The sequence below is a fragment of the Grampus griseus genome (genome assembly GCF_964374135.1).
Source record: "Grampus griseus genome assembly, chromosome: 21".
Taxonomy (NCBI): Eukaryota; Metazoa; Chordata; class Mammalia; order Artiodactyla; family Delphinidae; genus Grampus; species Grampus griseus.
In genome coordinates, this window is record NC_139015.1 from 29,816,450 (window position 1) to 29,960,392 (window position 143,943).

A 143,943-nucleotide genomic window follows, 5' to 3' on the forward strand; every position below is an offset into this window, starting at 1 on the left:
TCAGTTTTGCTTCACTAACTAGATAAAAATAGTATGTAATCAGTACATCAACTCAATGATCTAAAAATTGGTAGCCTCAGTCTATTATGTGTATAGACCGTATAATTTCTGTAAACTGAAGGAGACTTCCAAAACATTTGAAACTTTCTAACCTAGTGAATCGGCCCAAAGTTTTTTTGTTATAATCTTGCTTACACTATTCGTTTGTTTCTTACCTATCCTCTTTCAATAAATAGAACAAAGGAGACGTTCTCATTTCCTGTTTGTGGAACAATGCCCCAATTAGTTCTTGTGAGAACCACCAAGTTTTATTGCAGGGGTCAACGAGGACCCCAAAGCTTCCCAATTTGTGGTGGCGTTTGACAGTTCACAGACATGCTGCCCTCCAGGGGACCGCCAACAACTGAATCTCAGGATGCCTTCTCACCCCCATGCATCCCCTACCCAGCGCCTCCAAGAATCACAGCTGGGAATCTTCTCGCTTCATCCCTGGGGGGCTGAGGAGGCAGAGTTTGTAGTTGGAACCGGACCCCATTTGGGAAAGAGAACCCATTCCTGTGCTTCCGTCATAGAAATACCTAGAACGAAGAGAGGGCCTGGAAGACGATCTCTACCCCTCTCTGCCACACAGCACACACATTGTCCTGTGGGCAGAGGTGTGCGCCCGGGGAAGGCTGACCCAGGCAGGACCCCATGAGCCCACAACCTAAGGACATTTTCTCTGCCATCTTTCACCAATTATTATTGTTACTTTTCAATTAGAAGGGGAGGGAAAAAAAGTCAAGGGGACTTCCCTGGTGGTCTAGTGGTTAAGATTCCACGCTCCCAATGCAGGGGGCCCAGGTTTGATCCCTGGACAGGGAACTAGATCCCACATGAATGCCGCAACTAAGGAACCCACGTGCTTCAACGAAGACCTGGCGCAACCAAAAAAAAAAAAAAATTAACCAAAAAAAGGTCAAGAGGGATGTGGGTGTGTATATTTCTTGGAATCCAGAGGTTCAGGGGAAAAACATCCATCAAAAATGTCCCTAGTACAAAAGTTGGCAAAACAAAGAGGACTCTCTGTCTCTCTTTTTTTCTTAAAGCTGAACTGTGTAACAGGAGAAATTCTCTCACAAGGGGAGAGTGTTCCTGAGCCAAGTTTAGGCCGAGGAAAACTTTTCCAGCATGTCAGGAATGAAGCCGACGTTCCATTAAGGAAAGAAAAAAAAAGTGCCGGAGGAAAGAGCAAGCGGGAAAAGGATTCAGACGGAGCTTTAAATTCCAGACGGGGCCGCAGTTGAGAGCCCTCGGGAAGCTCCCTCTGAAGGGAGACAGCAGCCAATTTCTCCCTGGGGCTCCCAGCCCTAGTGGACATTTCCTGTTCTGCCCCTGGACATTCAAGCCAGAACTTACAAAACATCCTTTTCCCTCGAACCAAGCGTTTGGTTCGGAGACCCACCCTTCCCCACGTCGGTGATCTCAGCCCGCCCTCCCCTTCCTTCCACGGAACCCCTCCCAGACCAGAGGCGCTCGGCTTCCTAAGCAAAGATGATGGATCCGTTGTAGCAGGTGACGCCGAAGGGAGAGAGGAGACCGGGGGACCACCACCGACGAGGTAGGAACGGGGGCTGGGTGTTCTGGGGTCATTTAGCATTTATTGAGCAAAGCGGGGCCCTTGAGCTTTAAGCCTTGGGCTGGGGACGTTTTCTGGTTGATGGGGGTGTGTGGAGGGTGAGTGAACTCCAGGGAAGTTGGGCATTTCTTTTCCCTCTCCCTTTCCAAATTTTACTTTAATTCTTGGGTCTCTGGAAGCACGTGTTGTTTGTCTGGTGTGGAAAGTGTTAGGGCAGAATTCTGGGAATTCCCTGATTTCTTTTTTCTTTTGCTTTCTTTTCTTGGAAAGAGAGGTCGTGGGGAGGGAGTCTTGCAATGTCAAGGAGGAGCATTCATAAATACATTCCTCTCTGAATAGATTCAGAGAGGAATGACCCACGTGCCTGTGCAAGGAAAAGGTATTTTCACCTTGATGAGCTGGGGTCCCCCTGTTTCCCAGGACCTGGGTGGTGTGTCCTCCTTGTTCGCCATGCTTCCCCCTTCTCCCCCTCCCACTGTCAGGGGGACACACAACTTGAGCTGTTTCTCAGGTCGGGGGATGTGGCACATGGCCCCAGTGCTGTGCGTTTATGGGCAGAGCCCAGGTGTCCCTGGACACTTAGATGTCTGTGGCAGAGCTAACTGGTCTACCTGGAAGGCTGCATGTGGCTTGTTAGGGAATTGCCCCAGCAGCTGGTCACTGAGAAGTTAGCCTTGGCAACACGTGCTGACATTGGACTGACCCAGAGAACTCAGCATGGCTTCTGCACAAGGAGTGCTCAAAACTTTATGAAGCAGTCATAAATGAAGAATTTCAAATGCCCTTCCTCTGAATGCCTATGGCTTTTTACTTCTCTGTAGCCCTCATTTTGCTCCTTATCCACATACTGCCTTGCACTGTTCTCTAACAAGATAAATAAATGAGAGAGTGAATTGGACAAATGAGTCATAACCTATTACTTGGTGATCCCAAGACAGTTACTAACTCCAGCTGAGCACTGGCTGTGTGCCAAGCACCATTGTAAAGGTGGCAGGTGTCATCATCATCATCATCCCCATTTTACAGATGAGGAAACTGAGGCTGGAGACACAACTAGTGAGTGCAGAGGAGGGATCTATACTGAGTCCAGGATGCGATGTTCTGAAACCAAGATTGGGGTTTGACCCTTGGTTCCCTCATTGCCTAGCTGGGTGATTTTGGACAAGTTAAATGTCCTCAGCCTCAGTTTCCTCATCTGCAAAGTGAGACAAGAATAACCACACCTCACAGAGGTGTTGTGAGAGATAGATTAATTCTAAAGATTATTTTACTGAAGCAGGTCAAAATGTAGGCATGCTCTTCCCAGACCCTGCTGTGTGCGTTATAAATGTGGAGGGGTCTCTTGCAACTGAAAAGCCTCGGGGTTCTGTAGGAGGTAGCAATAGTGCCTTGTTAGGATTGTACCTTAACGATGGACATTGGGGTTCACTTGCCGGCCAGTACAAGCCTGTAGCCGCCAGTTCACTAGACTCTAAGCTCGCTAAGGGCAGGGGTCGTGTCGTATACACGTTCTGGATTCTGGATTCAACCAACCTCGAAACAAACACCCGCCCCCCCAAAAAAAATTCCAGAAAGTTCCCCAAAGCAAAACTTGAATTTGCACTGCAATTATTATTATTATCTTTTTTTGCGGTACGCGGGCCTCTCACTGTTGTGACCTTGTTGTGACCTTTCCTATTGTGGAGCACAGGCTCTGTACGCGCAGGCTCAGCGGCCATGGCTCACGGGCCCAGCCGCTCTGCAGCACGTGGGATCTTCCCGGACCGGGGCACGAACCCGCGTCCCCTGCATCGGCAGGCAGACTCTCAATCGCTGCGCCACCAGGGAAGCCCCTGCACTGCAATTATTTACGTAGCATTTACATTGCATTTACAACTACTTGCATGGCACTTCCGTTGTATTAGGTTTTATAAGTAATTTAGAGATGATTTAAAGTATAAGGGAGGATGTGTGTAGGTTATATGCAAGTACTACGCCACTTTATAGAAGGGACTTGAGCATCAGTGGATTTTGGTGTCTGCAGGCATCCTGGAACCAATCCCGGGGGGGGGGACCCAAGGGACGACTATGTATTTGTCTCTCTTAGAAAATGTTTATCAACCTGTGATTGAGGGACCTCATTGCCCTTCAGAAGGGTCGCAGGGTCCCCTTAGGGCAGGAGTTCAACAAAGCCGCTGTGGATGCTCCAGGAGCCTCCTCTTTCCACTCCCGACAGAGCAGCCCCATCTTTACCTGATTACGTGTTGGGGTGCCCATTTGAAAGAAAGTTTTGAAAACAATGTTCAGAACTGCTTACGTGGGACAGGTAATGTTGTGTCGAGGGAGAAACTGACTGCTTACGGAACGGAGTTGATTTATGGAGGGATTTCCAGCTGGGCCCTGTCTGGGCTCTCACTTGGCCCTCCCCATCACCTTCTACTTAGTGACCATCTCCCACTCCGGGGAACCCACAGGAGGTGTGTGCCAAGCGGGCTCGGGAGGTGAGCCCTTCCGTCCCAGGCAGCCGGTCCTCAGGTGCAGGGACAGACAAGGGGCGGGGCCCCAGAGAGCTTATATTATTACAGCCTGGCCTCTCTCTAAGTCTTCTCGGAATGTGTCCTTCTCAATTCTGCTCACAGTGATGGACTGCCTGATCAATACTCATAATAGCTATGATCCATCTACCTAACAGTGACAGCTTACTTTCTGAGCCTGGCGCTGTGCTGAGCACATTACGCAGATACGCTCAGGTAATCCCCACGAAAGCCCTGGAAGGCAGTTTCAGCCTGTTCCCCACTCTGCTGATGAGCAGCGTGAAGGTAAAGGCGTTACATCACTTGACCAAGGGCACCCAGCCAGTTAGTGATGAAGGTGGGATTGGAGCCCCTCCCCCAAGCCTGATCCACCCCACCTTGAATAGTTTTGCAGCCCCATTTGACAGAGGTAAGAGGGATGTTGTTGTGTGTTTCTTTCATATTTTTGGCAAAGGATGGTCCCTGAGAATAGGCTGGGAGGAACGGGGCCAGGACAGGACGTTCCATGGCGGAAGAGTGCTGCTGCGAAAAAGTAGAGTCGGAATTCTTGTCCAAGCTGTGGCCCTGGGAGCGTCACCTGTCCTATGAGAGGTGACATGGGTTTAGTGGGAAAGAGCCAGCTCTATTGCCAGACTCCCCGGGCTCAAATCCTTGCTCTGCCCCATATTAGCTAGATCATCTTCGGCGAATTTCCAAAATAAAGATATTCCGTGTAGAGGGGTGATAATAACCGCACCTATATCATAACGATATTATGATGAAATAACTCAGTCCACATAAGGCATTTGGGGCTGTGTCTGGCACATAGTAAGCACTCAATAAATATGTTATTATGTGTAAAAGAGGTTGGGTGGCAGGCTGGAAATAAGAAGTAACTAGTGTTTGAGATTGAAAAATGGACACCAGCAATGTCACCTGTGAGCCGGGGATGGGACGGTTGTGCCTGGATCCCAGCCAGGAAGGATCCAGAGTCCCTGAGAGACAGCTTAAGACCTACGAGAAAAAGCTTAGATGTTCTCTTAGAAGTTTAATAAAACTGAAACAACTAGTCTTCAGGATTGGACTTGCCAAACTGGACCCTTGGATTAAATGAAGTTTAACTTATTTATCTTTGTAGTTATGGAAATCAGTCCCACTTCTGACCTATTGTTATTTCCAAAACAAAAAACAACAAAAAAAAGCTTGCTTGTAAATGCCATTGGCTGAACCACTTGTACTTTTGGAAGGATGACTTTAAGATTTCAAGCTGAGATATTAAATTTAAGAGCTAAATATAGCTGATAAAAAAAAAACAGGAAGGGCTCATGACTTATAAAAGAATTTTGTGGCTTTTTCAGAGAACAAATCCGTGAGCACTGCCTAAGTCTAGACTAAATTTGCAATGATTTTGAGAGGAGCATGCATCCATTTGCCGACTGTTACTGGAAGCAAAAGTATGCAAGAAATAAATGAGAGGTGGTTGTTTATTGAGCACTTACTATGAGTCAGGCATTGTGCTAAGTGCTTCATATGTACTATCTCACTTGTTTAACCCCCATGTCTGCCTATCAGGTGAGTACAGTTGATCCTTGAATAACATGGGTTTGAGCTGCGTGTGTCTACTTATAAGAGGAATTTTTTTCAATAAATACCTACAGTATTTAAGTATCTATTGAAAAAACTACCCAACCTGGGGTTGGTTGAATCCACGGATGCGGAATCTCGGATACGGAAGGCTGACTCTGTGGAGGGTGGTGATCCCTAACCCCCTGTGTTGTTCCAGGGGCAACAGTACTACTATTATCCCCAGTTTGCAAATAAGGATAACAAGCCTTAGAGAAGGAAATAATATGCAAAAAAGCACACAGCTGCTAAGTGCCAGCGTAGGGATTCTACCTCAGTATGTCTGGCTTGGGTATGGGCGCTTAACTCTTACCTTACGGTAAATCTAATCCTCCCTGATTTAAGCCCTTTCTATCAGTCTGAGGAGGGCTGTATTTGGAAGGGAGTGGAGTAACTCACAGCCCTCTTAGGCATTTAGAGAGCAGGGGTCAGAAGATGTAAAGGGCACCTGACAGCGGAGGCCCAGTGCGGCTGCATCCAACCCAGCAGACTGGGTCAGGCGGCCAGGCGTGCGTTACCTCGTGAAGCAGGCTGTCTTCTTAACCTTTCTCCGTGCACTCCGAGAGGCCCACTGTCTCCAGGGATGTGTCCCTCCTTTTCTGCAGGGATCTCAGCACCTAATCCCCTCTGTAGCCCATATTTAAAATGGATCCTCTTATTTGCTGTCCATCCAATGCTCCTTTGACCAGTGCTTGGCTTTCAGCAGACCATTGAAAAGTGACTAATAAGTGAATTGATACACAGGTGCATCTCCAGTGGGAGACTTCACTGTCACTGTGGCAGCACATAGGTGAGCATTTTGGAGGAGGGACACTCCCCAAGTACCCGCTAGCCAGCTCCCCAGTTGTTTCCTGCTCCAGTCTGGAAAGACAAGCTCCTTTGTGAGTGTCTGGGGTCCAGATCACAAGGTTTTCATGTGTTACTGGATACAGAAGCTGCTTATCTGAATTCTCCAAATCTTTATAGCACCGACTCAACCGGGACAGCTCCAGGCAGCGGCATGAAGCGTGATGTCTTTCCTTGGTGCCCAGAGCGCTCTCTCTCTGTCTCTCTCTGTGTCTCTCTTTCATAGAGGCCCTTCTTCCACCCACGTTCTCAGCCTCTGACATCCAGACCCCTTCCTTCCCCATCTCTGGTAAGGCTTTCAGGCCCTTAATTCACTGAACAACCTTGAAGTACACATCGCCCACGTGTGGGTGTGTTTACAACAAGAATAATTTTTTTTTTTTTTTTTTTTTTTGCTGGAGACAAGACGACAATGGAATTTAGGAATCAATGAGCAGTTTGGGGAGGGTTTTTAAGGATATTGGAATATAGGTCCTTCATACACGATAAACTAAGGCTCACGTGGGGCCTATCTGTAGTTATGGAGGGACATAGTTTAATGGCTAAGGGTAGGGTTAGGGGAAAAGGAGGAATCCGTTGTATCTCCCAGGCCACCCAAGATACATGAGAATGGGGAGATTACACCTTCTGCACTTTCAGTCCTGGAGGGGCTCCTAGCTTCACCTCTATTTTCAAAAGGAGGTTCCATGGGACAGAAGCAGACAGAAGTCCCTGAAAAAGCAGACACAGTACCGAACAAAATGTCCCAAGGCAGCAGGGGAAGGCTCGGTGTATGTTCACTGGTCCATGTGGGGCTCTCCTGGACCCTTGGAACTTTCCATGGTTTGACTTTCTGGCTAATCATTAGCAGCTGTGTGGTGGCTGGCAGCCACCTCTGCGTTGGGCCTGCCAGCCCGAGTTCTGGGCCAGCCTGAGGGCTGCTCTAGCTGCCGTGGGGGGCTGGGGTCCCTGGAGTTTTCTGCAGGAACTAGCAGGCGTGCCCCGGGCTGCTGACCCCCCCGCTGGCTGAGGGACAGCTTCTCTGCTGCCTCATAGCCTCTCGCTGCTGGTGGTCCAGAGCCCCGCCTGGTTTTCCTGCCTCAGGTTTCCTTCTCCAGCATCCCTGAGCCAGCACGGGCCCGGCTCCTTTCCTGGGAGTGTCTCAGTGGCCCTCGCTGCCCATCCCTGCAGAGATGCCGGGTGGGCATCAGGAAAAGAGACGTTAGTAAACAAACAGCTATTGGGGCTCCAGGCAGGGATCAGCCTTAGCCTGAAGGCATTCAGTCTGCTTCTGGAATAATGAGGGTAAGGCTTGAAAGGGATCTCAGAGGCTTTCTGGTCTAAACCCTTCATTTGACAGATGAGGGGACCGATACCTAGGGGAGTGGTGACTTGGCCAAGGTCATAAATCTTGGGTCCACAAAACCAGTCTGCTATGTGGGTGGTCTGGTAGGGGTAGTTACAATTTCTCGGGTGCTGGCTATGTCCATTGGCCCCTCAATCCCCTCCCCACCCTTCTCCACTCTCCTCTGTGTCCAGTAGGATGACCTGAATAGTTACCTTGCATTTGGCTCCTATATAGTTTAGGTTCAGCCAATGGAGGCCTCAGGAAGGAGGTCAGAGGGAGGGGAGAGGGACACAAAGGTACTCATTCCCCTTGGTCCTTTCGTGCTGCATTGCCTGGGCTGGTGTCTCCCCTGACTGAAGGCCACACTCCTGTCAGACGGCCCTTCTGTCCCTCTGACCCTCAGGCCTAGGGCAGCAACAGTGTCTCCCTGACCGTACAGCTCTGGAGAACTGCACTTTCTCTTGTCCCCAACTCTACTCAGGCCTTTGTAAACCATCCCTTTATTAAACTCTCGAATTGGAGAGCGTTACGTGCCAGGGTCCTGACAGATACAGAGGGTTTGTTTATTAGAGAGAGGAAAGTCTATATGACAGGAGGATGAAATTTAGCAAGAGGGTGTATTTGTTTCCTGAGGCTATTGTGAGAAATGACCATGAACTTGGAGGCCTAAAACAATAGGCATTTATTCTCTAACAGTTCTGGAGGCCGCCTGTCCTACCTCAGCATCACTGGGCAGAAATGAAGGTGTCGCCAGGGCCATGCTCCCTCCAGCGTCTCTCAGAGAGGATGGCTGTGGTGGGCTGGAGTTGAGTCTTTCCCTTTCCAGGTCAGTTAGGCTTTGATGGTACCCCAGCAGGTTAGACTCTGGGTAACTAGTTTCCCCTGCAGACTCACAGACTTAGAAAACAAACTATGGTTAACAAAAGGGGAAGGTGGGGGAGGGATAAATTGGGACTTTGGGATTAACATATACACACTGCTATATTTAAGCCATTAAATATAGCAGTGTGTATATGTTAATCCCAAATATAGGACCAACAGTAGGACCAACAAGGACCTACTGTACAGCACAGGGAACTCTGATCAATATTCTGTAACAACCTAAGTGGGAAAAGAATTTGAAAAAGAATAGATACATGTATACGTGTGACTGAATCACTTTGCTGTACACCTGAAACTAACACAACACTGTTAATCAACTAGACTCCAGTATGAAATAAAAATTTTAAAAAGAAGAAAAATGGAACGCTCTGGCATGTTTCAAATGGTTTCTTTCCCTCTCCCCTTGCCGAAAGCCCAAGGGGATTTTTCTCTGTGGGAATCTGGTCTAGCTCCTGGGGGTAAATCTCAAAATTCTGGGTCTCCCTGGAGTTTGAAACCTTCAGAGCCGTCCACACTGAGCCCCCAGCAATTCGTCAATTGCAGTTTACCCCAGCATGGTTTCCACCGCGGTTCTGGTTGTGAGTCTCTGCTCCGCTAAGCAGTGACTTCCTGCATTCGCCTGTATGCCGCTCCAATCTGGCGGCAGTGGTTTGCTCTCTTTCCTCCCCTCTCTTACGAATCCCAGAGGAGTTGTTGATTTTTCAGTCCGTTTATCTTTTTACTTGTTGGTAGGACAGAGCGGCGACCTCCAATCTCTCTCCACACGGAACTGGAAAACTCTACCCATTTACTGACATTCCCGTGCTTGACAGAAGCATTGCCCCGTCTTTGAGGGACATGTATTGCTGAAGATGCCTTTCAGCCCCCCAGACTCTCTAATTCTCTTTTCCTTGGGCCTGGCAGCTGGCGGTCACTGTGGCATTCCCATTCTGAAGCCAACAGATTAGTCACCAGGCAAAACACTGTGGGAGACAAAATGGCAGCAGGGGTGATGGGGACACCAAAGTTGTGGAAGGGCCCAGCCTACCGACATTATGTATGTGGAGGTTTCTTGACTCAAGAGTTGAATCCTACAATTGGGAGTTTGGGATTAGCAGATGTAAACTATTATATATAGGATGGATAAACAACAAGGTCCTACTGTATAGCACAGGGAACTATATTCAGTATCTTGTGATGAACCCTAATGGAAAAGAATATAAAAAAGAATGTGTATATATGCATAGCTGAATCACTTTGCTGTACAGCAGAAAGTAACACAACATTGTAAATCAATTATACTTCAATAAGAAGTATACCTGAGTATACACACACATTTATAAATATTTCTCTATGTGACCACGTGAATCTATATTCAGCAGAACATGAATTCACACTGATGTCTCCAACTCCAAACCATGACCACATGGCTCTTTCTAGACCTCCCTTTGCTCACCTATTACTTCCCACTCCGACAGTGAGAAACCTGGCTCCCACCATCTGCCATCCACTTACTTCATTGTTCAATTGAGACATACGTGTATCGCGGTATTAGACGTGTTAACAGGTACACCCATGGGAACAACTTTATCAGCTAGAGAACAGTACTTGTGCGCAATTTCCTTCGCCTTCAGCTTTACAGACTCCATTCATTTCCAAAGTTAGTTAGGTCAGCATCTTTCCCCCCACATCCCCTCCAGTGGACTTGTGTCATACATTTGCAATACAGTTAGGTCGTTTTGTCACAGTCTGCATTCCATCCTGGGATTCCCTGATCTCCTAAATATTTTTTCTTTAATTTGCACACATTAAGTTTCACTTTTTTGTGCCGTAAAGTTCTATAGGTTTTGACAAATGTGTGGTGTCATGTCCCCACCATTACAGTATCATATGGAATAGTTTTATACCCTAAAAAAGTCCCCTGCACTTCACGTATTGAGGCTTATTGAGGAGTAACACCTGGGAAAGGAAAAGAAGAGAAAGCAAGATTGGACACTACAGCCTTCAGACTGTGATACAGGTCAGATTAAGTCTGCCAGGCCAACGTGAAGCTCCAAAGCAAAAATTGCCTGAGAGAGGAGTCCCACATTGGGCAGCAATGGACAGGACGTTGTACCACCACCTTGCTCAGCCATTGGCTGGGGGCTGCCAGAGGGGACTGATCTCAGCTCAAAAGCCCAGGCAGACTCTGAAGACACTAACAGCTTCGGGTTAGCAGCTAACCACATTCCTTGATGCTGGGTTGCTAAATCCGTCCTTGACAGGGGTCTGAGTGCTGCAACTCTGTGTCTGCCGGAAAGATCTTTGAAGTTTCCAAGCAGAGGCTGGCTAACCACTGATCAGGAATCTTGAGCGGAGGATCCCTGCATCAGGTGGGATTTCGAATCAGGTGATCCCAATGGCCTCTTTCAGCTGCTGGGCCCCATGACAGGCCTTCAGCCTGCTCTGATCCAGACGACCCAGCTATTCCATCTCTCACATTCATTCCACCTTGCTCAAGCCCCTGCTTCTCTTCTTACCCTGGCTAACGTATGCCCTGCTCTGTCCTAGAGGTAGGATCAGGGACCAAGATTATTCGTGCAGGTGCCAGGGAGCCAAAAGATGGAAGCTCTGGTTCCCACTTATGCCCACACCTTCTTAGACCCCAGATGCTCAACAAAATGGCTACAGTATCAATAGCAACGTGGACCACAGATTAGAGCGTAGATAAAAAGCTTGTGAGTGCAAGCAAGGAAGTTGAAAAATTCAAAGCTAAGACTACGCAGACCAAATCCTGTTTGGAAATGTCCCCTCCCTTGAACACGGGAAAAACAAATCAACAGCACTCCCTACCGATCTGTGTATATACCATACCTGGCAAGGTACGACACTTTTATTTTCTTCACTCCTAACTCCTATGGGCGCCCCTGGGTTATCTGCAGATGTGCAATTCTGCTCTTTCTCTGCAGGAAGGTGGAAAACTTCCAGAAGAAGGAGTGGCTCTGATGTTTTGTTCTACCTGTGCTTACTTTTGCTTTTATTTAACCTGTTGAAGGTTAAAAGCCTGTTTTATTCTTGTAACTTGGCAGCTCTGCCTGGCTCACAGATGTCCTAAGATAAACAAGCGAGGTCTGTATATAACCTCTCAGGACAGTCATAGCTTCCAAGCCAAAAGAACTTTGAATATTTACTTTGACTCTCTTTGGAGACTTCCTCTGAATGTTTGCTTCTTCTTTGAAGCATTTTCAGACTCCATAGACCCTGTTTGTTTTGCCCAGCCAGAGAACAGTGGCATTTTTTTTTCTTATATTCACGCTCCTATTTTTGTACAATGAGCCGTGCATACTGATTTTAATTCCAAAGGCTCACAAATTAAAGCGCTTCCTTGAACCCAGACCTCCAGTACTTTGGCCAACCTTCTCATTCTCTTGTCCACTTTGCCGTTTCGTGGTGGAGTAAGTAAAGTCAGAACCTGCTGGCTCAGAGTAGAAATAAACTATTGGTGGATAAACTCTCCTGACCCACCCCCAGGACCAGACAATGGGGTTGGAATCCATGTTTAAATACCCAATGGTTGCTCCAGGTCACTACCCCAAAGTTATACGAGACCCACAAAAGTACTAAGAGTTACTATTCCAAGAAGACACTTGGCGGTTTCTGAATCCAGGACGTTTGAATTACAGGCAGGTTCTGTCTCTGAACATAAAGCCGGAGCACACATAAATAGCCTGCTTAAAAAAAAAAAATCAATAAAAAGTCCACAAAGCGTGTACTGTCCCTGAAGCATTATGTAGGAATAGAAGTGACAAGTAAATGAAATAAAAAAAACAAAAGAAGTTTTTTTTTTAAGTGCTTTCATTCCTCTCCCTGAGGATACAGACTGAAATTGTGAACCTGGCAGGTGTTTCCACAGGAGGAGACGAGGGTCACAGGTGTGAAGCGCGAGCTGTCTTCTAGAAACTGCCCTCTTATGATAGGTGACAGTTGCATCACCTTGAAATAGGAGAACACGTTTTTGTTTTTCTTTTCCCTCCAGAATTCAACTTTACTAGCACAGTGTGTTAAAGAGCAATCAGAGTGGCTGTTGGATTATAGAGGGATTTCTGAGAATTAGCCTTAGGCAAAAGGCATTTGGCTGGAAACTTGCACTGAAAACTTACCTTGCAAGTCAGCATGTGACTTCCACCTGACTTAATTTTCTTCAGTCCCAAGGGTTCCAAGGCCAAAGAAAAGGTTCTGGTCTGGGTTGCTGGCGTGTTTGCTCTTCAGAGTCAACTGGGAATAAATTCAAAGACAAATCAACAAAGGTAACTTCTCCCTTTGACACTGAGTATAACTGGGAGGGTTTCTTAAGTAAAAATTTTTTGTTTTCTCATCAAAATAACAGATATGCAATCTTTGTATTTGGTTTAAGTGTGAATGAAAGAGATAAGGATTGAGGAAAACACAAAGGACCGGGCAGGGGTGGGGAAATCTGAGTCGTGGTTTTAGCTTCTGTCTCTTGACCTGGGGCATGTTGCTGGGCTTTCAGGGCCTTGGTTAACTTATATTAAAAGAAGAAGGTGGAACTAGATGGCCTCTAAAAGCCTTTCCAGGTCTGTTCTAGGAATCAGTCTCTTAGTTTTTATTTTTTGTTATCTTTAGGCCAAAACAATGATGCAAGGTAGAATTAGGGTATAGATTTGCAAGAGGGTCTTTTTTTTTTTAAATTTTCTTTTAATTAATTTTTATTGGAGTATAGTTGATTTACAATGTTGTGTTAGTTTCTGCTGTACAGCAAAGTGAATCAGTTACACATATACATATATCCACTCTTTTTTAGATTCTTTCCCCATATAGGGCATTACAGAGTACTGAGTAGAGTTCCCTGTGCTATACAGTAGGTCCTTATTAGTTATCTATTTTATATATAGTAGTATGTATATGTCACTTCCAATCTCCCAATTTATTCCTCCCCCCTTCCCCCTTGGTAACCATAAGTTTGTTTTCTACATCTGTGACTCTATTTCTGTTTTGTAAATAAGTTCATTTGTACCATTTTTTAAGATTCCACATATAAGCAATATCATATGATATTTGTCTTTCTTGCAAGAGGGTCATCTTGAGGCTGGTAGCAGGCTTCAGATGACTCTCATCTCATCCAATATGTTTGCAAAGATGAACTGAGATCAAGACGGGCATCAGGGTAGGCGTTTATATATATCTGTCAAATGAATGAGTGAATCAATCAATCAGTCAGGATAGTATTGAGGGAGAAGGGAATGAAGTCATTCCACTGGTGGAAGTTTATTTGGGGTAGGGCATAGATTTGCTTAGCAGTGATGGCTGGGGAGAGGTTTTATGGACAGATTCAGCCAGAGCTGAACTTCAGGACTGGGAAATGTTAGGGTTAAGACTAGTTTACATAGCACTCTTTATAGAGTGATTGCTGGCAGGCTGCTAAGTACTACAGTTTTTCCAACTACAGGTGGTTTGACTACAAGATAATGGGACTCTTCTTCTCCCCAGTTTAATAACCAGAATTGATTAGTATTTGCTTTGTCTGAGTCTTACAGAAATCCAAACTTATAGTGGCTAAACAACATGTACGTTTATTTTTCTTTCACATAAATGAAATCTGTAGGTAGGCAATTCAGGGCAGGCTTAGAGGTTCCAAGGTGTTATGGGTTAGCATCCTTCAACCTCAAGTTGAAGTATGGCTGCGTGAACTCAGCTATCCCATCAGCATTCCAGCCAGCAGGCAAAAGAAAGAGCCAATAAAGGGCTCACCTCCTAGCTTAGTCCGTTTGGGCTGCTATTACAAACTATCACAGACTGGGTCATTTATAGACAACAGAAATTTATTTCTCATAATTTTGGAGGCTGGAAGTCTGAGATCAGGGCGCCAGCATGGCTGCATTTCAGTGAGGGCCCTCTTCCTGGTCCATAGCTGGTGCCTTCTAGCTGTGTCCTCACATGGTGGAAGGGGCAAGGGGTCTCTCTGGAGCCTCTTTTATAAGGGCACTGATCCCATTCATGAGGGCTCTACCTCCAAAGTCTCCACCTCCTAATACCATCACCTTTGGGGGTTCGGGTTTTAACATATGAATTTTAGGGGGATACAAACATTCAGACCACAGCACCTCCCCACTTGCCATGAATGATACCCCTTGGAAGTTGAACTTGGCACTTCTGTTGTCATCCCATTGACCAAAACTTAATTACATGGCCACACCTAAGTGCAATGGAGACCAGGAAACATAACTTTTATTTATAATACGTAAAAATCAGCTTTTTTTGGTTTAAGAGAGAGGGGGAGAACAGATATTAGGGAAAATTAGTCTGTCACCCTGAGAGATTACACACTTATTCCAGTTATGCAATGAAGCTCCTTTTGTTCAACTCCTTTGGTCCTTATCCCTTAACACCATCTTCAGGGCCCATAGCAAATTATTTTCAGTATTCTAAATCTTTACCCTGTGGAGGTGAATCTGATTTTTGAAAGCAGGCCAGGGTCACTCAGGACAACTGTGATGAGTAAGGTGGGTGATAAAGCTGAGAATGACATTTCATAAGAATGAGATATGGGCTTGTATAGCTGGATATTATAGGCTATACTGGCCATTAGGATCATTCCTACAGAAAACAACTCTAGAACCCAGACATAATACATAAAGATGACCTGAAGGTACTGAAGAGGAAACAGAAGTAGGTAGATTCTGGTGTTGCATGTAGCTTGGAGAAGAGGAGATAAAGAGTCATACAAGTAGTCCCTCTGCCTCGGCTTTTAGTGCGGGGCTAAGTGTAGTCCACACAGTGGCTTGTGTAATAGAGACATACATGAAAAACTCCCGAGCCCTGCTGTTCTGGGGAATGAGAGAAGTGAAGCCAGGAGATGATGGATGCTGAAAAAGTGGGGGAACCCAGAAAGGAAAGAGCCAAAGAGGGGGTCCCTACACCAAATCATTGGCCAAGCCCTAAACCACACGTGCACAGAAAACACTCAAAGCAGCTCGGCTACACAGAAGGTCTGCACTCAGACTGGAGCTGCCACCCCAAGAAACAGGGTTTGGAGTTCAAGCCCAACAAGAAAATTATCGCTAAAACAAAGGAAAAACAACTCTCACCAGAGAAAAATAATGGAATCTGAAATCTCCACAGCTTAGTATTCATGATGTCCAAGATGCAGTCCAAAATTATCCGACCAATGGATACTAATAAACTAATATTAGTCTCTAACATCTGAAAAAATCAACATAATTCAAAAAATTAATAGAATATAGGGGAAAACCAATATGATTATTTTAATAAGTGCAGAAATAGCATTTGTCAAAATTCAATACCCATTTATCATAAAAAATGTCTTAGTAAATTATGAATTAAAAAAAAAAAAAACTTTCAGGACTTCCCTCGTAGTCCAGTGGCTAAGACTCCGTGCTCCCAATGCAGGGGGCCTGGGTTTGATCCCTGGTCAGGGAACTAGATCCCACATGCTGCAACTAAGAGTTCGCATGCTGCAATTAAGACCCGGCACAGTCAAATAAATACATAAATAAATTAAAACAAAAAAAAAAACTTTCTCAACTGCATCTACAAAATCAGACAGCTAATGTACTACAATGTGAAGGATTTTATGCTTTCTACGTAGGATCAGGAACAAGGCAAGGATGTTGACTAACTAGTTTTATTTAACATTGTATAGAAGTGCCTAGTCAGTGCAGCAAGGCATGGGGAAAAAACTATACAGATTATAAAGGAAGAAGTAAAATTGTCTTTATTTGCAAGTGATATCATATAGAAAACCCTAAGGAATGCACAAAAAAAGCTGTTAGAAGTAATAAGTGAATTTAGCAAGGTTGCAGGATACAATATACAAAAGTCAATTGTATTTCTATATACTAGCAACTAACATTTAGAAAGTAAAATTATAAAACAACTCCATTTACAATACCATAAAAACACTTAAGAATAAATTTGGCAAAAGATATGTAAGACCTGTAGGTTAAAGGCTACAAAACATTATGGGAAATTCAAGGACATCTGCATAAATAGAGAGCTGTACCATGTCCATGGATCAGAAGTCTCAAAATTGTTAAACTGGCAATCCTCCTTGTATTAGTCAATAGAATCAATATAATCCCTTTGGAAATCCAATCACTGGGATTTTAAATTTTTTTAATTTAATTAAATTTTTAAAAAGAAATTTATAAGTTTATTTTGGCATTTATACAGTAACACAAAGGACCTAGAATAGTCAAAACTATTTTGAAAATTGAGAACAATGTTGGAGCACTTACACTACCTGATTTCAAGAACAGTATGTGGCTCTTAAGTAGTAAATCCAGTTTTGTTGCGGTACGCGGGCCTCTCACTGTTGTGGCCTCTTCCGGTGCGGAGCACAGGCTCCGGACGCGCAGGCTCAGCGGCCATGGCCCACGGGCCCAGCCGCTCCGCGACATGTGGGATCTTCGCGTACCGGGGCACGAACCCGTGTCCCCTGCATCGGCAGGCGGACTCTCAACCACTGCGCCACCAGGGAAGCCCAGTAAATCCAGTTTTAATCTTTGGTTTACAAATTGGCATTTAAATAATTTCCAAAAAAAGGGAAGATGGTGCAGCTCTGAGATAAGCATGTAGCTTCCCAAGTTGGCTACTTTGAAGAGTGGTATTCATTTGGCATGATTGCTGGGGAAATAAAAATCCACTTTGAGCATAAGCTTTGTAATAAAGACAGAACTGGGTTTAAATACTGAATATACCACTTTCCTTTCTACATCTCGGTTTCTTCATCTTAAAGTGGAGTGCACAGTGTAAAAATTAAGGAAATACAGCATAGAAACTAAGCTTTATGTTATAGCTCTGAAACGAGCCTACGTGGGTCAGAACCTGGCTCTGCCGTTTGCTAGCTGTGTGGCCTCAGGTGTGTTTTAATCTTTCCATGCTTCGTTTTACTCTTTGTAAATTGAGTATAGTAAAAGTACCTACCTAAAATGTTGTGATGAATTAAATAAGTTAATATATCTAAAGCATTTAGAACGGAGTTTGGCACATTAAAAAGTGCCCAACAAGTATTACCTACTATTATCCTTTCCCAGTGTTATGAGGACTAAATGTGGTTACTTTTGTCAACCACCAAGCAGGGTCCTTGGTATCCAATACATATTAGCTCCCATCCCTCCTTAGAGCATAAGTAGCATTCTGAGGGTAGGATTTGACACTGAAGGGTGTATTTTGCCATCTTGGGGGACCATCTTGAATTTCAGTCTCTTAAATTTTCTTTCTTTACTCTTTTTTCAATGTTTAAAAATGCCTTACTGACAGAATCACAACGCACAAAGGGAAACCTTAACACGGGATATCAAATACTACCCCCTCTGGACCCCATCAGGCATTTTCCTGGAAAAGCCTTCGTAAGTTTACTTCCCAAAGACAAGAATTCCCCTCACTGTCTTCACTCCTCTGGTTACCCCTGTCTCTGTACCAGACGGGGCAGCAAAAGCAATAAACACAAGCATCTTAGTAGAGATGCCCTTTGGGCCCCTGCAGACCATCTTTCACATTGTTGTACAGACTCCTTTTCCCCCTCATTGTCTCAGTGTCTGTGCACCACAACAGGATGTGAGCTTCACTCTCTTCCTCTTCTTTTAAACCATTTTAGTGATGCTATCCTGTGCCTTTCCGCACAAATATTGGATTGGACAAAAAGTTCGTTCAGGTTTTTCTGAAAATCTTACAGAAAAACCCGAAGGAACTTTTTGGCCAACCTGGTAGTAATAAAACTCCTCCCACAACCCGTCTTGTCTACCCGGTAAAAAGAAAACTTTCCCATCCTCATTTCCCTCTCCCACTGCTTCCCCTCCCATTTTTCCCTTGGAATGACCCACCTTTCTCCCTAGGAAGGGCTGAATGTTCCTCTGGAGGGGACCACAGCTCTTGACAGGGTTGTGTTTGCATTCTCAATGACACTTCAATCACATTGCCAAAGTATTCCAGGTAGAATGTGGGGAGAATTTGAAATTTTAAATTATCTGCCAAGAGTCAACTTTTCTTCAGCTATTTGAAATCCTTCCCACAAAACCTCAATGCTCAGTCACACTATACTGTTACTAATTAATGTTTATTTTCCCACCCTCAAATATTCTGCTTGTATATGTCTACAATGCAGCAGCATCCTGAATCCTGGGAACCTTCTGGCTATAGTAGAGTGAAGATAATGTATAAACAGGAAGTCAAAATTTGACCTAAAAAAGATCTGTTGTAAATATGTCTGTATTAGGGGTTTCCCGTCCTTTCTGGAAACATTAAAATGTAGCCATATACATCTTTACTGCCTGTAGCTTCCACTCAAGGGGGACGTTAACATTCCACGCCATTCTGTGTGCTTAACCACTGGCTCGTTCATTCATTCGGCAAATATTTATTATATATAAGCCAGGATACAGGCACTGCGCCAGGCACTAAGCCTGGATACAGAGATAAGGAAGCTTTCTTGCCCTTAAAAAGAACTCATATCCTAGTGGAAAGACAAGTAAGTGAAGAGATCATTACAAAATAAGATTGGTAAGTGCTATGTTAGAGGAATTAACACGTGCTATGGGAGCAGTGGGAAGGAAGATGATAACGTGTGTACGATGAATGCACTTATCAACAATTATGAGTATGTACTAGGTATGTGCTAGGTATGTTGGGGGAACAGTGAAAGTGAAACAATGAAATAAATTCCCTGTCTTCACGGAGTTTACATTCTAGTGAAGGAAACAGGCAATAACAAAAAAGTTGTAAGACAGGATGCAGGATAGTGTTATGGAAGGGAGTATGAGTTGTGTCTGGAAGGATAAATGGGTATTAGGAGAAGAGAGCGTTCTTCTTCCCACAAAGAAACGAAACGCTGAGGTGAAGGAGAGATGGCTGGAGGGGAGGGAAGTGGGAGGCGGGAGTGGATGAGAAACAGCATGAAGTATTCTGAAAAGGGAGTATGAGTAGGTGGATCACAGGTGTATGAGTAGGTGGATCACAGGTGTAATGGGAGGGACAAGGTGCGTTCCCCCCCTCCCCCAAGACAGAGCTCGGAAGAGAATTCATTCATTGGTTGTCAGAACCGGAAGGGACATTTAAGAGGTAAAGAATGATCACACTCCCTTATTTTACAAATGAACAAAGCAAGACTCGGGGAGGGAGCAGTAACTTGTCCCAAGTCACCCGGCTAGTCGGGGACACGACCAGGATTCCCCCAGTTTTCTGCACAACTCCGCGGAGGCCTCTGTGCGGGACTAGCGGCCGGGGGAGGCCGCGCCGCGGGAAGGCAGCCCGGGTCAGGGATGCCGACACACACCGCCCCCTCCCGGGGCTTCTCCGCACGGCCGCCCGACGGGCCTCCTCCCAGCCGCGCCCCTTCCAGCCTCGCGCCGGGGCGCGCCGGGCGGACGGGGAGGGCGACGGCCGCCGGGCCCCCAGCCCACTCCACCTGTCGCCCTCCGCCGCCCAGGGTCTCCCTGGCGCAGTGACCCGCGCGCTCAGCCTCTCCCGAGGGGTCCCCAGGAGGGGGTCACGAGCCGCCGCGCCGGCCGAGCCCTGCGATTGGCGGAGAAGTAGTAGCGTCTCCAGCAACGCCCTTTAGCCGGCTCTCCCGGCGGCCGGGACCCTGAGGCCGGGCTCCCCGGCACCCCCGCCCACCCGCGGCCCCACCCTTCCTCCTCCGCCCGCCGCCTCCTCCTGCCGGGGTCCCGGTCGGGCCGGCGCGCGGCAGAGCACGAGCGGGCGCAGCCGGGGCGCCGCGCTCCGAGCTATGGGAGGCGCCCACTCTCAGAGCCCGAGGGGCCGGGAGCCGGCCGCGGAGAGGCCCCCGAGACCCCGAGAGATCGCGTGAGTCCCAGAGCCCCCCGCCTCCCGCCCCCAGATCCCCGGGCCGCCGTTCGGGGCTTTGCATGCCGGCCGGGGATGGGAGCGCACGGCTCCCGTCCCACCAGGGCTGGGAAGGTGGGGCTCCCGCTGGCGCCCGCGGGGCGCAAGGGCACAGGGGTGGGCCTGGTGGGACATCCCGCCCCGAGCCTCGCCCTGCAGTGCCCCGGGGGCGCTGGGCCACGACCCACAGCGACAGAATCGCGCCCAGGCGGGGCTGCTGTCCCGCGCCCCTTGGCGCTGCGCGGGTGGGACATGGGGACCCCGAGGTTTTCCAGACTCGTCCAAGCAGGAAGACGCACGTGTCCCTAAAGGGCTCAGAAACACTCCAGAGACAGATCTAGTTGCAGGGAGGAGTAGATATTAGAAGGGTTCTCGAGTCTCCAAGATAACGCGGCTCGTGTTGGCCTTCAGGGTCCAGGAATTTGATGCAGTGCTCGCTGTTCGCAAAAACTCCCTCTCTTGTTTGCTCCGAGGGCTTCACGATGATCTCAGAGAAAGGGCTGTATTGTAGCAGCAGCAATTAGGCTTTTGTTCTGGGACAGCAACAATTGGGGACACCAAGTACTGAAATGCTCCGAAGGGACATTTTTAGAGAACGTGATTTCGAGCAAGTTGCACGGTTTGGAAGATGGCCTTGCTTCTTACCACAGAGAGGATGCGTCGCTAACTATATATTTATTTGAGAACCCAAACGATCTTTAAGCGTATAATTAAAAATGTTTAAAGGGTGTGCGTGTCTTGGAAGTGAGGTAATGTCAAGGAATCCACACTCTATTTGAATTCAGCCAATGCCAAAGCTATTTAGTTTGAGAAAGGTACATTTAGCCATCGCATATAGGCAGCCTGGGCCATGGGAGGGCTTGTTTTGGATTATCTTTTCAAGGCAAAGTATCTTCTGGAATACCCAGATGATAGACGTGTTAGTTGTTCCTTCTTATGTTTACATATGATCAGTAATCTAAACTTAGTTCAGGCATCTAATTAATCATAAGAATAGCTGAGAATTATTGAGCACGTAAAATGTGCCAAACCCTGTTGTAAGCACTCTGTGTTTTATTTAATCCCCAAGAACACTGAGTTAGCTTCTATTATTGCCCTCATTTTATTGGTGAGGAAGCTGAAGTAAAAGAGATGTGACTCGTCCAAGGTCACAGAGCTAAAACGTGGTGGACCCTGCTTGTCTGACTCCAGAAATCCTGGTGCAGCCACTTCCCACAGGAGAGTTGGGACTGACTTAGGAAACAAACTGTTATCTCAGCTGGCAGAACACACCCCCACTCTCCCCTTTAATTCCTCCCGAATAAGGGAGGAATCTGAATTAGCAATGCTTATGCCTAACGAGCAAAAACTGCCAAAGTTGATTTAACTTTTTAAAAAGTTAAGAGGCAGTGTAACACTGAGATGAAGTTTCAAGTTTTGGAGGCAGATTGCCCTGGGTTGAATTCTAGGCTCTGCTCCTTAACAGCTGGAGCTCTTTTATCTCTTCCTTAACCTCTCTGGGTCTGTTTCCTTGTATGTAAAATGGGAGTGAAGACAGTGTCCACTTCACAGGCTGTTCTAAGGATGACATAAGATCATGTATATATGAATAACAAGTTATAGTTTTATCTCTGAGCAGTAAGTTGTTTTAGCCAAGGATGACAGCTGACTATTTAATCTTTGTGAGCACGTGGCTGGTGTAGCTCAAAAGTAAACACTTAAATCATTCTCTGAAAGGACGCTGCAGCAATGAACTCAGGGCTTTCTGTGTAGGATTCAGTTGTCAGGGTGAGGAACCGATTCTTAATTGTCAAATTATCCCGTGCTTTGGCAGTAGGTAGAGGATCTCTCTCTCTCTCCAATGAGGTTCTGCATGTGCCTTATATATTTAGCTAAACTTGCCTAAAGATAAACATAAAAGCCATCCTTGGTCTAAACCTGGGAATACCGCCCAGGGATGCCCTATCCTACTGGAGTGAGTACATTTAGAAGGACGTAAACGCACGTAGGCAGTGTTGGGAGTTTTGGCCGCATCAGAGTGTGCAGGCTTAATGAGTCAGCCCTACAAGCCACTTGGTGCAGACCAGCTGAAAGACGAGAAATATGAGCTTCGATGCCTGTGATATATACACGTGAAAAGCAAAAAGCCTGCTTTTAATCCAAATCCTGGCTCGTTCGGATGTACAGCCACAAGGGTCTCCACGGTCATTGTTAATGTCACCCGGCTGCAGATTTCCTGCCGGACACATGGCTGCCATGGATAACCCTGACCTCAAGGAAGTTCCCCTAACTCAGGCCATTGCATTTTCAAAATCTATTGTTCCTTTTTTAAAAAATAAAAATAAATACATGAAAACCTCACAAACATTGCATGAATACTGGCATTTGTCTTTTGAGGGAGAAAATAATGTTTCAGAGTGTTCACAATTTATATTTCAGAATAACTTAATCAAGTATGAAAATTAACCAGACAAATCTGTCTTAACAGAACTCTAGTGCGAAATATAAACAGGTATGGATGTGCATGAAGAGAAAGTTCTGATTTTAAGATAAAACACATTATTATTGAAAATTGTAGCAGTCTACCTTCCCCAAACCAGAGGAAACAAATGAGCCAGCCTTCATTTATATAAAGAGACTGCTCACGTGGTGATTAAGAGCAGAAGCTGTGGAGTCAGGCTGACCTGGGCTGGAATTCCAGCAAGATCTCTTGCTAGCTTAGGTCAGGAAGCTTTGGAAAATAATCACTTAACTCTTCAGTTGGGCAGATATCTGCATCTTTAAAATGGCAATAATTATCATATCTACCTTATGAAATGGTGTGTATTATTAGTGCAGGGCCTGGTACCTAAGATGTGCTTAATACCTGAGTTACCGGAATTCCCCTACATACAAACGAGTTCCATTCTGAGAGTGAGTTTGTAAATCCAATTTGTTCGTAAGTCCAACAAAGTTAGCCTAGGTACCCAACTAACACAATTGGCTATGTAGTACTGTACTGGAACAGGTTTATAATAGTTTTCACACAAATAATACATAAAAAGCAAAGAGAAAAAATAAAGACGACATTTTTAATCTTACAGTACGGTACCTTGAAAATTACAGTAGTACAGTACAACAGCTGGCATATAGGGGCACGTTCACATCTTTGAAAGTTCGCAACTTGAAGGTTCGTATGTAGGGGACTTACTGTATTATTAATACATTCACATGTGTATGTACCTATATATCAGGTGCTACGCTAGATTCTGTGGGATGTATATTTTTGAGTAAGGCTGGACCTCTTCTGAAGGGAGGGTTGACTTGTGTGCTGATTCAGCAAGGCCTCTTGGAGAAGCAAGACAATGGCTTTTTAGAGTTAACTTTTTCCGCAATTAATTTCCCTTTTCCAGAAAGAAGCATCCCGAGGATGGACCTGTGTTTGGGGATATGGTAGTTTGGTGAAATGTTTGTAAACAATGACTCCTTCGTTGATCATTTTCGGCAATGGGGTCAAAGTGGGTTTCCTAAGAGCAGTAAATAATTTGCAGAGAGGTTTGAAGAATGACATAAAGGAGAACCTATTTTTCAGTAGGGAATATGGCATGTAACTAATTCATCTAGAGCTTGTTGAGTTTGTCCACCTGGGATGAACGATAATGCACTTGTTGTCAATTCTTTCAGTTAAATTTCTAGGCTAGTCTTTGTTTGCATTTGGAATGTATCCTAATGGAATAGGTCGGTGGTGAAGTCCGGAGGAGTTTCTGAGGTCTCGAGTGTTTTTGCCATGAGGTTTTCTGATCGTATGAATTACATGTAGGTTCTACCATGTTCTGGAGAACTGCAGGGTCAGTTGGGAACAGTTGAGCCTCTTGATGGACAGACATCCTGACATGAAGAGGGAGGTGCTGGCTTTGAAGTTTTAGACACAGGAAAACAGGACTCAAAACAAGTAAACTTAGGAAGCAACGTTCTTGAAACCCACTGCTTTCAAATTCATATTGTTCACCACCTCCTCACCACACAATTTTTATTGTCATTAAAAACATTTAGGTCCCCAATTGCTGTAAAAAATTTTCAAACATCCATCTAAAATGTCTTGGTGTACAGTTAAGAGAAAGACTTACAGAAAGTTTGTGGAAAAGACCCAGAAAAACCAGCTAAATGAAGAAATGTTAAAAGAAGTGTAGTATGTAGCTTGAAGGAGGGACTGGAGAGATGGTGGAAATATATAATTTTTAGGGGATGTTGGTGGCCTGTATCTCTGATGAAGCCAACCCAACAGGAAATGGTTTGAACTGCAGGACAAGGGAATTATTTGTGTGTGTATGTTGAGTTTAGATAGCACAACTTCTAGACTGTGAGGGTAGTTGATATACCAAAAAGAGTTAATAAGGGAAGAAAAATCCCTTTCTGCAAATCATTAAAAGGTAAGAGAGATAATCTAACAAGGATTGAGACTCCAAGGGGGTTTGGGTCTAGTTTTGCTCCACAATTTCTGCTCTCTTTTAGCTTCAGTGGCGCCCCACCCCTACCTCTACCCTACGGCTTCTCCTGGCTGGTACAAGTTTCCATGTTAAAAATCAAGAAGAGAAAGGGTGGGGGGCACAGCTGCTGGTGTCCTGAGCTAGCGAAGTGGGTTATTTAATATCTGAGTTGGCTGGTAGCCAGAGTGGGCTGCAGGGTGTGTGAATTTGTTAACCCAAGGTCAGGAGATGAACTGGTAGCACCCTGAATGGCCATGGAACGTGGAGGTCCATCTTCTGAAGAAGCTCACTCTGGCTCCTATGGGATGCTTTTTTTTTTGCAATTTTTTTTATTGTCGTAAAATATACGTAAGATAAAATTCACCATCTTAATCATTTTTAAGTGTCCAGTTAAGTCCATTTACAATGTGGTATAACCATCACAACTATCCATTTACACTTTTTCATCATCCCAAAGAGAAACTCTGCATCCATTAAAAAATCACTCCCCATACTTCCCTTCACCAGCCCCTGCTACCTCTATTCTACTTTCTGTCTCTATCTGCCTGTTCCTCACATAAGTGGAATCATATAATATTTGTCCTTTTGTGTCTGGTTTACTTAACTTAGAATCATGTCCTGAGGGTTCATTCATGTTGTAGCATGTGTCAGAGTTTCATTCCTTTTTATTGCTGAATAATATTCCCTTGTATGTATAGACCACATTCTGTCTATCCATTCCTCTGTTGATAGACACTTGGGTTGCCTCCACCTTTTGGCAACTGTGTATGATGCTGGTATGAACGTTGGTGTACAAGTATCCGATTGAGTCCCTGCTTTTAATTCTTTGGGGGTATTTGCCTAGGAATAGAATTGCTGGGTCATGTGGTAACTCTATGGTTAACTTTTTGAGGAACCAGCAAACTGTGTTCCACAGGACTTTATTCCATTGACCTATAGCTCTATCTTTATGCCAGTACCACACTGTTTTGATTACTGTAGCTTTGTAATAGGTTTTATTTTATTTTTTAAAATAAATTTATTTATTTGTTTTTATTTTTGGCTGTGTTGGGTCTTCGTTGCTGTGTGCGGGCTTTCTCTAGTTGCAGCGAGCGGGGGCTACTCTTCGTTGCAGTGCATGGGCTTCTCATTGTGGTGGCTTCTCTTGTTGCGGAGCATGGGCTCCAGGCGTGTGGGCTTCAGTAGTTGTGGCACGCAGGCTCAGTAGTTGTGGCACATGGGCTTAGTTGCTCCGCGGCATGTGGGATCTTCCCGGACCAGGGCTCGAACCTGTGTCCCTTGCATTGGCAGGCGGATTCTTAATCACTGCGCTACCAGGGAAGCCCCTATAGTACGTTTTAAAATTAGGAAGTTTTAGTCCTTCAGCTTTGTTCTTTTTCAAAATTATTTTAGCTCTTTGGGGTTTCTTGAGGTTTGTTTTTGGTTTTGTGCTTTAATCTCTCTCTCTCTCTCTCTCTCTCTTTCTCTCTTTCTCTCTGTCTCTGTCTCTCTGGATTTTTCTTCTTGGCTGGTGGCAGTCAGCAGCCTTCATGAGAGAATGCTGGACCACCTTCAGCTTGTGTGTGCTACCCCAGAAATTCTCTTTCCCTGCCCTCCCCTCTACCCCCTCTCCAGCCAGACTTTTCACCCCAAGACATGAACCTGCTTGTGAGTCAGACACTTGGGCACTGAGTATCCAAAGAGGACCCAGATGTGGGGAGGAGCCCGGGAGGGATGGGTAGGAGACTGGAGTCACTGTGCAGGTCAGAGGTACCAAGAGTTGAGCATCAGGGAACCCCCTGTTCCCAGGGGAGAAGCTGACCCTGGAAGGAGTCTTGAAGGATGAGTGAGTGGCCAGGGAAGGGGGGTCAGGGGAGGGCAGGCCAGGTGAGGAAAGCATGGCAGATCGTGGCCCGATGTGTCAGGATCCATCCTGTCTGGGCAGTGGGGAGGGTTTGGGGTAGGGTGGGTGTGGAATGGACGGGGGATTGGGAAACAGTGAGTCTGGAGAGGTGAAGAAGAGCTGCGTGCTGGGGACTTTGTGGCTGGCTGGGAGTTTGGACTTAATTCCAGGAGCCATAGATGAGGGTTTGCCAAGCCCTGGACTGAACTGGGGAGAAATATTCTCACCGAGAGGCTCAACCACATGTGGGGGTACCTGTGATTCTCCTCAGCACCTCATCACCCACCCAGGCATCACATCCAGGGCGCTAGATTTTCCTTTTTCAACCTCTTACTTCATCTTCATTTTTGTATATTAGCAATTCAGTAACACATATAAACGTTTTCTTCTTTTCATTTTTGTTGTTTTCCAAATTTTCTACAACAAACACATTTTCCTCTGATAGTCATAATGTACTTTAAAAAAAAAAAAGCCTGAAAATTTAGAAAACCCAGAAAACTGAAGAAAATAAACCACTCATAATCTCATCACCCAGAGATGACTGTTAATATGTTGGTACATTTTATTAGTCTCTTTTTTTCCCAGTAAATATAATTTTCAACAGTAGGGTTATACTATATGTGTTTTGCATTCTGATTTTTTCACTTAACATTATAAACATTTCTCTGTATCATTATACTGAATTTTAAAATGTCATTTTATTGCTTGCTGAATGGTACACTATGTGCATATATTATAATTAATTTAATTTTTCCCAAATGGTTGACATTTAGGTTGGTTGCCGTTTTTGATCATATAAGTAATACAGTTAATAAATATTCTTATAATTCTTTGTGCATCTCTGATTAATAATTAGGACACATTCCTTGAAGTTTAATTATAGGGTCAAAAACGCAAGTATTCGAAAAGTTATATTTTGTTATATATTACTATATATTGTCAGATTATTCCCTCCAAAGTCATCCCAAATTATACTCCGCCCCCTTAGCAGTATAGCGTACTTTCCATATGCTCATAGCATCCTTCCCAAGCTAGGCACTATCATTTTCAATCTTTGCCAGTTTGGTAAGAGAAAAATGTGTAATCTTGTTTTGATTTCTTAAATTCTTCGTCAGTGAGAGTGAACTTTTTCCCGTATGTTTAGTAGCCATTTGTAATTTCTTATGTATTTCTCTTTGCCAGTTTTGTACTAAGGTACTAATTTTTCTATACTTATTTGTGAGAATTCTTTATATGATGAAGCCAGCTACTTATTGAGCACTTACTACATGCTAGGCACATGTTAGTCTCTCACATGCATTAACTCATATGATTCTCAAAATAACTCTATAAGCTAGGTGCAGTTTTACATTTCCACTTTACACATAATGAAACAGGTATAGAGAGGTTAATTAACTTGTCCCAGGTGTCACAGCTGGAGTGACAAAATTGAAATTTAAGTGGCCTCAATCCAGAGACCTACATGCCTAGCCATTTGTCTTATACAAATCTGCTAACCCTTGTCGTCCATTTTTGTTTTGTTTTGTTTTAAAGGGGAGGTATTTTAAAAAATTAACCTCTTAATTTAGAACAGTTTCAGATTTACAGAAAATTTCAGCAGATGTACAGAGAGTCCTCATAGATTCCACAAGCAGTTTCCCTTATTATTAGCATCTTATATTAATATGGTACTTTTGCTACAGTTAATGAAACCATCATTGATATATTATTATTAACTAAGGTCCATACTTTTTAAATTTTATTTTTTATTTTTTTTAACATCTTTATTATTATTTTTAACATCTTTAACATCTTTATTGGAGTATAATTGTGTTAGTTTCTGCTTTATAGCAAAGTGAATCAGTTATACATATACATATGTTCCGGTACTTTGTTTAGATTTCCTTAGTTTTTACCTGATATCCTTTTTTCTGTTCCAGAATATATTACATTTAGTAGTCATGTTACTTTTTAATGTAAATCAACCTATCACGTTTTCCTTTGGGGTTTCTTCCTCAGCCTTTCCCTGTCCCCAAATGAGATAACTCTTTTCTTCTATTTGTTTCATGATGTCCTTTTCTTTATAAGAAACCATTTACTCGATCTGAAATTTCTAGAATCACTAGTGTAAGATAAGACTCTAACAATTTTTTATAAGGCTCTAGCCTTTTTTTTCCGAAATAGCTAACCAGTTACTCCAGTACTGGTATTATTAAATAATCCTTTTTCTTCCCACCAATTTGTAATACCTTTTTTTTTTTGACCGTGACATGCGGCTTTCGGGATCTTAGTTCCCTGACCAGGGGTTGAACCCGGGCCCACGGCACTGAAAGCACCGAGTCCTAACTACTGAACCTCCAGAGAATTCCCTGTAATACCATTTTTTAAAATTCAGTGCTATAACCTGTCTTTCCTTCTGTTTAACCCTCGATGGTTTTTCTCTTTCTGTTCTCACTCATTCAGCAAATACGAATTGACTGCTTTCTTATGTTCAGGCACTGTGAATATCCTTTACTATTTATTTATATATATATATATATTTTTTTTTTTTTGTGGTACGCGGGCCTCTCACTGTTGTGGCCTCTCCCGTCGGTGGAGCACAGGCTCCGGACGCGCAGGCTCAGCGGCCATGGCTCACGGGCCCAGCCGCTCCATGGCATGTGGGATCTTCCCGGACCGGGGCACGAACCCGTGTCCCCTGCATCGGCAGGCGGACTCTCAACCACTGCGTCACCAGGGAACCCCATCCTTTATTATTTATGTGGGAATTTACAGGGACAGAGGAAAGCATTTCTAAATGTATAAAATCTAAATATTCATTGATAGTGTTGGGGGCAGGACATTCGCCAGAGAGTTGGATGAGGGGGGGTGACCTGTGAAAGGAGCTTGGGAAAAAAAAGGACATTCATAATTGAGCTTTCCTCATAGGTTTTACACCACCCTAGGCCACTCTGCCATCCATCTGAAGGTTTCATTTTAAACAATGTAGCTTCCTGTGCAGAAACAGCTGTGCCTTCAGATGTTCTCAGGTCATCTGCATGCTTTGGCAGACTCACATTTTTCATGTACAGTCTAGACTTTATTTTTCGCAGTAACATGATATAAAGTCCTACAGATTAATATAAGGAATGAAGGATTTATATAAGGATAAACCACCTCTGCTTCTGATCTTCCACCTCTTGTGCCTGTGGAGACGTGGGAACCTTGGAAAGTGCAAGAATCCCTCACTTTGACATTCCTTCATTCTCAGGATTCTTACTGTGCAGGACACTTTGGATATCGTTTTTTGTGGGGTTTTTTTGCCTGTACCTAGTACAAGTTCGCCTTAGCCAATCTTATGGTATGTCTGCTGTGAACGTTATAAATAACAGTTGTAGGCAAAAGAAATTATATTTGGCTTACTTACATTTAGGGGTGTTCTGTAGCAACTTTAGAGCCATATCTATATTTTGGAGGCAGGATAGTTCTGTTTTTAATACAACTCATACATCTGTCTCGCACTGCATGTCCCCATAAAAGCCTGACAGCATAAGATATCATTGGTCAGGATGAGAGCTCCCAGGAATCTGGCAAAGACCCTTCACTTTAGAGCAATAGCTCTGAAAACTTTATTGGGTCAGAGATCCTGTGATAACATAAAACTTTTATAGACTTTTTCCAAATGAAAATACACATACACACAGTACAGAAAAGTTACGGGAGTCAGAGATCCTGAGACATAGGCATTAGCTCGTTTAATCCTTTCATGGCCCCTATAAAGTAGATGTTAATAGCTCCATTTTACAGATGAGTAAACTGAGGCCTGGAAAAGTTGAGAAACTAAGGCTGCAGAGCTAGTAAACGGTCGAGCAGGGATTCAAGTGAACCTGGCTGAGGGAAAACAATTACTGGTCATTTCCAGAGTGGGTCAGCCACCAAACAACTTATTAACCAGCAGAGGCTTCTGTTTATCTGCTAGAAGATAAGGTTTTATGGCTCCCTCCCTACTGATAGCACAGTTTCAGGACAATAAACGCCCATTCTGTAGACAAATACCCGTACACTGTGTTGCCGTTACACAGAGCAGATAGAATGCCTCTCCCGGGTTTCTTTGCTGAATTATTTTTGTCTGTGAGTCTTGTTTTCCTAACAACTGCAAAATGTTATGTTTCCATGGCTACCTCAAAAGTGTTCTTAAATAGGGGTTTGAGAAAACAAAACTAGGAAAGCTTGGGCAAGACATAATGGTAGGAAGATGACATGTTTTACCTGCCAGGCATCACCTTCTCAGCATTTCTGTGAGTCCAATGGTGTCTTGTCTCTGTCCCTTCCCCAGTTGCCTCCTTTGCCTTTTAAGACCTGTGATCCACTGGTTCCACCACGTGTGAAGCCATGGTTCCTGTGACGTCTCCAGTGGCCTGGAATGATGGCATCTGGGAAGACAACTCAAGTTCTGAATAACATGGGCCACCTTTACAGTTGATACCCGAAGTGCGGGTTGGCAGGTTCCACTGAGGACAAGAGTAGAACTGAGAGATGTGCCCACGTTTCAGGAGCGGCTGTTGCCGGCGGGGAGGAGGAGACAGAGGTGTCTGCAGTGGACCTCACCTGTCGTCCACCTCCGTGCCGCTTCTGGCCGGGTAGAGGGTGCTGTTCTCCAGTCGTCCCACCAGGGGGCGCCAGCCACCATCTGCTTAGTTTCTGGCCTTGGTTGGCCTGGGGTGACCAGGACGGACGGTTTTCAGCCCGCTCCTTTGCTGGGTGGGAGAAAACAAGAGAGTCTTCGGATGCTAACTTACAGTGCACGTAGGAGGAAAGGAAACAGATTAGGGAGCGAGGGAGGATGAGGCCGAGGGTTTTGGTATTTCCATTTCCTTCTGCTGGCTGGGATCCTGCGTCCCCCGGGTGTCTTGTTTCTCTTCACTCCTCCGAATCTGTGGTTCAGGGCATATTTTTTGTGGCTTCTGAGGAGTTGGAACTCTTCCGCGCTCCTTTGCGTTGTTTACTGGTGTTCGCTGGTTGAACTGCAGTATAAACACCCAGGACTGGACGCAGAGGGGGCTCACTGTGACCTTCTGACTGATAGAAATACAAAGCTGGAAGAAAGTCTCTTCAAAAACATTTGGGGGTTGAAGGTGTGACAGAAGTTTGTGGTGCCCCCTGGTGGCCGCTGTTCAGTACTTCATCCACAGAGAGAAAGGAGGAGCCCCGCATCCCCGCCCCCGCCGGCCGCTGGGTCTCCCGTGACACGGCCGGGGTATCGCCGCTCCGAGGCGTCTTCTGCAGACACCAAGACCAGACAGCTCTAGTGCTTGACCGGCTCCTCCGACATCCCTTTTTCTCAGTTTCTGTTGCCCTAGGCCCACACTTTTAAATTCCTCTTGTGTTTCTCATTCGGCAGTCTTTTCCCAGTTCAAGGCCTTTTTCTTTTAAGTAAAAGTTGTTTTTATGTCCCTGATAATAGACTGTTTTGTTTGGTTGATTCCATACCCCTGTTTGAATGGTCAGTGGGGGTGGGGAGGGTCTTGTGTTTGGGACTGAAAATGCTTGAAGGGTGTGTGTGTGTGTGTGTGTGTGTGTGAGGTGTGTGAGGTGTGACTGTGTGGAAGGTGTGTGTATGTATATGTGGGTGTGCAACGGTGTATGTGGTGTGTGTGTGATTATGTGTGGGAGGTGTGTGTATGTGTACGTGTGTGTGTGACTGTGTATGCGTGTGTATGTGGGCGGTATGAGTGTGTATATGTGGTGTGTACATCTGACTGTGTGAGGTTTGTGTGAGACTGTGGGTGTGTATGTATATGTGGTGTGTGTGTGTGGCTATGTGTGTATGTATATGTGGTGTGTGTGTGTGTGACTGTGAGTTTGTATGTATATGTGGTGTGGGTGTGTATGTATATGTGGTGTGTGTGTGACTATGTGTGGGTCTGTATGTATATGTGGGTGTGTGTGTGTGTGACTGTGTGTGGGTGTGTATGTATATGTGGTGTGTGTGTGTGGTGTGTGAGTGTGAAGGAACCCCGGTGCTGCCAGCCCCAACTTGCCCACAAGTCCTTCGTCACAAAGCAGTGACGTTTCGCACATAGAGACGTCAGGAGACTGGTTTCCCCGCTGGGCTGAAGAGCTGTCTCGTGTCTGGTACAGAGTGAATACTCTACTGAGAGCATCAAATCCCAGGTTCTCCGCCCTCTTTACAAAGCACAGAGGGTTTTTGACGTTTCCTTGTTTATCAGCGTGAAACTATCTCCAAGGGAGCAGCGGCGTCCTGGCCTTCTGGGTCATCCGGAAGGGAGCGGGGCCTCGGGCTCCCGTTTCTCCTTTGCATCAGTGCCGTTGCCACCCTCGGGTCGCCCCTCCTCTCTCCCTCTCCCCACACGTCTTCCCTTGCAGGTTTGAAAACCCTCTATGGAAGCTGAATCATGTCGCTTCCTTTTTTGGTCATCCTGGAGCTTTCCTCCACTTGCATCACTCGGATGTGTGAAACAAATCAGTTCCTCACGTTCTGTGTTGTATGTTCAGAGTTCAGAGAGAATAAGCAGTGCCCTGGGCGTAGGGTGCCCCACTGAACCACTCCGTAGATGTTCTTGAACAAGTCAGTTTAATTAAAGGGTGGGTGCTGAGATAAAACCACTCCGAATATCTTATTTGAGAACAAAAATAAAATCAACAGCTAAAGGGAGAAGAGAAAGAAAGATCCCAGCACAAGGACATGTTAATATCTCTGAGTTGGGGAATTTCTGTGCGTTTGGCCCTTGATGGTGTTGTCAGGGGAGAGAGTTCTGGGAACATCTGAGGCCGCGTTTTCCCCGACAGATGTACCGGGAGCCCTGGAATGAGGCTGAGGAATGTTGCCACATAATCTGCACGTATCCATCCCGGCATCTGCCAGCCTGGGAAATGTGTCTGCCAGCTGTCACTGCTGGAGGCTTACCGGGTGTCTCAAATAGAGGGATTAGGGAACCCAAAGGCCAGTGACTAATGGAAATGCCCATCCTGGTGGCTGATCCCAGTGCAGGGTCACATTTCTGCATGTCCTGTCCCCTGATACGGCTGAAGCGGGCTCCTCCTGTCCCCAGGGACGCCTCCTGGTCGTACCTCCTACAGGTGGCCCCTCTGGGCAGCGTTCGGCATGCCTCCCTCCCTTTGGAATGCTGCCAAAGGGCACCAGATTTGCTGCAGGAAGTAGGAGGGGTAGTGATGGAAGAGTTGAGAGAGGTTGTCGGGAGACATGAATCATCGACGGCCTCGGGTCCCGCAACCTTGCCTGAGCCGAGCTGTGCGGGGCTCGCGCGCAGGGCTCGCGGTGTGTGCTGGGTATGGTGTGGGTCATGCTGAGTCAGACCTGAGTCACTTTCCCACCCCTGCGCCAGGAGCCGGGGGGTCCAAGCCACAGGCCTTGAGAGTGAGGGGGGCAATATGGCTTGTGGCTCAAAGAAGGGGACCGATGTTGGTCGGACGAGAATCGGGAGTCCCCTGTGCAGCGGTAATTCGGCTGTTCTGAGTTAGGTGAGTTTTGTTACGGTAATTCGGAATCTTTTCTTAAAAAATTTTTTATTGGAGTAGAGTTGATTTTCAATGTTGTGTGAGTTTCTGCTGTACAGCAACGTGAATCAGTTATACGTATACGCATATCCACTCTTTTTTAGATTCTTTTCCAGATAGGCCATTACAGAGTATTGAGAAGAGTTCCCTGTGCTATACAGTAGGTTCTTATTAGTAGCTACAGAATCTTTTGGAGGAAAGGAAATGGTAAATGATATTCAGTCCACAAATGCGGTTTTGAGGAGGAAATATTGAACCTGCTATTGATCAAAAAGCTTTTCGTCTCCAGTTTAGAGGTTAGAGACACGTTTTCTGTATAGAAAGTGAGAATCTACGGTGTGACCGAAATCCCAGTGACTTAAGGCATCTCAGCATCTATGCAGAGTGGCCATCACCTGGACAGCCCACGCCCAGAGGTTCTGATTCGATAAGTCCAGGCTGGGGATAGGGAATTTGCATTTCTAATTCTCAGGGGATGCTGATACTGCTGGGCCAGGGACCCTACATTTACTGATTTAAGGCAAAGGACTGAAACATTCCATTTACCAAAAAAGAAAGAAAGAAGGAAAGAGGGAGAATGGAGGGGAGGGCGGGAAGGAAGGAAGTCCGCCAGTGTTTCAGTAAATACATTACAAGATATTCAGACTTCAGTAGTAATCCGACGTGTTAGGTAAAACCAACAGTGGCATAGCATTCCTACTCACTTGCCAAAGTTTTTGAAGATTGCCTGACTCGGTGTTGGTTCGGATTTAGGGAAGAGGCTGTCTCCTATGCTGCCATTTAAAACGGAATTAGTACAGCCTTTCTGGAGGGCAGTCTGGCTATGCGTCTCCAGACACAAAACGTGCTCCAGAGTTTTAACTCCAGGAAATAATCCTGTACGTGTGAGAAGATGCTGGTATAGGGTTATTCATCCCGGTTTCGTTTGTAATGAGGAACAATGAGCCCCCTAAATATCCCTCCACGGGGAGCAAATTATGTAAACCATGGAGACACACAAAGGCTTGTTATGCAGCTGAGAGGAGCTGGGAACACGGGCTCTGCAGGGGTCAGGAAGGGTCTTGACTCCACAGCCTGGTTTCCACTCCCTCCCCTGGGGAGCAGAGTTTATGATGAAAACAGGAGAAGTTGGGAATAAGCCCTGGCCTCTAAATGAGGACAATATGTATATTTAAATCTCATTTGTTTAAAAGTATCTATCTGTCCATCTGTTTATCTGTCTGTCTGTCTGTCTATCCGTGCTCATAAGTACGTGCTGTGTGCATGTAACAGGGCGATTTGGGAGGTTTTTGTCTATTCATTCAAGTCACCAAATATTATGGAGCAGACAGAACAAGACAGACAAGATGCTTTGTGTTCACAGAGCACACTTCTAGTCAGGAAAGACAGATACTAAGTGGAAAAGTAGAAATAATTTCATTCCAGGTGTAAAAAGTGCTTTGAAAAAAGATAAAAACAGAGTGTGTTGCTCACCAACATTTTAACAGTTGGCTGTTTAGCAAAAACACGACTCTGGGTAAGTTTTCCTTTCTTCTTTGTACTTTTCTGTGCCATCCGAAATTCACTGTTTCAAAGACCGCGATCCTTGACGTTCGAGGATTCTTCCCCTCACTCGCTTGGCTTAAGTCACACTTGCTGCCAGGCTGCCGTCTGCACAGCAGTTCGCAGACTCCTCCCTCAAGCCTCAGCTACTCACTTCCTCAGAGCAGCCTCCCCGGCTGCCCGATTCATCATCTCCACTTGTCCTCCCCACCCCACCCTCCCTGGCCTTCCTAGGAGCCCCTGCACTTTTCTTATACGTCATTCATGACGGCTTGTAAGTTCCACATTTTCCTTGCTTACTGAACTCACCAGTACGCAAGCTCCGTGAGGGCAAGAACGGGGTCTGTCTTGTCATCTGTGAAAGGTGTGGGGTGATTGAATGAAAGAATTCTTACTGAACCCAGGTTCGGCTGCTTGCCACTCAAAAGCCAATAGTTCAAGAGGCAAGTGTCAATAGAAAGGAAAGGTGCTTTAAGTCAGAAGAGCCAGCAATCTGGGGGGAAGGTGGACTTGTGTCCTGAGACCAGCTCCAAAGAGTCTGCTCAGCCATGACAGTTTTTTTTGTTGTTGTTGTTTTTTGCGGTACGCGGGCCTCTCACTGCTGTGGCCTCTCCCGTTGCGGAGCACAGGCTCCGGACGCGCAGGCTCAAAGGCCATGGCTCACGGGCCCAGCCGCTCCGCCGCATGTGGGATCTTCCCGGACCAGGGCACGAACCCGTGTCCCCTGCATCGGCAGGCGGTCTCTCAACCACTGCGCCACCCGGGGAAGCCCCATGACAGTTTTTAAAGGGGAAAAAAGCGGAAGGATCTCAGTGAATCATCGAGGCAGGAGGTTGGATTCTGCATCATTCTCTGTTGTGTCGCAGACTGGCTGACTCTTTCTTCGGATGTTCTCTTGCCCAAGTGATCTGCGTGCAGGATCGCTAAGGGGGCTGTTGCGGAGCAGAGAGCTAGTCATTTTAACTGCTTAAGTCTTCATTTTTTACTGCTTTTTATCTAGGAAAAGAATCAACAGGTTAGAGAAGGCATGGTGTGCTTTCAGAAGAGCATAAGTCAGGAGTTACGTTAAATTGCCTAGTGATCTCATTCCTATAATTAGGTTCTTTTAAAGTTAGAGGGGAACAGAAATAGGCAAACAGGAAAGGGGCAAAGGAGCTGCTTTCAGAATGAGCATGTGTATTATTTTGCCTTAAACAATAAAGGTATTTATTTAAAATACCTTTAAAAACAAAGCACAATATTATTTGTATATGAAAGAATCCTTTTCTTGATTAAACAGTTCACGTTGCCTTCTAAAATGAGGTGAATTTGGGGAGGGATGTTGTATCTCTGTTACACATACCAACTGTGCATATTGTTGGGGAGGAATACATTTCCCTCTACCCTTCTAGATTCTTCTGGCTGGTCTAGGAATTAAATGGACATAAGACAGATTAACAGGAGAAAATCAAACAAAAGTTGAATAACGTGTACATGGGAGAGACCCAGGATAACTGAGTAACTCCTCCAATGGCGGAAACCCTCACCTTATATACCATCTTCAGCTGAAGACGAAAGAGGATGCTGGGGGAAGTGGCTGGGACTTCGAAGGGATGGAAGGAAATTCACATGAAGATAGAAAAGCAAATGTTTGGTACACAGCTGTTTGCTGGGCCCTGCAGAGACGATGGGACCCAGTGTGGACTCTGGTCACTAGGTCCTGCGCCCACTGCACTGAGCCCATACTCTCTGCAGACGTCTCCGGGGACAGCTCTATCCCGGGAACAGGCCCTCTAGCTGAATTTTTTTAGTCAGTTGGGAGAAGGTCAGAATTTCTTCCTGAGTTTTGGTGCCTTGATTGTTTTCACCTTGATATAATCCACATGCCAAAGAGACGTTTGGAGGTGGCGAAGTTTGCTTCCCTATAATATCCTTCACAGTTGAGGAGAAAGCCTAGAATTCAGACGTCCCACCCGAGAGCACTGAGTCCTAGTCATGCAAACTTTGGTGTCTGGTACTCCTCAGGAAATCCTTAATGCAGAGACTCATCTGCTTGTCTGGAAGCAGGATCCTGGGCCCAGGGATCCTTGACAAAGGGCCTTTCCAGGAAAAAATTCCTGTGTTTCTGTGAGATCTGGGGTGGAGGCTTAGGCTTGGAGTCAATGACTTATTAGTTCAGAAAAGAATTGAGAACAAATACATTCTACTCAGTAGCTAGCTATGCCTTGGCCGAAGGAAATAGAAAATACATATGATCTTCCTATATCATGTGTGGTAAGGTGCCGAAAAGAGCAGTAAGGATAACCTTGCTTATGCTAGTTCTGTAAGATAATAATCACACAGAATATCTTGGGAATTCCCTGGCAGTCCAGTGGTTAGGACTCCGAGCTTTCACTGCCGAGGGCCTGGGTTCAGTCCCTGGTCGGGGAACTAATATCCCACAAGCCGCGTGGTGTGGCCTATATATATGTAAGTGTGTGTGTGTGTGTGTGTGTGTGTGTGTGTATCTTGACTAATTATGAGTCCATAAGATAACAGTTTCCAAGAAAATACTTTTTGGGTGAGTGCTGGAAATCGTCACTAACACCAGTTAGTGTTACAGCCAAAGGACAACAATGGTTAAGTCATTTATAGAGTGTTGGTCAGTTATTATTTTAGCCTTTGAATTGGAAAAAGAGTCATTTATTATATAGTTTTTGTGGATTTATAAAATCCTATTATTTTCAAGGAAATCTCCCCAAAGAAGGTAATATCCTCGTCCAATATCCAGCCTTCCTTTCCTTCAATGTATCAATATTTTCACTTACCCGATTGAATTTACCCTGAAGCTAATGAAGCTTAAACTTCAGGACCTCTCACTGTGCAGCCCTTCCTAGGTCTCCAGAGGGGCTCTGGCATTGTGTTCACAAGGTTCATTTGTAATTTTCTTAAAGAGAGCTCCCCAAATTCTTAAGCTTCCTGCTCCACAGAATTGGGCCTGGCAGCCTCCTCCATGCCTCGTTCCTCCACTGAGCCCCACCACGGTTCCCGCTTTTTCCCAGACGGGAAGAAAGGCTCCCCGTAGTGCCATCTGAGTCATCAACATGGTGTCCTGGAAGAAACCACCCTAAAGGGAATGTTAGAAAACAATTCAACCCAGTAAACTGAAAAGTCAAACTGGCTTTATTCTGTGATCCAAGAATCAAACAGCATCCCATGGAGCCAATAGGAGGGAGCTCCCCAGAGCTGCACAAAGTGAAAGGCTTTCATGGACAGAAGGGGCAGGGAAAGGGGAACTAGCAAAGAGTGGATTGTTTCAGGCAAGGTCACCTCCCTTTGGGAGCCAGCAGTGGGCTATGAGGTGTTTACCTCCCTAAGGCTGCCCAGGGAATTCCAGACTGTCTGGTCAAGATCACATTCCTAGGAGGCGCTGACTCTGCAGTCAGGTTAGGTATTAAGTCTCGGTTTGGTGCCGTGGGCTTAGCACAAGTGACTCCATTTGGGGCCTGTTGTCTCTTTTTGAACAATTCCCCCCTTTTGATCAGACTCAAGCTTAACTGAGAAATGTGATCCAAATTTAAGGCGTTGGCACCACTCCCAGCTACGGCTCTGAAGCTCTCAGTGTTTGTTGATCCTCTGTGTGGTGTTCACAGGTTGTGACATCAGGTTCACAATTTTTCAGCTGGCCATTTTCTTCATTCCTCTTCTGGCCTTCCAGTCTTGGGAGATCATGTGCTTGGCGGTTAGCGGCGGCAGACACGCATTTAAACCTTTTTAGAAAATGCAGGGACTTCCCTGGCGGTCCAGTGGTTAAGACTCCACACTTCCACTGCAGTGGTCGTGGGTTCAATCCCTGGTCAGGGAACTAGGATCCCTTATGCCACGTGGTGTGGCCAAGAAATTTAAAAAAAGAAAGAAAGAAAGAAAGAAAATACAGTGTGCCAGGATTATAATGATTGTTACAACAAGCTAATTCCCAGTGTTTGGAGTGCACTTTGGAGCCATGGTCCCCAAGATCCAAACCAGTCAAAACCAAGTAAGTCAAAGAAGGACCCAAATGAGGGAGTCACCGTCTTAAGCCACGTGGCTTGTTTGGTCATCTTCTGTAACGGAGTTTCAACTTCCCCAGAAGAATTAATTCAGGTGCAGCAGGTGGTGTTGACCACAGGACAGACCCTTCCTTGCTCCGCTAGAGGATAATCAGGGACTTTCCTGTTACCAAGAACAACTTCGGCCAGAAAGTCTGAGGATTTTGGTTCGGCAGCTGTCACCTTAGCAGTGGATTCTGCAGTGTTTTCAGGAGTTGAGGAGAGGTTCCTGGTCATAGCTTCATGTACATTTACTCCAAACCAGAGAAGTAGGGCACTGCCAAGGGAGGTGAATCCTAAATCATGAGAGACTCCTGTTAAGGCTTTTCTAACTGGACAAGGCAAATTCAGGGGAGTTGACCAATGATGTGTCTTTGTTTGTTGGTGAACGGTTCGGGGCACAGTTAGAGAACCTAAGAGGCACCGCCTGGCCGTGCACCAGCCGTCTAGGCATCCATAGGCCCAAGGAGAATGATAACCACCACAGACGAAGGTAAATCCTGCCAGAGCGCCAACCACTTTCACTAAGGTGGTTAATGAGTTCATTCTCAGGAACTGTTGCATTTGCCCATTCAAGCTAGGGGTTAGTCAGGTTTTGTAGTGCATTCGGGAAGTACATCTCCTACCCTGAAATTAAAAGTTACTCTAAATTCCAGAGGTTACCTGTCTTAACAGTGGCCTGGGAGATATGGACGATGGCATTATCTTTCCAGGCCAATGTCACCATAAAGGAAGGAAAACGAGAAGAAAGGGTTGCATGTTTAGTTGAAGTGTGAAGTCTTGATCCTGTGTCTTGGGAGGACGCAAGTCCTCAATGTTGGCTAAGTCTCTTCCTAGTCAATTTGATTTTGAGGTCTCTGGCCTGTGTAGAGGACCAGGTATCAGTGGAGACTTCTTCAGCTGTGAGATATATACCTTTGGTTCAAGTCATCTGGGTAGTGAAGAGGACCTGGTATAGTCCCTTCCAGGGAGATTCAAGGGCAATCTTTGTTCTTAGTGATTCCAAATCAGAAGGGTGGGAGGAAATTGGACAACTTAGTTAGGAGAGTCGTAGCCAGCTATTGGAGGAAACTAGAAGAATTCAGGGCACAGTCCATAACAAAACCTCAAAAACAATTAGCCGAACTAGCATCTAATATCTAGGAAGGTGCAAATATAATTTTTCTCTCTTCAATTACCCCATTTCTTTTAACCAAAGATAATCACAGTAAAACTAACTTGCTTCCATTAATCTTGGCCTTATTATTTACGTAAGTGCAGCAAGAATAGTGATTGACCATATAAGCTCTTTTAAAGACTGCTTTGCTGGAACTTTTCATAAGGAATCTCAGATTGACCTTTTAAAAGCCTCTGAGGCCAGGAAGCCAAGCCACGGACTTACCATTAGAGTTTACCTGCAGTACCTATAGTTTGGGTGAATTCCTCTCTTCTCAAGGTCCCCCCCAAATATCCTGAGGTTCCTGAGCCATCAGGCAGTGACCTTTCTTACTCACCTAGAAGTAAGTCCTCCAGGAACCTTATAAGCAAGGTACCAGGCTGATTTTTCCAAGCAGTTTTTAAAGCTATACAATTTGATATGTGTGTGTGTGTGTGTGTGTGTGTGTGTGTGTGTGTGTGTATACATCCTCAGAGCTATGTGTGAATTTATACACATCTCTCTCAGATATAAGACTTGGTAATATAGTCAACGTTTCCAGTTGTGTCCTCTTACAAGGAGAACATATTCTTATTGAACTTATGCAAATAATGAATTACATTGCCATGAAAAGAATACCCAAGATTTTGCAAATTCTGGAAGGATCAGGTAAGGAGAAAAAGTAAACGTTTCATCTTTGTTTACAAAGATATACTTTACAAAATTGCTGTAAGTCATAGAGAGCTTAAGAGGAAAGATTTCCTCAAATCTGGAAAAACTAAACATTAAGGAACCAGCAGTGCTTCAAACAAAAATATTATTAAAAATTATGATCATCCTCAGTTCATTCAGTGCCATGTAATTATACTCGTTCTGCTTGAATTCTGTTCAGTTTTATGATCTTAGAGTTATTAGAAACCTGTACTTGTCAAAGTCCTTTCCCTGAATCTCCTTGAAGATGAAGTACTATTGTAGGAACACTTTTGCAAAAACATCTAAGACAAAACTCTGTAAATGACAAAGACTTTTAAAATACCCATTGTTAAAGATCTGATAAGAGTTCATTTGATAAGGAAATGTAGTTATCTCTGTGATATACAACAGTTTAAGAGAATAACTAGACTTATGACTGATAACATTATACCACAACATATCAGATTTCCAGGAATTGCACAGTTTCTAGAACACTTACAAAATATACCTATACAAATACAACATCAAGAGGGCTTAGTATTACTTTCTTATTTGACAATGCCCATGTAATTTAACATATCAAATAAGCCTAATTAGTTTAACTTCTCCTTTTTTATAAGGAGAGAGAGAACAAATCTTTTGAGATGTTCCAGGGGCCCTCTGGAAAATTTTGAAGTTGGTTCGAGATCAAAAAAACTTTATTATAATTTAATTTTTTGGCATTTGCCAAAAACATCAAAGGTTTCAAAACACTTGGTCAAATAGGATCATAGGTAACTGTGAAACAATACTTAGTTATTCATTTAACCAAACTGACAATTGAAGACTTTGCAGGCAAATATAGAAAGTTAAGTAGTTGTCACAGAAAATTATTTTGGCAAAACACAGAATCTTCACTTTCTAGGCAGATTACTTAAAATGTAAAGAAACTTTCACAACTGTTCTCAAAGCAGACCAAAATCTAAAAAAAAAAAAAAAAAACTCTTTTTAACAGAGAAAAAACCAGTTTTCATTTTGCACCAAAATTCATTTCATTTTTTTTAACTTAAATAAATTCATTCCAATATTAGCCATCTTGATCACACATAAAATTCCTTTACCAAGATTCCTTTTCCACAATCCGTCTACAGTTTTGTCCTATGTTTTTCCTCTTTCCCGTTCTGAAATAACCAGTCTCACTGTAGGACAAACTTTCTTTTCCTTAACAAAAATGCATCTCCATTCCTCATACCTTCTTTCATCAAAAACACACATCCTGGGCTTCCTTGGTGGCGCAGTGGTTGAGAGTCCGCCTGCCGATGCAGGGGACACAGGTTCGTGCCCCAGTCCGGGAAGATCCCACATGCTGCGGAGTGGCTGCGCCTGTGAGCCATGGCCGCTGAGCCTGCGCGTCTGGAGCCTATGCTCTGCAATGGGAGAGGCCACAACAGTGAGAGGCACGCATACTGCAAAAAAAAAAAACCCAAAACAAAAAACAACAAAAAACACACATCCTGCTCTCCTTTCACACAGAGATGTTTCTTTTATTATTTCTAGTAGCTCTAATTTTACTATATATATTAGAATTTTTAGCTCTAAAAAAACCTTAATTTTTAGTGAAAATAAAGAGGTAAACAACTGTGAACTCTCTTTTATATTAGCATTCTGTGGCTTGACAACTTTGTAAATACTTTTTATAATCTGTAGAAACAATTGCTTTCTCATAGTAAATTTTTCAGTGTAGCACAAAACATATTTACTAATAAACCCAAGTATCTTTAGTTCCTCTGTAAAAGGAAGCCCAAAATGGACAAACCTGTGTTCAGTAATTATTTAATCTTATCTGGAAATGATCTAGATATTTAAGAACTATCTGTCATCTAATTTAACTTAGTGAAACTTTAAGGTTTCAGGTTACCAAAAAGATTTGGGGAAACAATTTCAAAAGTTCACATAAAAACTTTTATTCCACTGTATCTATTTAATTCACTTGTTCTTGATAATATGTTTAGACTAACCACAAAAACTTCATAAGACATTAAACAAAGTCAACCGTCATCCCAAGCTATTTTTCTTGCTGACATATTTCTTTTTTTTTTTTTTGCGGTATGCGGGCCTCTCACTGTTGTGGCCTCTCCCGTTGTGGGGCACAGGCTCCGGACGCGCAGGCTCAGCGGCCATGGCTCACGGGCCCAGCCGCTTCGCGGCATGTGGGATCTTCCCGGACCGGGGCACGAACCTGTGTTCCCTGCATCGGCAGGCGGACTCTCAACCACTGCGCCACTGGGGAAGCCCCTATTGCTGACATATTTCATAACAGAGATAACATGAACTTCTTTGACCAATAAACCCAAGTTGTATGTCGGCATTATTTTAATACTGATCATTCTAAAGACATACCTATTTTAATTAATCCCAAAAACTTAAACTACCTTTTATTTACCAAAGATTATCTCAGATCACGTGAACTTGAAAAACATTTGGGTTAGCTTCTATTATATTTCTGAGAGTTTTAAGAATCCTTTATACATACAAGTGCTTAATTCTCTTCGAGCCAGTTAAATAGGGCTCTTTTACAAATTAATTTAGTAATACCATCTGAAGGTGGAAAAAGCATGTATCTACAACACGTGTACATAGACATACATACACACACAGACAGATGCAGACAGAGACCTTATAGCTTCTGTTTAAAAATTTAGCCATGAATCAGGTAGTTATAAAAGAGATTGGGGGCTTCCCTGGTGGCGCAGTGGTTGAGAGTCCGCCTGCCGATGCAGGGGACGCGGGTTCGTGCCCCAGTCCGAGAAGATCCCACATGCCGCGGAGCGGCTGGGCCCGTGAGCCATGGCCGCTGAGCCTGCGCGTCCAGAGCCTGTGCTCCTCAACGGGAGAGGCCACAACAGCGAGAGGCCCGCATACCGCAAAAAAAAAAAAAAAAGAGATTGGATCCAAATTACATTGCTAGCAGAAGGAATAATCTAAGGTTGCCTGCTCAGATGGCTAAAGCTTTTTATTAATATTTGTGGAGAAGACATTTAGGATTTTTCAGTTGCCTAAGTTTCAAGTTTTCAGTTGCCTTTACCCCTTTTGTTTTCCTTCTGATAAGAAGTACCTCCCTGAAGTTGGTATTTTAAAGAGGTGACCTAAATAAGCGTTCCTGGAGCCAGAGTTCTGATTTTGCAAAGATATGTGAGATAAAGACACTTGCTTTTAATTCCTCAAGGAATTGGGCTGCAACTTAAATGACATCATAGGCTGGTCCACCCATAAATCCTTTTACAGGGGCTTCAGAAGGTTTTTCTTTCCCTCTGGGTACATAGTTTTATTTTAGCTTAGGGAAGAAGGCCTAAAAAAAATTTGTACCAGGCTCTGCAGTTTGGCTAGTTTCTGACCACAGAGCTACTTTGTAGCTGTCAGGCGGGACAAACAGTAAATATTTCTGGCGGTATTGAACAACCACTTGGACTCAAGAGGCATCTCCAAAGAGGGTACTGAAACCGAGCAGGACCCTGTGAGGCTCTTGGGCAAGGAAGCCTTTCTGTGTCCCCTATTTCTTGTTTGTAGGGAGTAGACTCCAGCCCCCATAACCTTCCCTGAGTTCCAAAGGACAGGTTCGAATAGTTCTTAATCAGGGAAGGGAGGGGATGCAGAGACAGGGGAGGAGAGCACCTAAGGCCGGATTGAAGGAGTGCAGGCCCTGCACACACCCTGCTCCTTGTCAGCAACCCTGCCCTTGAAACATTGCCATAAAACTCCTCACCAGATCCTCTCGGGTTGGGACACACAGTGTCTGAGGCATGAGCCCACTGTGTCCCCCTTTGCCTGGCAAAGCAGTAAAGCTGTTATTTTCCACTTCACCCAAAACGTTGTCTCCAAGATTCAGTTGAGCGCCAGTGCACCGAGGCTGAGTTTTCGGCATCAGTACAAAAGATATTTTATTTTCCTCTCTCTGCCGGGTACTAGAGACAGCTCTGGAAGAGCTGTCTCTGATAAGAATTCTCACCCTTAGGTGGTTTCTGCCACTTTCTCCAGGATCCCATCTATAGGTTCCACGTGGAGTTTACATAGAGAGTGTAGCACCCGTATCTACCAGAATTTGGCCAGGTTTCTCATTCATTTCAATTTTAGTTTTCTTTGGCTGTTTAAGTGGTTTACCAGAAAATTCTTCAGAGACCCATCAACTCTGGGAAGGGCCCATAAGAGGGTCCTCCTTTGAGAGCAGTAGATATGGGGGTGTCTGCACGGTCACTAAATTGGTGGACTTTTGTTTATGGTGTTGTGGTCTCTTCAGAATGGAAAGACTTTCAGACAGAGGATTACTAGAAGAAAGTGAGTGCTGCAAGAAGAATAGAGGGGAGTAGTACGAGTGATGTTGGTCTCACACTTCTGTTTCAGGTACGTCTTGTGTTTAGCTTTCCATTATCTGTTTTGCAATGAATCTTTCCGTGGAGCTATTCTGGAATTGTGAAGCCTTTCGGAGGCTTCTGCATGCTGATGAACATAGGTATCCCATTCTGTTTTTGATTTGGGAGCCTTTGCTTTTAAGTGCACTTTTTTTTTTTTTTTAAGTGCACTTCTTAAATGATCTTATCTACATGGAACTTTTGTCACAGTGGTCATTGTAATTCTAGGTTGTCTTTAGTAAGATTTTGCCATTTTTGTAGACGTTTATAGCTTCCAAAGCCATAGTTCTGAGACATAAAATAAGCAGCTGTGCTGAAAGGTAGCACGCTGGACTCTTTGGAGCGTAAAGATCCCATTCCTTTTTTTGTTTGTTTCTTCCTTCTGCTAAACCTTTGGGTCTCTTGGAGCCACACTCATAACTAAAAGGGTTGCGCTGCTGGGTTGGGGACTGTGCAGTGCCTTACAGTGTACCTCATTGCCTGGAAACTTTCTTGAGGTTGGTAGGTGACCTAGTGTCAGTCTAACCTGTCCTGTGACCACCTTAACCTAACACAGAGTCTTTGAGTTAGGTGGCGGGTGCCCTAATGGCCTGTAAGTGTTTGATCCATGCCCACCAATTTTGACAGCTTTTCTGGCTTCTGAGATTCCCACTAGCAGTAGCCTTTATATACACAAAATGAGACAAATGTGCACCTTAACAAACCAGCCGTAACCAAGAGATGTTACTGCGGACTGGCCACACCACCAGCAATTCCCAACCTGGAACTGGGGACTGGGGAGGGCACTGAACCACAAGGGAGGACGGCGGACTGGGAGGGGTTTCCAGAAGGGGGAATCGCAGACTGGAATGCCAACTAGGTTGGGAGCTCAATGCAAAGAGAGCCGAGCTCAGAGCTGAGAAGCATTTACACGCAGCCTTTGGAAATGGTGGGAAAGACTGGGAACTCAAAGGGCTCTCCAGGCAGCAGGCCTGTGTTTCTCATTGTCCCCGAAGCTGTCAGAAGTTCACTTGGGATCCCATCACTGACACCAAATCTGTTAAAAAACAAAATTCAGTTGAGTACATTGAAAGATCAAATTGGCTCCTTTCCATGATCCATGAATCGGGCAGCATCCCATGGAGCCAATAGGAGGGAGCTCCCCAGAGCTGCACAAAGTGAAAGGCTTTCATGGACAGAAGGGGCAGGAAAGGGCAACTAGCAAAGAGTGGATTGTTTCAGGCAAGGTCACCTCCCTTTGGGAGGCAGCAGGGGGCTATGAGGTGTTTACCTCTCTAGGGCTGCCCAGGGAATTCCAGACTGTCTGATTAAGATCACATTCCTGGGAGGGACTGACTCTGCCATCAGGTTAGGTATTAAGTCTCGGTTTGGTGCTGTGAGCTTAGCACATGTGACTCCATCTGGGGCTTATTGTCTCTTTTTTTAACCGGAAGTACACCAAAAAGAGAGAGCAGACCCGAAAGAAAAATGTTACAATTATTCTTTTGCATCCCCCTCATGAAGTGCACCTTTTACATCCTGGCCCAACTTCGTATGTCATTGAGTAGGGATCCCTGGGAAAATCTCCCTTTTTTACGGCATCTTTGCTGCTGGTACGAGGATGTCACACTTTGGTCACCAGTCACTTACATTAGACCCACGGGCTGCCCACTGGGTCTTCCTCTCCTCTCCTTTCCACCTGTGGCGTGTCATCCAAGCTCATTGCTTCTTGTATTCATCTCTGGCAGGTCTGGATTCTCTGAGTATAGGCCTCCTGGGTTAAAACTTCCTTGTAACTGATGGGGGAAGAGAATCTTTTATTGGTACCTCTTTCAGATTCGAAAATTCATCTGTAATCAGCCTAAAGCATTGTTCCTGGAGTGGAGCTTGACCGTACCTGGGGAAGAGGAGGGGGAGAGATGGGTGCAAACGCACAGGGATAATTTCTCATGTAACTTCAAGGAAGTCATGATCTTCTCAAGTCCTTCCTTACTAAGCCCAGATCAAGAGCCCCTGCTCTAGAGGTTGAAAATGTAGCCAACTTGTCCTGCTTTTTTTTTTAAGCCGGAATAATACCTTCCTCATGAGACTGTGGGGCAAGGGGGCGGGGACTAAGATGAGATAATGCTTGCAAAGCGCTCATAATGGTGTCGACGCATAGGATGCAGTTATAACTGCTCACGTCTCTGCTGGGTTTGGATGATCTTACTGGTTTCCACGAGTTCCTTAGGTAATAACAGGGTGAGCTCTGGGTTGCCACTATTTTCCTCAGCCTGTCTGTTTGCCTTTTAATTTGAAGGCAAACGTTCAGGAGCTTTCGTCTTCTTATGGTGGATTGTTTCAGGCAAGGTCACCTCCCTTTGGGAGGCAGCAGGGTGCTATGAGGTGTTTACCTCCCTAGGGCTGCCCTGGGAATTCCAGACTGTCTGGTTCAAAATCTGCGATCTTTATTTGGTGTGTGATTTCGTGAATTGCTCCAAAGTTTGGACAGTCATCCTTCTGACAGAGCTTTGACAGATTCTGTCGCTTCTAGATTGTTTTCTCCCCATGGTTTGACTTGTATTATTTAGCCATCTAATCCATCTGGAATTTATGTTGGTATATGCTCTGAGGTAAGTGTTGAATTTGAGCTTTTTCCCATTGCCAACCAATTATTCTTCGACCATTAAGTAATCTTCCCTTCCCCACTGTATTGTAACCTCTTCTCTATCATATAACAACTTCCTATATCTTACAGCGTTTTTTTCTGGGCTTTCTGTTCTGTTTCACAGAACAAGGATATGCCTATTTTTGCATAAACGTGTCTTAATATCTTGCATAATTAATCCCCTTCTTGACATTTTTTAAAAGAATCTGAAGTCTGCTTACCAGTTTATTTTTCCAGATAAATTTTTGAAAACTATTGAGAAATCCTCAGAAAAATCCCCTAAGAATTTTGATGGAAATCGCATTACACCTATAAATTAATTGAGTAGGACTGCCGTCTCTACAATATTTAATTTGACCAACTTGGAACATTGTTATGTCTTCCTATCCAGCTAGTCATTTAGCTTATATTTATTAGCAGTGTGTTAATATTTGACACTTTTACAAATTTTAACACCCACAAAAAGGACAGGTTTCCCCTCTCCCTGCTTTGTACTACAACAGAGATGTAGCAGAACATAGTTTCCGTGAATTTTCACACACATGTAGTTTCAGAACCAAATTACGGCAGTTAAACTTTTAGCATAAAAAGATAAAAGCTGGAAGTAACAGTAGGCTGCATATCATGTCATGGAATTTGCTTCTTAGTTTCTGATCTTTTTCTTTTCTTTTTATTTTGTTTTTGCGGTACGCGGGCCTCTCACTCTTGTGGCCTCTCCCGTTGCGGAGCACAGGCTCCGGACGCACAAGCTCAGCGGCCATGGCTCACGGGCCCAGCCGCTCCGCGGCATGTGGGATCTTCCCGGACCGGGGCACGAACCCGTGTCGCCTGCATCGGCAGGCGGACTCTCAACCACTGCGCCACCAGGGAAGCCCTGATCTTTTTCTTTTAGAAACACAAGAAGATTTTTGGTCACAAACACACAAGGTCCTGTGATGAAATTTCCCCCACGTGCCCAGAGTGAGGATTTCAGTGGAGTGGGTTTCCCAGTTACTTTGGAAATCTTCTTGCGGTTTTATTCTTTCTTCTGAGAGGATACCTCTCTCCACATCCTCCTACCAGTGAGTCTCTGCTGCCCTTTCCAAGTGCCCTCCCAATCTGTACCTTCTAACTACTTGGTGACAGTGTTTTGTAAATGAAAATGGGGACAAGTCTTTATGTGGACACTGGGTAGAATATTTGATATCAGGACGATCTCAGAAAATCTGGGCCATGTGATCAGTGTTCTTCCCGTCCAGCAGATGGGGAGGTTGATTGGGGGGGATTTATTTTATTTTGGACCAGCACCGGTCCACGGCCCAGGGGTTGGGGACCCCGACCTAGGTGGAATGACATACTTTCTGAGGAAGTCAAACTTTGTTTTTGTGATACAGAACAAAACAGATGAGAGAGAGGATCTGACGAGAGCTGTTCACCAGAGCAAAGTCTGGAGCAGGTCTCCTAGGTGGGGAGCTTGGCCAACTCTTTAATGGATGCAATCTGAATCCCTTTTAATCTTCTTGGAGCTCTGAAAGAGTTTTAGCTATGGACATAAATCCAACTTTTCTGTTTTAAAAAAATGAGAAAGGAGGTTCTCTTCAGGATGTAATTTTCAGTGTAAACACATACTACAAATTCCCCGATTTGGGCGTGTTTGGGTGGTGGAGGGAAGATTGTGATTCTCTAGGTGATGATAGCCTCCAGGTAAAGGATAACATCGGATCTTGCAAGGTTAAGACTGTAACCTGAACTTACTTGAATACCTCAGATGCCGTTGTTGACAGTGGCAGCTCTTCACTGGTGGAGTGAGGTATTCCTAGTTGTGACTTTGCAGCCCGTGCAAGGTAAGCAGGAAGCCAGGACTGCAGCAGCAGCAAGAAATTGAGAGGGCCGTCCAGCTGATGGAACCACAAGCTACCAAGGGGCTCCAAGGGCTTTCTGCTTTCTTCCGATTTGATACAAAGCAAAGGAAGGGTACTGAAAGGTAGGAGACTAGGGTTCCATATTCAGTTCTGTGGCGCAGGTGGCTGCCCTTTCTGCTTCAGTTACCTCATCGGCAAATTGAGAATGAGAAAACCTGCCCCACTACCAGAGAATGATTGTAGAGATCGGATGAAACTTTATTATGTAAGATACTCTTTTTTTTTTTTTTATGTAAGATACTCTTATCATTGCATCTTAGAGATCTTCATCACTTAAATATTCGAGTAGAAAAAGGTTAAGGATTGAGGGTGTTTAGCTCAGTGATCGGGCTGATGGAGTGAGCACACGCCCAGAGTGCCCCACCGTGTCTTGGAAGCTCAGTCCGTGGACAGGGTGGCTCTCAAAAAGCAGGGTGGGGAGGGGACATGGTCTGTCGAGGTTCCGCTGAGGCACCTAAACCTAGTTGCCATTGGCCGTTTCAAGTCGCTATGGGCCCATGCTTTTTCTCAGCCCTTCAGAGATGCCCTGCCCCTTTGGTGACATCATCAATCTGACATTTCACGTTAACTGAATTAGGTGTATCTTATGCTCAACGAATTCGTCAATTGTTAGGAAATACAGATGAGTTGATCATCAACAGATGAGTTGATGGGTCTGCCTGCCTGACCTTTAAAGTCACCAGCGGTGACTTTATCTCTGTGATTCCCTAGTGCCACCCTGGTCCCACCCTCATCCTCTCCGGAACATCATCTGGTACACACGGGCGGTCAGAAATTCACCGACTGTCTCATTTCACTGGCTGTCGGCAATGGTTTTCTTCACAATAGCAGTTTTCTCTTCCTTCTGTTGTAAATTGTGCTTGGATCGCTCACAGCTCCAATTCTTCTTCTTTATTCATTTATTTATTTAAATTAAAAAAAATTTTTTTGGCCGCACTACGCGGCTTGTGGGATTTTAGTTCCCGGACCAGGGACGGAGTGAAAGATAAGGATGCTAATTCCAGTTCTGCTTCTTTACCCTCTGGAGGAGAAGCCGTCTGCCTTCTTCAGGCGGCTTGGGGCAGGGAAAACAGCACTTTCAGGCGTCTCCCTTTCTTCACTCCTTCCATCCCAGCCCGCAGGTTGTTACCAGAATGATCTTTCTAAATGGAAGTGTTTTTTACTGGCTCCAAAGCGTGATGACTCCCCTCGGCCCATCCGGGGTCCGTGGGCCACGCAGGCGCACAAAGTGGCTTTTGTTTGTCCTGCGCCGCGATGGCCTCCACAAGGTTTAAAACAATTGAAATTAGTAAGAACACGAACGCTTAGGGACTTCCCCGGCGGTCCAGTGGTTAGGAGTCTGCGCTTCCACCGCAGGGGACACGGGTTCGATTCCTGGTCGGGGAACTAAGATTCCTCATGCCACACGGCCAAACAAACAAACATGGAAGCTTGGAAGATGTCTTATAAAAGCCAGGATTTGGGTTTCTCTTGGGAGATTGTTAGATGGGCACCAGGAACTGGGTCGGGCCGCCCCTTAGCCTCCTCAGGGTTCTCCAGCTGCCACCCAGGCCTCGTCGCTCCCTCACACTATCTAGGTAGGGACTTGTGTTTGCTCCCCCTACTGCAAGATCCAGTTCAATCTGAGTTAGGATCTACTCCTGAACAGTAGAAGGATCCTTCCCAGTCAGGCCCCACCCTGCCTCCGCCCTCCCCTCCTGCCACATGCCCCCAGACATTCGCACAGTAGCTGCGCCACTGAATGGATAGCTGTTTGCCTGTGTGAATTTGCTTACTCATATATTTTATCTTATTTTATTTTATTTTACTTTTTACCAAAGAGACCCATTTCACAGACCCCTCTGGAGCATCCCTTAGCGGCGAGGTATGTGCCTGGCTGGGCCACCTGTGTGGAGTGTTTCAGGGAGTTTCATTTTAGATTTTCATGGTGTATTGATCCAAAGCTTCTGTGAAGGCCAAGGAGCAGAGGAAGGAAGAGAACGGACGGGCCGTTCCTGTGCTTACGGTCACTTCCAAAACAAAGACATTCCATTTGCAGACGTTCTGCTCCTTGAAGCTAAGGGCTTAGCAGCAAAATGATGGTTTTCCTTGGTTGTCAAACATTACCCAGTCTTTACCAGAGTTACCGGAAAATTGACATATCAGCCTCATTATTTGTTCTAGACAATAAAAATAATTCAGGCTATAGAGTACTTACTTTATTGCTGTTCACGTTAAGTCCAGGAGTTTGCAGAGATTTTCAGAAATCTGGGCATTTACCTCTTTAATTTCAAGAAATTGCTCTGTAGTCTGGGCTTTGTCTTGCTGGGGCCATCACTCATCTGGTTTCTGTGCTATGCTGGTTCAAAATCTTGATTTCCCCGGGAGAGTCAGGCTGTAGGAGTTTATGTCACCCCGGCCAGGCTTAGAAGGTCTGCTGTAAACTGGGGTATTCATTTTCTGCACATTTACACAACACCCTACCGGGTGTGTGGCCCTGTCCTGATTTCTGGGGAAACAAAAATAAATCATGAATATGACGTGGTCCCTGCCGTTTAAAAGCTTATGGTCCAGAAGTGGGAGAGACATGTAAACAAATACGTTACATGTAGTGCGCTAAGTGTAGGGTGACCTTATGTCCTGGGACGTCCTGGTTTATGCCTGTTGTCCTGGTGTAGCTATTAATGGTACCCTATTTCAAAACTACCTAAGGGCCACAGTCAAAGTCCCTCTGAATGTTCGGGGTGTAGAGATGGTAGAAAGCAGGGAGAAATCAGTCTGTTTTCCCAGGGTAAACACCTGCGCTGGGTGAGGAAGGAAGTTTGGGCAGTCAAGGCCTGGGGGCTTGACATGGGGATGGAGGCCAGGGCGGGGGGTGGGGGGGTTGGGGAAGAGGGTGCAAAACTGCAGGCAAAAGGGAGATTGTTGCTGATGCAGCAGTTAGTTGGGTCAAGCTGGTCATTGTTTCCCAAATTTATCCTGTGGAAGAAATTCCCCAGGACACTTGGTCAAAATACAGATTTCCAGAATCTGCTGGCAATTTGGATTTGGACTTTTAAAGAGGGGCCCCAGATGATTCTTGGACATATTAAAGTTCAGAACCAATTCTGTAGAGATTATGGCTACCACTACAAAGGGTTGGAGGAGAGCGGAGCAGGAATAGCAAGACTAGAGCGCAAGTCACAGATCAGCCAGGCAAGGGTGACCCCAGCCGAGACGACCCTCAGAGGTAGAACCAATTGGACACATTTACAGTAGATCTATGAAAACTAGGGAGTGTGGGAATTATGTCAGTCACAGTGGGGATGCAGAGGAGGGAAAAGTTTCGAGAACCGCTCAGGAGGAAGAACGAACAGGACCTACTATACGCCAGCTACAGATTTACATGGGCAACAAAACACGTGTCAGATCCAGGAACTTGGGGGGAACCTTACAATCTGAAGGTTTGTGTGGTGAGCCATAAACCGAAACATATGACCCGTTGGATAGTATTGTGGCGTATTTCATGCAGACCCGAAAAAAAAAACGACTCCTGCTTATTTCTCATCTTTGTAGTCTCCAGTACGGTCAAGACAGTTGTATTTATCTCTGGGAAGGAGCTGGATGAATTCTAAAGCATCCAGACACCCCAGCCCTCTAGTCTAGAGTGCAGGCGAACCCCCATCCGTCTGTTATGGTGAGACTACCTGCCACGCCTGATCTTGCGTTATTTTTGCTTTTGTTTTTGTTATCAAATGTGTAAGACAGTCATGATTCATCAACAGTTTGCTGTGCCAACCCCTTTCAGTGGAGACGTCCGTGTGGCAGTTTCAGCCTGACTTTGTTCTAAGTTCTGGAGCTGCTGTCTCTGTGGGAACCTGCAACTCTGGAAATTACAGTAGTACAAGAAATGCCTTATCCAGGCAAGGAGACATGAAGCCTGGTTGTTTGAGGCAGGTTCGCTTGGTGCCTTGGTGATTCTGAGAGGCGCAATCCCTAAGTAGAATCCCTTGATAGAAAATGAAGAAAATCGGAGGAGAGCTCTGCTACTTCCCTGCCTCTCCCTTCAAACACAGAGGGTTTTTATTTTGAAGGTTGAAATCATTAGGCCTGTTGGCAGACTTCGGAAGCAGCAAACAGAGTCAGAGACCAAACACTTAGAAGTTATGCCTCAAAAAGGAGAATGGGAAACGGATCAAGCTCTAATTTCACAGGGTAATTTAGCACCCTTTACCCAAGACCTCGCCACGGCAGTTCCACCAGTGAGGACTGAGGAGCCACAAAGCATCTAAAATCCCAGCCCTTGGCTACTCTTGCAGCGTTGCTGAGGGATCTGAAGGTTGAAGGTGAACAGGCTGAAATCTTCCACGCCGTCCTATTAGGGAGGGGAAAACACAGTCAACAGCGGCCTCAGAGTTTTTTATAATAAGGGGCTGAACTTCTCTGCGATCCAGTATCACTAACGCCATTAAGTCGCAGTAGCAAGATGAGAAAATAAAAATAAAAAGGGAAGGAGGCACAGTCCAGCGTGCACGTACACGGAAAACGGATCTTCCCGGCGCCCGGGTGCTCGGCCAGCGGCCAGGGTCTTAGCAGAGAAGCCCCTTCCCGCAGGGAGGGCGCGACCACTGTGGCGCGAAGCCGGGGGGATCCGGCGGGCGCGCGCGCTTCAAAGTGCCGCCGCCGCGGGCGCCCCCGTCCGCGGGCGCGAGTAGTACGGTCCGAGGGGGCGGCTCCTGGGGCGCGGCTCCGCCGCAGCTGATGCGCGCCCAGCCGGCCGAGAGGCGGGAGCCGGGAGACGGGAGCCGGGCCGCAGGGACCGGGAGCAGCTGAGCCGCCGTGCAGCCAAGGCCGAGCCGCCGGGCGTCGTGGGCCCGGGCCCCGAGGAGGCCCCAGGAGAGGCATCTCCCCCGCGGGAGTCGCCGGGCGCGGGGGCGCCGTGGCCGCACGTTCAGGAAAGAGGACGCGGAGGAAGCGGCGCTGCCAGCCGGAGGAGAGGAAGCGCTCCACCCGGGCCCCCGACGGCGCTCGTTTAACCACATCCGCGCCTCCGCTGGAAACGCGTCCGGGCGCCTGTCACCGGTTCCCTCCATTTTGAAAGGGAAAAAGGGCTCTCCCCTTTCCCATCCTCCTAGGAGCCGGAGCCGGAGGAGCCGCGCTCATGGCGTTCAGCCCCTGGCAGATCCTGTCCCCAGTGCAGTGGGCGAAATGGACGTGGTCCGCGGTGCGCGGCGGGGTCGCCGGAGAGGACGAGGCCGGAGGGCCCGAGGGCGACCCCGAGGAGGAGGACTCGCAAGCCGAGACCAAATCCTTGAGTTTCAGGCAAGTACACGCGTTCCTGCCAAAATGCAAACGCGCTGCTATCCATCCATCCATCTGCGGCTCAGTCTGTGTGCGTGTGTGTGGTCGCCACCCGCGTAACCGTGTTCATGGCAATGCTGCGTCCCTGTCTGTAACCAGGTCCCCGCTGTGCCTTCGAAGGTTCAGGATGTTCTGTCCTCCCGGGTATTTTTCTTCCCCCCGTTTCAGTATGATCTTTCTGAACCTAACCCAGAATCTGCAGTGCCTCTGCATCCCCGTCTGCCTCGGTCACTTTCTCTAAGCTTCGAGCCCCCAGCCCCCCGCCCCTACACACACACACACACACACACACACACACACACACACACACAGTCGTGGGTCACACCCGGTGGAACTTGGGGCCTTCCCTGTGGGGAAGAAGTCGCTCCCAGGCCCTCCTGGGGGTTCCCCTGTGTCCCGAAAATGCAGCCTTAGTAAAGAAGGTCGCGTGATGACAGGCTCCTGGCAGCTGGTGAGAAATGGTGGTGTCTGCTGAGCTGTCACCCGTGTGATTGCGGAAGGCAGGTGACAGCATCCTCGGCCTCTGGCCGGGTGAGTTCCAGACAGGTAGAGGCCTACCAAAGAAAAAGGCATCATGGCGAATATTGGCTTAATTTTTTTTAGAACGAGGGGGCAATTTAATTTTTCAACCTCCAGGAAAGGGCTCTTGTGAGAAAAGGAGTCTGTTGAAAGGGCTTTTTTGGGGTATCAGAGGGAAGGATGACCTCAAAAAAAAATGGTGCTGGAAAAAGTCTCCTGAGGATGGAGGAGATTTCAGGGAGACAGGAGGCCAGACAGAAGCCCGAGGAGGGCGCGGCAGCAGCTCCCACAGGCCAGCCCATGCTGAGGACGCGCAGGTTGTAAAATTAGGCAAAAATACTGGACTTTGCGGATATGTAGACTATAAAGGGTGTCGGAAATACCGTTGAAAGTGGTAATTCCTCATTTTTCCCCCTTGGCAGCTCGGATTCTGAAGGTAATTTTGAGACCCCTGAAGCCGAAACGCCCATCAGATCACCTTGCAAGGAATCCTGTGATTCACACCTAGGACTGGCAGGCCCTGGGGCCAAAACCCAAGGTAAAGAAAGACTTTCCTTTTTGGCCTTATTTTGTTTAAAGGTTTGAAAATGTTAATGAGGGAAGGAAAAGTGTTAATTTAGGGCCATTTGCAAAGGTTGGGATTATCTCCTTACTAAGCCGGAGCTGTTTGAAAGCTCCTGGCTCATTTGAAATGGTTTTCTTGTTTATTTGTTTATTTTTTTTTTACGAATGTGGTGGTCAGAGGCTTTCTTCCCGAAGTAGGCTGTACATTTGCAGTATGAGATGATCATTATCAGAACATTCCTGCTGGGCCCTTCCCCTGGCCCCTAAACAACAAAACTGTGTGTGGTGATGCCCTGGTGGAGGCATGTTTAGCGTTGGCTTCACACGTTTCTCAGGCCAACTCACTTTCTACAGGGTGTGGCTGGAGACAAGAATTATAGGTAAGAGTTGAGTTTAGATGAGGAGGACGCTTAAGAGGCTGTTTCAAAGCTGTTTACTGCTCCCTCTTCCACCAGGGGTGGTAGTGAGACCCTGAGTCCACCCGAGATGGGAGATTCTCCCCTGGCCCCTCAGAGCCCAGCCTGGAGCCTGCCCTTCATCTGCAGAAGCTATTGCTGTTCCGCTTCATTAGTAGAAACACTTTTTGTCACACAGCCAGTTTTGAGTAAAATTTCACCTGTCCTGATCGAATGCATTTAGCTATCCAGTAAACAGAGTGGGCTGGGCTTCAGCAGTGAAACAGTCCCGATCTCCGCAAGCCAGCGTTACAGAGGGAGACGGGCCTCTTAGAGGTTAAGCAAAATGTATATGTCAGCTTGTCCTAAGGATTTTGGAGAAAAATAAAGCAGGGGAAGGGGGAACAGAGCGGGGGCGGGTAGGAGGCGCTGAAGGCCGATGTGGGGTGGGGGAGCCCAAATGATCAGGGGACTTGAGCAGAGCCCTGAAGGAGGATTGAGGGGAACAGCTGTGCAGGTTCCCGAGAAATCTTCCAGCAGAGGATGGCACCTGCGAAGGTCTGAGACAGCAGCAGCCTGCGCGTGGGCCGGCCCGTGGTGGCAGGGTGGCAGCATGTTCGAGGACCAGGGAAGAGGCCAGGGTGGCTGCAGTGATCTGCTGGGCAGGGAGCTCTGGGAGCCACAGTCAGCCGGGTGGGGGGAGGCCTGGGTCACCTCGTAACGAGGCACTGATTTTCCTCCTGAGTGAGACAGGAAGGGGCTGCCTTTCAAAAGTGCCACAAACAAACGGGGCGGCTTGAAGCAACAGAAATTGATTCTCTCACAGCTCTGGAGGCCAGAAGTCCGAAATCAAGGTGTTGGCAGGGCCATGCTCCCTCCAAAGGCTCTAGGCAAGGATTCTTCCTTGTTTCTTCTAGCTTCTGGTGGTTGCCAGCAGTTCTCCGTGTTCCTTGGCCTGTGGCAGCAAAACTTCCCTCTCTGCCTCCTTCATTCCATGGCCAGCTCCTCCCTGTGTGTCTCTGTGTCTTCCATGTGGCTTACTTATAAGGACACCAGTCATTGGGTTTAGGGGCCACCCTAATCCAGGTTGACCTCCTCTTAACTGGATTACTGCAAAGATACCACAGTGGAGCCCTGAGCCACGTGGGTTTGAGCTGTGCGGGTCCACTCACACAGGTTTTTTTCAGTAAGTATGTTCTAGAGTACTACACGATCCACGGTTGGTTGAATCTGAGGGTGCAGCACCGCTGATGTGGAGGGTTTTCAGCGGTGCTGGGTGGTCGGGGGTCGGAACCCCTAACCGCCACGTTGTTCAAGACTCAGCTGTACTTCCGGATGAGGCCACATTCCAAGGTGTGGGGAGTTAGGGCTTGAGCTTGTCTTTTGGAGGAGCACAGTCCAGCCCACAGCAGAGGGCTCTGAGCAGAGGGATGATGCCTTGACTCCTTTGTCAAAGGCTGGCGGGCTGCTGCCTGGAGACGGGCGTCCAGGAGGGATGTCCTTTTCACATGCTTTTTCTATTCCAGTGTCTGTCACTGCCACCTGCAGTGACAAAGTAGAGCCAGCTTTCAGTTATCCAGTTACCTAGTTTTTGATCTGATCATGAATTTATTCTCCCAACAGTGATTCTGTTTTCTTGCTTAGCAGCTTCCTCATGGGTCGCCACGGGAGGTCAGGTTCCCTGTGCTGGACTTCGTGACGGAGCTGGAATTACTGGGGAAGTGATATCAGCTTTTTGTGATGTGGTTTTGCTTTAATGGTGAGCTCCATACCGTGCTGCCCTGCTGAGAACTCCCCCGACTGTCCCCGGGCTGCTTTGTACCATGGGTTCAGGCAGAGACCGTGTGGGAACAGGCAGGTTTGCGTGTGGGAGGACTTGTGTGTGGCACTCTGCTGTGTAGCAATCTCAGTGACAGAGGTGCCGCTTCATAGCTTCCCTTTTTCTTCTCTCAGGATTGGCAGATCAGAATGGAGATTTGAAAGCCTGAGAGAACTATTCTGTGGCCTTCCCCTCAAATTCAAATAAAGCTCACAAGACACGTTAAGTAGCTGTTTGAAAGCCTCTTTGAATTGCTCAGCCTGGGCCGCCCCCTTCCTCACCATCCTGTCAGCTGGTAGTCTGATTCATCCTGACAGATTCTTTGCTAATTGAATGGAGGCCAGTATGGCGCAGGCCCCCAGAACCACACAGACCCAATTGTTTGGTCCTTCCTGTGCCACTGACTCATTTTTACAAGTTTTGGTAACTTGTAGCTCATACTCTCTTTTTCACTCTTTCTAGAAGTTTTCCTTTTGTGTCTTTTGTTTGTTTGTTTGTTTCTGGCCACACCGTGCGGCTTGCAGGATCTTAGTTCCCCAACCAGGGATTGAACCCGTGACCCCTGCAGTGGAAGCGCAGAGTCCTAACTACTGGAGCCCCAGGGAATTCCTGAAGTTTTCCTTTTAGAGAGTTTATGAACCAAGAAAGCTCAGTGGAGGAGATCATGATTGCGGACCATGAATATGGCAGGGGTACATCCTAGGAAACAGCCACTACATATTATGAAATCTTTCAATTTAGGGTCTTTAGATAACAGCATGATTCCTCATCAGCCTGGCAGTATCCTGCCTTCTAGGGTTTCTTCTCCCCAACACCCAGTCCTTGTCCAGAGCCCTGTTGATGGCCTTGTCATGCATACACAGTACGTGTAAAAATACAGCCAAAGCACAAGGCTGACCAGGAAAGAGATCAGTGGACAAAAGTTTCTGGAGTCTAATGTTTAAGTCTAGTTTCTGGGCCTGGATGGTTCTCTTTCTCCAAAAATTGTTGATTATTTGGCTCCTGATAAGGTTAGTCTTCCATGTTTCTGTGGTTCAGGACATGGGGCAACAGCAGGTATAGATCATGTAAGACTCTGTCTTCTCTGGGGATGATCTATGAGTTGTTAGCTGGTCAGGGTTGGAATTTACATATGTAGAAGATCCTGGCTTCCTGGTGTGGAAGGGCCCTCACATGTGTGGCTGCATCCCATGTACTGTACCCATGGGCTCCATCCCAACCTCCATCTAATTCTTTGAACTTGGGGAAACATCTACATCTATTCTGAACTAATTTTCTTTTTATTGGAAGCTTTTTAGGGATCTAAAGTGTCTGAACTCTATACAGACGTATCTCATGGTACTGCACTTCCCAGATACAACATTTTTTACAGGTCGAAGGTTTGTGGCAACCCCTGCATTGTCAGATGATGTTTAGCATTTTTTAGTAATAAAGTGCTTTTTACTTAAAGTATATATATTGTCTTTTTAGACATAATGCTATTGCATACTTAATTACAGTATAGTGTAAACATAACTTTTTTATGCACTGGGAAAACAACAACAGAATGCATGTGCCTCACTTTATATGCAATACTTGCTTTATTTCAGTGGTCTGGAACCAAACCCGCAGTATCCCTGAGATGGGCCTGTAATAACTCTTCTTAAGGCAGGATTGTATGCCATACTAGGAATTAGACAGTGGATGAGGTTGTACGGTTTTTTTAAGCCACAGATAGAAGCCAGTTTCAGACTAACTGTTAAAATAAAACTGTAGGCCAAGAAGTTTCTTGAATGTACCAGAATGGTGGCTATAGTGCTTGGGCTGATAGCTCTGTGTTTGCTGTCTGTCTGCCTTCCTCCGCAAAGGCTGTTTAAATTGCTGGTGTTAACCCTTCTCTTTCTCTTTGCTGGGAGATGTATCAGTAAGGAGACATCACCTAGGAAAGGACTTTTGAAAGGCACAATCTCAAGTTCATCTGTTTTTTGTTGTTTGGGTTTTTTTGGTGCGAATGGACTGTGGTTTTGTCCAGTGTTTCGGGTCATAAAAGCGAAAGCTGCAGTGGCTGTCCTCTGTTAATTGACACCTCCCCTCAACACACACACACACACATCCCTTTATTTACAGGTTGTTACCTTTCTTTGAGAGAGGGAATTTTAATTCACGCTGAAGCTCTCTATGCCCTTGGAACAAAACTACCCTGTTTGATGTGTTGATTAGATGGCTAGATATTCCAGACACACACTGTGGTCCTCCAGAACAGAAGGAGAGAGATAAACAGGGTCAGTGCATAGGTATCTACTGCTGGAGGCCTGTGGGGACTGCAGACTTGTTTGTCGACACAGTTTGGGTTAGTCTAAATCAGGCAGCAGCCAATGGTGGCTCATAGGCCAAATCTGGCCTGCTGTTGCCTTTTGCTGTTCTGCCTGAGAGCTGAGAATGGTTTCTGCATTTTTAAATGGTGGAGAAACATATTTTGTTTGAAAAATATATGGAAGTTCAGATTTCAGGGCCCATAAATGAGGTTTCGTTGGCATGCAGCCACACTTGTGCATTTCGCTGTTGTCTGGCTGCTTTTGCACTAAGATAGCAGGTTGAGTACTCGGAATAGAGACTGAAAGAAAGATGGGCAAAAGCCTAAAATATTTACTGTTTGGCTCTTTACAGAAGAGTTTGCCAACTGAGATCCACACTTACGACAATTTTGGTAAAATTATAAAGTTTAAGTAATTAAACTTCATTTAAAAAAAGCTACAAGGCTGTAGCTGATTAACAGATGAACTGTGGGCGCTGGGTGCCCTTCCTGTAGGCCTGAATGGTCAGGTAAGGCATCACGGAGAGACGAGTTTGGGCTGGCTGTTTGTCTCCCTTGCAAAACAATGTTTTGGTCTGTCAATGTACCTAATTTTCAATTGACTAAAAGATCTGAGAAAAAAGGAAATTAGGGAAGAATGGGGAGAATTTTGGAATCATTTAAGTACAGGTACAATCATAGAGGCTTTTCACTTTTGCCCATTAAGTGTATTTAATGTAACTTTGGGTGTTTGTGAGTTTGTAATTTGACTGTTGCTGTGGTGTATTGTTGGTATAGGTTGTGTGGTTGATATGATGTCTTTATTGGATTGTTTTAGACTATCTACATAAGACCTAGAAGGGAGATCTTGTTAAAATCTGAGCCTTAGATTTTTGATTCTAAGGCTTTGGGCTACATGTATAAGCAAACATTATGCAAACATTTTTCATGAGGTACTTCTTGAAATGTTCTAGTCGAAACTATGAGTGTGGTTCTCCTAGGGATTTAGTTTGACGTCCTTTCCCTGCTCCTACCGCAGGGATTGCTTTATTAGAATGTCCTAGAAGTAATGGGACTAATAAGGACCCTTAATGTTACCTAGTCCGACAGTTCAACCCATGTGGCTCCTTTGACAGCATTCCAGGTTAATGCTCTTTTTATTTTTATTTTCAATTTTTTTATGTGATAGGCTTTTTCACAATTTAAATTTTTATATTGCACTATTTTAGATTATTGTAAGAGAAAACATCTCAACGATAGGCTTGAAAACCTCAGCTACATGATACAATTCCTTCCCCCCCCCCGGTTTAATGTTTGTAGCTATCAGCTTGGAGGTTCTCACTAGTTAGTAAATGGGATCAGGCCATGTTTCTCTGTTGCTTTATTTATAACAATGTAAAGGAGCCATGTAGGGAGCATCTCTACCTCTATATGGTGCTCGACCCAGGGACAATGTACTCTTGGGGGAAAAGTATCATTTTTCCAGCAGAGACTCAGAGAGTGTTGAATAAAACACTTGGGGGCAGGGGCAGAGTGTGCCTGCCGGAAGTGAAGATTTTAGTAACTGTCAAAGCAGTATTATTCTTTTAAGGTGAATAGCAAATTCAAGACCTTCTTAAATATTGTAATGATTGAACTCACCTCAGACTTGCCATTTCCCGATTTGGGGCTTACCTGAGCATCAAATAAAGCAGTATAACTTTCTTTGATAGCTTCTGGTGGTGGAGGCATTTTCTCTGGTGTATGGGCAGGGGGTGTCAGCAGCCCTGCTAAAATTACGTTGCTACCACTTAATGTTCCACATAAAAAATGGATGTGGTCTAAAGCCATTTAAACATTTAAAGAGCAGTCATAGTACCTTTTCCAAGTGATCAATAATACTGTTCATAGGAAGCCCTAGCAGTATATGCCATTTCGTCACGGTCTTCTAAACTCAGATTAGTGACTTAGTGACGGGAGATCATGGTTGATCCACCCAAAACAGCTTTCTCTGTGGGGATTTGATAACTGTTAACCTTGGGCCTAGGAGGGGATTGCCGTTTCTGAGTTCAAGGTCTCACCCTCACCTTGGGGTGGACATGAACCTAATTTTATGGCCTCTCACAAACATGATTAGATCCCCAGAGCCTAGATTGATGATGGCCAAACTCACAAGAGGATAGTAGCCAAACGGAGTATTTCATTAATTCACAAATGGAAAATGTATTCTGGCAGTTCTGCTTGGCAGACGCAGACATTGTCCTAGCCAGTCCCTCTGCCCTATGTCATTGCTGGAAATACGACAGCAAATTCTTGATCTCCAGCTTTCCCACTGCAAGATTCTGACCTAACAGACCCCCAACTTTCTGTTTCAGCTGTATTTATCATATGTATTGAAAGCAATTTTTTTTCCAGCATCTTATTTGATTTTATAACAGTGATGCTGTGAGATAGGACACATGTGATTTCCGGTCTAAAAACTGGGAAATCGAGGCCACAGCTTTTACAGCAGTGGGGTCGTAAGTTCAGCTTTGAAGATCACACATACAGCTCACAGGGAAGGTATGAATCTCCCTCTCTTCGCTGACTTAAGAGAAGACCTATCAGAGGAAATAAAAGTTCTTAAAACGTTGCCAGGACAGAGTGTGTGATGGGGGAAAGCATCTTCTTTAGTATCTTATTAAATGATAGTAATTTTTAAAAAAATCATCAGGGGATTACATCTTTTTTTTTTTTTTTTTTTTTTTTTTTTTTTTTTTTTTGCGGTACGCGGGCCTCTCACTGTTATGGCCTCTCCTGTTGCGGAGCACAGGCTCCGGACGCGCAGGCTCAGCGGTCATGGCTCACGGGCCCAGCCGCTCCGCGGCATGTGGGATCCTCCCGGACTGGGGCACGAACCCGTGTCTCCTGCATCGGCAGGCGGACTCTCAACCACTGCGCCACCAGGGAAGCCCAGATTACATCTTCCACATGTGTTAACTTAGCATATATAACATATGAAGTATAAAATGTATTTTAAGAGTTTTGAACATCAGAAGTTTACACACAAGTTAGACATCGAGTCAGAAGGGAAAAAAGAAAAAGCATCATAGGGTAAGCAGTGCCGTTGGATTGAAAACGTTTTGCTTCCTTAATGCTCAGCTTCTGCTCATCCATGAGAAATAAACAGGGAATGGACACACTCGTCATAGCTCTTGCTTCCCTCTCCACCTGTGAGTCATGTGTGGGTGAGGAAAGGCAGGTGCGTGGAGACGTGTGCAGTCTCCTGGGACTCTGCCCCTATTTTGGTGTAGAAAGAAGAATTTCCCAGAGTCTGGTATTGTTTATGTATTGCTGCATAACATAACTCCAAAGCTGATTAGCAGCTTAAACCACTGGACGTTTATCATCTCACATCGTTTTCATAGGTCTGGAACTTGGGAGCAGCCTAGCGGAGTGATCTGGCTTGGGGTTGCTTGTGAGAATGCATTCCTAGCGTTGGCTGGGACTGTAGTCATCTGGAGGCTTGACTGGGGCTGGAGCCCCTCGTCGGGCAGCTCACTCACGGCTGGCACCTCGGCCTGGCTGTTGGTGGGAGGCCTCAGTTCTTTACCCCTCGGGTGGACCTCTCTCCGTGAGGTTGCTTTAGTGTTCTTGCAGCACGGCAGCTGCAGCATCTCTTATGACAGCCTCAGAAGTCACACTCTGTTATTTCCACAGTATCCTTCTGGTTACACGGGTCCAAGGGCGTGAACACCAGGAGGTGGGGGCTCACTGGGGGCTGCCTTGGAGGCTGCCTGCCACGAAGCCCATTACGCCTTCCTTTGGGGCCTCTTCCCTGCATCCCCACCTCTCCTTCTGCCCCTCTTCTTAGGGTGCAGGAGCAGAGGAGGCGGGAGCCGTGGCGTGGGCTTCAGCCAGGGTCCCCGTCCTGCTGTGGAGTCATCTGCCTGCTCTGGAGGCTCCCCTCTCCCTCTTGCCCAACATTCTCCCTCTTTTTCTTTATCCTGCGTCTGCTTCCCAGCTGTGTGGGTGGTTGCTGCTTCGTGAGAGAGGCAGTTGGTGTTTTGAATGCTCTAGTAATGATTTCTAAAGAGATGCGTATTATGGTGGTTTGGCAGCAGTAGAGTGAAGTTCAGGTCTCTGCTAGCTCTGTTAGCACGCGTCCTTTCTCCTCTGCTCCTGCTGCCTGCTGGGGCTGGAGCAGAAGGCTCTGGGGAGGGCTTCTGTCTGTGCAAGGGGTCTCTGCTCTACTGGAAATGTAGCCTCAGACGAATCCAGGTGGTTCCAAACCCAGGGGCACCTCCTGAGTGAGAAGAGAAGACGCATCTGTCATTGGCTCAGCTTCTGGGCAAGGCTGGGGCTCCTGGGGGTGGACTCCTCCGGATGAGTGAGCCCCACCCTCTTACCTTACGGTCACCTTGGCCTTCAGAGGGTAGGGTTTGGGTCTCTTTTTAAATAAAATAGCATGGGGCGCTGGTTTGGAAATTTGAAGTACTTTCGTCATCCTTAGTACAAACTTTTCCAGTTTATCGAGTGGCTTTCCAGATTATTCTTTACCTGCGGAGTCTTGAATATTAGAGTGAGCCTCTCTCAGGAGTTAGAAGCTTCCAGCACCTGGCCCCATCTCTTAACAAAAAGCAAATAAATTACCACCCCCCAAGCTCCTGGGTAATGTTTTTGTTTTTGTCTTTGTTTTTTGACGGTGGGGAAGAGGAGGTTTAGACCATCAGTTTGTTGTCTGGGCTCAGGCAAGGGTGTGCGCGTGTGTGTTGGTGCTGTTTTTCCGCTGTAAGTGGGGACATTGCAGCATACTTAAAAGGCTGTTGTGCTTTTTCCCACCTTGACTCACCCACTTGGAACCCCCTCGTCACTCCCAGGCTCTGCGTGATGTGGGGCCCCAGTGGTTGTCAGGGGAACGTGAGTCCTGCGGCCACCACCCTTAGGGTCTACCCAGCAGTCCTGGAAAAGGCCTCCTTGTCCCACTATCCTGTTGTCCTGCCCCTGGACAGTGCACTTCTACTCCATTTTAAGGCTGATGTCCTTGGCTGAGTGGCTGAGAACGTACGTATATGAAGTATGTCTCAACTTGGGGGGAATTAGAGGGACTGGGAACTCAGAGATGTGAAGCTCTAAAAAATGTTCACATTTTGGACGCTTCCCTAAATGCTAATACGTACCTTTTTAACAGTCTTCTCAGGTCAGACCCCTTGTGTTTCCCTCCTGAAGCCCTCCATTGGTTCAGACTTGAGAGCAAAGGTGGGAGGGAAGACACAGAAAGGAGGGGGGTCTTCGAAGGGACAGGGTCAAGTGAAGAGCAAGGGTTGCTCCTGCGGATAGAGCTGAACAGCTTTATCACTGCTGTTCTGTGTACTTTTGTTCTGTGTGAAAGATGATCAGGTGGGAAGGGGGTCCTGTATGTATCAGACATCAGCTCAGCAGTGACCGTGAGCATCAGCTCTGTCTTGAGTGCTCAGTTTCTGCTTTGGGGACCCAAAAGGGACCAGGGTATAAGGCCCTGCAGAGCTCAGAGTCTGGAAGGAGCTGGCCGTCTCCTGTTCCCCAGGCCCCTTGGTCTCCTTGGCTTCCCCAGACGTTTAGCAGCAGACAGGTAGTTTGAGCAAGGGAATGTGTGAGGGAGGTCTGGGAAGAGGTCCAATGTTAAAAATAAATACATAAAAGACTTTTAAAAAGCACACAACTCCCCCTACCCCCAAAACAAAAACAAAAGCCTTTTGAGCATGCCAATTGTCATGTCTCTAAGATGGTTCATATACTTGGCTACATCTGTTGTAGAAGAGAAGAGTGATGTCATTTTTTCTCCTCTTTCTGTAAATAGAATTTCTCTAGCATGTTGTGGGCTTCCTTAAGAAAAATTTAAAATCCCAGATTGATGTGATGGTGAGACCTACCACCTCTCTCAAGTATGTGTTCCTACAGGTGACACATAAGAAACTATTTAAAGCATTTTCTGAAATGTAAGTCTGTGATATAGTAGAACATTTTGTAGGAATTGCAGGACATGCTTCTGCTCTGTTACCCTCTGAGTCTCTTTGTTCTCTCTCCTTTTTTTTTTTTTTTTTTTTTTTTTTTTTTTTTTGCGGTACGCGGGCCTCTCACTGTTGTGGCCTCTCCCATCGCGGAGCACAGGCTCCGGACGCGCAGGCCCAGCAGCCATGGCCCACGGGCCCAGCCGCCTCGCGGCACGTGGGATCCTCCCGGACCGGGGCACGAACCCGCGTCCCCTGCATCGGCAGGCGGACTCTCAACCACTGCGCCACCAGGGAAGCCCCTCTCCTTTTTTAAAAACAGTTTTATTGAGATATAATTCACACACATACAGTTCAGCCATTTAAAGGGTATATACAATTCAATGGTTTTTAATATATGAACAGAGTTGTGCAGCTGTCACCTCAGTCTAATTTTAAGAACATTTTATCACCTCCCCCCAAAGAAGTCCTGTACCCATTAGCACTCATCCCCCATTTTTCTCTCACCCCCAGTCCTAGGTAACTGATAATCTACTCTGTGTCTCACTAGCTTTGCTTATTCTGGACATTTCATATAGATGGAATTAATACAATATGTAGTCTTTTCTGACTGGTTCTGTTCACTTACCATAATGTTTTCAAGGTTCATCCATGTTGTAGCATCTGTCAGTACTTCATTCTTTTTTTATTGTTGATTAATATTCCACTCTATGGATAAACCGTATTTTATGTATCCATTCATCAGTTGATGGACATTCGGGTTATTTTCATGTTTGGGCCATTATGAATAGTGCTGCTGTGAACACTCATGTTCAGCTTTTTGTGTGGGTGTATGTTTTCATTGTGGAATTCCTAGGTCATAGGGTAACTGTTTCTAATTTTGAGGAGCTGTCAAACTGTTTTCCAAAGTGGCTGCACCATTTTACATTCCTACCAGCAGTATATGGGGGTTTTCAGTTTCTCTGCATCCTAGCCAACACTTGTTAATCTGTTTGATTGTAGCCATCTTTATAGGTGTGATGGGGTATCTCATGGTGGTTTTGATTTGTATTTCCCTAATGACTAACGATGTTGAGCATTTTTCCATGTACTTTTTGGCTGCTTGTATATCTTCTTTAGCAAAATGTTTATCCAGATTCTTTGCCTATTTTTAAATTAGGTTACTTATCTTAGAGTTGTAAGAATACTTTATGTAGTCTAGATACAAGTCCCTTATCAGATATCCGATTGTAAATATTTTCTTCCATTCTGTGGGATGTCTTTTCACTCTTTTGGTTATATCGTTTGAAGTGTAAGAGTTTTTACTTTTCATGAAGTTCAGTTTATGTATTTTTTTCTTTTGTCCCTCGTGCTTTTGGTGTCATATCTAAGAAGGCTTTGCCTAACCCATGGTCACAGAGATTTACTACTGTGCTTTCTTCTAAGAGTTTTATAGTTTGAGCTCTTACATTTAGGTCTTTGATCAATTTTGAGTCAATTTTTGTACATGTTGTGAGGAAGTGGTGCAGCTTCAGTATTTTGCATGTGGATATCCAGTGCCCCAGCACCATTTGTTGAAAAGACTGTTTTTTTCCCTTTTTAATTAACTTTGCACCTTTGTCAAAAATCAGTTGACCAGAGGTGTAAGGGTTGAGCTTTTGATTTTGTTTCATTGAGCTATATGTCTCTCCTTATGCACACTGTGTTGATTACGGTAGCTTTGTGGTGAGTTTAGAAATCAGGAAGTGTGAGTCTTCCAACTGTGTTCTTTTTTCTCAAGGTTGTTATAGCTATTCTAGGTCCATTACATTTCCATATGAATTTTAGGATCAGCCTGTTAATTTTGCAAAGAAGCCAGCTAGAATTTTGATAGAGATTGTGTTCAATCTATAGATAAATTTGGGGAGGATTGTCATCTTAACAATATTAAATCTTCCAATCCATGAACATAGGATGCCTTTCCATTTATTTAGATCTTCTTTAATTTCTTCAAATACTGCTTTGTAGTTTTTAGAGTACACATCTTGCACTTCTTTTGTTAAATTTACTTCTAAGTATTTTATTCTTTTTGATACTACTATAAATGGACTTGTTCTCATAATTTTGTTTTTGGACTTTTCATTGCAAGTGTATAGAAATACAATTGACATTTGCATATTGATCTTGTATCCTGCAACCTTGCTGAATTCACTTATTAGTTATAATAATTTTCGGTGGATTCCTCAGAACTTTCTGTACAAAAAATTGGGTCATCTGCAAATACAGATAGTTTTACTTTTCCTTTTCAATCTGGATGCATTTTTGTTCTTTCTCTTGCCTAATTGACCTGGCTAGAATTTCTAGTACAATTTTGAATAGAAGTGGTAAGAGCTGACATTCCTGTCTTTTTCTTGATCTTAGGGTAAAAACATTCAGTCTTTTACCATTAAATATGACATGAGCTCTGGATTTTTCAGAGATATATTTTATCAAGTTGAGGAAGTTCCTTTTTATTCCCAGTTTGTTGAGTTTTGTTTTTTTTCTAAATCATGAAAGTATGTTGGATTTTGTCAGTTTTTTTCCTGTGTATATTGAGATGATCATGTGGGTTTTGTCTTCCATTCTATTGCTGTGGTATATTACACTAAATGATTTTCAGATGTTCAACCAACCTTGCATTTCTGGGGTAAATCACGCCTTTTTATATGTTGGTGGACTTGGTTTGCTAGTATTTTGAGGATTTTCGCATTGATTTTCAATAAGAAATATTGGTCTGTAGTTTTTCGGTTTGGTATTTTTGGTGATATCTTTGTTTGGTTTTGGCATCAGGGTCATATTGACCTTACAGAATGAATTGGGAAGTGTTTCCTCCTTCTATAGCTTTTTGAAGTTTGGGAACAATTGATGTTAATTCTTCTTTAAATACTTGGTGGAATTCTCCAGTCTGGTCCCGGTCTTTTTGTGTGTGTGTGGGCGGGGGGAGTTTTTAATTTACCAGTTCAATCTCTTTACTTGTCCTAGATCTATTCAGATTTTCTATTTCCTCTTTTTTTTTTTTTTTTTCTTTTTTTTTTTTTGTGGTACGCGGGCCTCTCACTGCTGTGGCCCCTCCCGCTGCGGAGCACAGGCTCCGGACGCGCAGGCTCAGCGGCCATGGCTCACGGGCCCAGCCGCTCCGCGGCATGTGGGATCTTCCCAGACCCAGGCACGATCCCGTGTCCCCTGCATCGGCAGGTGGACGCTCAACCACTGCGCCACCAGGGAAGCCCTCTATTTCCTCTTGAGTCAGTTTCAGTCGCTTGTGTCTTTTTAGGAATTTGTGTATTTTATCTAAGTTATCAAATTTGTTACCATACAGTTATTCATAGTGTCATTTTCTTGATTTTAAATGGAATTAATAAGCCCTGCTATGCCTTTTTCACAGGGTTGATTTGAAGATCAAGTTAGGTAATATGTATGGAAGTGCTTTGAAGATCATATGACTGCAAAGTATCTTATTTGTTCTAAATTCTTAGTTCTAGGAAAACATACCCAGGGTACCACTGTCTGCAGTTTAACGTTTGTACTACATTTCCCCTTTGTGAGTTGCATTTCAAGGGAGAGATTGTGTCCCTTGTTACCAAAGGAATATGAGCTAAGATGGGTTGGAGGGGGAAGTGGTTTGGGGGCCTGTCTACCTGTTTCTTGAGGGGTAGCAGAACATAGGTCGTACACTTTCAGGGTCAGAGGGCATCAGTGCCGCATTAGGACATCAGCGTCAGGCTCCTGCCTAGACCCGAGAGCAGCTGTTTCCTTTCCTCTGTGAGGAAGAATGCTGAGTCTGGTCTAGTCACTGATGTCTTCACCTCTCCTGTAGCCCATACCTTAGATGCACTACATTCATTCTTCTTACCTCCTCCCAACTTGCTTTTTTTTTTTTAATTAATTAATTTTTTAAATTAACTTTTGTTGGAGTATAGTTGATTTACAATGTTGTGTTAGTTTCTGCTGTACAGCAAAGTGAATCAGTTATACATGTACATATATCCACTCTCTTTTAGATTCTTTTCCCATATAGGTCATTACAGAGTACTGAGTAGATTTCCCTGTGCTATACAGCAGGTCCTTGTTAGTTATGTTTTGTACATAGTAGTATGTATATGTCGATCCCAGTCTCCCAATATATCACCCCTTTGACCCCATTGGTAAGCATAAGTTTGTTTTCTACATCTGTGACTCTATTTCTGTTTTGTGAATAGGTTCATTTGTGCCATTTTTTTTTTAGATTCCGTGTATAAGCGACATCATATGATATTTGTCTTTCTCTGTCTGACTGACTTCACTCAGTATGACAATCTATAGGTCCCTCCTTGTCGCTGCCCAGCTTGCTTCTAAGTCAACAATAAAGGTCCTTTTAAAATACAACTGGGACTTCCCTGGTGGTGCAGTGGTTAAGACTCCGCACTCCCAATGCAGGGGGCCTGGGTTCGATCCCTGTTCGGAGAACTAAATCCTACGTGCCCCGACTTAAGATCCCACATGCCGCAGCTAAAGATCTCGCATGCTGCAACTAAGACCCAGTGCAGCCAAATAACTAAATAAATATTTTTTTAAAAATACAACCTACCTGGCTTTCAAAAATAAAGAATTACTTTAGTGCTTTTAGAAAGTTCTCTTGCTAAATATGGAGGCACATTCAAAGAGGAAGTAACCCATTTAGAAAGGGAAGAGAAGTCGGTGATGCAGGAAGACCAGAGGTCAAGCAGTGGTGGTTTTCTCTGTAAGAACACGTGAGGTGGCTGTCACGTGAGAAGGTGGTAGTAACTTCCTCACGATTCAACCCTTGAGTGTCTCCGTAGGGTCTTGGAATGTGGCTCTCCTCTCCTTCACTGGATTATAAGCCCCACGTGCTGATTTTGTGGCCCCTTCCGCAGCGTATGCTGCAGGTCATAGGGCCTGTGGTTGGTTGGTTAGATGATTATCTTAGACATAACTTTTTATGATTGGACTTTTGGGCTTCAAGTCCCGATGAAGCTGAGGGTTTAAACTGATTAGGGAGTGCGGACATGGAGCATCAGGTTTGGGTCTGCACGTAGGACTTCTTAGTACTGTGGCTGGCAGTCAGCTTGGCTCACAGCAGTACATTTGTAAAACTTTGGTCATTGCTGGACCCTCCACGTTTGTGGCTCACTGTGAGATCAGGCGCCCCCCACCATGAGGACAGAATGGAGCAGTGCGGGAGGTACAGTCCCATCGGTTTGTTTTGTCTTTTGGCTGCGCCACGTGGCTTAGTTCCCGAACCAGGGATCGAACCTGGGCCCTCGACAGTGAGAGCACCGGAGTCCTAACCACTGGACCGCCAGGGAACTCCCTAGTCCCACCTGTTTGGATGTCTAGCCCAGCTTGGTCACGTGGGTTCTGTACCTCACCTGTCAGCTCTCAGAAGCATGGCACGGGTGGTTTGTTCCTAGACACGGACTGTCCCCTGCTTCCATCCTGACTCAGATGCCCACCCCTCCATGGATGTAGCAATGTAGAGCGATATACTTGATTGTGTCCTACCATAGCATTGAACCTCCAGCCCAGAACCCCTCTTCCTGGGCTTGTGACCCCATTTGGGTTTTCTCAGGGTCATCCCAGGAGCGAAGAGAAATGAGGTGAATGCAGGTGGCTCTAGAATTAACTGGGGACTGTGTAGCATGGTTGAGCCATGACCTTCCTGTGCCCCAGACCAGGCTCCACGCCCCCTCCTCCCTCCTGCTCCCTCGCTCCATCTGTTCTAACCTCTCTGGGCCATGGTTCCTTCATCTGTAACATGGGCTTAAGGAACACCTTAAAGTGATATATCTGGAGCACCAAGCACAGTTACAACAGTAGTGTAATTGCGAAGAATTTTTCAGGAGGGAGGCCCTTTAAAAACAGCCCTTAACAAAAAATAAATTCCACCCTTGTGTCTTGGGAAGAGAAGGAGAGGTGGGGCTGGGTGGGCTTGGAGCCGCCGTCCTGTGTTGAAATGGAGACAGAGGAGAAATGGGTAAGAGGGGATTAGGTTTGGGTAAGAAGAGATCTTTATGCTTAGTAAGAAGGATTCTGGGCCTCGAGATGGGAGAATTGGCTTAATATTAGTCATTTGTTTATATATCTGTAACACTGGGGGATAATGTAATGCTTGTCTAAGGTTTATTGCACGAAAATCATTGCACAATAAACAGTCTCTGGGTAAGTTATTCTGGAAGTGAGGTCAAGGCTCTGGGTCCCAGTGTTTTCTAGAAATTGGTTTCTCTAATAATATATAGCCAACATCTTTCAATGTCACTAACTACTTCAAACACAATTTTTAACATGGTACCACAATATGTTGTTTTTATTTTAATCATTGAACTGGAGTCAGACAGCTAGTAACCAGGAAGTTAAACAGTACCATGGGGAAACTTTTTCTCTGTTTTTTTTTCTGGAGGATGCGGGCCTGGGTACCCCTGCTGGACATCTTGCAGCATCTGGTTTTGTGCGAATTTGCCCCGTTTCCCTTGTGAAGGTCATCAGCCTTGGGTAATTGTGAATCTAGCTGCTTCTTCCATCACACGGAGGCAGAACCTTTATCTTGCTATTAGATAAGACTGTATTTATCTTCTGTCCGTGGTCAACCTGTAGCTTTTTAGGATACATGAAAACGTGACAATGTAAATAGCACTTGTCGTTGAGAGGGTTTGGGGGTTTTTTGGACACCAAATATGTGGTGTCTCTTCAAATACCAGTTCTGTGTGTGGTTGATACAACACCTGAGTGTCCTACAGTTCAATCTTAGTCTGGCAGTAACTACCCAGAGTTAGCGTCAGACTCCAGAGATTTAAGGGCTCAGTCCCTCCAGGCTGCCCTCACCTGAGGCGTCAGGGGCACCCCAGGTCCCACACTTCTGTCCAGCTTGGCTACAGATTTGGGGGATCCTACGACCCCTCTCAGCTTCTCTACTACAATGACTCACAGAACTCAGGAAACTACGTTTACTGCTTTATTGTAAAGGATGCAACTCAGGAACGGCCGAATGGAAGAGATGTAGGGGACCGGGTACGTCTTGTCCAGGCCTGTCACCCCTCCAGCACCTCTGCGGGTCCACCAACCTGGGAGCCCCGTGAATCTCACTGTTGAAGATTTTTTATAACCCGACCGATCTCCAGCCCCTGAACGTTGCCACCCTCTAACCACGAGTTGGGTCTTTCTGGTGACCAGCCCCATCTGGACGCTATCTGGGACCCGCACCCTGAGACACCTCATTAAACGCAGGTGTGATCAAAGGGGCTTGTTGTCAATAACAGGACACTCGTGTCACCCAGGAAAATTCTGGGGGTTTTAGGAGCTCTGTGCCAGGGACCTTGGACAAAGGCCATTTTTATTGTGTCACATCTTCTAGTATGAAGATACGTACACGAAAATCTTCACCCAGCAATAATTATAATGACAAAGAAATTTGAAAACCCTCAAAAATTACGTGACATGTAGCGTGACTTCAGTGCTTCTGTCATTAGTTTAACCAGTGAATGGATCTTTTAGGCTGGAAGGTGGGGGAGGGGTGCTGCTAAGTGTGAAGGAGAAACACGAAGCAGGAGAGGTGAGTGCAGGTGCCCACGCGCAATCTCCGCGCTGTCCCAGGTTTGCTGTTTGCATTCGCTTCATTTTTGAAGTTGCTGTTCTCAGGACACCAGAAGGCTTGACGACACTGAGACTTCTCTCCAGGGGGAAACGGTTAAGTGTGTACGGCTGTGGAGTTGTGTGATTCAGGTGTTTCATGGCATCCCCTAGAAACCTGCTTTGTCCAGTAAGGTAGCCTGTCGCCACCCGTGCCTGTTTAACCAAAATCGAATGAAATTGAACGTTCAGTTCCTCCGTCACACTGTCACATTGCAAGTTCTCAGTAGCCACAAAGAACTGGTGGCTGTCTTATCACACAGCTCAAATAATAGGATGTTCTCATCCTGATAGAAAGTTCCGTTGGACAGCACTGCCCTCAGTTCCACTCTGCATGTTAGAATCATCTTTTTTTTTTTTTGCGGTACGTGGGCCTCTCACTGTTGTGGCCTCTCCCGTTGCGGAGCACAGGCTCCGGACGCGCAGGCTCAGCGGCCATGGCTCACAGGCCCAGCCGCTCCATGGCATGTGGGATCTTCCCGGACCGGGGCACGAACCCGTGTCCCCTGCATCGGCAGGCAGACTCCCAACCACTGCGCCACCAGGGAAGCCCTAGAATCATCTTTTTAAAAGTGCCTGGGCCCCTCACCGGACCAGCTAAATGAGGGGGCTCTGGGCTAACACCCAAGGATCTCTTTGTTCAGAGCTCCCTAAGTGATTTGGTTCAGGGGCATTTTCAAATCACTGCACTGGATGCATCCGTTTCCACCACGGGAATATCTGTCCTTCCATCTTTCTGTCAGGCACTCATGCATCCTCCACCACTGCACAGCCAGCATACCTCATGCTCTTTTCCTACAGCCTGTGTTGTTCCATTTCTGTCTTAAACCGTCTGCCGTTTGCTAGCCAATTTTACACTTGCTGATGCAGCCAGACTTTGCTTACGCTTTCTGCTTCGCTTCTTGGAGAAACGTTTCGTCTGGTTGCGTCGTGCACCGGCATTGTGTTGTTACCTCTTACCCTTCTGTGACAGGCTGTGTCTGTAGGTCATTTTCTGAAACCAAGTTTGGAAAGTGGTCAAGTGCATCAAGGTACTGGCTTTGGTGGGATCAAAGGGGATCGGGGCTTCTGTTCCTCTGCATTGTGCTTGGGGGCGGGAGGCCAAGGGTGCCTGGGAAGAAAGGGAACTTGTCTTGAACTCTCTAGAAATAGGTATCGTTGTACGTAGCTTTGGAAAATCATCGAAATAATATTCATTGTAGACAGAAGGTAGAAAATCTAGATAAGCAAGTAAGAGAAAAAGCAAAAGAAAACAGACATAGTCCCAATTCAAGGGATGAGGTGTTAAAAAAATTCATGTACATCATTCCAGAGTTTTTTCTAGATATTGTTTTTTTATTCTTATGAAAAGTCTAGGCATACAGTAATAGAAGAGTGTAATGACTCTGCATATGCATATCACCCAGTTACAGCAATCAACATTTTGGCATGTTTGCTTCTTGTTTTTGAAGTATTTATGAGACGTGTTCCCTAAATATTTAAGTGTGCATCTCTAAAACATAAGGACATTTTTCCTGTTAACCATAAGACCATAATCATAACTAATAAAATTAACCTAATTAATGTTATCTAACCCAGGCCATGTTTAATCAGGCTTCCCCAGTTCTCCTCAGAACGTCTTTAACATTGGATCCAAGCAAAATCACGTACTGCATTTGGTAGAACAGTCTTTTTGGTCTGTTTTAGTGTATTCATCGATTCCCTCCGTTCCCACACCACTTTTTTTTCCTACCGCATTCTGTTTGACAAGAGGGCCATTTTCTGTATGCTTGTCCCATCTTTCGGATTTATCTATTCCCTCATTTCCTGCAAACCGGACATTAGGTCTAAAAACCTGATTCAGGTTATGTATTTATTCTTTTTGAAAAAAAGTTTAAAGAGAATGAAGAGGGCCCATCCTTCCACTGTATGTGTGCCCACCACCCTCCTTTCCCCTTTTCTTTGTTAGAAAATTCTAACGGCACAGAAAGCTTCTTTCCACTTTCCCCCAAGGCAGTCGGTCAGCGGTAATTTCCCCTTCCATCTGTAAGGTTTTTGTCTTTATATGTCTAAACTGAAGAAGGTCTCATACCTTGTGCACCCTTCTTCCCCTTGCTCTTTCCACCTGACGTGTCTTGGAAACCCTCCCATTTCGGCACATACAAGTCTGCGTGGTTTTTGATACCCAGATATCAATAGTATTCCCGTGTCAATGTCGCACATTAAATGATCTGTCAGTCCCCTCTGGTGCTCTATAATAGCCCCCAGAGTGGGTGGGAACATCCTCACCCTTGTACATATGTGTGCTTGGCCCTCTGTGTGAGCATAATTAAAATAAACGCCTAGCCGAGGAAATCATGGGATGAGCACTTCCTGAAGGATCCCCCATATGCTTTCCCACACGTGTGAGACGGCCGACTAGCCCGCTTGCCTGGCCGCTGTTAACTGAGCACCATCAGTATTTTTAATTTTTACAAATCTGATGGGTTAAAAACGGTATCCGGTTTATTAACTGTGTGAAAGCGAGTCTGTTTCAAATGTGTTTTCGCCATTTTCTTTTTCTTTTTTTTTTTTTTGCGGTACACGGGCCTCTCACTGTTGTGGCCGCTCCCGTTGCGGAGTACAGGCTCCGGATGTGCAGGCTCAGCAGCCATGGCTCACGGGCCCAGCCGCTCCGCGGCACGTGGGATCTTCCCGGACCGGGGCACAAACCCGTGTCCCCTGCATCGGCAGGCGGACTCTCAACCACTGCGCCACCAGGGAAGCCCCATTTTCTTTTTCAAATTAATTTATTTATTTTTGGCTGCGTTGGGTGTTCGTTGCTGTGCGCGGGCTTTCTCCAGTTGCCGTGAGTGGGGACTATTCATTGCAGTGGCTTCTCTTGTTGTGGAGCACGGGCTCTAGGCACGTGGGCTTCAGTAGTTGTGGCATGTGAGCTCAGTAGTTGTGGCTCACGGGCTCTAGAGCACAGGCTCAGTAGTTGTGGCGCAGGGACTTAGTTGCTCTGCAGCATGTGGGATCTTCCCAGACGAGGGCTCGAACCCGTGTCCCCTGCGTTGGCAGGTGGATTCTTAACCACTGCGCCAGCAGGGAAGCCCCTTGGCCATTTTTAAAAATTGCTTGCTTTTTATGAATGAACTGTAGAATTCATTCCTGACTTCAGTTGTTCAGTGGCAGGCACCAGGGACGGTGTCGTTTTAAGTGGGAAACAGGGAGGAGGTTCATGGTCTGGTGGAGGCTCCACCACCTCTGATTCGTGAAGCCCCGGAGACGTGAGGTTCTCTGTGTACGTTTTCCTTAATTCTCCTTTGATTACATGGGTTTTGTTACACGCTCCCTCCGAGGGAAGGTCGTTCCAGCATCTGGCCGTTACCAGAGGCCAGGGGCCCCTTTAAGCAGAGCTCCATGTGGAGCAGAGCGTGGAGAAGGGTCTGCGGGCTCAGGCCAGGTGTTGGCTGCCTCTTCACCTTACGCTGCCCTCTGCCCAGCAGAGCCCAGGCCACCCTCCAGAGAAGGAAAGCATCCTCCCAGGTCTGATTTCCCACGGGGTGGTCTGTCCAAGCGTCCCTCCCTTCCACACCAGTGCCCCGCCGGGACCACGCCACCAGGTTTCACTGGACGTTTGGGGCCCCTTAGGGCCTGGCCATCCACCACCCTTCAGTCCCATCTCAGTGTCAACGGGTACAGAGCCCGTGACTGAATCCTGTTTAAACAGACGACTTAAATTTGTGTTTTGGTGCGTGTTCCCTGTCAGACGTTTAGTCCACACTTAAAATTGCTTAAAACAGCACTTGCAGCATTCCCTTGGAATGTTCTCGGAGGTGGTGAGCTTTGTTTTTTGATGTTAGGATTTTTTTCCCGCAGTAGCGTAAGAGTTTTTAAACCGCGGTGTGGTGATTGAGGGGAATTGAAGTTGTAACTATCAAGTAATGAGAGGAGCCCTTTGAGGACCCTAAACGTGATCCCAAAATACAGTCTTCCGCCCGGTGGTTTCTTTTCCTTTCTTTTTTTTTTTAAATAGCTATTTTTTAAAAATGTATTTTAAAAATTTATTTATTTATTTTTGGTGGCATTGTGGTGGCTCCTCTTGTTGTGGAGCACGGGCTCCAGGTGTGTGGGCTTCAGTAGCTGTGGCACGCGGGCTCTTGAGTGCGGGCTCAGTAGTTGTGGCATGTGGGCCCCGTTGCTCTGTGGAACGTGGGATCTTCCCGGACCGGGGCTCGAACCCGTGTCTCCTGCATTGGCAGGCGGACTCTCAACCACTGAGCCACCAGGGAAGTCCCTGCCCGGTGGTTTCTAAGGCCAGACTTTGGAGAAGGCCATGGATTTTCTCCCCTGGAGAAGGCTCTAATGTAATTTTTCATTGAGTTTCTGGGGCTTCATGGACCCTCTGAAATTTTACCTTAGAACCCTTCTTCCTGAATTATTGCGAAGACATTCATTTTCATGTATTGGTTCAGAGATTTTTGTTTTAGCCTCAGAGTCAGGCCTTGCATCTCAGACTTGGTTGTGAGATATATTGTTCAGATTTTGAGGTTAGAAGGAGGCCGGGGTTTGTGTGTGTGTGAGAGAGAGATACAGGAGGCCTGTTCAAATATTGGCAGCTTTGTCACTTTACAGGTCCAGTGTTTATTTGTGTGGTTTTTTGTTTTTTGTTGTTTTGTTTTTTTTGTTGTTTGGCTGCACCGCAAGGCATGCAGGATCTTAGTTCCCTGACCAGGGATCGAACCCGCACCCCATGCAGTGGAAGCACAGAGTCTTGACCACTGGACCACCAGGGAAGTCCCACATGTCCAGTATTTTAAAACCCATAAAAGAGGCCTCTTGTAGCTGAAGGAGAGAAAGTGATGGGCAGGTCTAAAAGGAGCTTGCAGACAACGTTTCGCCAAAAAGTTAAAATCTGAGGGGGGGAAATGTCAAGCATATTTGAGAAAAATGCCAAATCTGCAGTGTTAATATACAGTGTTTCCAAGTGGTTGCTGTTTTATCTCCTCTCCAATGAGGTTATCCATGTGGAAACAGCCAGCTGAGCAGGTTCTCAGTATATGTGAGCTGAATACATTTCTGAGTTTCAGAAATATTTTGTGTTCATGGCATTTCCCTTCTGCTAAGGTTTTTTATACACTTGTATTTTAACCCAGTATATTTTCAACATACCAGAGTATAAAGCAGAAGGTCAAGCTGTTACCTCAGTCTTTAGAATTTTGGTGTTCTGTGCCTTTTCTTTTACAAATATTATAAAGAAGGAGGGAAAAATCTCTTTTTACAGGAGAATAGTCTAAAAAAAGCATATAAGGTATCTGTGTTAGAGCACCCATGCGTGCGTCACACAACGTTTTAGATCTAGCAGAGGCTGCTCGTTGAAAGGCAGAGTTTCATTAACAGCAACAGACGTGGCAGAAGTGGAAATGTTGGTCTATTTTTGGATTTCCTCTGTGTTTGCTTTGAATTCATCTGCTGATCACCTCTCTGTCTGTGTTCACCAAGCCGCCAGGCAGTGCTGTGCTTGTCAGAATCATCCAAACTCAATAGACTCAATCCAGGGAGAGAGCCTGTCAGCGCGCCGGAGGAAGGTTCTGATGGAATGCAGGATTTGTGTCAAAGTGGAAGGATGGCTTAGAGGGAGGTTAGTTACATGACAGCGCTCTCAGACGGGGACCGAGGTTAGAGCTCTTAACCAGAGCTTGCAGACGTTTTGGGTGTTTTACTTCTTCCTGCAAGTTACCTGTAGTGCCATGCTTGCCTTTAGCGTCTGTTGTAGGGCAGCCCTGGGTATGTGGGGTCGCCTGGTATTGGCACACTTGCTGACGGAGGGTGTAAATGCAAATAAAATCTTACTCTGAGGTACCTTTTCCAGTTAGGTGAGGAGTTTGGTTTTTTCCTTGTTTTACATTTTCACAAACTCCCCAGACTGGTTTATTTTTATTTTTTTTGTTTTTTGTTTTTTTTGGCCACGCCACGCGGCTTGCGGGATCTTATTTCCCTGACCAGGGATCGAACCCAGGCCACAGCAGTGAAAGCGCCAAGCCCTAACCACTGGACCGCCAGGGAATTCCCCCAAACTGGTTTAAGTCAATGAGAAGCCCTCCCCACACTCCTACCCGTCAGTGCTTTCTCCTGGTGACTGAAGATGCTAGACCAGGGTAGGGCCTGCAGGGAGTGGGCGTAGGACTGGGCAGGTTTACTGACCTGGTACCTGGCCAGAGCTGGCCAAGAAATGCCTGGGCAGGGGTCTTCTGCTCAGGCTGGGGGGCCGAATTCAGGTGAAGGGTGCTCGTTTTCCTTCCCCCTCCCATTTGCTGGGTGGCATGCTTTAGGGTACAGCAGAGCTGCAGGTGTCCCCAGGTTGCCGGGCGGCCTCCTTTTCCATCCCTCGCTCCTCTGCAGCCAGTCGAGATGGGGAAGGAGGAGGGTCTAGAGGAATGGGTGGAGGTGGAGGAAGGTGGGAAGGCCCTGCCCTTTTCTAATGGAGGCGATGAGGGCAGAAATTGAAAGCTAGGGAGAGAGTAAGCGAAGGGCGACTCCATAGGTCTCCCCTCGGTCTCTGGGAGGTGTGGGATTGTTGGTGAAGGAATCAGGAAAGGGAGACAAAAGTCCCAAGAGGGAAAGGGCCGCTGGGCTGGACACACTGTCCTCGCCTCACCCTTTCCCCTTAACTTATCACAAGCCTCTGGGGGAAGAACACAGAGGACTCGGGTATCAGTGCCCAGGGCTCCCACGTGGGAGACTGGCAGTAAATGTTTAGAAGTCAATGACAAGGAGGGGTTGGGAGAGCAATTATGTAACAAAAGACAGTTTTTCTTTGATTGTCATCAGCTTCCGATGTCCTGAGGTAGAACCTGTGTGTGCCCACTGCCCAGGTTAAATCATTGCCCCCATTTGCCCAGGTTTGTCCCCACTATGAACTTCTTTTTCTTTTGTTTTGCTGCTTTTCTTTTTTTTTTTTTTTTTGCGGTACGCGGGGCCTCTCACTGTTGTGGCCTCTCCCGTTGCGGAGCACAGGCTCCGGACGCGCAGGCTCAGCGGCCATGGCTCACGGGCCCAGCCGCTCCGCGGCACGTGGGATCTTCCCGGACCGGGGCACGAACCCGTGTCCCCTGCATCGGCAGGCGGACTCTCAACCACTGCGCCACCAGGGAAGCCCAATAATACTCTTTTAATTTACAAAGATGGTTAAACTTCAACTTTCATTTTAAATTAATCCTTTTTAGGTAACTTCTTTTTAGAAAGAAAGATAATCAACCTCTCTTTAAAATTTTAGAATAAAATATGCTAAGGCTCAAAGATGCAATGTAGGAGGGAGATACCTTACAGTTAAGTAGTATCCAGTGTGACTTCAAAGGTAGTCAGTCTCACGTACATCGTGGCTTCAGTTAGGTCAAGTACTAGTTGCAGCCCAGATCTGTCTGCGCTACTTACTTCCTACTCAGCATCTCTGCTTCAGAGTTCCAGACAGCTCTCGGTGTCCAGGGCCAACCTCCCCGCCCCAGCCCGACAGCCCCGAGCTCTTCGGCTGGTACCCCTGAATCTCGTTGAACAGTAAAACCATCCTCTCATTCCATGAGCTGAAAACGTACGAGTCATCTTTGATGCCTCCTTCTCCTTCAGTCCTACATCCAGCCTATCACCAAGCCTTATCAAATTTCACCTCATTTTCTCAGTTACTGTGCACTTCTCTTCCTGTCCATTAGCACCACCCTAGTCGAAGCCCCAGAATAACATGCTAGCGGTTCTGTTTGTTCCATTTTGACCTCCTTCCACATTTCAACTGGAGAGAGCTGTTGAGAATGTAAATCTGATTTCGATCCAGCCCTGCTTCAGCGCTCTCTGTGGCTCATAAGCGGTAACTGTCTGTACTTTGGTATAATCAAGATTAGATTGTATTCAACCAGCTGATGCTAGGGTGTGAGCAGGTGTGCCCACACCCAGCCTGGCTTCTAACTGAGCCTGTTGCATGTAGATTTTTGCAGCCCTGGGGTTTTGATGCTGTGCTTTCACTGTTGCTTGTCTACCTTCCCGCCCGCCATCAGCACAGAGAAACAGTCAATAACACCTGCATCACAGCTCAAATATATGGAGAGAGAATAGAGAGTCTGTACACACACAAGTGAATCTGTCAGTAGACTTTAAAACGTTCTCGTTAAAATTCTGTGTGAAATGCAGTTGTTTTAAATTTTTTTATTTTGAAAGGTTTCAAGAGTATATGATAGAGAAAATAGTACAATGGAAACTCCTATATACCCATCCCTGGATTCAACAGTTATCAAGATTTTGCCACATTTGCTTTCTCTTTTTAAAAAAATATCCTTTTGAAGTATGTTAAATCCCAGGTATCATGTGTTGAGAGCTTTTTAAAAAATTACAGTATTAGGGCTTCCCTGGTGGTGCAGTGGTTGGGAGTCCGCCTGCCGATGCAGGGGACACGGGTTCGTGCCCTGGTCCGGGAGGATCCCACATGCCGCGGAGCGGCTGGGCCCGTGAGCCATGGCCGCTGAGCCTGCGCGTCCGGAGCCTGTGCTCCGCAACGGGAGAGGCCACAACAGTGAGAGGCCTGCATACCAAAAAAAAAAAAAAAAAAATTACAGTATTAGTAATAGTTAAATATATCTTTAAGAGCAAGACATATTGGACATTGGTTAGAATATCTGAAGCATCTGTGCAGAATAGTTTGTAAACCGCTGCTCAATTCCAGCCAATAAAGGAATCGTGTAAAAAGATGTGTGCGTGCTTTAAAAAAACTCTCCCAGTGATGCTTAGTTCTTTGATCCTGGATTAGGATTACGGTCAGGAAGTAGGATTAGATGGTCATCTCTGAGTTTCCCTTAAATCATGAGATACTATGAAAATAACCACCTTACTCAGTTTTTGCTGCTACTCTATTATCGTTTCAGATATATGTCAGGAAAGCACTATCTTAGTTTGTGCTTTAAAGAAATACCTTCATTTACACCTTCCTGATTGCAGAGTTTCTCCTTATAAAACCCCAATTAAAAAGAATCTTTCATTTTCACAAATGATTTGAGAAGATTCCGGGCCAGCTTAGAGACGAAACTTCTAAAGAAGAAGTAACTTTATTGTTTTATGATTTGTGTTTTAGTAAAATAAGGGCTGTTTGTTCATAAAGCCACTTTGCTACCTCTGCTTTTTCTAATTAGTTTTTTTATTTGGCTCTTTCCGTTTTTAAGTGTACAGAGAAGTTATTCTGAGAAGGCCGTGATGACTTTTTCATTTAATTTTAAACCAGTTCAGTTATTTAAACTCTATTCTGGGGAAGAGGGAGTACTTCACATCCAGAGATTAAAACCCGCTTACTGCATAAAATCCGGACCCTGAAACTCTCAGGCAGTGCCTGAGAACCGTGTCCATGCCAGGTGAGATCCCTGTTACCTGAGTTGTCTGCATCCAAAGTTTCTTCCAGACCAGTTGTTTTAACCTGCGGAATTTTAACATCATATTAATATGCTTTGCAGAGGGCCCACGATCTATTTAGCCATTTCCTGAATAGCTCTGTTTGGTATAATTGTTATTTGTGTGACTTGGATAGCACACACACAGCGTTTGGGCTGGGAAGACTCGCTTTAGAGTGTAGTACCAGCCGTCCGCCGTCAGGCCACGCCGCCGTCGTTGCGGAACCTTAGGGATGCTTCGTACAAGCAAAGAGGGCAGAGCTTGCCGTTTGTGCGGCTTCAGCTGGTGGAGAATAGTCACCAATGCTGAAAAGGTAATTTGTTAACAGACGGCTTTTGTGTTTTGTTTTAGACTCACAAGAAGTGGACGAACAGCTGGTAGCAGAAGTGGTTGAAAAATGGTCGCCCGAGGCTGGTTCTAGACCCTCAGAAAACGAGGCAGCTCAGCACACTACTGAGTCTTACTCAGTCAAGGGTTTCAGAGAAGAACCTGAACACGATGTGAGCAAAATCTCTGTCGTGAGGCCATTTTCCGTAGAAACCAAGAATTCCACGGCGCCCCGGGGGCCGCCTGGCCCAGCAGCGGCTCATGGCTGCGTGGCCGCGGCCCTAGGCCAGGCCGGGCCCTGCCCCCGCGCGCCGGGCGCCGCCCAGGACCAGGCAATGACCGAGGGCGCCATGGGGTCCACGCTGGAGGCCTCGGCGGAAGCCGACCCGGAGGCGGGAAGCCCGTGTCCGGAGCCCGGGGCCAGCAGAAGCAGGCTGCGGAAGCCCAGGCCCGTCCCCCCGAGGAAGAAGGCGGCAGGCGGCGGGGTCTCCGAAGCCCACCCCGCCCCGGAGGGCGCGCGTCTTCCCCGGGTGGACCGCCAGTCCGGTTCCGACGGAGAGGCTGGGAACGCCGCCACCCCTGCCCTGCTAGGAGGTGACAGGAGCCAGAAGTGTCCCCCCGACGTGAGGGAGACACCGTGTGCCCCCGGCGGAGACACCCGCGACTCAGGGGCTGAGCTGCCGGAGGCCGTGAGGGGCTCCCCTCTGAAACTGGAGTTTGACTTCACGGAAGACGTGGAGACTGTGGAGTCCAGGAAAGCCCTCCCGAGGAAACCCGGCCGGAAACCGGGCAGCAGGGTGACACCCAAGGTTCAGAAAGACGGCACCGGGGAGCCAGCAGGCGCCCCAGGGGCAGGGGCGTCCTCAGAGCCGGGTCCCCGCCCCTGTCCCGGGGAGAGCCCCGACTTCGGGCCCTTTGGGGGCCACTCCCCGCTGCAGCGCTCGCCCCTGCTCTCAGCTCAGGGCTCCTACCGCTTTGACCCAGATCACTTTGACGAATCCATGGATCCCTTTAAACCCGCTATGACTTTAACGAGCAGTGACTTTGGTTCTCCCGCCGGTAGTCATATTAGTGAAATCTTAGAATCACCCAAGAAGGCAAAGTCGCGTTTGATAACGTGAGTGAGACGGGCGTGGGCCTTGTGTTCTGGGTCCTCTTTGTGGGTTTGGCGGCCACTGCTTTTGGTTTGGGTGAAGGTGCCCCGGGGCAGACGCAAAGCTCGTAACCTCGGACTGCCGTCTTCACTGTTTTGCCTAACTCTGGTGTGGAATCAGAGATACCTGAGGTTTCCTTTTTAGATGTCTGCTTTGCTTCTGAATCCTCAGTTTATTCAGCTGAGTTCGTTTTCCCCCCACCTTGGGTACTTTTTTCCTATTAAAAAAAAAAAAAAGAATGTCATGGGCTAGGCAGGTAGAGATTTGATGGTTTTCAGAAATCCTATCTGAGCTGTCGGGAATCGTTTTATATACAGAATTCAGGTGTCAGTGCTAGCCACCTTCTTCAGCTTCTCTGTGGATGAAACAAGAATTCCAGGGCTGCAGGTAAACTGTGTAGTATCAGTAACACGTGGGAAGGGGTCTTACAGAAGTCTTTTCACTTGAACAGAAAGCTGTGATTTTTGTTGGAAACAAACCTACCACTAAAAGTTAGAATTCTTATGTCTCCTGGTAAAGCTTCTGGCTCTTTCAGAAAGGAGGTGAGTTTCCAAAAAGAATCAAGACTATTTTAAACAATTGCGTAAATCTGACTAAATTAGGCTGTTAGTCTTCGTTGTGTGAGATCCCTCTCCCCACCAACCCCCCTCCTCCTGGGAAATCTGGAGCCACTTTTGCAAGGTCCTCGGAGTTCTCTCGGAGTGGTCACCCCCAGGCCATAATTCCACGTCACATTTCAGGTTAAACTTGTCACAGGGTGATCTTATCACAAAACTTGAGTCAATGACAATCTATTGGTATCTTCATGACCCTGTGACATTTTACTAAGAATTAGATATAAAGAAGGGCCAGTGGGGAATTCCCTGGTGGTCCAGTGGTTAGGACTTGGCGCTTTCACACTTTCACTGCCGTGGCCCAGGTTTGATCCCTGGTCAGGGAACTGAGATCCCACAAGACGTGTGGTGTGGCCAAATTAAATAAATAAAGTATTTTTTTTTTAAAAAAAGGGCCAGTGACACGGTGGATGAAATATGAAAAGGGAGGTTGAGAAGAAGTACCATGTTTCTCATTGTCACCACAGTTGTATTGGCGAAATGCTTTTCAGCGTTAATGTGATGTAAAGAAAAATACTAGATGGTGTGGTGATTGACACCAGAGAAAAAGGGTTAAAGAGCAGAAAGTACGAGGACCAAGAAGCTTGAGCACTGCAGGAATGGATTCTTCAGCATCCCCAGAATATTCCCCAGGACGTCTAAAGGGAATAAAATGTCATCAATAGTTCTTGATCTGTTCTTTGATTATAGACACACAGTTAAATGGTTGCTGAAAAATATTATTGATCAGGTGACCTCAAGGTGCTTTTCTGTGGTTCAGGTTAGTTACCTGTGTCTAGACAATGCCCCGGGGACACGATGGCCAGGTCTTTGCCTGGGTTCTTCCTAACCTGGGGTCCCCTAATTATGGGCAGCCCTGCCTATCAGGGTTGATAAGGGGTCATTGGGAGCCTCCCTTTCAGTTGCTGTTGAAGGTGTGTAGCCAGTGCATTCATGTTACATGAGACTAAAGTGGGACCAAAGGGAGGGAAGTTTATCCTACATCTTGTTTTCAGTAGCAAGAAGCACCCTCTCCCAGTCCTACCACCCTCACCTGCTAGCATTTTCCTCCTGTTCTGTGTTTTTTTTTTTTTTTTTTTTTTTTCCGGTATGCGGGCCTCTCACTGTTGTGGCCTCTCCCGTTGCGGAGCACAAGCTCCGGACGCGCAGACTCAGCGGCCATGGCCCACGGGCCCAGCCGCTCCGCAGCATGTGGGATCTTCCCAGACCGGGGCACGAACCCGTGTCCCCTGCATCGGCAGGCGGACTCTCAACCACTGCACCACCAGGGAAGCCCTTGTGTGACTTCTTAAAAGATGATGTAATTGGCATCTCAGATCCTTCTTCTGTAAACTAGAGACATCATCCTATGATTGGGATTTTTGTGGGTCAAATAAGATAAATTATGTAAAATCGCTTGGAGTTTCTCAGTAATATACACCTACCGGAGATATAAGCAGATACATTTTCAATTATATTTTCATTCATGCATTGGTTGCCTTTAATCTAGATGACTAGACATTTAAGAGTAAACATACTCGGCAGTAACGCCGTTTCTTTACATTTACAAATATTTGAAAGTTTACTTTTCATCCATAAATTTGACCGTGTGACATTTCCGAGTGTTTCTATCACTCTCTTACTACTGAGAATCGTTCACTCACCAGTGATAACATTCATGAGTATGACATTTTTAATTCACGTCTCACCTCATAGAAAGAACTTTGCAACCTTTATGTCTGCCAGACTAGAGATAAATATTCCAGGCTTTACATGATTTTTTTCTCCATCTGTCTGTCTCTTTCCCGTCTCTAATTTTGTTGGTGCATCAGGACTACTGAACAAGTGAAATTTCTCTGTTTTCTGTTGTAAGTACTCCTGTTTCTGGCTCTCCCTGGGGCCCTTGGCAGTTCCTCCCCTACCCTCCCCGGACCATCTCTCCATAGCATGTTGGCTTCCCTTTCTGAGTTGGATCTTCTGATGATTTTTTTGCATTTCATTTGCCACTTCCTGAGCCAGCTTATTAGCCTTGCCGTCTGTACCCAAAGGCTTGGAGATGGGGCCCTCCCACCTCAGGTGCGAGAGCTTGCGTCCCCGGCTTGACACACGCCTCGTGCGGCGCTGTGATGCTGCGTGCTGGCTTGGCCCTACTCTCATCCCCGCAGCGGCTTGAGGAACTGCTCTGCTGTTTCATGTCAGGAACGACTGACTTTTTTGATAGGATGAGGCTGCCGCCTTGGAGCAGGGAATACATTCTACCGAGTCAGCTCAACCTGAGTTTGGTGGCAGGGGTGACACTCAGGCGTTAGGGAAGACAAGCAGACACTACCGAGGTGGTGGTCCCTCTTCTGGTAGCCATGCTGGTCTTTGTTTTTGCCCCGCAAAACGAGAAGAACTTGCAGTTTTGGTTGGGGGTGGGGTGTGGTCAGAGCGGCGGTGCTGTAAATTCTAAGTTCATTACAACAGAACAGAATCTGGATAGTCTTCAGATCACAAATTACGTGCTAGTTTAAACAAAGCGGGCGGTTTGAGCTTCCCCAGTTCCGGCCGTGACGTTCGTTTTCCATCTCGCTACTTAAGAGGAATGGTAACAGTTTGCTCAGACATTTTTATTTTCATCCTTTCTGTTGCCCACAGTCCTCCTCTGTGAGCACGCAGGTCTGGAGCTGTCTTCCCAGACTTCTGTGGCTTTTAGCGCAATAAAGAATTTTTAAAGAATGTGGTCCGGCGTGGTAATTTTTCTGGTGACTTTATCAAAGCCAAGTGAGCGCGGATCAGATGACCCGACCGTCTCCAGGTACTGGGGCTGCTCTCGGAAGAGCTGTTGGTGGCTGCTGGCGCACAGTTACAAACCGTAGGGGCCCGAGTGCTGGTGTCTAGCTACCCGCAGAAGCAAGTGAGGAGGTCGCTGAGTTACAGTTCTTTGCTTGCCCTGCCTCTCGGGAGAGGTTTCAGAGGCGGGAAGGTGTTTGTTCCCATCTCTGATGCGTGGACGTGTGACTCGCGTGGGGCTGTGCGCTTTGGCTTGTGTCTGCACACACCGCTGTCTGCACCATCTCACAGCTTGGAGATTGTCAGTGTGATTCCAAACCGGCCCGGTGTTCTGTTTGTTTTTTTCCCAGGAGTGGCTGTAAGGTGAAGAAATACGAATCCCAGTCTCTTGCTTTGGATGGGTGTTCTCAGGTAAGTCTGTGTTCCGCATCAGAGTGGTGATGAATGAAGATTTTCCAGTGGGGATCTGAGGACCCAGCTTTAAGGAAACCAGTTCCCAAATCCTTGACTTGCTAAGCTGATCTGAGAAAGGGCTCTGAAGATAAGGGAACCGTTCCTTCACAGGTACCCTTTTCCCACTTTTTTGTGATAAAGTTCCCTCTCACCCGTTCTCAAACTTACTAGGGTGCATCACCACTGGGTGTGAAACCTCTGGGCACCAAAGAGGGGATTTGAAATACTGGTGTAAGTTATAAGAAGGTGATTGACTCCAGTGACTGGATAATATATTTTTAAAGTCAGATGGTTTTCCAGTTCATTGCTTTTAGCAAGTTAGGAGAACCTGAATTGTCAGCTGATAGATTATTAAAAATAATTTTTGACACCGTGATATGTCAGTTATATCTCAATTAAAAAGATAATTATTTGGACTTCCCCCGTGGTCCAGTGGTTAGGACTCCACGCTTCCACTGCAGGGGGCTTGGGCTCGATCCCTGGTTGGGGAATTAAGATCCCCCATGCAGCACGACATGGCCCAAGAGGAAAAAAAAAAAGATAATTATTGATGATAGAATTTTTTGGAACATAATTTGGAAAGGAGTTCAAAGAACTGAGACATTTCTATTACAAACTTCGTTCTGTTTCACCTATTTATTTGTATTAGTAAGGCTTCTGGCTTCTTGATTATAATTATAAAAATGGAAAACAGGAATCAAATTGATGCTGACCTTTGTTTCATTCTAGCAATAAATATTTGTCCATGACTATATAATTAATTGGGAAACAAACACACACACACACACAAGCAAACAAAAGAAAACCCGGACCCATTTGATTGCAATGAAGTCCTTTTTTTTCTTCCTTTTTAAAACTTTATTCCAGCGTAACCATGATTACAGAAATACAGTCATTGCATTTTAAGTTTAACTTATCTTACGCAATTTGGACCAAAAACTTGGTACGTGGTTTAAGATTTAAAAAAAAAAAAAAGATTTGTAATTTGATTTATTCTTCATCTATTACAAACGTATGAAGTGTCCACCTTCAAATGCTGCTAAAGCAGAGGCAGCAAGAACTATGAAAAATTTACGTTTGATTTTTGCTCCAGAAAAATAACACGTATTGCCTTGTAAAAGCTTTTTAAAATTGGTGCAACAAAATATTGTCATCGATTTCCATTTTTTAAAAATTTTACTTCTGTGTTTGATTGTACTTACCAAACATTGTAAAACTTTTAGAATAAACAGTGCCTTTGTAATTGTAGTGATAACCCTCCAGAAGAAAAAATGTTACCACTTAGAGACTTACGGTTGTAAAAAAAGATTTAAAAAATTTTTTTAAACAAATGTAATAGGAGAACTTTAAAAAACTGGAAAGCAAATGCATTTCTTTGGGATAATTTCTTGATGGAAGTAGCAAGGAAATACAAATTCAGAGAGGAAAAGGAATGATGTAAATTTCTGACTATTAAAGGGCTTATTCATGTTCAATTTTAAACAGATGGTAAAGTATCAAGTCACTAGAGTAACTAAATTGAATTAATAAGCCAAGTCAGTATTTAAAATATAATAAAATTTTTTTCTTTTCTTTTGTATCTGTGTGAGAGGATGGATGTTCTCCAAACTTACTGTGATAATTTCATGATGTACGTAAGTCATATCATTATGCTGTACCTCTTAAAGTTACACAGTGCTGTTATGTCAATTATATCTCAATAAAACTAGAAAGAGAGATAAGTAAACAAGCAAACAAATAAATAATATGTAGCAGATATTATAGCCTTTGTGACTACTTAAGCTCGTAGTGAAAGGTTTTTAGATGTCACCTGAAAATACAGTGGGGTGCATAAATTTTCTAGAAAAGTCTAGGATCTATCTATATGAGCAAAATGTATGAAAACTATTTTCTTCAGCCACTTCAACTTGTTGCTTATAAATTTAGGCTAGAAAAGCTTAATTTTTTAAACCTCAGGTGTGAATTACAGAAGGTAGGCCCTAGAAAATACAACCTTCCATGGTTGAGGGGCTGCAGCTTCTTCCTTGGTTGGTACCCAGATTCGTGGAGAACATCCATATGGAATGGCGGCTGCTTTGCTCTTCCTGAGATGTCGCTTTCCCCACTGCTTGCCCTCCTAAATGGTAGCATCTCATCTGTTGCCTTTCCCAGGATGAAGGAGCAGTGATCTCCCAGATTTCAGACATTTCTAACAGGGATGGCCATGCTACCGACGAGGAGAAGCTGGCGTCCACGTCATCTGGTCAGAAACCCATTGGGGCCGAGGGGAAAGGTGAGCCAGAGGACGACCTGGAGTACTTTGAATGTTCCAATGTTCCCGTGTCTGCCATAAATCATGCGTTTTCATCCTCAGAAGCAGGTATGGAAGCAAATCTTCATCTCTTTTACGTACATAAGCATAGAAATGCCTGGAAGCCCAGGGCAGGAGACGCTTTAAAGAGATTAGAGAACGGGTCCCTTGATGGATAGGTTTAGGCTGCTGGTCTGTGCTTTGCTTCTTTGCCTGGAGAAGGGACACAAAAGGGTGTCAGTGGAGCGCCAGGGACATATGGATCTGAGTGGCAGGATGTACGGAGACACTGATGTATCAGACTGCTTGAATTCTTTCCTCATTATTTCAGTCTGGCCACATCTTCACGTGTAGCGACCTGGAACCATGTTGGGATTATTGGGCTCCTGGTTTCCCTTATAGAAATAATAACGACTAACAGGTATAGTTGCTTCCACATGCAGGCACTGTTTTAAGTGTTTTACGTGTAGTAACTCATGTCTCCTCACTAGGTAGCATTCTTTTTTTTGTTTCTTTTTAAATTGAAGTACAGTTGATTTACAATGTTGTCTTAGTTTCAGGTGTACAGCAAACTGATTCAGTTACATATGTTTTTTCAGATTCTTTTCCATTGTAGGTTATTACAAGATATTGAACATAGCTCCCTGTGCCATACAGTAGCTCCTTGTTTTTTATCTATTTCATATTAGGCAGCATTCTTTTCCCCATTATCAGAGAGGGAAAGTGAGACAGAAGTTAAGGATCTCGGCCACGGTCTCCTGTCTAGTAAGTGGTGGACTAGGGTCCGAGTTCCCAGCAGTCTTGGCTTCACGGGCTTTTAACCACAAGGCTAACGTGTGAAGAGATGGTTTTCATTACCCTCAACTATTGTAAGTTTTCCTGCTTGCAGACGTGGTGGATTGAAAAAGCCTGATGCTTCTTCATGTTCTCACAAGGGCCTAGACCAACCTGTGCTGAAGCTTAGTGCTGGTTTCCTCTTTAGAACATTCTAAATCCGAGGCCCTTTTCCAGGTCCCAGGTTGTGTCTGCGGCCTTAACCTTCATTGTGAAGCACTTGGCACCGTGTTCCCGACTCCATTAAACATTATTGGAAACTCAGGTCTTTGGCACCATAGTTCGGTGTGGAGCTTTTATACTTAGAATTTCAAAAATAATGATCTATCGTCAAACCAGAGAAGCAGGTGGAAATCTGGACTTTGTGAGAGTTATCTCCCCACCTTCCCAGGTCTGTTTCCCGTCTATAAAATAAACATGCCAGGCACTGTTCCACATTTCCTCCCAGGCCTCTTTTCTGCTCTGATGTTTTCTCCGAAGACCCCGTCTGCCATTTCCTTTTGTGCCCCTTTACGCATTGCACAGGCTTACCCTTAGGACTCTCATACCTACACTTATTTCTTGTATATGAAATGCCTTTCTTCACCATTGTCCTGTAGAGATTCTGCCCATCCTTGGCGGTCTGTCTCAAAAAGGACACTTGGCTCCCACAGCATTTCTTCGTACGTTCCATGTATTAGTTATGGAAGGTTATCTTTGATGGAAGGTTATCTTTGATAAACTTCTTGAGGTTAAGGACTATGAGTGATTCATCTTCGATTTTCCTCTAGTGCAGGTGCATGGTCCATGTTTGTTGAATTATATCCTTCCTCACTAGGAGGAAATTCCTTTGGCAGAAACTTTATGAGCTGGGGTTCTGCTAACAGAACAGCTCCTGTTAACACTGTTCGTAACTGATGAGCCACATCGTGGGAGCGAGCAGGGGCCCTGGTCGTGTGGGGTGGGTGAACTGTGTCCTGGGATATCACCTTCAGCCTGGGTCTTGATAGATAAATACAAAGGTGCACCCCAAGGAGTCTCTCACAGGGATGGGAAGGAACCTGCCACACAGGTAAAATGCCCAGTAGCTGTCCGTGAGTACAGGGCAAGTGGGAACCCGGGGTTGTCCTGAGGAATTGGGGCTTTATCAATATAGAGGAGCCACTGAAGGTTTTTAAGCGAAGTAGTGATGGTCACATTTGTGTTCTCAATAATTCACTCTCGACAGTGCACTAAAGGTCATTTGCGATTGCAGGTGGAGGATTGTAGCTTTAGCATTTTATGTGCTTTTGCATATTTTAAAATTTTCTTCAACGAGTGCATGTTCCTTTAATCAGAAAAAGCATCGTGTTGGTTTTTTGTACGCGTTGACTCTGGTGGTAGAGCGGAGCCAAGAAAACCAGCTTGAAGGGTGTGGGGAGGATAATGAGTTTAGTGTTCAGGCATTGAAATTTAGGTTTTTGTTTTATCTGCTACATTAATTCCACTGACGTACCCTTCAGGACTGGAATTCAGATTCACTCCAACTTGGTAATAAAATAGGTTTCAGCGTTAACGGTTTCTCCTCTTTCTGAAATGACCCTGTGGTTAGTCCAACTCACTTGCAAAACTTTTCATGGACACAAGGGGGCAGCCTTGCCGTTCTCTCCACCTGAGGACGTGCTTCTGTCTGAGGCCGACGGACCGTAAGCTTCTCTTTCCTCTGGATGTTTTGGACCCTGAACACAGACAGCGCAGTGGTCAGCAGAATGTAGCGCGTCTTCCAAGATCTTGAGATGCTGTTCAGGGGCCCTTAGATGTCCTTCCAGGCCTGCGCTGGGGTCTCCCAGAGTCTCTTGGTGGGAAGGAAAGGCACAACCTCTTGGGATGACTCTAAAAATGACTCTCTGTGTTTTAGGCACTGAGAAGGAGACGTGCCAACAGATGGAGAAGGATGGACCCGCCGTGCCCGTGAGTCCCCAGGCTCGTGGGGGAGGGGTGTGAGCACGGGGGGTTCAGTGTTTGTTTTGAAGCCCATGTTAACTCAGTAATTAAATTCTAGTCTGTGTCTGGTGACGGGCATAAGATAAAAATAAAGCACAGCTCCTTCACTTGAGGCGTCTCGGAGGGTGACCACTAGTACTTGGACCTGTAGCTGGACGTCCTGAGATGTCCTCCAAGTGTAAAGTGCAACCAGCATTTGACGACTTAGCGCAGAAAAGAAGGGAAAATAAAATGTCTCTAACTTTTTATACTGATAACATGTTGATGTTTTGGATCTATTGGGTTAACAAAACTATATTATTAAAATTAATTTCACCTGTTTTTTTTACCCTTTAAGTGTGGCTACTGAGAATTTTTAAATTACATATGGCTTACGTTGTATTTCTTTCGAGCAGCCCTGGTTGTAGATTACAAAATGGAAACCAGGGTTACCCTGTCCCCAGGACTGGGCTGACCCACCGCGCGGCATGTGTCAGGAAGGCTGGATTTGAGCTAATTAAAAACAATTTTTTTTCTTTTTAACTTTCAGTCTTACAAAAATAGTACAAAGAATTCCTATAACTCTTGCACCCATGCTTCTGAAACTTTAACCTCTCCTGTAATCAGAATCAGTACACGCTGGTACAGTATTATTGTCTGCTCTGTAAACCGTATCCAGGTCTTACCAGCTACCTCCACTGGTGTCCTTTCTCTGGCACAGGATCCAGGGCAGGACCCCACAAGGCATTCAGTGCCCGTGTTCTCAATCTCCTTTAATCTGTGACAGTTCCTCAGTCTGTCTCTGTCCTTCCGGACCTTGGCTCTTTTCAAGAGTGCTGGTTAGTTGTTTTGTAGAATATCTTTCAATTTGGGCTGGTCGAGTGTTTTCTTATGATTAAATTCAGTTTATACATTTTGGGCACGAATGCATCAGAAGGGACCTCATGGGTATCGGTGCATCCCATTATTGGTGGAATTAACTGATCACGTGGTTAAGGTAGGGTCTTCTGGGTTCCTCACTTGAACTAAGTTTTAAAGGAAGAATAGGGTTTGCCAGGTAGATAAGGCAATGAAGGGTGTTCTGGGCAGGAGAGTTGTACTGCGCAAAGACGGAGTGAGAAGAAGTGTGGGCTTTATAAGGAGTTGTAGGGACGAATAATCTCACGTGATCGGAGGATACTGTGCGTGTGGTAGGTGAGAACCAGGCCACTGGGGCCCTAGACATCGTGCCGCGAGCCTTGGAATTTATGGAAACTCAGCAGAGGACTCTCCTGTGGGTTGAAGTAGGGAGCATCATGATTGGTAGTAAATCAGAGGATGGGACGGAGGCTGGGACTTAGCAGGCAGAACCATCACTGCTTGGTGGCTTCCGGGGTGTACGTGGTGGCTGAGGTGGAGGTTGCAGAAAGTCGCTGAAGGCCATCGAGTTTTCCGCCTTGACCATCTGAGTGGTCGGCGTTGCTGATAACCAAGCCCAGAGGGGCCTCGTCTCGACAGGTGGCACCGCTGTCCACCTCGTCGTCTAAGCCACAACCCCGGGGTCCTCTTGGACTCCCCCGTCCTCTGTATTCCCACACGTAGGGTCTGTGGTTTCCACGTCCAGAAAGCAGATGTTGTAAATCCGCCTACTTTTGTCCAGCCCGTGGCCACCACCGGTCTTTTTAAGCATGGTGGCAGTTTCCTAATGAATCTCCCTGTTCCTGAGGCTATTCTGTCCTCCTCTTCCATCAGCCAGAGTTGTTCCTCTTTGCTTAAACCCTTCCGTTGGCTTCCCTTGTCTGTAGGCTGAGCTCAGACTCTGCTGTGGCCTCCGCGGCTTTCTGCACCGCCCCTGCCTCCTTCCCACGCCAGACCCTTGCCCAGCCAAACGGGCTTTGGTTCACTGCTGTGGGCCCGCCCCTTGGAGGTACTTTCTCTTCTCCCAGCCTGCCCCACGGGTTGGGACCGTGACTGTGTGCTGGCCCCTGTACCCCAGCACCGGCCACAGTGAACACGGCTGGACGCAGGAGCCAGTACATCAGGAGTACAGAGGAGGTGCAGAATCGTAGAAGTTCAGTTTTAGACGTGTGGCTTTGAGACATCTGTGAGACCAGCTTCTCGGTTCACATTTCCCGTAGGCAGTGAGAAGCACACAGCGTGAGCTCAGGAAAGGTCAAGGTTGGCTTCAGTAGATCTGAGCGCCCTTAGGACACAGGGCATAGTTGAAGCTGAAGGATTAGGTGAAGTTGTGACAGAAACGTTCTGAACCTGGATCCACAGTAAGAATACACTTTGCATCCTGGCTCGTAGGTACGTATGACACATCTCAACACACGCGTTTGTATTGTCATCAGACAAATTGCACAGAACAGTATCTGCCTCTCTTCCTGTGGCTCACTCTGATGTCTTCTATTCTATTCCATTTATTTTAATGCACGTTGCTTGTCCTAGTAACCGTTCTCGTGACTCACCGTTGGACTGCGACCCACGGTGTCTCCCTGGAGGACACAGAGTAAGGGACGTAAGGGTGGGCGAGGGAGCCGTGGGCGCCGGGCAGAAGGAGGACATGCACACAGGGGCCAGGGACTTGGAGCGTGGTCCCCTGTCAGGGGCATTACACAGCAGTGACGGTGGTCTCCGGGAGCCAGGTCTTGTAGTCATTCCCAGCACAGCCACCGTGGCTGATGACACAGTCACTTTGAGGAGCCATTGAGGCCACCATTCTGCAAGTAGTGAAGTGTCCCCCACATCTGTGGGAGGGGGTCCTTCCCACAAAAGGATGAGACTCCACCCTCCGCTCCCCAAACTGCCTGGTCGTGCCCTTAGGGAAACCAGTTTCCTGTGACGTTTTCCAAGTACTGTGAGAGCGTCGTCTAGTCTTTTCTGTGTGTAAAAATGGCAAAGGGATGGTCGAAGGCTGTGTTGAGGGGCCCAAGCACTGGTCTGCAGATTGGGGAGGTTTACCCACGTTCTTGAAACGCCCCGGTTACGCTTGCACATTCCCCAGTTATTCATCCACAGAGTTAGCCCCACCTCCCTGCCTCGGCAGGGGGGTTGTGAAGATGCGGGGAAGGGGTAACGTGCAAGGCGGAGCCAGAAAGCCCTGAGCTGCTGTGTGGTGGCATGACGTTGGTGGGAAAGCTGGGGGAGAGCGGGAGAGAGAAGATGGGGGAGGCCTTGTCTCCAGAGCCCCCTGCAAAGACCACGTCCTGGGTTGTCATCTTTGAACGGTAACTCCAGTTGAACTTGCAGAAGTAAATTAATTTCTACTTCCTACTTCCTTAGAACGCTGAATCAGCATTGCATAAAGAACTTGCAATATTCAAAACACTGACTAAGAAGTCTGTTTAGGGCTTCCTTGGTGGCGCAGTGGTTGAGAGTCCGCCTGCCGATGCAGGGGACACGGGTTCGTGTCCCGGTCTGGGAAGATCCCACGTGCTGCGGGGCGGCTGGGCCCGTGAGCCATGGCTGCTGAGCCTGCGTGTCTGGAGCCTGTGCTCTGCAGCAGGAGGGGCCACAACAGTGAGGGGCCCGCGAACCGCAAAAAAAAAAGAAGTCTGTTTAGTCTAGCCTGTGCCTCTGTATGCCTCTGGGTGTTGCTCTGAAGGGCATTCCTGTTGCAGTCTCTGCCCAGCACCAGGGGGCGGCCAGGGCCAAGTAACTAAGAGCGGAGGGTGGTCATCTCTCTTTTCAGCTGCTGGTCTACAGCATCTTTCACTTAGGAGTCAATCTGCTATTTTTTCAAAGAAATCTTAAACTTCTTAAAAGTTGAGTTCACTTGGCTTTTCCAGTGTGTCTCCGTTAGAAGTGGCAGGGGGGACGCTGCTCTAACAGGTTCAAGGACAAATGGGATGAGCCTGACAGATTAGGGATCCTGATTTCTCTCATCGCAAGGACGTGAGCCGAGAATTACTTTGTGGCATCTGCGCTCACTGTGAACTTACAGCCAAGACTCCCCTGGGTCCCACTGTCTGTAGACAGGTCTTTGTGGGTCCTCAAGGGTGAAAGCTTTGTGGGACAGGGAGAAAGACCAGGGGATGTGAAGCATGACCCTTTTGGAAGGATGTGATTGATCTATTGGTTTAGCATCTTTATTAAACACGTACTAGATTGCCCAGCCCAGGAAGAGATGGTCAGGCCAGTTTTTGGTGATGGTAGATTCTGTAGGCTTTCTGTGCTGTTTGATAAACAGTATAAAGGACTGCGGAATGTAAAAAGCTAAATAAATCCTAGAGGACTGGAAAAGGCAGCTAAAATAGGCCACGGCTATAAATTCCTCGTAAGAGCTGTTGCATTTTGAGTCATGGGGCTTGTGGCATCCGGCCAGGCAGAGGGAGTGGCCGGGAGAGCTGCCGGCTGCAGAGCCACTCGTCCAGGTGTATTTGTCCCCATCTAAGGCCTGATCTTCCAGCTCGGAACGCTGCCGCTTCCAGGCACCTCATTTGTTAGAGCGAAGTCGTTAAACAAGTGGGCGGACTGAATTCATTTATCCCCTCGAGGATGAGTGAGATGCAGACCTCCAGAACAGACAATATTTCCCTTACTAAGAAAACTTGGCTTATTTCCCAAACTCTTGCTAACGTGAGGGTCACGGAAGGCACAGGGGACCAGCTTCCCAGAGTTGCCTTGTCTTAGGGATTCTGATTTAGAATAATAAAAACAAAAGACTGATTTAAAATGTAATAATTTAGAATCGGAAATGTGACGAGATGAACCAAATGTGTGGGCTGGACCTAGTAGGCAGGTTACACGGGAGGCGGGGTGGTTGGGAGGAGTCTTGATGGGCACTGTGGCACGGAAGGTCGGGGGATGAGTCACATGTCCAGTGTGTCAGCGACCGACAGCAGACGATCACGATCTCATCCTTTCTGTGTCGGGAGTCCTGGGGCAGCTTCAGTGAGTGCCTCTGACTCGGGGTCTCTCCCCAGCCGCTCTCAGGGTACTGACCAGGGCTGGGGTCACCTCCAGGCTCAATTTGGGTGGATCTGCTTCCAAGCTGTCTCACTTGGCCATTGGCAGAGACGGCCGTTCCTTGCCACGTGGCCTCTCCACAGAGCTTCTCACAGCCGGAGCCTCTTTGTCAACGAGTGACACCGCATGACTTTACCACTTTTTGTGCTTTAGACGAGGGTCACTGGGTCCAGCCTAACTCAAGGGGAGGAGGCTACCCAAAAGGACTCGTACAGGGGGTGGGGTCATTGGGGGCCATGTTAGGGCTGCTGACCCCTAGTAGCTTCTGGCTCTGGTGATGGAGCTCCCCCAGGATAGAAGGTGTTTCTGGGGGGCCTCGGGCTTCTGTCAGCATGGTGGGCTGGCCTCCCCCAGATGGTGCTGGAAGGGGCACTGCCGGCTCGTGGCTTTTGCGTTTTCCCTTTTCTGTGGCCTCAGCCAGGGGTTTGTCTGTTGGACCCTTGCCTGAGGGCAATGAAGATCGAGGTGAAATTTATGTGCGTGTTCTTGAGCATTTTCTAGAATGAGAGTGAGTCCATAATGACCCTGCAAAGTTTAAAAACCACTGGTCTACATTGACCTTGGACTTCCTGTTCAAGCTCGATTCAAACAAGATACCAGAGCCCGATTGATTGCAGTCAGTAACTAATCAGGTATGCTGACATTGAAGATTATTAAGATTATTCCCTAATCCTAACCCTAAGTCTAATAATTTTTTTAAAAAAAGATTCCCAGGTCACCTTGGCGGGCATTTTGGGTGTTATTAGATCAGCTTTTCCCCCCATTTATACAGAAAGTTAACATAGGTGGGAGGAAATAACCCCCAAAAATGCTTTTTAGGAAAAAAAATGGTACAAAGCCCACGTTCTTGTGAAAAACAAAATCGTAACTGAATGTGGCTCCCGGGAACCCAGGTTTATGGCAAAAATCAATCTGGCACCTCAGAAGGTGACATGTTGACGGAAGGGAACTGAAAACTCAGTGTCGGGAAGACCCAGGACATGGAAATGCAGCCCAGACCCTGGCGTCTGTGCACGTGACAACATCGCTGGGTCTCCACGTGCCAGCCCTCAGGGCCACTGAAATTCCCTGTGATCCTGAATCATCCCGGGGTGGGGTCAGAGTTCACATATATTTGCCATTTCTACCTGCTTCGGCCTGAAAGTCATTTTAGAAACATTTCCATCCAAAGCATCTATATGTAAAAAGGTTGACACTTTTCTGGGAATTTATTTACATGGAACACATCATCCCCAGAGATCCCCAGGTTCACGAGACATTAACCACAGATGGTTTTCTCTTTTATGCACATGACTCTCTGGTGACTGACCTCTGTAATTACACTGTCTCCTTTTTGGATGAGAAGAAAACTTCTCTAGGCCGTCCGTTAAAACAGAAGCTGAGACCTCCCTGATATGCATTAGAACGGGTTTTCCTTCAGATCGTGCTGTAACTAGGTGCTTTCTTTTTAAGCCTCCCCTGCTGTTTTTTCCCCTTGAAACGTGTTTTTTAAAGGGTGTGATCGGTTTCTTCAGGAGGAAGTTATCAGAGGATATTTGGGGTTAAGCAGCTGAAGAGCGGACGTCTTACCTGTGCCCTCTCCCCCAACAGGCACTGCTGGAGTCCCTGGGGGAGAAGGGCCCTGTGTCCGTGGCCTGTGGAGGGGAGAGCCCGCTGGACGGCATCTGCCTCAGTGAATCAGACAAGACCGCCGTGCTCACCCTGATACGAGAAGAGGTAAAGGCTTCCTCGCTGCGTCCACTTCTGGCTCCGTTTCTTTGTAAAGCCCGTGTGCCAGTGGGTAGCTTCCATCTCTGCTGGCTTGAGTTCTTTCTCCCCGGCTGGAAGTCCCTGTTTCCTCCACCTGTAGCTCGTATCGAGGGCTCCCTGTAAAACGCCTCGCTGGAGCTGGATTCCTGGCCTCCTGGTATCCAGAGGGCAAAGCTGACGCTTGGAAACGTCCTTGAGAACTTTTGTGCACTTCTTTATCTTTTAGCCCTGAAGTTGTACATACCGCATTTTGCCAACTTTACCCACGTATGTAACTAAATCAGCACCTTCATTTCACAGAGGATATATGCTCCTGCCTAAAAGTTTCTTAAATTCTAGACTTGCAGGAATGTAACATTGTTTCCTACCTTCATCCATTCTTTTTTTTCTTGTTTTTTTTCCTTTCAGAGTTATTTTATTCAGAAACAAGCAATTATAAATATACGTGTCTTTTCTTCCCTCTTTTAGACAAATGGTAGAATACTGCATATACCATTCTGTACCTTGCTTTTCTCACTTAAAAATACATCATGGTGATCATTCCGTATTAGTATTTAATGCATGCCTACTTCTTTGTCTTTTTATAAATTTATTTATTTATTATTATTATTTTTTATTTATTTATTTTATCGATTTTTTTTTTGGCTGCATTGGGTCTTCGTTGCTGCGCGCGGGCTTTCTCTAGTTGCAGCGAGCGGGGGCTACTCTTCGTTGTGGTGCGCGGGCTTCTCATTGCAGTGGCTTCTCTTGTTGCAGAGTATGGGCTGTAGGCGCACGGGCTTCAGTAGTTGCCGCACGCAGGCTCAGTCGTTGTGGCGCACGGGCTTAGTTGCTCCACAGCATGTGGGATCTTCCCAGACCAGGGTTCGAACCCGTGTCCCCTGCATTGGCAGGCAGATTCTTAACCACTGCACCACCAGGGAAGCCCGCATGCCTACTTCTTTTTCACATCTGTATAGTGTCCCACAGCCAAATTGGGTCATCAGGGACTTAAGTTCTTGCCATTTCATCCTCAGTGTACTGGCCTGTCCCCTTCAATGTCATAGGTCAGCTCCCCTCATGGTCCTAAGATGGCTGCTGCAGCTCCGTGCTTCACACTGCAGACATCAATGCCTAGCATTAGAAAACGTCTAATTCTCGCCATTCACCTCTCTTTAGGAGCAAAGTCCTCTTTTTTAGGACTTTCCCAAAAGTCCCCAGCAGACTTCCTCTCACATCTTAATGCCTATAATCCCTTCATCCATTCTTTAATTAAAGAACTCAACTCTCGAATCCCTGTATTGTGTTTATTGAACATCTTCTGTTCAAAATAGATCTCTGCTAGGCCTTTCCTGGGTGATCTGGAAAATATGAAAGATACTGTTAGCTACCATTAGTTACCTCCCTCCTCTGTTGTGTTTCTCTGCTGTAGTTTATGTGTTTGGTTTGTGTGTTTCTTGATGATTCCACCTTTTTTTTAAGAAGGTACTTCCCTCCGTGTAGTGACTTATATAATTTTTATAATATAATGAGAGTGGTTAATTACCTCTGACCTAGGTCTTTCGAACTGTTAAAACATAGCAATAAGTTAGTAATTAGGGGTGTCAGCTAGTCCTGTTGTCAAAACAGGTGCTGTGGTAAGGAGGCCCCTACAAAATGCTGTAAATGAGAAAAATGACTTTTTCTTTCTCCTGAGAGTTAAAACTCTGAGAGGACCACCAGATGCATCGAAGATGTGCCTGATCCCCTGAAGCAGACAGGTTGGCTTCTAGTTCTTGAGATCCTGATAGATGGCACCAAAATAAAGATTGTACCAACTAGAAAGAAGCACAGAGAAGTGTAATCACAGGAGAACGATAGGTGCCCATCCAAGCTCTGTGCAGGGCAAATGGCATTTGAGGCCATGAATTTAGTGTTTCTCTCCGGTTAGCACGAGCCTCCCAAACGCAGCAATATGGGTTCTGGTCCGGCGAGTAAGATCTTGCCAATGGTGAGATGGATGCCTCTGCCCGGAGGAACGTCGGGGCCCTATTCTGACCCAATCTGAAATCTCTGCAAAATGAGACTGTCCGGCCAGGCCAACGTCCCCCGCTCTGATTTGGTGGCAGTCTCATTTCTCAGCCTAGTTAAATTGGTGCTGTGGCGTCGCCCTTGGTTAAGATGAGTCTCTGCCAGACAGATGGCTCAGCTGTTGGCGTCCTGACCCAGCGGGGTTCTGGGCCGATAGCCAGACCCCGGACCGAGCTGGAGATGGTAATAACCACTTGCAGCTTTCCTGGGAGAGGTTCTGGTCACCTTCGTCCCGGTGACCACGTTCCAGCATCCTCTGCAGCCGAGAGCACCTCCCCAGTGTCGTGAGCATTAGACACAGATGGTGAGGGTTTTTTATTCCTATTGTAGATTGACTGCCTTCAGATGGACCTGGTTGTGTGTTGTTTTCAGGCTCTAGTCTTAAATTCAAGACATTGAGTAGGTGAAACCAAGCTTTATCTCCACTATAATCTAGATAATCACTAAAGAGATGGAAGCAAACGAATGGAAGAAAAAATACGAAGAAACCCGACAAGAAGTCTTGGAGATGAGGTTAGACTGGAGGTTTGGGGGAGGGGTGGGTACCTTTATGCATTTTTAGATTTAATACAAAGGAAGTGATGACAGTATTTGCTTACACAGAACCAGCTGTTGAGAACTCCAGGGCTTTGCTCTTTGCACCTTGATTTGTGACTGATGGTGTCATTTCCTGAGGATTGCCGACCAGTTATTGTATTCAAATGCTGTAGCTCATTTGGGGTTGTTCAGAACATTGCAAATAAGCAGAACCCACATAATTCTTGTCTTTTGAAAAGACCAATTTGTGCAAAAACATCCATTTGATATTTGATATAATAACAGAAATACAGAGATTTATTGACCTACTCAATTACGGAAACACTATAATCTCTAAAACGAATTATACGTGGTACCTTCAGATTTCGCAACCGCGGAATAGATTATAAAAAGCATGTTAACAGGAAACAAAACTGACTTTATGCTGAAATCTTTTTATTTTTGCTGCTCACTCCCTAGAGTTAGGAGCTGTGAAATAACCAAAGATGGCATCAAAGACTGGGGAGCACAACTAATTTATAAACTGTGCAGTCGGCACTTGAATGACTAAGAAACATTTTAAATATGTCCACTCTAATTTGTGGCTCTTGTATTATTTGGTTTTTTGAGCATTTACCGGGTGTAAGTCCCTGTGCTGGCATAGTGGGGAGGACGGCACGGCCCCTGACCTTGGGGAGCTTACAGCAGCCATCGTAAGAACTTGGATGCCGGGTCAGCGTGATGGGCGCCACCCGTGAGGGGCAGGGGAGTGGTCACTTCTCACGATGGGGGATGAGGTCACAGGGAGGGGCACCCGTCACGGGGCAGGATCAGGAAAGCACTGCACTTCCCTAAAAGAAAGGTTAACATGACATGGCAATCTTTAAACCTCTTTGGATAACTAAAATACTTCTGGAATTAGGACAATCAAATAAAACCCGGATCTGAATCAGAGGGGACCCACTACCTGTAAGAGTGGTTTGGGGCCAGGGGAAGCCTGAACTCAGGTCAGGTGTCTCAGGAAGAGCCCCAAGAATGTCATTAACTTATTTTGTAAAAGATTCCCTTGTCTAAGCAGAATTCACGTACTGCCTTGGGGTCATTCACGCAAGTGCAAAGAAAAGGTGGAGGCAGTTGTTTCTGTAAACAGAACAAAAACCTGGTTAAACAAAATCTCAAGAAAAACCTTTCTGAACATTAACAAATCTTAGTTTAAGCGTCAAAAAAGGAGAGCCCCAAAGCAGGTAACTGGGTTATGTAAGTTTGTCAGTACATGTTAACGTGTTTAATTGTTTGGGGCAGCGTTTCCCCAACTTCCATTGTTAATGAAATTCTCTTCTGATAAGAGTTTGTTTGTTTGTTTAAGGAAAATTGTGGCTGAGTATGAGAAGACCATTGCCCAAATGATCGGTAAGGAAGTTTTTTTCTAGGGTACGAGCCATGGGATCCAAAGGTGATCTTCAAATCAGAATATAAGCGTCAGTTTGTCCATCCCGGAGATACAAGCGATTCTTGTTATTTGCAGTAGTTGATGAAGTTGCCCAAACACTGAATTAGCCGATACTGAATCATTGATCCTCAGGAAAGCTTGCCTTATGGGTGTTTCTGTCTGAAGACACCTTATTTAAGGTATACTGTTCACGCATTAACATTGAGCTCACGGCCAGTTCATGCCAGTTCATGCCAGGACAGAGCTCATCTCACACGTGTTTTCCCCCTAAGACACCTCCAGCCCTGTGGCTCTTAGGACACGAGACAGCCCTGAGGTCTAGGCTTGGGGCCCACTTCAAAATTCCCAACAGGAAGCACAAAAATGCCAAAAACGTGGCCCTAAGTAGACTGAAAAGGACACTTGTTTGCAGCATGAAACGAGGCAGAGCGTCGCCTTGTCCGGCTTCAGCCGAGAACGTGCCCGGCAGGTGACTCCAGTTCTCTGCCGTTCCATGCGTGTCCCCGAACGGGGGCGCACCACACATACTGATCTGGGGGCTACACGTAGAAATAGCGAGCAGGGAACCTGCAGATAACGGGGATCACTGTCATTAGGTTCCTTTTAGAGGACAGCAGACACTCGAGTTCCAGCACCAGGGTGGGCGGCCTCACCTCGTCCTTCGTACCCCCGGGGGGACGTCCCTGCTCTATGCGGCGGCCCCACTCCGCTGCAGGTGGTGCTTTCCCTGCGCCAGACCCATCGATGCCTTTAGAAAAGGACAGCGCTTCACCCTCCTGCACTGCATTTAGAATCTCTTGTAGCCTCTGTTGTAAGCACCGACTCCCTAAGTCAGTCAGGTCTTCCTGCATTCACTTAGGCGGCGAGATGGTATTTTCTGCCGTCCGCGTCACCTGACGCCTGGGTAGACGCACGGCTCACGCCCTCAGCTCCTCTGGGTCTCCACTCCCATCTCTCCTCTGGCAGAGACTGCTCACCCCTCTTTCCCGGCTGTGTTTCCCCCGCCCCGACCTGTCACCATGTCTCCCCCGCCAGAAAGTCAGTCCTTGAGGGTGGAACCTTTGTTACCTTACCTGCTGGGTTCCCCGACCCAGCGTACTGCCTGGTGGCTCGGGAGGGCGGCTGTGCGCTGTGTGTTGAGAGAACGTGCGTTGCTTCTGATCATGACTCACAGAAGATGAACAGAGGACGAGTATGACCTCTCAGAAGAGCTTCCAGCAGCTGACCATGGAGAAGGAGCAGGCCCTGGCCGACCTAAACTCGGTGGAAAGGTCCCTCTCCGACCTGTTCAGGAGATACGAGAACCTGAAAGGCGTCCTGGAAGGGTTCAAGAAGGTAGCCCGTCCTTTGCCTTCTGCCTCCCTGGTGGTGTGTCTTCTTGATAATGGGTCTTCAAACGCACCTGCCAGAGGTGCAGGTGGCCTAGAAACAGGGAATCGGGGCCCCTGGGTGGCGTGTCTTGGTCATTCCTCCCCTGGGTCAGGTCAGGAAGCCTTGGACACCACCAGAGTGTGGCACGGAGTGTAAGAACCGTGGGACCCTCCGACTTAGGAGAATTCTAGAAATGTTCTTTTTGATTATTCACCAATTTAATGTTAGTAAAAGTAAAAGGGAGTCAAGCCATAGCACTGAAAAATACAGGCTGCATATTCTGGAAGAAAGTAGGTGTAAAGTTTCAAATTTAGTGTAAGTGGGCCTATTGATTTGATCTGGTTGTACACCGTCACTAAGACACATTTATAGCAGTGAACACTTTTTTTTTTCTCATATTAACCATAAAAATGACTGTCCGGTTTGTCTAAAATGGGGATCAGATTGCCCTTCAGTTTTGAATGTCTGCCCTTCCTAAAGCAGGTGTGTCAGTGTAACTTACTGTATGACTTGAAAGTTAATACATGAAGTTATCTACAGTTTCTTCAGTGAGAATTATTTGTGCCTGTTTCAAACTACCATGGAGTCTTATTTGGAGGCATCTGAATGTATTAGGTTTTTTCATTTTTTTTTTTTTTAATGAAAACCCTGATATGTGGCATGTTACTAGTAGAAGGAAAACAAAATGACTTGTTTCTTTCATTTTAAATTGTCACTTGGGAACAGAATGAAGAAGCCTTGAAAAAATGTGCTCAGGATTACTTAGCCAGAGTTAAACAAGAGGAGCAGCGGTACCAGGCCCTGAAAGTCCACGCGGAGGAAAAACTGGACAAGTAAGAGCTTGTGCATGAGAATTTCACCTTTTGTGATGTTGTGGGAGGATTGACAGACGAGAAAAAAAAAATCACTACTTTGCAGTTCCAGGTTGCACTTGTGTGTACCTGGGTGTCTTATTTAGTTTTTTGAATAGGTGGACTCTTCACAAGGTTCAGACATTAAAAAGAATAAAAAAATACAGTCTCTCCCTCCCACTCTCTCCCCTTCCCGATGGGTTCCCACCTCTTTCCTCACCCCAGGAAATCATTCTTTTATCCTTCCAGACATCCTTTTCCCCCTCCTTTCCCCCCACCCCACTGTATTGAGCTATAATTGACATAAGACATTGTGTAAGTTTAAGGTGTACAACACTGATTTGATACATTCACATACGTATCACCATAGAGTTAGCTAATGTGCCCTCATGCCACATAATTACCATTTTTTAAATGTGAGAATCTCCTTTTTTAATGGAGATTTTTAATTAATAAAGTTGCTTGTAGGTCTGTGTTTCATAGATGCCAGTGGTTGGTATCCTGACTCATTGGCTGTGTTAATCCACAGAGGTCCTACCTGTTGTTGTACTGGGTTAAAAAACATCTAAGATTGTTGTAGAAACTGTCATGTGATTCTGTTTTCTGGTGGCATGTGAATGTTGAAGGGTCCCGTGTGCCTTTAAGGTCGATTCTGCCATTGGTTTGCATCATGGAAATCTCCTTAGCAGTTGTGTGTAAATTGAATTTTTATAAATTAAAATTGAATTATATAGCTCACCAATTCCTCTTTTTCCTCGATGGTGGAGTCAGTTCTCCTAGTTCTGTGTCACAGGTGTCAGCGGTTAGCATCCCGATCGTGAGCCGCGACTGATGACCAACCATGTGCTTTTTGTCCCTTCGTTCCATAAACAGAGCCAATGAGGAGATTGCTCAGGTTCGAACAAAAGCAAAGGCTGAGAGCGCCGCTCTCCACGCGGGGCTCCGGAAAGAGCAGATGAAGGTGGAGTCCCTGGAAAGGGCCCTTCAGCAGAAGGTAAGAGGGGACCCACCGAGACCTTTGTTTTTCCTCCTCGGCTGCAGCTCCCATGTCGTCTGGATGAAAGGGGCTTATCTCTGCGCAGACGCTTCAATCCAGCTCCTTTGGGAAGTGACTCAGGTGGCAACAGATACTCCCAGGTGTATTAGTGGGACCTGGCCACAGGCAGGGTACAGAGAGGAGGTTGCATTAACTGAAGCTCAGAGGACCAAACGCTGAGGCTCCGAAGCTACCTATTTTCTCTTTCCGTTTTGTTTTTTTCTGTAATATAATATGTGAAGCCATCTTCCCCCTTCATCGCAATTTTCCCCTCCAGGGGGACATTTGGCAACGTCTGGGGGTATATTTGGTTGTCACGACTGGGAGATGTTACAGGCATCTAGTGGGTAGAGGCCAGAGGTGCTGCTAAACACCCTATGGTGCACAGGATGCGCCCCACACCAAGACTGGCCCTGCCCAGATGTGGTCGAGAAACTCTGCTACAGAAGTAAAAATCAGTGGTGATGACGATCCCCATTCTTTTGCTAATTAGTGACTCTTCGACTTCATTTTCTGTGCCTCTAGTGTTTTTCTTACTGTGTCTCCAATCATGTTGTCAGGCGTGTGGCATCCATTCAGCCAGGGCAGGGGTTTTTATCATGGAGTCTGATAACCCCTAAGACAGTGGCCCCTGAGATACTTAGACTCTGGAATCCCAGGTCCCTGGGGGGGATGCTCATGGATCAAGTGAGGCCCAGATACTTTTTTCTTTCTTTTTTTTTTTTTTTTACAAATACCCCCAAGTAATTCCTATGATAGCAAGGAAGTTTGACAAACAAACTTCAAGGACAGACTTCAGAGGGCCAGTAATTACCCTTACCCCCTACTCAATATAAGCATAACTTTGTGAACACAAGACCATTTCTCAGGGGAGAAGGTATAGAGCTTTCCTTTCTTTAAAGGGTTTCTGGTGTAGAAAAGTTAAGAACCACTGAGTTGGGTTGCCTAGGGAGGAGTATAGCCAGTCTGGGGACTATTTCACTGTGATCCGTTATCTCGGGACACAGACTGCATCATCACATCATTTATCTTTCAGAACCAAGAAATTGAAGAACTGACGAAAATCTGTGACGAGCTGATTGCAAAGCTGGGAAAGACGGACTGAGTTTCCCCTGTTAGCTCAGCAGATCTGCATTTGGCTGCTTCTCTCATGACCACGATTATCTTGCCTTATCCAGGAATAATTGCCCCTTTGCAGAGGAAAAAAAAAACCACGGAACTTTACAAAAGCACATACCTACCGCTGCCTGTCCCGCTTTGCTGCCGACGCACCCACCCGGGAGGCGCCGCTGGAGGATTTACTGCGCAGCCGCTGAACGAGTGGCCTGACCGACCCGTCGGGCTCAGTGAGTCGGGCTCAGTGAGACAGGCTGCCCAGTCTGGGCGGGATTCTCTATCTTTGGTTTGTTTTAAAGTCATCTTTACTTTCCCCAGGTGCGTTCAGTGTATGATTTTATGGCTACTATTTGGGACCATATCCTGTCCACCACCTGTCTGGTTTTTTAAAAAATTTATTTCATCGTTTACATTTAATTTTCAATATTAGTGGTTTTATTTGAGGAGATGATTTGGCCTATTGTTACTTCCAGTTGAGTACCCATTTATACACACGTGCTCTCTCTCACACACATGCACGCATGCACGCACGCACGCACATTTATATATGCTGCTGGGTTTTGTTTTGGTTTTTGTCCCTGAAGCATAATCAAATAAGAACTTCTCTACAGAAGGGCATATTTCCATAAATGTAAAACCCTATTTTGAAACAGAGTCCTTTCTCAGAATGCCAACTTCAGAATTTGGGGGGTTGGGGAGGTGAAGCCCCCAGACTCCATGTCTGGCGTGACTCATAACCTCAGACTCAGGTGTCACATAAGGGAGACTGTTGGCTGTAGTGTCCTGTTGCCCCGTATTTCGATGCTCCTCAGCCTGGATGCAGGCGGCCCCTCTGGAGTTAGTCCTCAGGCCCAGGGCATCTACTTTGTGGGATCCCTCACAGCTGGGATTCGGCAAGTCTGTCCTAGCGCCATCAGTCTCCTCCGCTTCCATTTGTTGCTCCAAGATGACATTTGCTCTCTATTATCTATTTGGAATATGCAAAGGAAGTCTGCTTGTCAAAGGTTTAGATGATCTTATTTAATTAACCCCATTAGCAATCGTAAGGTGAGGCAAAAGTTGGATTTTTCCAAGTGTGATGCATTGTTCTTCAGACTTTTTTTCCCCAAAGGCAAAAAAAAAAAAAAACCTTGCAAACTTAAAGATAGTAGAATTTTCAACCAAATGGGCAGGAAAAATCGTGCAAGCACTCCAAAACTCAGTGCGTTTTGAATATTTTTAAACCAAGGCCATTCGAAGACTGGAGGAGGGGAGTGCGGGGAGCAGATCCCACTCACAAAACCAAATTCCTCAGGCCGCTCCTGGGCTCCATTCAGAGTGGCGGGGCCCTTAACCCCCAACTGGAAATTTCCCGTGTGAGCCCCTCCCACTTGATAGGCGAAACCAAATCCACACAGGTGTTTTAAAGCACTCTTTTGTCTTAATCTGAACACCGTGAGCGTCTTCACGGTGATAACGCATTATCTCCAGTACACGTAAGTTTTCGTACTTTTCTTGTAAAACTACTGCATGACCCAACTTCAGCAATGAATGGTGCCTCGTGGAGACCCGCTCTAGCTCTTTCGAGATGACTTTTTCTTTAGCCGTGTACTGTTCACACAGTTGCAATCTTTAGCTCCAGGGAGGTCAGTAATGTCTTTTAAAGGCAGAAGTCCTGTTTAACCAATATGCATTTCTCACAGTTGGTGCTTAGGCTGTATTTTAAAGCCTACCGTCTTAACATTTTGTACAAAAAAACCCAACAACAACAGAAATGATCTGTGTTTGGAGAAGTGATGTGACAATCATTTGGGCCCTGAAAGCAGTCACGGGTTTGACGTGAGTGCCCTGCTACGGCCCTGTCCCTGGAGGAGCACGTGTCTCCAGGCAGCGTGATTGCGGCCTCTTCCAATCCTCCATGACTAGAGAAACTCACTTTGCGTTTTGCAGAAAGAAACGTTGCTAAACCTTTTTGCTGCTGTGTTTTGGTGACATATCCATGTTTACCTGTTTCGTATTGCTCTGTTTGACGCATGAAAGGCTTAGTATAGGGGTCTCTGTTATAAACCTACAGTCCTCTCTTTTAGGCTTCTTGTGTATAAAAAGGGAAAGTAGCTGTGTGTTGAAACAGAGGTGACGACAGTCTTTCCCAAGCACACTGGTGAGAAGAGACCCCTTAAAACTAGACCCTAGGGAGTAAAGTTGCTGCACAAGGCAAACGAAAGGGGCCTTATTCAGTAATACTTGCTACTGGCCTCTCAGCTATGACCATTACAGGGAAATGGTCTTCCTTCTAATTGAACAGATGGATTTTCTCCAACAAGAAGAAACATGGAGCTTGTCCAGCTGGCAGATCAAGAGAATATACTGGGCAGAAAGAAGTATGTTTGTTTATTTTTTTAAAAACATAAGGGGGAGAAAGAAACTTGTAGTAATCTGGAGAGTAAGAATGTGGCCTAGAATTTTGCTTCAAAACATGGGCGGGGCCAAGTTACTCGTAAGCTAGACAGTAATACTCCCCGTGACAAACATGAAGGGAAAATGAGAGGAAGCCACTGGCCTGGACGGTGGTTTGGGAACACGAGTGGTCTTGTTGAGGCTCTGGATCCAGAGCCATATTCTGAGTTTTTCATTTTGCCAAAGTATAAATGGATAGTCTTTACCTAAAAGTGTTTTAATTGGAGGATCTATTGGAAGACAGACTGCACAGTTTGTCACTTGGTTGGCTAGTCATTTACAGTCAGACCTCCCCAAATTTACTTTATTTGGAGACACTCCTGGAAGCCAGCGACCTGCCCAGACCTTCTGCGAAACCATCCTGGAAACACCGAGAAGCCCAGTTTGCTTGCGTGGCTTCTAGCATCTTCAGACCTAGTCCAAATTAGGAAGTGTAGAAGCATGTGATGGTGAAAAACTCTGAGGACCTGGCAGCCTTCCAAGCTGATATGGAGTCCAAGGGAAGATTTACCTTTCGTTTTGGAGGATGGCTCAAGTTGAATCTTCTTTCCAGCCAGTTACCTTTTTTTTACCTGTCCCACACTTTCTGCAACTCTCACACAAATACTTAGATACTTTAGTACCGGGCCTTGGATTCTTACTGACTGATTATAATCCAGCAGAGTAAACTGCCCCAAATGTCCCTGCGCTGACTCAGTGCAGCCAGAGTGAAGCATTTTACTGAATGTTACTTTATGAAAGCATGTTACTTTCATTTTACTGAAAGGTAACAGAGGACTTGATGGCTCTAAAGCTCAAAATGGACTTGTGATGAGCAGGCAGTGGTGAGTCTGCGTGCACTAAATGGAAATGACTCAGCACGTCCTTTTTTAGTGGAGTAAAATCCCTAAAGCTCCCTTTTGTTTTCCTTTTGGTTTTTTGCTGCAGTTGGTAGCCATCTCATGAATTGTCCACGACCGGTGTCTCTCTTTGTAGTTTTGTGACCATGCAGGCTTGCTCTCGGACTTGGGTGGTTTCTTACTTTATCCTCTTGTTGGGAAGAGAGAAACTAGGTGTTTGAAGGATTAAATGATTCAAGCAAAGTGTTTTAGGGTAAAGATGTATATATTCTGAAGAATTTAAAAGATTATTATTTGCTTATTAAAGAACAAATAACAGTCTGGGAATCCCAGAATGTCAAGCCAAAAGTCTATAGGGTCATCTTCTTCAAAGATTTTCATAAAGAATTATTTTAAGGAGACTTCTGTCTAAAAAGGTTTGACTGGCCTCCAGATTCCAGTGATTTGAAGAAAGCATCTTATCACTCAAACCTTGAGTCTCCCATGTAGTAAAGGCAAAGGAATGGTCATGATAGATTCTTCTGTCTAAGGATCTCCTCTGGAAGATTGTATGAACAACAATTTCCAGCAAAGACCCACCCCCTAGTGCCCAGAGCTAGCATTCTGGAGACTAAAGATTGCACTTTCCATAGTTTTTTCGTCCAAATGCAATCCCATTTCTGTGCCTCTTAGCATGCAGTTAGATTTGGACAAGCAAGATTCCTAAGGAATGACTTTATTAACTATAATATGGTTACAGCTACTGCATATATATATACACATATATATACACACTCTCGTTATAGTTGTACTATGGAGATGTCGCGTGCAATGCTGGCCTGTGACGGTCCGTCTAGCGCCCTGACTCAGCCGGCGGAGACCAGGCCTGGTGCTGAGGTGTGGTCTGAACCTTCCCTGTATCCATTCATCACTTTAGAACCTTGAAGATGCCACTTTCTGTCCCTCTGCCTTTTAGCGGCATCTGAAATCTGCTCCACAGAGAATCTCCCAGTCACGTTGTTAACTGATGCTCTGTGAATAATTTTCAAGGGGACACATAAAAGTACGAGCTCCAAAACCAGCCCCCGACCCAGTGCAGGAAGGTCTGCAGATTTCACACGCTCAGCCTCAGGCTTGGTCCTTCCCACCCAGCGAGCCAGGATCCAGGCATTTCTTTGAAACCTCAGAGGTAGCAGCAACCTTTTCAGTGTCGCTTTTAGCAAGTGTGTGTTTGCCAATAGATACCCCTGTGTACTAACGTGCCAACAAGTAAATGTTAATTAATTGCACATCTGCTTCCACTGTGTCCCCACGGGTGCCACAAAGTGTGTGAGGAGCCTCGTCCAGAGGAATCTAACGCTGCATTGACTACTGCTATCAGGATTGTGTTGTGTGGAATAAATCATCTACATAAATTTTATATGCACAAGTAATTTCCCTTTTATATGTCAGGTAAATATTTGTAAAAGTTATACTCACACAAATGAAATTATTATAATGATTACTAATATATTTTTTCCATGTTTCATTGCCTGAATAAAAACTGTTTATCACTGTTAGGTGTGGCTGTGTGGAGACATTTTTTTTCCCGGTTATAAGTCACAATCCCCAATTGTGAAAATTCATGACAGCCTCACTTTCATGGGCTCCATATTTCAGTCTAAAAATACAAAAGATGACATTTCGCTACATTCATTTTGTGGGATTTTATGCATTTGGTTAGGTGTGTAATTGAAAACAAAACAAACCGGAATTCAGACCTTGCCACATAAATTTCCATGCCTTTGCATCTGTGCAAACAAAGTATTTAATTGGGTGCATCTTGGTTTTGCTTAACAGACTGCCTGTCTGCCTTGGCATATTTCAAGTCGTAAGAACCTCAGTCACCCCAAACTTTCCGACTCTTGAAGGACACACGATCAGCCAGAACTGTGTAAACATCGCAGCGCGGCCACAAAACATAGTTGACGTTTTATGTTTCTTCTAGGTTAATACCAGGAAAAATTTTTTCAGTACTAACCAGGCCAACTCTCCACTTAAGGGATAGGAGACTGGTCAGGAAATGTCATGCGTTTTATTACAGGAAAAGATAAATTAAGAGGCCAGTTAAGGCTCTATTTACAACTTAGGTGAGGATCCATTAAGGAAAATAAGAGCACTGTTAACTTTCTTACTGTTTCCTACATCGTAAGACATGGCAGCCTCTAAAGTTCTTAAAAAGAGTGTTTCCCGGGGCTTCCCTGGTGGCGCAGTGGTTGAGAGTCCGCCTGCCGTTGCGGGGGACACGGGTTCGTGCCCCGGTCCGGGAAGATCCCACATGATGCGGAGCAGCTGGGCCCGTGAGCCATGGCCACTGAGCCTGCACGTCCGGAGCCTGTGCTCCGCAGCGGGAGAGGCCACAGCGGTGAGAGGCACGCATACCGCAAAAAAAAAAAAAAAGTGTTTCCCACTAGTGAGCCCACTGAACTGCCTGGAGGGAATCCTGCAAAATGACCAAAGGAGGCGGCACAGCATTTAATAAATTAATAAATACATAATAAATGTAAATTAAGAGAAAATACAGCAGGAAATAGAGTGCATTGCACAAATGAAGGATAAGTATTGCTTCATGAAGTTTGTTTTGGATATAAGTGAATGTGAGCTAGGTGATGAAGAAAAATTAATTTCTTGCTGTGGCTAGTGGTCAAAGCAAGAAAAACTTGGTCTAGTCAACAGAAGTCACTTTGCAATGGAAGACACTGGGGCCCAGAGAGAGCAGTGGTGTGGCCAAGATCACAGAGCTCGAATATTAGTAACATTGTTGCCCTCACTCAAAATGGGCAACAGAATTAATTGCCTTTTAGTAGTCCTTTTGGAACTCTTCAAATCCAAGTTCTCCCAGGTTTGGATAGTATATTTATATCACTTTCTAAGTCTGTAGGCATTTAAGGACCAAAACCAAAGACCTTTTTTCTACATTGATTCATTCATTCATTTACCAAATACTGCATTTGCAGAGTTAAAGTGAACATACAAAAGTTTCTGAGGCTAGTTATATAAAGAGAAATGTTTTGAAGTTTCACTGAAACTTCATTTCAATATAAACAATATGCTAATTAAAACTATGCATGTGAACCCAGGTCTCTTTGATCTCAAATCCCACTCTTCTTAAGGCCAGTATGTGCTGGGCATACATTGGAAAATCGTCCTCAACAGGGCCAAGGATGAACAACTTTTTATTCACTAAATGAATTTTCATGCTCTTTTCTCATCTCAAGTGGGAATATTTAAGTGGATGTCAGAGAAGCCATTGCATAATCATGTCACCAAAGTTTAACAGTGTTAGGAACAGGAAACCTAGTCAAAGATGCATAATTTGTTACTGTACTGGAAAGGCACAGGAAGGGAAATCAAAGCTCCAGTTCTCATTTTTTCCATCCTTGTTTGCGGAACAAGCTTTGGCATGAAGGCTGAGATGCGGTTTCTAGTCCCAGCTTTTGTCAACTGCCTTGGACAGGCCTTTAACACCCTCATTTGGACTGAGGATGCTAGAAGGCCCTTTCCTGTGATTTAAGATTTCACAAGTCTGCCTAAAGTGCTAACTATAAGGCAACAGTCCCCGAGTTTTTCTTTCAAAATCATTCTGAAAACGCCTGTTGTGAGATGTTCTGACAGTAGTGGACTTGCCACAAGATGGTGGGTCCACAGGAGTTTTTGCTGTGTCCACTGTGGCTACAGCATTTAGAAAAGTGAACGCCAGCCCACGTTACCCAGGAAGGGAAGAGGCCTGGGCCCAAGCCCTACACCCACATCCAAGTCCATGCTCTCATTTTCTCTGACGACTGCAGCTCTCTGGACCTCAGTCTTGTCCTCAGGATGGAGAAGCTGGGTTTATCCTGAGGCCTCTCCCAAGAAGTGAGAGTGTCATGTTCCTGGGCCCTTTCCAGATACTTGGACAGCAATACCGTAGACACGAATATCGCTTCCACAAGACTTAAGGCAAGCTGTTAAAAGAGATAGCTTGTGTGCAAGGGAGAAGAGGGTCGGGGGGAATGCCAGCTCCTGGAGTAGAAGGGGAAGTTGCTTCTAAAAGGGAGGGTTTGGGGGCTTCCCTAGTGGCACAGTGGTTAAGAATTGACCGCCAATGCAGGGGACACGGGTTAGATCCCTGGTCCGGGAAGATCCCACATGCTGTAGAGCAACTACGCCCGTGTGCCACAACTACTGAGCCTGCGCTCTAGAGCCCGTGTGCCGCAACTACTGAAGCCCGTGTGCCTAGAGCCCGTGCTCCATAACAAGAGAAGCCACGGCAGTGAGAAGCCTGTGCGCTGCAACGAAGACCCAACGCAGCCAAAAATAAATAATAAGTAAAATAATTCAAAAATAAATAAGTAAATTTTTAAAAAAATAAAGGAGGGTTTGTCTCATGATGACTGATCATTTCTATTGATAGAAATCGTCAGACTTCTTTAATCAGCTTCAGGTGTCTCCATAGTGGCTGTCAGGAATAGGGACGGCTTCTGTAAGGGGAAAGAAACGCAATGAGAATTTTCTGCAAGAAAGCACCAGAACAGATAAGGTTAAAATTTATAGTTGAGTTTCTTGTCTTGCGGCAACTAGGTATACTCGTGGGTGTAACAGAGATAAAGTTAATCTTTTATTCCTGTGAGCCTGGTTTTTGTCTCTGGGACTCGGGCCCCCAGGACCTTTGTTCTTTAGCTTCCAAAGCCTGTCTTGCCCAAGGCCGTTCCCTGGTCCTTTTCCAAAATGGCTGTGCTCTTGTCCTCCTGTCTCAATTACAGCTGCTGTACCCACCACTCAACATTTCCCCACTAATGTGCCCGCAGACCCTGTAGCTCAGTTGCGCGCCCCATGAAGCTGGCCACCCGGCATTGCCTGCATGCCTGAGAATAAGCTGACAAAACATGTCGAAGTCTTAAGATGTGCGAACTCATAACCACAGATATTCCGGAATTCCCTGGATGTCCAATGGGACTCTATGCTTCCACTGCAGGGGGCACTGGTTTGATCGCTGGTTGGGGAACTGAGATCCTGCATGCTGTGCAGCATGGCCAAAAAAATAAAAAATTTAAAAAAGCAAATATTCAAACATAAGACACTCTGTGGATTCAAAAAGGCATTTTTGTTCTAGGCACCAAAAATGACAGCACAATGAGTGACTCTGATGCATTCAGGCATAATCACAATATTTTACTAAAATCTTTGAGTCCAGACAGAGCAGTCCAGACCTCGTGGTGATGTGCCTTCTATTGCACTGAAAAACTGGCACTGAAAATTTGTCTCTTATGAAATCCTGATTTTTTTCCTGACAAATTTTTTTTTCTTTCTCCCTTTCAATTGATCTTTGTAACATCAACAATTTTTGGCAAAAATAAGATGTCTAAATTACAGTTTTGGGAATTCCCTGGCAGTCCAGTCATTAAGACTCTGTGCTCTCACTGCTGTGGGCCCAGTTTCAATCCCTGGTCAGGGAACTAAGATCCCACAGGCCTCGAGGTGGGGCAAAACAAAAAAGAAGGAAAGAAAATAATAAAATAAAATATGGTTTTATTTCCTGCATCAGTTTCCAGTGCAAATGTGTGTGAATGGTCACTGGGGGGCCCCAATCCCACAGGCTTACAGTCAGCCTTTTGGACCATGGTTTTCAAACTGCAGGTCAAAACCCACTTTAGGGGGCTTCCCTGGTGGTGCAGTGGTTGAGAGTCCGCCTGCCGATGCAGGGGACACGGGTTTGTGCCCCGGTCCGGGAAGATCCCACATGCCGCGGGGCGGCTGCGCCCGGGAGCCATGGCCGCTGAGCCTGCGCTCCGCAACGGGAGAGGCCACAACAGTGAGAGGCCCGTGTACCGCAAAAAAAAAAACCACACACAAAAAAACCCCCACTTTAGAGGATGTGGATGCGAAGAGAACAGAAAAGAGCATTTGTAAGAGTAAATAGTAAAGGAAAGTATTGTTTTGTGGAACTTTCATTTCACTTACATGCCTATGTGTATACCGGGTTGCGATTTTAAATGTATTAGGTTGGGGGCCTGAAAAGTGCCCCCAGAAAATGTTTTTTAAGTTTGAAAGCCACTAACTTTAGGTTATGGGGACAAGAGGGGTTGCTGAATCAGTAGAGGGTTTTATGGGAGGAAAAAATAACTTCCGTTTGCAGTATCCATCTTTTTTATAGTATGCTAGAGTTCCAACATTTAGTAACCGGCAGCCACAGTTTATTAACTTAAAGAAACGAAAACTTCAGCACATGAAGCTGCATTCAGGAAATAGGACATAATAAACATTCCTTTCTAATGCTCAGTTGAGAGGGAAAGAAAAAAAGAGGAAGTCAGCGGGGGAGCATATGAAGAATAAAATCCTCTGAACCTAAAACTGCTCTAAAAAATAAAATTTTTCAAAAATAAATAAAAGCGTAAGTCTTCTTTCCTTCCCCAAACTCTTCCCTTCTGTGGCAGCAGAGGGCGAGCTACTTGGGTTCACAAGCCCCATTTCTGTTTTGTGACAGCTGCTTAAAAAAACGAACCTGACTTACATCTGAACAAATGAAGCCTTCTCTGTTAGAAGCAAGAATTCTCCTTGATTGTACTTAACTCTCTTTGCACCGTTCAGTTCTAAATGATGAATGTTTGTATCTGCAGCCACCAAGATCTCATGAAAACCTTCACTAGATGGGGGCGATTTTCTATGGCCACATATGCCATTCTTCAGCTCAGTAACCACAAGCCGTTCATCCTCGTGTATGAGGTAAGTGACTAAGTCCCCAGGTGACCTCGAATTTGCAGAAGGGTGATAAAAGTTTGAAGTTGAATCCGAGCGTTTGAATCAAGGACATAAACGTAAGGAGAAAACAGGAAGGTTCACCACAAGGTCACTCGGGTAGAAATCAGAGAATTCCAGAGGTCTGGGAAAATAATCAGTCAGTCGGAATATTTGTTGAAATAACCACAGGCTTCTCTAAACATTTTAAACTTATTTTGGAATAATTGCAGATGTACAGGAAAGTGGCAAGTCAGCACTCCCCCCCCACCCCTTTTACAAGCATCATTGTACGTGTGTGGTAAGTTGCACAAAGGGAAAAGAAAGGACCGTGAGCTCCTCACCCCATCTTAGAAACAAGCATCACTGTGGTTAACACTAAGCAGTGGTATCATGGGTGATCTCTTTCCCAGTAAGATGTAGCACTCTAAATTCCTTTTTTTTTTTGGCGGTATGCGGGCCTCTCACTGTTGTGGCCTCTCCTGTTGCGGAGCACAGGCTCTGGACGTGCAGGCTCAGCGGCCATGGCTCACGGGCCCAGCCACTCCGCGGCATGTGGGATCTTCCCGGACCGGGGCACGAACCTGTGTCCCCTGCATCGGCAGGCGGACTCTCAACCACTGCGCCACCAGGGAAACCCATCACTCTAAATTCTTTAAAGCTGCAAATAGATATGTGATCATTCATCTTAGATGAAAGAAAGGCCCCCTTCCTTTCCCTGCCTGCATCTTCTATGCAAAGAGCCAGAGTCAAGTGGAAGAAGAGAGCTTGGTTGAAGGCCTGGCCTGACAACGGGGCTCTGGACAGTCACTGTGATGCGTGGACCTCCTTCCTCACCAGAACTTGGGACTTGCTCTATCACTCTCTGCTCTTTTAAAAACCGTATAGGTCTTTAGCCATCCTATCATTTTCTTTTATTTTTTAAAAATAAATTTATTTATTTATTTATTTTTGGCCACACAGACTTTCTCTAGTTGCAGCGACCGGGGGCTACTCTTCATTGCGGTGCGCGGGCTTCTCATTGCAGTGGCTTCTCGTGTTGCGGAGCCGGGCTCTAGGCACGTGGGCTTCAGTAGTTGTGGCACACGGGCTTCAGTAGTTGTGACTTGCTGGCTCTAGAGCGCAGGCTCAGTAGTTGTGGCGCACGGGCTTTGTTGCTCTGTGGCACGTGGGATCTTCCCGGACCAGGGTTCGAACCCCTGTCCCCTCATTGGCAGACGGATTCTTAGCGACTGTGCCACCGCCACCAGGGAAGCCCTATTCTATCATTTTTAATGTGTCTTTACAGAGGAAGACAAATATCATGTGATATCACTTATATGTGGAATCTAAAAATATGATACAAATGAACTTATTTACAAAACAGAAACAGGCTCACAGACATAGAAAACAAACTTATGGCTACTAAAGGGGAAGGGGGGAGGGATAAATTGGGAATTTGGGATTAACATATACACACTACTGTATAAAATTAACATCATATACACACTACTGTATATAAAGGACCTACTGTAAAGTACAGGGAAGTATATTCAATATCTTGTAGTAACCTATAATGGAAAAGAATCTGAAAAAGGATACACACACACACACACACACACACACATATATAAAACTGAATCGGGCTTCCCTGATGGCCGCAGTGGTTGAGAGTCCGCCTGCCGATGCAGGGGACACGGGTTCGTGCCCCGGTCTGGGAAGATCCCACATGCCGCGGAGCGGCTGGGCCCGTGAGCCATGGCCGCTGAGCCTGCGCGTCCGAAGCCTGTGCTCCGCAACGGGATAGGCCACAACAGTGAGAGGCCCGCGTACCACAAAAAACAACCAACCAAAAAAACCTGAATCACTTTGCTGTACACCTGAAACACTGTAAATCAACTATACTTCAGTTTTTAATTTTTTTTAAATTTACTTTTAAACAATAAATTTAAAATTTAAGAACGTTTTAATTAATTAATTTTAAAATTAATTAATTAAAAAAATAAATGTATCTTTAAAACGAGCTCTCTTCCAATTTCTGTTCAGTCTTTCTTCGTATTCCAGAGAGATTCCTGACATAGCTGTTCTCCTAATGCATTTGGTCATAGCCCTGCATTGAGAAATGCTGCTCTTTATGGGATTCCTATTTGAAAGTTCACCCTCCACATTAACAACTGTCTGAGCCCTGAATGAAATCAGAGGCACAAGAAAAGAAATAGAATTATGAACCCTAAGCAAAAATACAGCCGTACCTTTGTGCGGGTAACTTCGGTAACTGTGTTCAGGAGGAGAGGGTTCACTGGGCTGGGGGCAAATGCCTTTGCTGGTCTGGGAGACAGTACACGGGGGCATTGGGGGTGCACACCAGGAGGGCAAGCCAGCAGCATCTGGAGGCTGCAGCTGGAGCCTATTCAGTTTCGTAGGTGGATCCAATTCTGGGCCTCTGTGTTTTTGGATACTGTTATGCCAGTTTCCTAACTCTGGAAAATTCCTAAATCTGGTCTATGAACTTGACCAGTGTTGATATAATATAGTCCGACAAGTTCTAGCTTGCCTGGAGGAGGTATTTGTAATATGATTCAGGTCACGTTTTCTGATCAGCATAGGCTATTTAGACTTACTTATAATTCCATTTTGTCCTGAAAAGGATTTTAAGGCAGACTATAAAATCGTGAGTGTCACTGAAGATTTCAGTTAAGAATGACTATAGGGGACTTCCCCGGTGGCGCAGTGGATAAGAATCCGCCTGCCAATGCAGGGGACATGGGCTCAACCCCTGGTCCGGGAAGATCCCACATGCCGCGGAGCAACTAAGTCCGTGCACCACAACTACTGAGCCTATGCTCTAGAGCCTATGAGCCACAACTACTGAAGCCCGTGCACCTAGAGCCCGTGCTCCACAACAAGAGAAGCCACCGCGATAAGAAGCCTGCGCACCGCAACGAAGAGTAGCCCCTGCTCGCCACAACTAGAGAAAGCCGATGTGCAGCAATGAAGACCCAATGCAGCCAAAAATAAATAAATAAATTTATTTATTAAAAAAAAGAATGATTATGACACAGACGTGGCTGATGCATTTGGGACCAGTCCCTCCCACTCCACCCACAGGACAGCCCTGGCCAGGCCCACCATCCTCCTGTCAAACTACTGATTGAATCTTTCTGAAGCAATTCAGCAGGTTGCTCTCCTAAAATATCTCCCTTTGCCTACTTAATTCCACAAACATTTGAACATCTATTCCACAAGAAGTACTAGATTAAAGGTTATATGAAGAAGACAAAATTCTTGCTCTTAATGGACCCAGCATCCAATTCAAGGGTCAGCAAATCATGGCCTGGGGCCAAATCCGGCCTACTGCCTGTTTTTGTATGGCCCTCAAGCTAAGAATGGTTTTTACATGTTTAAATGGTTGGAAAAAATCAAAAGATGATTAATATTTCATGTCGTGTGAAAATTATATTAAACTCAAATTTCAGTGTCGGTAGTTTCCCTGTAACTCCACCCCCATTCATTTATGTAATGTCTGTGCTGCTTCCCCACCAGCACAGCTGAGTTAAGTGGTTGGACAGAAACCTTTTGACTGGCAAAGTCTACATTACTAACCATCTAGTCCTTTACGAAAAAAATTTGCCAAACTCTGTTACACTATTCAACTAATCTATTGACTGCCTACCATGTTCCTTCTTGGCTTTTGGTTTTACTGTTCTCCGTGTTGCAGTTCCTATCCTAATGGACCTTACACTGTAGAGGCAGATGGACATTAACAATTATATCACAGCGTACTGAGTACTGTGGCCTAATAATTAAAATAATCACTAATGCTTAGTGCTTCCGACGTGCCAAGCACTACTCTGAGGATCGTGTACCTATTAACCCACTTCATCTTCACAATAACCCTATGAAGTGTTAAGACAATTTTTAGTAAAGCCGCCCAAGAGGCAGCTTCATTTTTTTTTCTAACACATTAAAAACTATTCAGTTTTCTTAATTAACGTATGTTAAGTACACACATAGTCTAAATAAAACCTTTCAGAATCCGCTGTATGATCCTCAATCAAAATACAGATTACAAGCATTCAAAAACATTATTGTTGGGCTTCCCTGGTGGCGCAGTGGTTGAGAGTCCGTCTGCCGATGCAGGGGACACGGGTTCGTGCCCCGGTCCGGGAAGATCCCACATGCCGTGGAGCGGCTGGGCCCGTGAGCCATGGCCGCTGAGCCTGCGCGTCCGGAGCCTGTGCTCCGCAACGGAAGAGGCCACAGCAGTGAGAGGCCCGCGTACCACAAAAAAACAAACACACAAAAAACACATTATTGTTTTTCTGATATAAGGATCTGAGAATCGTGATTTCTATGGTTTACAAAACTGAGGCTAATCGTTTAGTAAACGGTTACCTATACTTTTCTTGGATAACTATGACTTTTGTACAGATATATTAAATGAACACATATCAAAGAATGTATTAAACTTATTAATTAATGAGGGAACCCGTAAAATGTTACAAGTGATTCCAAGGAGAACTCAAAGAGCCTAGACTTAGAGAGAGCATAAGGATTTCTGAAATAAAATTAGGAATAGTTGCAAAATAGCTGTAGCCTCAAGGCAATAATCAATTGCATTCTATCTGACACAGACACACTTCTAGGGACAGGGATGATTTTCATCACCATCAGTTTTCTACAATTTACAGAGTTGAAAGGAACTGGAAGGTGAAAGACGCAAATAACAGAGGTGAGGGAGCTGACCTGAGCACTCATGGAACTTTTTTCTGTCTATCTCTCTCTTTCACAATCTTTTTCTGACAGAAGTTAGTACTACAGTGTGTCCATAAAATATATTTTTTATAGATTGAAGATGCCTTGATGGCATCATATATATTTACTTATGTTTCCAGACTTTATGGATTATTATTATCCCCCTTTTATAGATGAGGAATCTAGAGAAAGTTATCCTGCCCAAGGACCCACGCTAGCACGTGGCAGAATCAGGGTTAGAATCTAGACAGGCTGGCGCAGCGTCTGTGCTCCACACGTGTCAAGAACGATGCTGGTCTGCACCACCTACTCCCTCAGGCAGATCACCTGGGATCTGCACAGTCCCCACAGGGCACTTCCTTCTCTCCCACTGAAGAGACGACTTTATGCCTGGCTTAGTTATCACCTGGGGGTCTCCCTGACACTGCACGATACTATGGTCAGGATTGACTTGAATCTCTGTTCCCTGGTTTGTGGAAAGTCCAGCGTCCTCCCCAGATCACCGAGAATTGTACAGAAGTTTCCCTTCTTATGGTGAGCTTGGATCCAGCTTCCTTCCTCCAATGAATTCTGTTTTGTTTGTTTGTTTTAATTGAAGTACAGCTGGTTTACAATGTTGTGTTAATTACTGCTGTACAGCAAAGTAATTCAGTTTTACATATATATACATTCTTTTTTTTAATATTCTTTTCCATTATGGTTTATCATAGTATATTGAATATAGTTCTCTGTGCCATATAGTAGGACCTTGTTGTTTATCCATTCTATGTATAAAAGCTTACATCTGCTAATCCCAACCTCCCACTCCATCCCTCCCCCAACCCCCTCCCCCTTGGAAACCACCAGTCCTTCCTCCAGCGATTTCTTATTTTCACTCTGAATCTAATAGCTGTTTCTATGTCTCTATACTTGCATTGACTCAAATATGTACCTTAACATCTTTTTTTGTTGGGGGGCCGCGCTGCACAGCATGTAGGATCTTAATTCCCTGACCAGGAATCAAGCCCATGTCCCCTGCAGTGGAAGCGCAGAGTCTTAACCACTGGACCGCCAGGGAAGTCCCCCTTAGCATCTTTTAAAAGAAATCTTCACCAAAGTAGTAATAGTAATATAATAATAATGTTATAGAAATCCCGTGGCTGTAGAACAAGTTAACATCACAGGAATGCAATAGCTTGAATTTGAATATTAGACATGCCCGGTAATATCTAGTACCTATTGAGTGCTTATGTGCTAGAGACTACCTATGTATTTATATACACGGTAAACCCCTCCATAGGAAACGCATGGAATCCAAAATTTTCAGTCCCCCAAAATTCAGGATTGGTTAATGAAATGACTGGGGCGAGCTAGCGCCACCTGCTGGCCAGGTGTTCCAGCGGTCCATCTGTGCCCTCTGATTCTATCCTACAGTTGGGTACCATTCACTCAGTCGTGACTGATCACTCTGGCTTAACCTGTCGATGGGGTCAATAACCCATCCTGGGGTTAGCTGGCCCTCCAGCATGGTAGCAGCAACTTCTGAATCTTCCTAGTTAGATGGTGCCAGGGAGATGGGCAGGGAGAACACAGGGGATGAAAGTGTCTTTCTGTCTTCTGAGATTGTGTCGCCCCTGCCCCCAGAGAAAATAAGAACCTGAGCGCTGCACAACGTGGATGTACTTAACACTACTGAACTGTACACTTAAAAATGTTTAAAATAGTAAATTTTATGTTACATATATTTTACCACAATTAAAAAAAAGAAACTTAGCCCAACCCTGGTTGAGAATGGGAGTTGGGCAGAGGATGGACACTAAGTACCAATTCTCTTATATCTAAATTTGCTTTATTACAAAGTGCATCATGGTGGGTTTCATAGACGGGAGCCTTGGTGACCTAACTCTGGACTCCCCACTTACAGCCACATTGCACAGACCACACTACCATTCCACCTCTTGCTTTACCTATTTCCAACAACAATAACAAACTAAAAAAATATATTTCTTCCTCTTTACTCCGCCCAACTATTCAATAATTCCTCCACTGGATCTGTCTTTTCAGGCTCTGTCCCATCTTTTAAAACCTAAATATTGGGCTTCCCTGGTGGCACAGTGGTTAAGAATCTGCCTGCCAACACAAGGGACACGGGTTCGAGCCCTGGTCCGGGAAGATCCCACATGCCGTGGAACAACTAAGCCCGTGTGCCACAACTGCTGAGCCTGCACTCTAGAGCCCACGAGCCACAACTACTGAGCCCATGTGCCACAACTACCGAAGCCCGCGCGCCTAGAGCCTGTGCTCCGCAAGAGAAGCCACCGCAGTGAGAAGCCTGCGCACCCCAATGAAGAGTAGCCCCCGCTCACCACAACTAGAGAAAGTCCACGTGCAGCAACGAAGACCCAACGCAGCCAAAAATAAATAAGTAAATTTATTAAAAAAAACCAAATCTTAAATGTCCCTTCAAAGTATTTTCCTAAACAAAAACAACTGCCTCCTTCAGAGGGATTCTTGCAGAGGACTTTAAAAAATATTCTCCGTATTGAAAGATGACCTCGAATCCACTCTGATCTGTATTTTCAAAGCGATCACTTTCAAACTTGAGTGCTCTAAGTATTAATCAGAAATAAATTACTTACGATATTATGCTCCCACCTCCCACCCCTGCTCTAGTGGTTGAGAAGGACTGTTTTTAATTTTCTAATTCTGCACATGTGTTAGATTACAAATCTTTCCTGAGGTTCAGGAGTACTGTTTACGAGCTGTCTCCTCACAACCGGAGCTCCTGACGAATGCCTGTTGGATGCAGCCAACTAAAGAGACTTCTCTCCTGAGCCTCCTTCCTGGGAGTTGGGATGGCAGAGCTTCTCTGGGATTGGCCAAGTGTCTTCTCTTTCTCTGTCCTCCATGGCACTGGTTTATGACCCTTGGCCGAAAACATTGGCCAAGTTGTGATTTGATAGGAAACAAAACCCAGGAGGAGCCATGATTCAGCCCCCACTGCCCCAAACTTAGAACAGAATGCTTTGTTTCCTAAACCTCCAAACTTATCTGGTCAGCCTTCTTGCCTCTTTTTTTTTCTTTTCTTTTCTTTGCAAAAGTGAGACCCAGAAGGGTTACAGCTGCTATTGAACCTCAAGGGACCACCTCAGTTAATTCCTCAGATTAGTACCTCTGGTTTTAATGGTGCAGAAAAGATCCAAGCTCAGAAAATCAAAGAAGAAAATTGGCCTGGTGAGTCCACATCCACTGGACTTCAAAACCCACAGCCTTGCAAGGGGAGTGTTGAAGTCAGACCTGGGCTGAACAGTTTGAGATGCCAGAGAGGCAAAGGAGGAAAATGACTAAGCAAAAGCTACTCATCATGGAACTTAATGATCAAAGACATCTCACTTTCTGCTGATCAGAAAACATCATAGCCAGAGCGCAGGATCCTTAGAGATGATCTAGTCCCATTTCCTTACTTTGCAGATGTGAGACGTGGGTAGCAAGGGGACCTGTCCAAGGCCACGTGGTAATTCTGTGGCAATGATAGGACCATTAGCAATGATAGGTATTCTTTCCACCCAACCAGCTTACCTTTCCTAACGTATAGAAGAAAAATAAAAGAGGTCACTAAGTTTTAAAGACAAGTTGCTTGGTTGTTTTTTGTTTGTTTAATTGAAATATAGTTGATTTACAGTATTGTGTTAGTTGAGGAGAAGTGTCTTATTTTGATGAATATATTGTAGTCTACATGAATGGCGCCCACTGGAGTTGTGACCAGTCCCTGGGGCTATTCATGGTACCCTGATAAAGGGATGTGTTTTAAAACTGAGAGATAGAGTCTGTATAAGGAAAATTGCACCAAATTAGACAAAGCATTCAACAGTGATGTTGGAAGAAAAGACAGGAGGAGAGGTTACTCTTGTGGGCCTCTTACAAAGAATGATCACATTTGTGGCTGAAGAAGAGGATGTAATTTGCCTGCCTTTCTGGTTGTGACTGCAAGGCTCCCGTCAGTCTCATAATTAGAAAGCTGCTCCCCCTTTGCTTAGTGCTGGAGCTAGTCCTCCGACCTCACGCTAAGCCTGTCTTGTGGGTCCTGAGATCCCTTCTCAGGGCAGCCCTGGCCTCCGCTGGCCACACCTGCATGCACAGTGATGGTTCCCCTTTTTTGACCTGGGCTGGCTTCACTCATCCTAGTGGGTGCAGCTTTGGCTGCGGCCCAGGGGAGGTAACCCTCAGAAATGGAAATTCCAGAAAGTTGGGGAAATAGTTTCATAAACAGTAGAATTAGTTTGAATTTGAGAAATGGGGAAGTGGGTGAGTGAGAGCGAGTTGAACTGCGGGTAGTAAAGGGAACAGAAGAGGAATCAGTCTGACTGGCCGCTTGAAAGAAGCTGCCTCAAGATGTGAAAATAATTTGCAGGGGAATGTTTACACAAAAACTAATCTAAAGAAAAAACAACTTACACAACAAAATCGAAATGTCACTTGTTCCCAGAGGGAATGAGCTCAGAAGTTAAAAGGAGGAGGAGCCTCTCCAACAGTTAAATGTATCTTTTTAAAGGCTCCTTTGGGTTTAAATTGGTTCCAGGGAGAACACAGACTCTCATCCCGGGGGAGGTATCTCTGCAGATGCTAAGAGGAGCTGAGAAGCTCTGGGTTCCAAACCCGGGTGGCTGGTGCAAAGGGCAGAGAGGTCAGCCAGAAATATTCTGTCAATGGTGGTTTCAGCCGATAAATTCAGCCAGATTTTGAGATCAAACATTTGGAGCTTAAGAAACTCCCTCCGGGGCTGCTTTTGTTTATCATACTTTCCTGGCCACTGGAGTTCACAGAGAGTGATATCAGAGAGAGAACTTACAAAGTAGGTCCAAGTTTGCAAAGGCACAATCTTAGGAATGGAAAACAGCTATGGGGTCGGTTTCAAAGGGTCACACATAAACCAGAGCGGGCATTCTTACTAAGCGCTGCCTGAACAGTGAGGGAAGTTGAAAATACAGCTGCCCCAATGCAGACAACTAGCTGGGCACCAGAGGAGAGACAGGAACCATGCCTCCTAGTCTGGTTCTTTCATTATAAACTTCATCCTATGGTATAGAAGTCAGCCTCGTAAGTATAAAAGTGCTTCCAAAATGAAGTTGATTCATGTACTAAGTGCAGAAAGAGACAACTGATGTCCTCAGACACTACACAGAATCCAGACCTGGAAGCAACTTGTCACCATCTAAGGCCGTCAAATCAAAAGGGAATCAGGAAGACACTGTCCCCCAACCCAAGAGAAGGGGAGCTTGATCCCCAGGAGGCGTGAACTAAGGGCCTGGGGAGGCCTCTCTTACCGGTGCTGTAATTTCAGGAGGCTCCAACTTCCCCTTTTGCAAAACCTCCGACTTCCTCCCCACTCTACAGGCCAGGGCCTAAAGTTCTACCTCTAGAGCTTCACTTGTTTGCTTCTGAACCCACCTTTGTCGCTGTGCTTTAGGTAGACAAAGGCTGGAGGAATTAATTTTACTGCAGGTGACTTGAAGGGAGTACGGGTAATTCCACCCTCCCCTCTCTCTAGGTCTCTCCTCAGCTTTACCTGGGAATGCACTCCCCTCCCCACCTCCCCCTTCTTTTGTTGTTTTTCTTCCCCTCCATTGTTCTGTATCAAAAAGTATCCAAAGTAATCACTGAGATCAGTGTGTGGTCTGCTACCCGCTGAGTCTTCAACGATTTCCATTCACTCAACAAATCTTCCCCAAGCGCCTTCTTCAATCCAGGTGGTGTGCGGGAAGTATTAGGAACTCAAAGGCCAGTCCTGGTCGCTCCATAGCCTGGGGGTTGGGGGCCAGACACAGAGTCAAGTACTAAGGACAACTTGTAATGAGGACCCTGTGCCCAGGGGAGGGGGGCTAGGCAGGAGGCTTGCTCTGCTTGGAGATCTAGCAGGGGACAGCCCTGCGGGTAGGATGCAGGGAAAGGGCACCAGAAAGTTCACTCTGGGAGTTTGGAGTTAGCAGATGTAAGCTTTTATGTAGAGAATGGGTAAACAACAAGGTCCTACTGTGTAGCCCAGAGAACTACATTCAATATCCTATGATAAACCATAATGGAAAAGAATATTAAAAAAAAAGGATGTATAAATATGTATAACTGAACCATTTTGCTGTACAGCAGTAATTATTATTAATTTTTTAAATAAATGATTTAGGTTTTTTTTTAATCTTTTTTGGCCACACCACGTGACATGTGGGATCCTAGTTCCCCGACCAGGGATCGAACCTGCACCCCCTGCATTGGAAGTCCCAACCACTGGACCACCAGGGGAGTCCCTGTATAGCAGTAATTAACACAACATTGTAAATCAGGAAGAGAAAAACAAATATCGTATATTAACGTATGTATGTGGAATCTAGAAAAATGGTACAGATGGACCTATTTGCAGGGCAGGAATAGAAACGCAGACACGGAGAAAGGACTTGTGGACACAGCGGGGGAGGGGGAGGGTCGGGTGAATTGGGAGATTAGGTTTGACATAAATATACTGCCATGTGTAAAATAGATGGCTAGTGGGAACCTGCTGTATAGCACAGGGGGCTCAGCTTGGTGCTCTGTGATGACCTAGATGGGTGGGATGGGGGATGGGAAGGAGGTCCAAGAGGGAGGGGATATAGGTATACATACAGCTGATTCACTTCACTGTACAGCAGAAGCTAACAGAACATTGTAAAGCAATTATACTCCAATAAAAATAAATAAATAAAATAATAATAATAATTAAAGGAAGTTCACTCTGAACCAGGGGAAGCTTGTGCAGAGGAACGGGGTGAGAGAGGTCATTTCTGGGGACCATGGTAGTCGGGGAGTGGCAGGATCCCACATTGAATGCAAAGGCAAGGGTCAAATCATGAAGCGTTTGCCAACCAGGCTAAGGCATCCCACAGTCTGGGCTTTAAGCTGGAAGGAATGGGAAGCCACTGAAGGTTTTTAAGCAGGAGACAGAGGTAACCAGATTTCTGATTGAGAGAGTCACCTGGGCTGGGGTGAGGAGAATAGACTGGGGAGAGGTGAGCCTGCAGGCAAATTAGATTGGGATCCCCAAGTGGGTTCTCGGCAACCTTTGTCCTGCTTTGACAAGTTCTAAATTCTAGAGAAAGTGGTCCCTGTGCAGAGATGAGCAATGATCCCTCAGAGAAGGATTCTACTGAGGCCTCTCCACAGACAGCTGTGGCCCATTTCCTAAGACTCTTCTTCAATCCTCAAGTTCCAGGTAAGAGAACCTGAGACATTTCTAACACACCCGTACAGCAATGGTTCCCAGAGTGTGGTCCCTAGACCAGCAGCAGCCACCATGAGAACTCTAGAAAAGCATGTTCTTGAGCCCCACCCCCTACCTACTGATCGGAAACACAAACCTGGGCTTCCCTGGTGGCACAGTGGTTAAGAATCCGCCTGCCAATTCAGGGGACACGGGTTCGATCCCTGGTCCGGGAAGATCCCACATGCCGCGGAGCAACTCAGCCCGTGCGCCACAACAGCTGAGCCTGTGCCCTAGAGCCCGCGAGCCACAACTACCGAGCCCGCGTGCTGTAACTACTGAAGCCCACGCACCTAGAGCCCGTGGTCCGCAACAAGAGAAGCCACCGCAATGAGAAGCTGGCGCATCCCAACTAAGAGTAGCCCCTGCTCGCTGCAACTAGAGAAAACCCGCGCGCAGCAAGGAAGAATCAAAGCAGCCAACCCACAGCGGCAGCCAGTTAAAAAAAAAAAAAAGAAAGAAACACAAGCCTCAGCGGTGGCTCTGATGCAAGGCTAACGTTTGAGGACCACCCCCCTGCGGTATCACACACGAGAAGGGGCTACAGGAGAAAACTGAACACAGGCTCAGAAGATTCTTTTTTTTTTTTTTTTTTTTAAGACAGAGAAAAGCGTCTACTAAGCAGGGTAGAAGCTCCCAGACATGGAACTATTATCATCATCATTTATTTAATACAAATCTAGCAAATGATTTTGAAAGCCTACTAAGTGCATGGTACTCGCTGGGCAGAGGGAGGAGAGAGATTTTAAAAGCACAGGGTTCCTGCCTACAGTACTATCCAGCCATCATCAACATCAATATCATCATCTTCGAAAAACCCTTCTTAATGCTAATAAGTCACTTATAATCCACGTATGCGACCTCGCAAGGCTTACTGAGCATGAATGCGGCCCCCAGCTCTGTGCCCTAAGGTTCCTGCCCCCACGTGATTTACTGTCAAGCTGGGTCAGAACTTGAACACAAGAAGCAGTCATGGTCACCCAAGGTGTCGCATAATCATGAGCTAAATTGTGACAGGGCTACACAGGTCTTGTCAACTGGAGTCCTCCTCCAGCTGTAATCAAGTGACCTTCATTCTCACTTTTTCCCCTAAGTCTTGGTTTTTTGTTTTGTTTTGTTTTTTTGGCGTGGCATCTTAGTTCCCCCACCAGGGACAGAACCCACGCCCCTGGCAGTGGAAGCATGGAGTCTTAACCACTGGACCGCCAAGGAAGTCTGTCCAGGGTTTTTTTTTTTTTCCCCCCTTAATCTAGATGGTGGCAATTCCGTTCTCCAAGACATGCAAAGTCAGGCCCCTTTCCATCTTTCTTCTCTCTTATTCTGTCAGCAATTTTCTCGTCTGCTTTTCGAAGACCCCAAAGAGTTGGTCAGGTCAACCTCAGATGCTCAGATGCTGCCAGAGTTTCCCAGGAACTTGAGGCGCACTCTCTGAGGCCACTGAGCCCAGAGTCCCCAGGCAGGAGCATCTGGCCGCACCTCTGGGGCTGTGAGGAAGGAAGTTGTAGCGCTCAGTGGTCAACCAGCCCTGGGAACTTGGGCCTCCTTGGGTTTGCCCATGGAGGTGGGGAAAGCAGTCCTTTGGTGCTCTGACCCTGAGAACTCTGGCCTTTACCCCTGAAGCCCTGGGCCCACCTCCTCCAATCTCTCATCTGTCTCTCAGAGGGGGTGTTGAGGATATGGCAACAGACACTGGGAAGGAGAGGAAAAGGCCGGTTCTGTAAATAAACGGGCTGCTCCCGGATGAGGCACCGTCCTTCCCACTCCCATCCCCTCACCCTTGTGACAGGCAGAGCAGAGAGCAGCCTTACGCCAGGGATTAGTGCGATCACAAGGTCACGGTAGATACCCAGGTCTGTAAATACTCCTGGAGAGCTTTAGTCATTGAATAGGAGCCAGGAGGGGAAAGACCGAGGGAGGAGGGAGAGCTGGATGCCGGCTAGAGCTAGCTTGAAAATCTACAGCAAAAGCAACAAAAAAGAAAGAAGCCTGGCTTTCCTCCAGAATGTGAAAATCTATGGAGGGAGTGGAGAAGGGAGGGGAAATGGGCAATTCCCACAAAAGTACTCATTTTTCAGGGTGGTTAGCCTGAACCTCAGAACACTGATCTGCCCCCCAAATGTTGTAAAAAGAAACACAAGAGCTAGTACCACCAGAAGTTTCAGGATCTCTGGGAATACAGTCAGCATCAGAATTGCTGAAAGTTCAAAGAAGATGAATTTTTGGCACCTTTGCTGGGGAGAATCTCAGAGAAGCAGGAAGAGAGAGCAGGGCTCCTGGGCTGATAGGGCTGGGGAAGAGGTTATACACAGTCTCCTTGGATAAGCAAGGACCACAGAGCAAGGAGATCACTTGTCGGAGGGGCCGCTCTGTGGGTTCTGGGGACCCTCAGGATCCTTAGGTCCTCACCCTCTTTAGGGTCGCAATCTGGGTGGTGCAGGCAGATAGAAGTGGTGGAGAAACGTGATCGGGAGATGAAAAGCTCCACGTGGGAGCAACTTGCCTAAGTGCATGGTACCTAAATAAAGAAAGCCATGGGGTGCTGGTGACAGAGCCACGGAACTGATATTCCACATTTTCACCAGATGAGGGGAGGGCAGACGAGGGTGGCTCAGCTGCAGTGTCACCAGCAGAGACAAATTCCAGAGCAGCTTGGATGAATCATCTTGGCACACGTACACTCACAAATGTTAAATGTGGAAGGTGGGGAGATGCAAACCCCGTTAGCAAAAGCTAGATTCGGGGTACATAATTTTTGGACCTGGTGTGTCTAATTCTGTTTCCAATGATTGAGTTGTTTGGCTGCTTTTAAGCGAAACTTGGAGCCACTTATCTAAAGACAGACCACCGTGAAGCTTCTGTCGTCAGAAGGCGAAGACCTAAGTGACTTAGGGTGACTTGGTGAATGCAAGTAGCTAATCAGAAAAGAAATGAGCTAATTGGGACACGGTCACACATTTATTAACATCAAATGCTATTCATATCTTTGTTTTCCTTTTAAAACCAAGGTTCCTAGTTCCAGAGTGAGTTTGTGTTTACAGCTGATGCTCAGAGGAAAGAGCTGGAACCTGCCCTTCCCACACCTCCCTTGGAATCTGCGTTGGAGACAGGGCAATTCCTCGGGCACACAGCAGATCTGACGCACTGGGCCAGTTCTTATCCACAGAGAAGAGCCTTGAAATTAAAGTCCTCCTTTGCCTTTGAGGACATGGGTTCTACCTCTGCAGAAAATAAAGATGAAGGAAGATTGTGATCAAGCAACTGGGAGTATAAGAAACTCTCTTAAGAGGTTCAGAGGTTAAAAGCTAGCCAACAATAGCTCTTGGAGCTATGAGAATGTGGACTCTGTTAGGTGATATTTAATCAATATGACATGTGTTGCTGTCATCTAAAAAGTGATAACTCAAGGTATCAGTCAAGCAACAGATATTTAGTACGAGTTTGTTGTGTGCAGTGAACTGCACAGGCCCCTGCTCCGAAGACATCATGTCGCGTATCAAATTAGATTGGTGAGTCAAGAAATGTATGGAAAGCCACACACAAAAAAATCCACTGAAATTTTTTTGTGTGTGTGTACTCGGGCCTCTCACTGTTGTGGCCTCTCCCGTTGCGGAGCACAGGCTCCGGACGCGGCTCATGGGCCCAGCCGCTCCACGGCATGTGGGATCTTCCCGGACCGGGACACGAACCCGTGTCCCCTGCATCGGCAGGCGGACTCTCAACCGCTGCGCCACCAGGGAAGCCCTCCACTGAAATTTTGTACCATTAAATGAGGAGATACACGGACTTAAACTCCACCGGGGAGCTGCGCATCGCTTGTTGCTTGAGACCAAGTGAAGTCACCACAGTTAGGGTTAATGGAAGGATGAGCCATCATAATCTGTAATTTGATTTAAAGTTTCGAGTCTTTCGTCAGAAATCGTTAATGATCCCATCTCATCTGAGCTCCAGCCAGCCACCCTCCCCTCAGCGCGGCTCCGTGTGAAGTCTGTGCAGGCATCTATGCCTTCTTGGCAAAGCCCCTGGGTGAACGGCTACAGCTGCAGCTGTTCGGAGAGCAGGGGAATTTACGAGCTTCACAAGGAGCACATTTGCCTTTGGAGTCCAATTATGACTTTTTTCAGTGAGAACTCGTAAAAAAGTCATCAGCGACAACAGAGTGCTACTGACCCCGGTCAGCAGAGCGCACGGACAACACACGTCCCATGTATATACTTTCCAGGACTCAGCAAACCTGGCCGCCTCTAAGCTGAGCTCCTCCAGGTCAGTTTTGCCTCCCCTTCTGCGAGATGCAGCTGCCGAACAGGCAGGGTACATTCCGAATGCATTTCTCAGCACCCGCCAGCACCATTGAATAAACAGCAGAGACACTGCTCCGAGCACGGGGCAGACTCATTTCCTGATTCTCCTTTGGTTCATCCTTATTCGGGTCCCACCCATGACAAGCAGATACAAGCTGGTAGAAGCCACACATTGACCTTCAACATCAAGGTCAAGAGACCCTGAAAAAACATCTACAGCAGTTACTGCCTAGAACACGCCGTCCAGCACTTGATTATATAGTCCTGGGTTATTTTGTAATTATGTCTCACCTATCAATGTGTCAGGTGATAAATACCAATTAGTGTCTTCTATAGATATCATGATCTCCCATCCCCAAATAGAGGGAACAAGTTACTTCTTTATTCTCCCCAGCCTACACTCCGCAGTGCTGAACACTTAGCAGGAAATGATAAACTGATAAGTTCAGTCTCCAACTGTCCTGCACCAACCAGCTAACCGATGTCCTAGCGTCGTTAGTCATGGGGTGAGCGCTGCAGAGACAGTGGATGACACGGACATGGCAGAATGCGGAGAGGTGCCTGACAAGCAAAGAGGTTTCCAAACCCATGCCCCATAGATGTTTTTAGCTGGCCAAACTCTTTCCCAATCTCAGCCTTACCAATGAGGATCAATGCACTGATGTAGCTAGTGGTGGGGACCCTATTAGCTCAGAAACCGGTACATCCGCTATAAGTCTCATCTGACGTCATTACAATTTTTCCTGAGCTTCAGTAGTTCTGGCAGAATTATCCTATGTAATCTTAATATGCAAAACAGAGAAAACTACTTCTCTTCATACAATAAGGTATTCCAAGATCTATGCTAAGTGGTAGGGAATACAGAGGAGTAAGAGAGGGTTACGCGTGAACAGGGAAAGTTGCATGTAAACTGAGAAGGGCCATGAAGTGTTAACAGGGTTATGCTAGAAGGTCATCCAGGGCACATCGAGGACGGACACAAAGGAAGGAATGGTCCATTCCACTGGGGGGCAGTGACAGGGAAGATTACCTAGGTGAGGGGACATTTGATCTTTGTCTTGAAAGGTGAGTAGGTTTCTGTTGATGATGGGGGGGGGGAACACGGTACACAGAAGAGAGGAATCGTGAGTAAAGACTCGGCAGTGAAATCGCAGCTACAGGGACTTCCCTGGCGGTTCAGTGGTTAGGACTCTGTGGTCCCCTTGCAGGGGGCACGGGTTCGATCTCTGGTCGGAAAACTAAGATCCCACGTGCTGCTTGGTGTGGCCAAAATTAAAAAAAAAAACAAAAACAAAAGCAGATCCATCAGGGGATTTGGAAGTCGCTTCTCACGGCCAAGCAAAGGGGTTAAGGAGGCACAGGGAGAAATAAGGGCAGGAGAAATGTGGGGCAAGGTTATGAAGGGACTTGTAAAGCCAGGCTAAGGGGGTTGGGTGTCATTCTGCAGGCAAACAGGAGCCACTGAAAGTTTTTAAAACCACAGAGACACATAATCAGATCTCTGTTACAGAGGGATCAGCCTTGACGCTGTATTGAAGAAGGATTGGAGGGGTAGACCCAGGAAGACATCTCACTCTCCTGCTTGAAATATTCCAAGGGATTAAAATAGATCCAGGCTTCTCATCGTGGCTCAGAAGGGCCCCGCCCACTCCTCCACTGCCTTCTCGGGGATCTACAGCCAAGGGCCCTTTGGCAGCGCTTCTCACACGTGGCCAGTCTTTCTGCCTGAGGACCCTTGCACTTACTCACGGTTTCTCTTGCCTGGAGTGTTGACCTTGGGCTCTCCCCAGGACTCCTTCTCAACCAGGAGGCCTCCGCTGTAATCTCAGACCATTTTAATGTACTGTATACATGTGATTCTTTAGCTTTTTAAATTACTATCTTCTGGGCTTCCCTGGTGGAGCAGTGGTTGAGAGTCCGCCTGCCGATGCAGGGGACACGGGTCCAGGAAGATCCCACATACCGTGGAGCGGCTGGGCCCGTGAGCCATGGCCGCTGAGCCCGTGCGTCCGGAGCCTGTGCTCCGCAACGGGAGAGGCCACAACAGTGAGAGGCCCGCGTACCGCAAAAAAAATAAATAAATAAAATAAAATAAATTACTATCTTCTACCCCCTCAAAGAGCCTTCACGAGGGAAGGGGTCGTTCTTGTCTTATTCGCCAACCTTAGACGGCTGAATGAATGAATGGAATTAAAGAGTGTGAAGCAGCGAGAATTCATCCGTCTTGGTGACTAAATGGACATGGGTGGGGAGAGAGGTGGGGGAGGAAGACCGAGATTTAGGTTTCCGGATTGGGTGACCGAGCAGTTGGTTATCCTTGACAGAGACGGCGAATGCAGGGGCGAGAGATTTTTTTTGGCCACACCTGCGGGGCTTCTGGGATCTTAGTTCCCGGAGCAAGGATCCAAGCTGGCCGTCCGGGCAGTCCTAACCACTGGACCGCCAGGGAAGTCCCGGGAGAGACTTCTGAGGCAAACTGCGTGAGCTCAGTGTTAGGTAAATTCACTTTGGGACATTCCAGGGTAGGAGACCAGGAAGCAACTGGATATGGGAATCTAGAGCGAAGGACAAAGGTCCAAACCAAAGACACAGATTTAGGAGCTGTCAGCACATTCGGCAGCTGGAGACCAAGAAAAGACATCAGCTAAACCAGAGAAGGAGAGGGTGTGGCTGTGAGGGGGAGAAACAGGAGGCGAGCACTGGGCCTGAGAACACGCCTCCCACGTGGGGAAGAAAGCAGGTCCGTGCATCCCAGGCTTCCCCAGGACTCCTGCGATGGTGGTCCCACTGCTGGCTGGGCAGATGCCACGATGCTGGGACTCAGGAAGTGTTTATAGAGCCTTCCAGGGCTTGGCCTCGGAGAAAAGAACAAAAGGGTTCAGTCCCCCAGAGACCTACCGAGGAATGAATGGCGTTTAACCAACTGCTTTGGACCCGTGCGCAGGAATTTGATCAATACAGTGTGTGCACGAATCTTCAATCTAAACAACAGAAATAGTTTCCTTTCTGAAAAAGAGACATTCTGGGAGAGTGTATAAGCCCACTTTTACAATTCCCCGTTGTACCTGTTTATTTGAATGAGGTACACTTCAAAGAACAATAGTCTAAATGCATTAACAAAGAAAGGAGAATGTAAGTTATAATCTTCCAAAAATAACACTACAAGTGTTTTTTTTTTTCCTCCACGGGCTTTGCAAAGCCTAGTTAAAATCATATATATCATCATATATGTATATGTATATATGTGTGTATACATGTATTCACTTCCTTTGGATGTAGTCAGTTGTCCCTTGGTGTCTGCAGGGGGGATTGGTTCCATTGGATACCAAAATCCGTGGATGCTCAAGTCGCGTACACAAAATGATGTAGTATTTGCATCTAAGCTACACACATCATCCCATCTACTTTAAATCATCTCTAGTTATAATACTTAATACAATGTAAGTGCTATGTAAATTGTTGCCAGCGCTCGTCAAATTCAAGTTCTACTTTTCGGAAGTTTCTGCGTTTTTTTCCTGAATATTTTTGATCTGCAGTTGCTTGAATCTGCAGATGTGGAACCCATGGACACAGAGGGCTGACTATATCCCTATCTATCTGTCTATCTATCATCTATCTATCTATCTATCTGAATCATTGTATCTTGCTTTTTCTTCCAAACATCATCTTGTATTTTTTTCCATGAAGCCTCAACATTTTGATGACTGCATAATATTCTTTCCTTATTATTGAACTTTTAGACTATTTCTAATTTTTCTCTATTTAAAATATATAATGATCTTTATAAATTGTTGGGGATTCCCTGGCAGTCCAGTGGTTAGGACTCCACGCTTCCACCGCAGGAGGCCCAGGTTTGATCCCTGGTCGGGGAACTAAGATCCCTCATGCCTCTCAGCATGGCCAAAAGTTAAAAATAAATAAATAAATAAAAATAAAAATTGTTGTATGTTAGTTTGCTCAGGCTGCCATAGCAAAATACCACAGACTGGCTCAAACAACAAATTTATTTTCTCACAGTTCTGGAGGCTAGAACTCTGAGATTAAGGTGGGTAGGGTTGGTCTCTCCTGAGGCCTCTCTCCTCACCTTGCAAATGGTCCCCTTCTCGCTGTGTCCTCATGTGGTTTTCCCTGGGTATGTCCTAATCTCCTCTTCTTACAGGACACTAGTCATATTGGATTAAGACCCACCCTAAGGGCCTCATTTTAACTTAGATCTTTAAAGACCGCATGTCCAAATACAGCCACCTTCTGAAGGCATTAGGACTTCAGCATGGCAGTTTCGGGGGGGAACACGATTCAGCTTACAGCACATTGTGTATAATTTTTTTCTCACCTGCATTTCAGATTGTTTCCTTTGGATAGATTCCTAGAGTGCAAAGCACTGGGCTAAAAAATAAAAAATACTTTAAGGCTTTTGAAAATTGTTTTCCCAAAAGGATGTAACAATTGGTACTGTAGCAATCCACTTTAAAAAATATTTTTAAAATAAGAGAATGAATCAACGAAGGATTTCGTTCTGCTGCATCTAACAGAAACTCACCTCCAATAACTTAACAGGAGTTTGTTCTGGGACTTACATCGCAGCCCGGAAGCAGTCTAGAATTTGTGCAGGGGCTCCAGGGCAGCACCAATGTCGATGTCACTGGTCCACCTTAGTTTCTGCCTCCCACCTTTCCCATCTTTACCACGTGGCTTTCAGGTCTGCAGCCTTTGCACTGTGCTCTCTCTGCCTCTCGCCCCCACATCATCCCTGGCTGCTGCCTCATGTCCTTCAGATTTTTATTCCAAAGTCACCTTCTCAACAGCACGTTTGCTGGCCTCTACGTCCAAACTTCACCTCCCCTTTATTTCCAAGCCTTCTTTCCTGCTTCATTCTTTTCTTCTTAGCACTTACTGTTATTTAATATATATTTTTAAATTATTTCTAAATTTTATGGGGGTTTTTTCCTCCTCTAGGATGTAAACATCATGAAGGCACAGGATTTGTCCCTTTTGTTCATTATCGCACGTTTGCATACACACATGCGCACGCACGTGCACACACACACACACACACACAGACACACACACACATATACACACACACACACACACACTTCCACTCTTAGGAAAGACTAAGCCCAAATTGATCCTTCCTTCCTCCCTCCCTCCCTCCCTTCTTTCAGTTTCTGAGGTGGCTTATCCAAGGTCACACACAAAGTTAGTGACAAGCCAGAAGAACCTGAACCCTAGTTTCCTGAGTTTTCTGCCCTTTCCAGCATTCCTAAACAAGAAGTCATGGACCCTGAAGAAAGAGCCTGATGGGTTTATAAATATAGATTGCTGGTTGAATTTAGATTTCACAAAGCTTTTTTTTAAAAATTTTTATTGGAATATAGTTGATTTACAACGTTGTGTTAGTTTCAGGTGTACAGCAAAGTGAATCAGTTATACATATACATATATCCACTCTTTTTTAGATTCTTTTCCCATATAGGTCATTACAGAGTATTGAGTAGAGTTCCCTGTGCAGGTTCATAATAGTTATCTATTTTATGTGTAGTAGTGTGTATATGTCAATCTCAATCTCCCAGTTTATCCCTCCCTCCCCCCCCATCCTCTGGTAAACATAAGTTTATTTTCTACATCTGTAACTCTATTTCTGTTTTGTAAATAAATTCATTTGTACCATTTTTTTAGATTCCACATATACACGATATCATAGGATATTTGTCTTTCTCTGTCTGACTTACTTCACTCAGCATGACAATCTCTAGGTCCATCCATGTTGCTGCACAAATCTTTTGAAACACAGCACTAAGGCCATTATTTTAAAGTTGTTAGTACAGTACTTCCAATTACTGACATTTCTGGGGAAGTAGGAGGGAGAGGCTAAAGTATGGGTTTGTTCTGACATCTTTATTCAATTCCTGATTAATCCTTAGCCCACTTTTCCAAAATTCCTTATAAAATAGAGAACACTGTAAATAATATGTTAATATTTGCGTAAAACAGGAGGTTAAAAATGTATTAGAATGTTCTTACAGATGCACAGAATATCTCTGGAAAGACACACGAGAAGCTGTCAAAGATGATTGTGGGGAGGGGCAATGGGCGGCTGGGGGCACAGGTGGGAGAGGTGACTGGCCACCATGGGACCCAAGGCTACCTTTGAATATGGTTACAAAAAAATAAAACAGGCAAAAGACCCAAACTCTTCAGTCAATGCCTTGCCCCAGGAGCAGCCTGCTCATCACGTCAGATGTGACGCTACCAGCTCTCCATGTAATGTGGCCCCGCGCATGTCTCTGACCTCATCTCCTAGACATTCCCTTTGTATGGGGGATACGCTTGCTCCTGCAGCAAGGGCCTTCTTGCTGTTCCTTGAACAAGCGGAACTCGGCGCCACACGGGGCCTTTGACCTATGTTGCCGTGGCCTGGATCCCTCCTCTCCATCCTTGCATGGCTCACTCCTTCACTTCTGCAGGTCTCTGCTCCGCTGTCACCTCCTGGGGGAATCCTTCCCTCACCACCTCAGATCCCCATTGCTCTCTGCTCCTCCCATGCCACTTCCTCTGCCTGTCACTTACTCATAGGTTTCCTTGCTCATACGAGCGCCGGGAGCCTGGGACTCTTTTCCTGAGCACCTAGAATAGGGCCCACCCCAAAGACAGCACTCCATACATGTTTTCTTTTCTTTTTTAAAATATTTATTTATTTATTTATTTTATTTATTTATTTTTGGCTGCTTTGGGTCTTCAATGCAGCGCGCGGGTTTCTCATTGCGGTGGCTTCTCTTGTTGCGGAGCACAGGCTCTAGGTGCCCTGGCTTCAGTAGTTGTGGCTCGTGGGCTCTAGAGCACAGGCTCAGTAGTTGTGGCGCATAGGCTTAGTAGTTGTTGCTCACAAGCTTAATTGCTTAATTGCATGTGTGATCTTCCCGGACCAGGGCTCAAACCTGTGTCCCCTGCATTGGCAGGCGGATTCTTCTTTTTTTTTTTTTGATTTAATAAAGTTTTATTTTTCAAAATATACAGTTGGTGGGACCTGTTCATGCATCTTCACTAGCAGCTGGAGCATCTCCACCCTTGGTATTTCTGGTATACATTACTTGAGCTCTGTGCTTTGAAACCAGTTTAATAAGTCCTTTACTAAGGAGCTCCTGCAGGGCTGCCCTGGCCAGGGAACCACGAATCCTCAGTCTCTCAGAGACGACAGCTGGACTTATAAGCTTATAGTTGGGAACTTCTTGACAGAGTTTGTCATACGTTGCTTTGTCCAACAAGACTAGGTTATTGAGCTTGTCCCGAACTTTGCCTTTGGACCACTTCTTCTTTTTGGTCTTGCCCCCAGATTTGTTCACTGGGTCTTTGTCTTTGTTGGCTAACTTTCCAGCATCTTTCTTCTTCTTGTTGTCCTTGGGCGGCCTAGCGAAGCCGGGAGAGCAACTGCTACCACTGCGCCTCGCTAAGGTGTCGGACAAAAAGGGCAGGTGGATTCTTAACCCCTGAGCCACCAGGGGAAATCCAGCCCCTGCAACTCTTAATATTCTGTTTTTTCCTAACCTGGGGGCTTCACTTTCTCAGA

At 45.9% G+C, this 143,943-nt stretch overlaps 2 protein-coding genes across 5 annotated transcripts in view; one reads left to right on the top strand and one right to left on the bottom strand.

Annotated features, from left to right (window-relative positions):
- Positions 1-1,527: 1,527 nt before the first annotated feature.
- Positions 1,528-114,886, top strand: TACC1 (transforming acidic coiled-coil containing protein 1; the record flags this gene model as incomplete). 4 transcript variants are annotated; one of them, XM_082680289.1, is made up of 15 exons in its annotated part: positions 1,528-1,600; positions 55,872-56,058; positions 57,039-57,154; positions 84,973-86,065; positions 88,528-88,563; positions 89,818-89,878; positions 92,072-92,279; positions 94,921-94,973; positions 101,526-101,651; positions 104,170-104,246; positions 105,616-105,659; positions 106,874-107,034; positions 107,797-107,903; positions 108,795-108,915; positions 109,994-114,886. In XM_082680289.1, the coding sequence occupies 14 exons, from the start codon at positions 55,898-55,900 to the stop codon at positions 110,060-110,062; spliced, it is 2,433 nt and encodes an 810-aa protein (XP_082536415.1). In that variant the 3' UTR covers positions 110,063-114,886. The 4 variants fall into 4 exon arrangements, with proteins under 4 accessions (XP_082536415.1, XP_082536416.1, XP_082536413.1 ...); XM_082680290.1 differs by lacking the exons at positions 1,528-1,600; positions 88,528-88,563 and having other exon boundaries at positions 55,877-56,058; positions 92,072-92,192; XM_082680287.1 differs by lacking the exons at positions 1,528-1,600; positions 55,872-56,058; positions 57,039-57,154 and having other exon boundaries at positions 85,284-86,065; positions 92,072-92,192.
- Positions 114,887-143,389: 28,503 nt separating this feature from the next.
- The window catches only part of LOC309838960 (small ribosomal subunit protein eS25-like), a gene marked incomplete at its 5' end in the record, with an annotated part of 13,769 nt that continues 13,215 nt past the window's right edge, over positions 143,390-143,943 (bottom strand). The window contains one exon of the mRNA XM_082680412.1: positions 143,390-143,823. Within this exon, the coding sequence (XP_082536538.1) occupies positions 143,408-143,823 (416 nt within the window). The 3' untranslated portion in view covers positions 143,390-143,407. The remainder of the gene's footprint in view (positions 143,824-143,943) is intronic.